This window comes from Lycium ferocissimum, chromosome 9 (assembly GCF_029784015.1).
Source record: "Lycium ferocissimum isolate CSIRO_LF1 chromosome 9, AGI_CSIRO_Lferr_CH_V1, whole genome shotgun sequence".
NCBI lineage: Eukaryota > Viridiplantae > Streptophyta > Magnoliopsida > Solanales > Solanaceae > Lycium > Lycium ferocissimum.
The window spans coordinates 52,301,920-52,417,479 of record NC_081350.1 but is presented as its reverse complement, the minus strand read 5'-3'; the positions used below and the strand labels follow the sequence as shown (position 1 = coordinate 52,417,479).

Sequence of the window (115,560 nt, the reverse complement as noted above, 5' to 3'; positions counted from 1 at the left end):
ACTTCAACTCCAACTTCCCTAGCTTTACAACCTCGATAAACCCTAGAAGTAACCTTCTTCTTCACAAGCACGGGTTCACGGGGGTCCGGGTCATGTCAAATTTTCACTAATATGATGAAAAATATTGGGAGAGAATATATTAGAGTTTTTCTAATTTGGAATGGAGGAAAATATGAAATAGGGTCGTGAACCACCTATTTATACTCGGAATCAAAAAGGCTACAGCAGTCCGGTTCGACGAGCGGGTCGACGGCCAGTCGACGTGTCGAAGGTCCGTCGACTTGCTCCGTCGACCTGCGCTTGCAGATGCAAGGCTGCGGGACCCTGTAGACGTCGTACATCGATGGTCCGTCGACCATGTCGAAGAACCATCGACGATGAGTGGTGTTCTGCAGATTTCTCTGATTCAATTCAGATCGCGTCGGTTCGATTCGTTCAACTTCTAACTTTATAAATTTTCAGGAATATCTGCTGGTACCCTTGTACACGGGGTAAGACACTTTCTACCTCCAAACTCGGGCTCGGGTCCCTATTCCAAAGGCATACCCGGCTAGGAAGCCATAGGTTTTACTACTTCGAAAGCGAGGGGTGTAACACACCAGATACCAGTTCTGGTTTTTCACCAAGTCCTTCCTAAATCCCGAAAACCACTAGAGCCTCCCAGATACAAACCAGACATGAACACACACATAAAACACACTACGAGCTCACTCATGGTCTCGAAATTCCTATCGGAGGTCTATTTGACCGGTCAACTTTCTAACCAATTACTCAAAATGCTCCCAAGTGCCTCGAGAACCGAATTGAACATCCCACCAAGTCATAATCGACCCTCCAAACCTCACGGAATAGACGGATTTCTGAAAAAGATCCGTCTACCCAAAAGTCAACTATCGGCCAAAGGTTTTTCACTTCAAAGTTCTAATTCTCATAAGTCACCATAAAACTCGCCCGATTACCTGGAGAACCATGTCGCCCATCCCCGCGAGTCAAAATTATACTAATAGGACTCGAGGAAGGGTCAATAGGGGCAAATGAGTCAAAATGCAATAACGACCAAGCGGGTCGTTACAATTTCTTGTGCAAAATATATTTACACTAAAAATAGTTAATTCATACATATCCGATAAACATTTGTTTTAATTAGTAATTACCAATTTAAGTATATGAAATAATAGCATTCTCGCTGAACTGTAAGAGGTTTTATGAATAAAGTCAAAAGCATACTCTCCGACTAACTCAATCTTAGCTTTTTGGGCATCACACTGTCAATTAAACTTTGGTATATCTTCTTTTTGATATTTGATTGCTCCAATAGCCGATGTTGAAAGGAACAATCTTTTCAATTTTATCTTTTCTAAATTCTTTAGTCATTATAATATCAATCACGTCTTGACATAGTTATCTTCTCATAGTTTTTATTTTTATTTTTTAATATTCAAGCTTCACCTTTAAATGTTAATAAAAGAAAAGTGAATGTTCAAGCCTCACTTTTTTTTTTTTAAATCTTCGTGTGTTCAGGTTCCTTATTAGTTACTATATAAGTTGCTCTTCACTTTGTAAAATCACTGAGAGGATTATCTTTTTCTTAGCATAAAAAGTTAAAATGGAAAACATAAAAAGTAAGTTAACTCTTATTTGCATTTCCATTTCACATTTTAACTGGACAATTAGTCTAATTTATTTCTCATAATTTATACATAGAAACCAAACAGCGACAATTCGTGGTGATAATAACACTAAAAATAATTTTTCTTTTTCTTTTTAAGTGTTGGTTTCTCCTTGTAGGATTAGGTTTTTAAATTAAATAAAATATTTCTGTTAAAAATAAATTAAAATGGTTTTTAGCATCATTGATATAACTTTTTTGGCAAGGTGAAGAGTTTGATCAGAAGTTATTCATCCATGTCACATTAGTCTTAAGGCAAATGTTTCCCTGTTCTTATTTAAAAGGCAACAACGATTGGACATTAGTAATTAATACTCCCATGAAGGTTAAATCTTTCATATTAATTTGGAATTTTTATTTAACTTTTTATAAATAAAATATTTACAAAGATATTTAGGTAGTTTAACTTTTCACAATTGAAGTATACTGATGTATTCCGTAAGAATTAGTTACTCCATTTCTTTCAATCAATCTAGCAAACTTTCAATGTTAGTCTGTCTAAGAAAAAATATTGCGTTTCTATATCTAGAAATAATTTAACTTCGAAAATTTACATTTTACTCATGGCTAGCTCTTTTTTTTTTTTCCGGAACAGTGATTATACACATGGTATGCATCATTATACCATTCTACAACATTATATTATACACTTACGGTAAACAATGTATCCACCTTGTATAAAAGTGTATAATAGTGTATAAGAGGTGCTTAAGGAAAAACTAGACTAAACCGGGTAATTAAGGAAAAATTGAGTAAAATCGAATAAATATTCTTTTCCAGCAAACATAGAGAGTAATTTCTCCCATTAACAAACCCCAAATAATTATACAAACTTATACACCTGCTCAAAATGCAATTAAGAACCAAAATACACAAAATGAGGGATCTGACTATCATGCATAAACTCTGGATTTGACGACTCCCACATGTCGCTGTTTCTTTTCCAACCAATGTAGCATTCACATTTGCTGGTAGAGAGTATCCACGACCAGGGGCAAGGGTGGCAGAAGGGGATTCATCTGAACCCCTTCGCCAAAAAATTACATTGTAATATAACATCAAATTTAATTTACAAGTATATATGCTGCACAATGAACCCTCTTGACATAATTGTGAAGCTTGGCTAAGTGGTTAAGAGGGTTCAGCTTTCATGCATATGGTATGGCCCACGATTTTTTTTCCCAGCATTGGTGATTTAAGGTCCCCAATTTCCTTCCAAGCCTTGTATCTATTAAGGCCCACAGTTATTTTCCCTTGAGAAAAATCCAACTTAAACGATTTCTAAGATTCTTCTGTCCCAAGTTATGAACATAATGATAGTTCCCAAAATAAGTTGAAGAAGATCGTTATCCTTTTTTAACTAGAAATGGCCAGCCCAAGTATATAGTTTCTTGTTTTTACATTATAGATCTCTTATAAAAAGATATTATTTTATTAACTATTACTAAGTGTGAGTTCATTTGGACGACAAAGGATACACTTGAAAATTCAAATTAATTGTATTCTTACGTGTTACTCTGGTAAGTCCCCACCTATGTTCTCAGTCTTTCATTCCTTTGGTTTCCTTCATTTGGCATTTACCACTGCTCTTTCCTTCGGCTTTTCCATTTTCTACTGCCCCAATTCTCCTATGTTCAACTATTATTTTCCTCAATTTCATTGTGGTTAGACTTGCTTCCCTATGGTTGCTTCGACTATTCTACATTTGTGGTGATTTTCTTTTTGATTTGTTTCCTCTCTTGCTTGATGTATTGATTTACACATGCATTTATCTATAATTAACTGTTGTTGACTAATGTAAGCCTTTGATGTTATTTGATTTTGAAATGTTTCTTCATCTTCTGAAGTTATGAATGATTTGTTCTCTGTTGTTGGTGTCTTGACTTAATGTTAGAGTCTTTGATATTTTATGGCTACACACTTTTTTCCACCTTCTTTTGTTGGAATGTGTAAATGCATGTGATTCAGCTACATGTTTTTGTTTAATCTCTGATTTCTTGTTAGCTTCTTTAATTTTTCTCTTCTAAATCTACATGTATGATTACAGAGTAGGAGTACCCCTGATGTCCATAAAGTGTTTGATAGAATCTTTTGTAGGAAATAAGATTCTCCATGACTTGCTTTTTTATGAATAGCATTATTTAATTTCTATGTTTGAGTTTCATTGATCTTTGCTTTTTGACATTCATTAAACATGTTGCAACATTGAAGCAACTAATTAAATGAACCTGGTCAATTCTTATATTATTTTTTGGATCAATTCTTATTCTTGAGATATAAGACTAATTAATGATATAATAACTTTAGACAATCCAAATCGTAGTTAGTGTCCATTAGCTGATTGAGCACGACGTGAAATATTAAAAGGTTCATGGTTATGACAAAATATTTGACTCGAATTATTGACACTACTTCAGAAACAATTTACAGAGAAGCTAAGCAACAAAAGGAAATAAATTAAAAAGAAAAGTTATTTCTTTTTTGCAGGATAATAAGCAGCAGCTTGCAGGTACATCTTATGGCAACAAGAATAGAATTGATACAAGATATTGGAATAATGGTCTCATATGCCACATGGAAGATCAAATTTACCTCTCCACATTTAATGTATTTTGATTGAAGGTATTTAATAATCTCCTAAGTTTACTCTCCTTCAGACCTTTATTCTCCCTTTCTTCATCAACTTCAGACTTTTGTAGGAAAATGCATTATTGTAGAACTTTAATGGTATGAAAATATTAGATATGATGTTGGAAGTTGCCTTGAGTAGGAGAGAAATAAGTCAAATAAGCATCAACTTTGTATACCAAAAGTTGAAAATGTTTATGTGTAACGACCCATTTGGTCGTTGTAGTGCTTCCAACCCATTTACCTCGTTGACCCTTTTTCGAGCCCTATTAATTCTATTTTGACCCGAGGGGATGGGTGGCACGGTTCCCAAGGTAGTAAGGTGAGTTTTATGATGACTTATGAGAATTAGAACCTTAAAGTGAAAAATATTTGACTAATAGTTGACTTTTGGTAAACGGACCTTTTTCTAGAATCCGTTGATTTTGAGGGGTTCGAACGGTCAATTATGACTTAGTGGGATGTTTAGTTCAGTTCCCGGGGCATTCAAGAGCATTTTAGATTATTGGTTGGAAAGTTGATCTTTGGCCATTGAGTCTTGACCCGGTCAAATAAACCTCTGTTGGAATGAGTGAGTCCGTAGCATGTTTTTATGTGAGAGTGCATGTCTGGTTTGTATGTGGAAGGTCTTGGGTGATTGTCGAATTTTGTGTTTGAGTTAGTGAAAAACCAAAAATTTTCTGGTGTCTGGTGTCCGCTGTAGCGGCACTATATACGCAGTAGCGGTCCCGATGTATCGAGGCCTGGCCGCTATGCGAGTGTGTGATGTTCGTGCTAGTCGCCACAACGGATGGGGATCCACTGTGGCGGATTTATGATAGCGAGAGGAGGGTCGCTGGTGTGGGTCTGCTGTAGCGGACGCTTGATCGCTGCAGCGAACGACGTGGACCAGATTGCTATTTAATGCTAAGTTAAAACCCTTCATTTTCTATCCCTACATTTATTGTTCTTAAGCATCTCTGAGGTGATTTGAGGAGGTTTCAACCAGATTTCTCTTGAGGCTAAGTTCTCTAACCTAGATTTCATTCATTTGCCTTCCTTAAGCATGAATCCATGATAGAAAATCTATAGAACTTAAGAAGGAAGAAGGGTTTTGATGTTTACTTCATTATTTGAGTTTTAGTCTTTCAAAATGCGATTTGTTGGTGGATTTGACTAATCTAAGAATGGAATTTGTTGAATTAGTGACTAATAGGCTTGAATCTTCCATTTATGTTGATGAATTGAAGGATTAGAAGCTAGGGTTTATACCTATCTTGGGGATTTTGACTTAATTGATGAAATTGGCCTATTTTTGAGTCAATTTAGCAATTGAGGAGTAGAAGTGAACTTCTAGAACGTTGGACTTCCCATTCCATCTAGAAGTGAACTTCTAGAACGTTGGACTTCCCATTCCATCTTTGAAATACCCGTTTTACCCTTGTGGGCCTGTTTTCCCTCTTTTACTTAGTTGTTTTTGGTTCGAACGAACGTATAGCGATATGGGTATTGTTGTTTCTCATTTATAACTTAGAATTCGATAATAGATAGACTTTAACTACTTGAAGGCTCTCTAGAAAGGCAAGGCGAAATTTGATTGTTTGTAGCTCCAGTTAGGCAGCCAGGTAGGTTACGGCTTACCTTTTTAGTTAGACTCCAGTTAGCGAAGCATATGTAAAAATTAGTTTTTGGAATGGATTTCTTAGGATTGTTATTATTGACTGATTAGTGGGCTTGTTGCCTCTTTGTGGTTTAGTGGCTTGTTGGTTTAGTTGGTTGTTGTCATGTGTGATATTAAACTTGTACTTAGTTGCCATATTGTGATCATGATATGATTGTCTCTCAATTATCTTGACATTAACATGGATAGAGGAAATGACTTGACTTGATGTTGATATTGTGTTACGTGTCCATGTGTTGCACGATTGAGATTTGATTATGATTTACCCTAGAGATTGATACATGCATATCATTCATACACATTCTACATGATTCCGTGACGCGAGCCGTGATTGATATTAATAATGATAAGAGGGAAAGTGAAACATCCGAGGCTCCTTATTATGGTGTTTGCTATGTGCATATTTCGTAGGGCCTCTCTTGCATATATATATGGTGTTACCTATGTGGTCCGAAGGGAAATTATTCTGGACGTGGCATTGTACAAATTAGGGAATAAGTTCATATTGGAAATTGATTTACGGATGTTGTTATGCTTATTCACCCTCGTGATTATTGTTAAAATTGGCATTTATACATGCATTTCATCCTGCATTTCTCATGACACTTTGATATGAACAGTGATTTAGTTTGATGATGATAAGTAGAGAGTATAGCCTCCGAGGTCTTTTTTCGAGAGCGTAAAAGAGAGAAGAGAGTCCGTGATCTGAGGTCATTTACCGGAGCGGAATGAGTGTATGTTGCCCGAGGTTTCTTACCTGGAATGAATGAGTGCTAGATGCCCGAGGTCTCTTGCTGGGATCAAGAGAGTGCTCGTTGCGGAAGTCGTTACCGGGATAAGTGGTACATGGAATTAGCGGGTCCCCTATGTATTATGACTATCGAGACGGAAGTATTCCGTCCGTAGCATGTGTGTACGATATGAGAAATTTGGCCAGTGCATTGCATTGCATCGCACAAACATTCATAGTACATCCATTCACATCTCTGATTCTGGTTGTTGTATCTGTTGTATTGCATGGTGCGTTTTAGCATTGATTCCTTGGTTGTTAATTTATTGAAGATGTTGTGTGCTTGTTAATCACTTACCTAGACACTTGATGGATTCGTGTCATGCCCCAAAGCCCACCCTGGACGTAATAGGCATCCGATGCTATGAACAACACCGGAAGCACCTTATAAATAATTAAACAATAAGTCCTTTTTAATAATATTTCATTATTTAATTAAACAAGTTATAAATAACTAAATAAAATCGTGCTCACAATTATAGAGTAAAACCAGCAGAATTCTTATATAAATAAATAGTCGTAAATGTGGCAAATGCCTCCATAAGTCATATGAGACTTTCAACATCTACCCGCAATTTGACAACTATCTATGGAGCTTCTAAGAAAATAAACTAACTCAGGACACAGCCTAAAACTGCTAAAAAGCAATAATTGACTCAATGAAAACCCACAAACAAATGTGTGGGCTCACCAACAATCTAGAAAGCAGCAAGTACTCCTAATCCGCGAGATCTGTCTGTACCTGCTCTTCTTCGTTACCTAACACACCATAAAAAACAACAATGGTATGCCTGAGTACTGGGTACTCAATGAGTTTCTACGGGACAATAGATAATATAACAAAATAATATAATAAGGATCAGTAAAGCGATGTCAATAAAAGTAGTTTAAATTAAGAGATAGAATAAATCTCCAAACTTAGTAACACCATTAATGAAAACCGTTAAAGAAGAAATAAATCAATTTCAACTCGTTATGTCGTTTATCACATTTAAGTCTTTCAATCATGAATTCAAGATCATCAACAAGCCACTCACAGGCAACCAAAGTATCACACATGCCAATACAGGCCCAAATCAACATAATGAAGGGATGACCATTTAAGGTTCCCTAAACCGCATAGAAGCACCACATCGGGGTTTGTCACCCTCGACAGCTATCCTTCCTCCCAAATAGCTAGGCAAAACCACATCAGGGTTCTGAACCGTTGATGACCACTCTTCCGCCCGAGTGGCTAGGCATGAACCATACCGGGGCTATCGACCCTCGATGACCACTCTTCCTCCCGAATGGCTGGGCAAACCGTACTAGGATCCATAGGGACTACCCTTCCTCCCAAGTAGCTAGGCGAAACACAAACAATATAAATCATGACAAAAGAGCCGAATCACCATCCTATCATAGAAGCCGAATCACTCAAATCATGGCATAGAAGCCGAATCACGAGTCATACCATGATAGTCACATTATTCATAAAGGATTATGTTCATCATCCCATTATAGCGGTGCATCAAGCCATTTCAGTTTTAGAAACCGGGTTCACTTCTTTAAAATAGTTTCAAGTTTAACACAAACCATCATATAGCATTCACATAAGATAGTCAAGCTTTTCAATTATCAAGTTTAAACATCCCTTATGGGGTAATTCAAGTTCGAATACCAAAGCTTTATATCTCAATTTTTCAATCATCCTTTAGAGAGGAAAACAATCATGAATACGTATATATAATATAGTACAAACAAGGTTTAATATGGGCTTGTCCCTCACGCACACAAACCCCAACCAAATAGTTCATAAAAACCGATCAAAAGAGTATGTTCAAAAGAGACATACAAATTACCTTCATAGTCAACAAGGAATTTTAAAAGAGACATACCTCAAATCCCGCTCAAACATACTTCCTAAGGTTCAATAATCACATTACAATGGTTTTTAGATGAGTAAGATTAGAACTTGAAAAGTTTCTTGAAGTTTTCTTGAAATTTCGAAAACTAGGGTTTTTTAAGCCTTCATCTTGTTCTTGAATCCTTATGGGAATCATTAGTGAATTATAATCTTGTAGAATACTCTACACCAATATAAACCTTATTAATAAAATCAGAAAATTAGAAGTCCTACCTCTTAGACGAACTCCACACGCCCCTTTCCGATTCTTCTTGAGTTTTCAAGAACCTAGGGTTTGGAGAGATGAACTAGTGTCAAGAAGAGGTGAATTTGGTGTATAATACTCTACACCAATATAAACCTTATTAATAAAATTAGAAAATTAGAAGTCCTACTTCTTAGATGAACTCCACACGCCCCTTTCCGATTCTTCTTGAGTTTTTAAGAACCTAGGGTTTGGAGAGACGAACCAGTGTCAAGAAGAGGTGAATTTGGTGTAGAATTAATGTAGATGGAGTAGGAACTCACCTTAGAGGTTTGGGGAGGCCTTAGGGTTTATTTTTCATGATTAGGGACATTTAGGAACTAACACCAAACTTAAATACAAGAAAGAAACGCGAAAACCAAACTTTTGGCCGAAAACTCGACATTTTTTCGATGGGCCCGCGACGCATGGCCATCGCAAGACCCCCTACGGACCTGAGATTCAGAAAGGGTGTTTTTGTGCATTCGGTTTGCGATGCGAAGCCATCACACGCGCCCTCAAATGATTTTTTAACGTACTTAACTTTTTCCACAAAGCTCGATTTGGGCTCCATAATATATCGTTGGAAATGTTATTCAAAGGCTTACAACTTTTATGTTTTGAGTTTTCTCAAATTCCCAACGCAAATACCCTAAAACTGGCCATAAGTGCAGACTGTCTAAGATTTAGATGAATTTAGAAGCCCTTAAGAACTCCACTTTTTTATTTGACTTCAAAATGATAGTTTATCACCCGAATTCATCCCGAATGGATTCATATAGCTAAAATATCATCTCAATACTAGTTTTTACATATTCACACCTAACTCAGATTTACGGGGTGTTACAATTCGAGGGCTAGAGGTTCCGCCTAGGCTATGATTGCAGACTACTGAGATCTAGTGCGGTTCACATTATTGCAAGACTTACGTGGATGTGCTTAGTGACTTACGTGGATGTACTTAGTGACTACATTTGGACTGCTTATCTGCCTATCTTTCAGTATCTTTCTTTTATATATGTTAACTAATTGTTGTCAGCCTATGATGCCTACCAGTACGTGTTATTTGTACTAATACTACTCTTGCTACTCCCTTTTTTGGGGTGTAGAGTTGTTCCAGGTATTTGAGCGAGATTCAGTTAGCCTTCAAGGATCTCACGAAGTTCATCTAGACTTTTCTGTTAAATTCTTATTCTAATTAGAAGTTGTATTCAGGTTGTGCTTGTAACTTTTATTCAAGTTGTTTACTTAGAAGCTCTTGTACTATTCAGACCAGATTCCTTGGGTAGTTTATGTATTTCCGCAATTATTACTTTTATATGATATTTGAGGGTCCGCTCGACCCTTATTTTGGGTCGTGAAATTATGATAGGAAAAGCAATCTTTGGGGTTGGAAGAAAGGGGAATTCAAATTTTGAAGGGCTTTTTTCTTTTCTTTCTATTCTCTAAGTTCATTGTACATAAACATATTATACTTCTTTCATTTTCTTCACAATAGCAAAATTTGTAACATTAAAAAATGTAAAAACCCAATGCTACATTCAGTAAAGATTTATGATATGTGTATAAGATATACTCAATGTATCCAAGCCTACCCCACCTATCACACCCCGAACCTGAGCCTGGACGTAACACGACACCTGGTGCCTGACTATATGTGACCGAGTGAACCAACTGGCTGGCTGAATCAACATGTGATATCATAACATACTAAATGGGGAAGATAAACTAGCACATGCTGATATACTGAAAGTCTAAATGATATAAATTAAAGTGAGAAAACACTAATATAAGTCAAACATATTTGTAGCCAACATTGCCTAACATGAAAAGCCTATGACTCTGTCTAGCTGTTATTCTAGTCTATGAAGCCTCTAATGAAGTATTGAAAACACTGACTGTCCGTAAATACCGAAAGATCGTAAGTAATGATAATGCCCCGAAAGAACTGGAGCTCACCAAATAGCTGGTACGAGAATTCTAGCGCTCTGAATCGTCAATCTGTAAATCGTTACCTGCTTCATGAGATGTAGGCCCCTGGCGAAAGAGACGTCAGTACATTTAAATTGCACTGATATGTAAAGCAACTGAAAGAAAGAACTGTAAATACTGAAACTGAAACTGAAACTGAACTGATAACTGAACTGAACAAAGGAGTAAAGATATGAATACTCCCTATTCTGAATGAGAAACCACCGGTTTATCTGAGTAAATAAATTGCGGCTTTAGGCCCAATATATATGTAAACAAGCTTCTCGGGCCTAAGTATACGTATATATAACTGTGGCCTCAAGCCTAAATACAGGTTTTCAACATTCAGGGATTTAAAATCAGGAACTGAGAATCATACTGCAAAGAATACATGATGCTGAAATACTGAATCATACTGAGTGACATGATACTGGAATGCTGAATAGAACTAGATTGAGAGATGTATTCATAATAAATTGATTTGTCATAACAGGGGCTTCAACGGCTTATAACATGTTGATTAATATAGACTGAGACTCATGGGCATCCAACACAAGTCTATATTGATTACGCACTGAGCTCACAGCGTTCGGAATGAAAGTCATAAACGAATTATGAAACTAGAGAATAGAAGCTCTGCAACTATTCAGGGAATTAAGCTTAACTATATTTCTGAGGCAATTCGTAGTGATGTAAAAGAAACGTAGCGTAGGGAGAATCATTAACATTCCCAACATAGAAAGTTAGCTTCACATACCTTAACTTCATGCTTTTGAGTGTAGTACACGTTTGTCAACCCTTTCAACTTTAATCTATAGCAAAGGGATTCCATATTAGCAATAATATCCGTGCTTTGGTTATCTAAGCATTTTATCAAACACTTGGTGGGCATAAAGCTTCATAGCCATTACATTGCTGTTTTATTCACCCAATTCTCATTTTCTTACTTCTAGGTGATTCAACAATCCCAAAGAGATATAACTAACACCAATTTTCATCACCCATATGGTTACAACAATCCTAAGTCAACAATCTAAACCCCTAGCATAATTCATATAATTCTCTTTATCAAACCCATTTACTATTCTCCCAAGAACTCATCAGTTCACAATTATAAATGATTAGAGAGTAGAAGCATTACCTTTTTGAAGTTCAATACTCTTGAATTCGAGTTCTAGGGTCGTCACGTCCAACAATAATGTTTCAATCACAACTCTATCGATTAGAAGAGTTTACTCAAGTTCGAAAGGGATTAGAGACTTGAAATCAACCTAGAATTATCATAGAACTTATCCTTGGAGGATTTTTTAGGCTTGGGACTTTCTCTCTCTTGCCTTAGGATGATTTTTCATGGTTACGGGTGTTGGGAAAATAAACCCCAAGCTTAAAATATAAGAAAAATGAGAAAATATGAGGTTTTGAATCGAAAACCCGACGCATCCTCGTTGGGCCCGTGTCGCACATCCAACACGGGAACCTCCGTAGAATTTTGGTCAAAGATCATGATTTCCCACATTGGGCCCACGATACGGGGCCAACGTACGCACCCCATGCGCTACGCGTCTCCAACGCGAGTGGCCCAGGTCGGCTTTTGTGCGGTGTTCAGTAAAATGGGAATAACTTCTTGTATAAAGCATCGTTCTGGCTCCAAAATATACCTTTGAAAAGGTATTTCAAAAGGCGACAACTTTTGTGTTTTAAATTTTCTCAAATTGTTAACGGATTTTCACGAAATTAGGCTGGAAGGAAGATCTACCGTAAACTTAGCCGATTTTATCGAATCTTAAGCACCTCACTATTCATCTTGATTTCAAAACAACTATTTCCACCAAAACTCATCCCAATAGCACTTCACATATCTAAAATGCCACATTAATACTCATTTAACACATCCACACCTATTCTGAATTTACGGAGTGTTACATTGACGCATGGCCAACGTGCATGGCCTGCTGCTCTAAGCGTTTTTTTGATGCTCCTAACTTCTTCTTCCAATCACTGTTTGGCCAGATATTTATATGGATAGAAAGGTATTTCCACGTACTACAACTTTCATTAAGGGAACTTTTCCAAATTCCCAACTTATGAAAAGGTTATGGTTGCCCAAAGTAGGTCCTTTGCAACTTTCGCAAAATCAGGAAACCCTCTAAATTTCGTTTTAATCTCTTAGTACGAGTCGTACCTTAGTTTGAGGACCCGATGTGCTACATCACCGATGTATTAGAAATGATACCTTGGATGGCATAATTCATAACAAGTTCCAAATATGATTAAGTTTGTTGTTGCATGAGTTGATACTATAACAGTTGGATTCTAAATAAAATCAAGAAATACATATATTCAATATGTAAATAAACATTCATGAGTGTGAATTCAGTTGTTGTAAAAGGGAGATACGACTAGAATAAGTGAGTTATCTAGTTTTCACCAATTAGAAAATTCGTCTTTTTTTTTCTTTTTATTTTCACCAGTTTCTCAGTTGTCAATATTATGATATGCCATTTCTATTAGCTAGATAACATTTGCACTTAATGCAATGTTCGAGAACATTGACAAGAAACTATACTTTTTTGGCAGCCGGATACGCCATCACTTGTAATTTTGCATTAATGGTTATGGCTACATTTCTATAAGCAATGAAAATCTCTCTTACAATATAATAGTTCTTCGCTTTTGCAGCTTGAAGATGTGAGATTATCTTTATTAGCAATCCTATTGACATCACAATAGTGAGCAATATTTCTTTACTAAGGTCCTTTCAGTGTGGAGTTTGTACAACTTGTGCTTCACAATTTTAGTATGAGAAATTTCAAAACCGTCCATCTTCATAAGTTATATCTAACAGTTTTCTGGTCGCCCGCTTCCAGTCATTGTATAAATCTACCGAGGGTGAGTCCATCCCGGAATTATATGCATTTAGTTTATATTACATCATATCTGAATATCTATTACTATATTGGATGTGATGATCTAATGGACAGGAAACTTTTAGAGTTGCAACAAGCAACTTTGCTTGATGATCTCATTCTAAGAGATTTGACTTGCTGATAGAATGACAATATAATGTTTGCAGCAACTCTGGTATACCAAACATAACTCAAATCCTTTGCTTTTAATCATCTAATTTTGTTGAGTGATTAGTTGAAGTTTCATTGGTGAATATGAGGCTCATTAGCTGAAGAATAACGTTGAAACTAAAAATTGAAGTTAATAAAAAAAAAAATTAACAATTGTAAAAGCCAAGATAGACCTTTAGAAAAAGGTCAAGGGAAGCTATGAAATGGGAATTCTTCAGATAAAGATCTGATGCAGGAGGTAGAAAAAACTAAGAAAAAGATGGACAATGTTCTCGAGTAGGAGCAGAGCTTGCAGTATTCTTCTGCTCTTATTTACATGTAGTACTGAAAAATTGAAGCCTTGATGCAATAACTTTTAGTTATGATTTCATGTTTCAATTGGGAGGGGTGTTTCAATGTGCTTCCATTTATGTCCTCAAGGAATGATATTCTTTAGTACAAGTCTTCTTGTTGGTTTATATGTGCCTTTAATAAGCTTTCTAGAAGAATCAACCTTGACACTGATTAGGAAAAATCCTGATATAACTGTTTTTGCGACATGAAATTGATAAGTTTCTCAGCAGAAGCAAACATTAGTTGAATGCAATTAGAGTAGAAGTGAAGAAATATGGCAGGTTTTACTTTGACGTAGCGCTTTTTGCTTTGATGTTTGAGCTCTGAATTGGTGAACAAAGGAATATTACTTTTACAGAATGCCTTTGCTATGTGATAAATTAGTTTATCTGTATGAAGATAAATGAAGGTTACTTTAAGTTACTCTTTAATTCTATTTTTACTTTCTCGGGGGAGTCTAGGCAATACTTTTGAAGCCTGAAAATTCCTGTGATTAGCCTTTAATAGTTTGTGGCTACTAAATAGAAAGGGTAATAATTTGATTTCATTCCCTCTCTTAATTTTTTAATGATTTATTGGTTCAGTCAGGATTCCTATCATTTTTTTTAGTTTGGATTGGGGAAAAGAAGATGCTAACTACTTTTGCTGCTTTACATTACCTTTATTAGTTGTTTTGTTTTTGGCTGCTTGATCAAGAGTTATGTACGAGTGTCTGCCTGTTAGAATCTAGAAAATATTGCATCTTACAAACTGTAAATCTGGAAAGGCAAATTAAGGCTTTTATATTAGGGTCACAAGGCAAGGATTAAAGGTAAAGAAAGTATGGGATGAGTTTTGAAAACTTAGCTCTGAGGGAAAGAGTCATTGGCCTTGGACCTTATTTGAGTGTCTAAGGCTCCTTAAAGAGGATATAGACAAAAGAAACTTCTGGTGGCCAAGAATTTCTTAACTGTTAGAGTTCATAAGACTTAGTGGCCACTGATTCTTCTTTTGAGCTTTAACTTTGGTGTTTATCGGTTTGGTTGAAAGGTACTAGATTTCATCAATATTTGCTAAATTAATTTTTTTAAGTGGCATAGTATTTTGTAATTGGGTAACACCAGAGCACATAGTCTTTAATGATTCTTTGAAGCATGGCTTCTCTATTAGTAATCATATTGAATTAATTTTAAAGAAAATATCTTAATTGCAAACTATTAATCACTTGACCAACTTTGTTAAATGTAAGTCCAGAAATAAAAAAAAAATGAGAATCAGAGAAAGAATGTAACTTCATGAGGATGATACTGCATTGAACCAGCGTAGATGTAGTGTACTATCATCATAGACAAGAAAGGTTCACATTTCATACATAAATTTACACATCTTTTGCACCATTTCTTAGTTTCATGGTATGAAGGGTCCTGCTTGAGCTAATATGTTCAGCTTGATGCTTATATTAATGATTGGGGAGTGCAATTTTTGTTTCAGGTTCATTATACGTGTACTACAGTTGACACTCTTTAAGGAAGAATGCAGGGAAATAGACAAAAACATTCTACAAGGTAATAAACTAGCACAAATAGTCTTAATTTCATTTGCTTCTCTTCAAAGGAAGTTTGATTTTCCCAGAATATATCTTAATTTTTTGTTTGACTCTTTGGATGAAGATCAAATCGATTCAACCTCTTATCAAAAAGATAAACCTTGATTATATTTTGACTAGCAACTCCCACAATTTCTGCTAAGCTCTGTCCATAAAAAAAAATTCAAAATCATTGCACATCTCCTTGGATTTCTATGTTTAAAACTTCCTAAAGACATGTGCATCATCTCTTTATAAAGGGAATGTATTGGGTGTTGTGTAACTTCTTATGTTTGGTCTTCTTTTTTCCATGTATCCTTTTTCCAGGCAATACCTAGATGAAACATGTGTTGCCAACTATAGCTGCTGCAATCTATTCTACATTTTTTTCACTTGAACAATCTGACAGTTTTTGTCTTTCTAGGCTACTAAACAATGTAGTACTATAACTTTGTTACACAGATGAATGTACATATTATGTTAATATTAGTTGATGGTATTGCTTCCATTTTCCCCCTACTAAACAATTAAAACCAATAGGATATTATCTATTTACCTTCCCCCGGATCTTTTTTGCACAACAATATTGCAAAAATGTTCGTGCCTTGCACGAGCACGGGCCATCTAGTAATACCATAATTTTGGAGTAGTTCCATAGTAGCAGATATTACAATTAATGTACCATATGTAAACAAAATAGGGATAAGACACAAATGGCCATCCCGGTGAAATAACTGACACCTGGTAGTCCAAGAATCTTAAAGGTCATTTTATAGTCTTTTCAAAATAATTCCATTTTCTAGCCATTTTTGAACCAATTTCAGCATATGTATATAAACTGTATCATTATTGTATAGAATATGTATCATACATATAGAAACTGTATCATTGTTGTATAGGATATATATCACTACTGTATATGTATAGAAAAAACATATCACACATATAAAAATTGTATCATTATCATATAGAATATGTATCCCTAAAGTAGAAAATATTTCATTGTTGTATAATTTGTGTATAATAAATGTATAATCAATATATAATTTCTATTTAATAAATATATACTTACTAATTATACACATATTATACATTTTTTGTACACATATACAGTAGTGATACACATTCTATACAACAATGATATAGTTATTGAAGGCTCAATGTGAATTTTTTTCATTGATCTTCAGTGGCGACTTTAGTCCTCTTTTTTTTTTTTTTTTTTTTTTTTTTTTTTTTTTTTTAACGAACCTTTTAGTGACGACTTTTCGATCTTTTTTGTCCACTAAAGCCGCCCAGTCACAAGAAGTTTTTTTTTTTTTTTTGTAGTGAATGGGTTGGGCGACTAGTGCCTGGGATTAGTGTGGGCCGAAGGGCCAACTCGCGGTATTAAGCCCAAAATGGGGCCTTTTTAAGCCGTTTTTTTGCTGGTGGCCTCTTAATGTCCTTTTCCTAACAAAATACTATCACTTTTGTTCTAGATTCTTTACTTTTTCCTAAAATTAGATATCACGGTTAGATTCTTATTATTTTGTTCCTCTTTTTCTCTCATTCATAAATTTTATCAATCTCTTTCCTGTTCAAAAACTTTGACGATTTTCAAAGATAATATATGACTAAACGGGCACTAATTCCAAAATAAAAAGATTAAAATAAAGTAAAACATTGCAAAGTGAAAGAAATTAAAAAGAAACGCAAGAAATTTAAGAAGAGCTCGATGGAGCAGGGCAAAAATAGAAAGATATGTTAAATGATGCCATGACAAGGCAAGTCAGAATTTAGTAGGTTAAGCTTAGTCTTAACACGCCCCGCCCCGAACCACACTGTGGTGGCACTCTGACCGAGGATTGCTGATGTGATAAGAGTTAGTGAGAGTGGAAGACAGCTAGACAACTCCTCCAGGTTTCCCACGCTACCAGCCACAAGTCTCAACCCCACATCCAATTTTTAACCAATACAGATAGTCTTCCATTTACCGAGGTCTCCCACGGGCAGGCCCTGGGAAGTGGAAGAGTTTCAAGGGTTTGATCTTATCTCTTATCCGAACCAAGTCACTCCTTAATCCTCGTGAATGTGGTCAGAAGCTTTACTCCCATCGGACACCTTCTCTCTGTCTTAATGCTCCGTCCTCTTACGTCAAGAGCAGCGATCCACATGTCTCGTCTACAGCCAAGATATCTTCTAGGGCATCAGGTGCCGTAATGATGATAATCGTTTCTGATTTCGAGGTGTGATTGGCATATACAAAGGGTTTTTCCCTCTTTTTGCTCCTCTTATCTATCTTTTCCACCTTTATTAGTTCTCATCCCTTCTACTCTTGTCTAAAAATCGTTGTGTGTTCTTTTGTCCTTCTAGTGCCCAAAAAAAAAATCTTTTGTTTGCTTCTTCCTCCCCTAGCTCTCTCCAATTGACATTCCTTCTATTTTACTATCAACCTCAGATATGTCTTCTGACTAGTCTATCGGCGGAGGCATAGCTACGAGGGAACAAACTACCGGTCACAGCAATTCTTATGTATCCTTTCATATAGTCTCGATCGGGGTTTGTCGGCCACCGCTGTGTAGGTCATATAAAAATAAAGCCCCATCCTCAAGTGCTACCGATCAACAAGCAAAGTCTTTCATACCTAAGGAATGGAAGATTAAGAAAGATCTTGCAAAAAGTGCTATTTCCACTACTTCTGATAACGACAGGGATTGGCCGACAAGCATGTTCCGTTCCTCCATCCACAATGGCAGTCTTAGCTAGGTTAAAGAAGACTGCGGGTAGAAGGGCATCAAAGTAATTATCCCTGGGGAGAGGATTGACCCGGTCATTCTGGAATTTTGCTGGCTGTATGAAATATGTTTGGCCTAAGTCGGCCTAGCTGTGTGGAGGACTATTTTGTGCCTCCGATACCTTTCCTCTTGAGCATGAGAAGTTTTCACTCTCGCCCATCTTATCCACCTCTACTCCCCGAAGATTTTTCGCGATTAATTTTCCAACTGTACCGCCGTAGCTAGAATTCTTTGGTTACGAGCATTGATGATGACTCCAATAATCGGGGATAGATGAAAAAATACGTCATCTTCTCGACTGCAGATTTAGTCAAACCACTAGAGGCTCCTACTACCGAACGGTGGAACTCTGAACATGAGCCTTAACTTCCCGGTTGCTCCCTTGCGATTATCCTATTTTTGAGTTTGCCTGTTGATTTTCTTCTCTTTTATTTTTGTTTTGCCATGTTTCTCCTGCCAGGACATGGAAATCGGAATCGTTAGAGGGCCTGGATATATGGGTCCAGAAAATATTAGATTCCTCCTCCCCTGCTCTTCGAGCGTGGAAAAAGATTTCTGGAAGAATAACTGGAAGGGAAAGAATCATGAACTGCGTAAAGGGTCCGCGGTGCGCCCCAAGGTGGACACGTCTGATGATCCTGTCGTGGCCCTTCAACAAATTAACCAAGCTACGTATGAGCTTGGCCGGGGTTAATAAAAGGTATCCCCAACCTGATCTAAGAGAGCGTCCGCCGGCTCCACCCCTCCTGCTAAAAGGATTAGGCAAAGCACATCGGGTCGGATCAGTCGGAGTTTGGACAGAAAAATGTATGGCACCAGTCCGAGGATCGAGACACGAATCTTCCCAAAGCCGTGACTTTTCCTATTAGCCTTTGTACCATTTTAGAATTACCCAAGTCATCGGGCATTTCTTGGATAGCCTTGACCTTATCCGGGCTCATTTTCATTCCTCGGCTGGAAACCAGGAAACCCAAAAACTTCCCCGACCAGACCCAGGCACATTTCTCTGGATTCAACTTCATGTCGTGCTGTCGGAGAATATCGAAGGTCATTTGCAAGGAAGATAGATGGTCTCCGCTTTCCAAGATTTGACCAGGATGTCATCTATGTAAACCTCCATGGCTTTGCCAATCTGTCCTTTGAACATTTTTTTCACCAACCTTTGGTGTGTTGCTCTTGCATATTTAAGACCAAAAAACATTACACTATAATAGAAATTACCATGATTAGTCATGAATGACGTCTTCCCTTGGTCCTCTGGGTGCAAGCTGATTTGATTGTAGCCAGTTATCTGAGGCCGCTGGCCACAGAGAAGGACCGAAAGAAGATGCGTTGTCTCCGCTGATTGTCTCCTTAACGCTGCTTCTCATGGTACCGCTTAGGTACGCATTTCGTCTCTTTACATCTTCTCCTTTTATGAATCCCCAGGCGCCTGCTGGTTCATAAAGTTTTATTATTTCTTATACACTAGGCCCACCTTTTGACGGCGAAGGGTCTTCAGTGCAAACTTGCCAAGGAGAAGAAAAATTGGAGGAATATCACAAAATTGCGCTACAGCCGCCTTCACCAGCAACGCTGAGGTGAAAAGTGGTATCCTTGGAAGAGCTGAAGGATAAATGGACCCAGATGGAGCAAGAAAGGAAAATTTATAGCGAGGAAGCGGACAAGTTCCACTCCGGCCTTGCTGATCTTAAGAAGAAATGGGAGGCCCATTATGAGCATTATACTGACATCGTGAAAAGAGAGTCTAGGTTAACCGAGAGGGTCTGAGTCCTCAAAGCGAATTTTTTGATTTGTCAGAAATAAAAAGCTGCTGCCGAGAAGGCTCGAGCTGCCCTTGAGGTAAAGGTCCAGGCCTAGAAGGCTAAGGTCAAAGAGCAGCTAGAGGCCAATCAGCGCCTTTTCGAAATCATTACTACCCTCCGGAGCATTGTCGATAGGAACTGGCTAGGCTGTAATGACGTGAATGATCGCCTATAAAGACAACATAAGAAGTTTGTCGTAAAGAAGGCCTATGCCATATATCACACCCGTAGGGTGGCCCTTGAGGAGGTTCGTAATGGGGCAACTGACATTTATGCGCAGATTGCTACGGCGTGGGAACTAGAGGAAGCCGCTGGTCAAGCTTTGTCAGTTCAGCCCTCGGAGGAGGATCTAACCCTATCATCCAACAGAGATGGATGGTCCTCGGGCTCAGGGGAAGAAGAAAAGGTCTCGGGGGAAGACGAGATCCTGGCCCGTCAAGTTTTTCCTAGTGATGACGCACTTGAGCCCAAGAAAGCTCTTGTCGGGGCCGATCCCTCAAAAACCAGGTTCGCCCTTTCAGAATCAGAAGACATTGTTCCCCCTCTGACCGGAGATACCAGCCTCCCTACTGAACTCGCCAATCCTTGATTTTGTTTATTTTATGTTCAGAACTTATTTTGGGGATTTCGTTAATGTGACTCTTTTGGACGAATTTGATTTGGATTGTAATAATTTTATTCTCTATTTGATTGTGTCACACCCTTAATCCGATAGGGTGTGATGGGCACCCGACCCTTATTTAGGTAGAGCGAACCCGGCCGACTCTCGTAATACTCATAACCATCTTTGCCTCGAGTCATGACACAAATACATAATGAAAGTTTTTCGAAAAACAATATGCTTTTTACCTTTCTCGAATCAAGTAAAATCTGTAACATATAAAACTTATAATACAATGCATAATAATATATCGGCTTACATAGCCGACTTACATAACTCGACATCTTATACCCGACTACCATGCCAAAGTCTCTAACACGGAACATGAAACCCTAATAATACTCGACTCGGCGGCCTCACCGGAGAAAGTGGAGCTCGCCAATCCCGTTGAACATCTTACGCTAATATCTTTAGCTCACAGGGTGTACTCGCGCGGCATGAAACGCGGCCCCAAAGAAAGGGGTCGGTACGGAATATGTCACGAGTATGTAAAGCATGAAATACGGTAAGCGGGATTATCTTGAAGTAAAGAGTAGAAAAATCATAAGACTTGCCTTTAAAACATATATCATGCATGTCAATATCATAAAACTATCCTGTATGCATATAACGTGTCCCGGCCCTCTCGCGAGGGACTCGGTAAATAAAATCATCATATAACATATAGCATGTCCCGGCCCTCTTGTGAGGGACTCGGTAAGTAAAATCATCATATACATGTACATATAGCGTGTCCCGGCCCTCTAGTGAGGGACTCGGTAAATGCAGATGCATGACGTGTCCCGGCCCTCTAGTTAGGGACTCGGTAAAAAGGAATCATCATATGCCATCCTGGACGCCTCCCCCATATCATCATATCATATAGCGTGTCCCGGCCCCGGCCCAGCAAGGGACTCGGTAAATGGCGTGCCCGGCCCCACATTGAGGGACGCGGTGAACAATGCGAGGAATGTGCACGAATACGTGTCTGGCCGGTCTCGGTGAAAGATACCTTGAGCTTGGCACGAGCGAGCAGTAGTGAGAAACCATATGCACATAAAACATTTTCGGGAGACTCAATGAAGTAATCGAACGAATCGTCATTTGAAAAGTCGGACAATAGTTATATCAAATAGCTTTCGGACGTTACTCGGAAACATATCGTATACCATAAGCATATCAAAGTATCGTAGAGATCATAATCATATATCAAATCAATCCGAGCCCGCCTCGGAAAGTTACGGACAATTATTCACCTTAGGACTTTCTACGGACATATCGAAGCAATCCGAGCCCTTCTGTGAAAGTTACGTTCGTTCGTAGTTACGGAATCATTTAAAAACAAAACTCTTTTGAAAACAGAACTTTTATGCAACTTTTGAAATCCAAATCATACCAATAACATAAAGACCATAGCTTGACCACATTAAGAATACGGATATCAAGGAACAAATAAGAATCATAGACATGCTCGGATTGCAAGAATAGAGTTACCTCGGGATTCGTGTCATACTTACTTGCACTAAGACATGCCAAAGAAAGAAAGGTTGAGCTTTACATACCCTAACCGCTTCCTAAGCTAATCCGAACTTGCGTCTCGACTTCTCACGATCTACAATAATGTCATTAGGTATCAACCATTAGCCATAACACTTAAGAATCCAATTCCGAATTAACACTTTGTCTACAAAAATTTCGGCGGATTTCCCTATAACTTCAACATCCCCGAGAATTCAACTCGGCCAAATCAACAACAACCAAACCAACAACCATACTAACAATATCCATAAGTGATCCAAAACGCATTCTAACATTAATAATTCCTTTCTACACAATTCGGCAACATTTCATTTATATTCAAATAAACTACATACGATCAATTCAATACCAATGCTCATGTATTCGATTACTAATCATAACCATTCACGCATGATTTAAGAACATTCCAAGCAATCCATACAATGTTCAAAACAATCCGGCCAACATGTAATGCCACAGAAACTTACCATATTCCATAAGAGCAATGGCAACGCATTTCATTCTCCCTAATTCATAAACTACACCAACAATCCGCATCTAACGATCATCATTCTCATGAACACAAGAATCTATATTAAAATCATATTAATCTCCAAAAAAGCCCACAACAATTTCACCTTGAACATGAGCCATTAAACTCTGTCACCGTATCATAAAGTCCACAACAACAATAACCCAAAATACTAAATAAAATTGATTCATCCCTTGCTATACCAAACAGCCCATATTCACGATCACCACATCAACATCATTATTTCATGAATTTTATTCATTCCAACACATTACAACATGCTCAAACATCCATAACACATGCAAGAAAGAATTGAACCTTACCTTAGCACTAGTTTTCCTCTCGGCTAGGACAACACTTTTACAAGAACGGATGGTTTTCTTGTTCCAACAACTACTCCACGTTGTAGAGGACCTTCCAATTAGATGAAAAGCTTGAAGAAATTATTTTTTTTCCTCTCACTTTTCCATAGGCTGAGTTCGGCCCGGCCCTCGCTTCTCTCTCTCCCTTTCTTTCTCTTGAATTTTCTAGAGCTATGGATGATGAATTGTCTTGTTTGGTCATGGCTCATATATATATATATATGGGCACATGACCGGCCATGCCTCTCTTTTTCTTTTTTTTTTGTTTTTTGTTTTCTTTTTCTCCAATTTTCTAGAAATTTCTCAAGTCACAAAAGATGAATTACTTGTCTTGCCTTGTCATCTTTGTCCATGTGCATACTTATTACTTAGCCATTACAAAATATAAGATGAACACATACGTACATCTTCATGGCTTAAAATAATTGGCCAACCATGGGTGGGACCACGGCCACTTGGCTTCTCCAAGAAGTCGCGAACTAATAACGATTTCCAAATTCCACGTTCGCCCTTAACATTCCATGCCAATAATAATATTCACAAGCGACTTATACCTTAAAACCGAATCGGAGGTCACAAGTCTCTACCGCGTATTCCAACATAGTCTTGTCCTTAACTTATTACGATTATGGAATGTCCCAACGTGCAAAATGCGGATATAACATCTACCCCTGTTTTCGAGTTATAATTACGCCCTTTTTCCTACAGTCGTGCCTTCGAATTTTAAAAGATAGAACATCTTTTCATGATGAGATATGCTTATATCCCAATACCATAACTCTATTGATATTTGTTGTGGGATGGATGCAAGGGCCATCTGGCCTTTTGAAGGGGAGCTTTTTTACCTTGGGGATTCATTCGTCCTAAGATCCCTTTGTCAAAAAAAAAAAAAATCGCTCCATTTTTGTTTTGGACTCATGTGTTTAAGAATCGCGATTGCTTCATTTCTTTATATTCTTGTTTTGATATTTTATACAATCGATTTTCCCAATTCGGGAATATTTATTCCAACCACGTATTTTTATGACAAGGAAATTATCTATTTGGTTCATAATAAAGGAGGGGCTTCCTTTGTTTGATACTGATAAGGAGGACGTCTCCACCTCATCTTATTTGCCATAAGGTTTATGGTTCCTTCACGTTCTGAGGCCCGTAGGCCGTGTCGTGTGTTTAAGGTGAATGTTTGCAGGTCCGGGAGGGCACGTTCGTATTAATAGATTTTTTAGAACATTTAGCCGTGATTTGACCTTTTTTTTTAATTCACAAAAGGTGGGGCTTGGAGCCTGAGTTTATTTACATAATGATCAAAAGGTAAACCAATAGATTCTGGGTGCTTATGAAAAGAATTTTCGGTTGCTGACGCGGGATCTTTGCCGGATTGACAGAGCTTCACAAAATGTAATACGCTTTACAGTCGTTGCCTCTTTAAAAACCTTGTCGGTAAAAACCCTTCTTTTGGGGGAAAAAACTTGGCCAGGGAAAAGAGTGCAACATGTATTTTTCGATCTTCATCCAGCTCCATCCCTCAAGCTAGTCCCAGTCCCAGTCTTGCAACCCAAAGAACCCCGGAAGCCCTTTCACCTGTGCTGAAGGACGATGGAGATATACCAAATTATACTCACTTATCTTGACGACCTATTTAGACAGCCGACTCGTCAGGTTCTCGCTTTGTAACGCTGCTTGCAGTGGCATCGTCGTAACCACTGTTACTGGATGTCATTGAAAATATGGGTGAAGCTTCCTGGCGGCCATGATCAAGTCCAGGGCTAATTTTTATATAGCCAGATATTTGGATTCTCCCCCCGTCATTGTTTTGATGGCGTAGTAGATAGGGAGCACATCTCCACTATCTTCCCATACCAGCGCGACACTAACTGAAATTGCTGACACGGTCAGGTATATGAACAAACGCTTTCCTCCATTGGTTTTTCCCATTACGTGGGGTTCAGATAGATAGGTTTTGAGATCTCTTAGGACTTGGTGGCACTCCTGCATCCACCTGAACCCTTTATCTTTTTTCATCAGACAGAAAAATGTATGGCACCAGTCCAAGGATCGGGACACGAATCTTCCCAAGGCCGTGACTTTTCCTATTAGCCTTTGTACCATTTTATAATTACCCAAGTCATCGGGCATTTCTTGGATAGCCTTGACCTTATCCGGGCTTATTTTCATTCCTCGGGAAACCGAAACCCAAAAAACTTCCCGACTGACCTGGGCACATTTCTCTGGATTCAACTTCATGTCGTGCTATCGGAGAATATCGAAGGTCATTTGCAAAGAAGATAGATGGTCTCCGCTTTCCAAGATTTGACCAGGATGTCATCTATGTAAACCTCCATGGCTTTGCCAATCTGTCCTTTGAACATTTTGTTCACCAACCTTTGGTATGTTGCTCTTGCATTTTTAAGACCAAAAAACATTACACTATAATAGAAATTACCATGATTGGTCATGAATGACGTCTTCCCTTGGTCCTCTGGGTGCAAGCTGATTTGATTGTAGCCAGACTATGCATCCAGGAAGATGAGAAATACGTGCCTTGCTGTAGTATCGATCGTCTGATCGATGTGCGGCAATGGGACGGAATCCTTTGGGCAAGCCTCATTTAAGTCCTTGAAGTCCATGCACATTCTTAATTTGTTGAGCTTCTTGGGCACCACTACCACCTGACCAGCCAATTCGGGTTTTTCATTCTTCGAACCAATCCTATGTTAAGCAATGGCGTTACTTCTTACTTCATGAGCTAGTCCCTAACGGCTGAGATCGGCCTTCTCCTCTGTTTTACAGGGGCATGATCAGGATCAGAGCTTAGCCGGTGCATGGCTATTTCTGGGGGAATTCCTATTATGTCAAGGTGAGACCAAGCAAAGCAATTTGAGTAAGCTTTTAAAGAATTTAAAAAACCATCCCTGAGCTCAGATAAGAGTTCCGAGCCCAGGTGTACCTTCTTTTTGAGAAGTACTTCGAAAAGCTCCACACGCTCCAGCTCTTCCACCATTGAATCAGCGGGATTTTTTTCTTTCGGGGCTACGAACCCTTCTGGATGGCTTGATCTGGGACCCCCTTCCCCATTATCCTTCCGGGCTTAACACCTGACCTCGGTTGTTGTGATTGTTATTTGTCGAATTTTCCTTCTTGGGCCGTCATCACTGTTGTAGCTTCTATCTCCCGGGTCGTCTGGTCTCCTTTGATATCCCAATCCCCCAAGGAGTAGGGAACTTGACTTTTTGATGAAAAGTGGATGGAACCGCCCGCATAGAATGTATCCATGGCCTTCCCAATATCGCATTGTAGGATATGTCTCTGAACACTACGTCGAAGGTTGTATTCTGCTCCATACTATCCGCATGCATCGGTAGTCCAATTTCTCCTCGGGTCAGTTCACTTGACATGGTAAACCTGTCAACACATTTGCCGCTGAGATGATTAATCCTTCTGTTCCCATTTCTTTCAGGACCCTTAGTTGGATTATGTTTGTCGAGCTCCCTAGATCAATGAGCACACGTTTAATTAAAGAGTTAGCAATATAAATAGACATATTACCAGGGTGTCATTATAGGAAGGAGTTAGTCCAGAGCAAATGCTGTCGGAAAAGGAAATTTTTTAGCTTTTGGAGGGTTCCCATGCATGACTTGTCATTGTGATGGAGACTTTGGATTTTCTGAGCGATGTATATGCTATCTTATTTATCATCTCACCCCCAAAAATCATGTTGATAGTGTGAGTTGGTTGGGGCACGTTATTCGATTTCTATCCCGAGATTCTATTCAGGGTAAGCTTCGCTCTGTCACTGATGTCCTCCCCTTCAATTGCCCGGCCCGTAGCAGCTGGGCTACCTCAATTATTAGATTCGTACAATCCTTTGTGGCGTGCTGTGAAAATAACACTAGAGTCCCATGTTTCTTTTGTCCGGATTGGTCCGAATCTCATCAGGAAACCTTGCTTCTTTCATAGTTTTCATTACCGCTACAAGCTCCACCGCGTCGATTTTGAAATTATGATCTGACAACTTAGGGGGTCCAGTTCCTTTTGATGTCGTTTATTCAGAGCTTGGGGGACCCCTCCTAATGAGGCCCTGATTGTTTTTATCAACCCCCTAGTTTAAGCTTTGGCTGGGGAATCCACGAGCTCTGTATGGTTCGAACCGTCCTTTCTGGTTTGCAGCGTTCATGCCGAACCCCAGATCTGGTCTCTTAGCTGGGCGACTACCCCCTTTTGTTGGCTCGGCTTCTTGCTGATCTTCCTCAATGCGCATTTTGGCCTTGTACCAAAGGCTTATTTCACTCCATGTCTTTGCAGGGAATTCCATTAAGCTTTCCTTCAATTTTTTGGATGTGTCCGAACTATTTAGGTTTAGCCCATCATCGAAGGCGGCCACGGCCCAATCCTCTGGGATCGCAGGCAACAACATCCTCGCCCTTTGGAATCTATCTACAAATCCCTTCAGCAGCTCATCTCTCCTTTGCTTTATGGAAAATACATCTTGCTTATGCGTCTCAACCCTACGGGCCCCTACGTGAGCTTTTACGAAAGAGTCTGCCATCGAAGAGAAAGAGCAATAGAATTTTTGGGTGAATGAGTTTACCAGGAAAGTGCTCCCTTGACGAGCATTTATTGGAATATTTTCAGCATGACCGATTCAACTTCGTGTTGTTTAAGGTCACGTCAGCCAATGGCCACTTCAAAGGTCGTTATGTTCTCCTCTAGGTTTGTGGTTTCGTCGTATTTAGGCATGTCAGGCATTTTGAACCTCCTTGGAATAGGAGTTGGTGCCGCACTCTCCGGGCACGGTGGTATCCCGTATTTCCAAGCTCCTACGCCCTTTACGACAAATGGCACCCCGGTATATGGTTTCATCCTTTCATGTACCTCCTTTTCGACCCTGATGAGAGCTTCGTTAAACGCGTCCAGATATTTTTTCGCACCTTTAGTTTCCCCTTTTTTGACTTGCGGTGTCGTGGAGGATTTTTCAATGTTACGTTGGACACCGAAGTCCCAGCCCTAGAGTGGTTGATCATAGCGGTCATGGCCTTCTTCATTCGTTGCATCATCTCATTATGCGACTTGAGCGTGGCTATGACCTCATCGCTAGTCAGAGAGCTCCTTTCTGAGGACCTCCCTTTGGCATTGGTTTCTGCTTTCTCGCTTGGAACCTGGGCCGAGCCTTTTCAGCGAATGCACTTCTCCGAAGCCCCTCTGATTCCTCCGCCCTCGAAATGCCTCCGCTCCGCTATTCACTGAGTTGTGTTCGTGGAATCCTACCTATGCTATTACTTCCACCATGATTGCCACAGCTCACATGTCCTCAGGTTCACGACCCAACCAGAGGGCCATGACGGGCACTCAGAGCTAACCTACCAAGCACCACAAAACATATATGCATCTCATAACCATACCTGAGTGGGCCATAATGCTAGCTCATAAATACCATAATCTGTATGGAACACAAGTCCAAAAGATAATTTACATACGTCATCAAGCTAATCCCAAGTACATATATCGGCAAGGCTATCCATAGTAATGATACAACACAATATAGACCGAGATGGCCATAGGACATCTAACTATGCATATCTGTCTACGAGCCTCTACTGGAGTGCTTAACATAATAAGGACAGGACAAGACCCCGCCATACCCATCTATACACAAAAGGATCATACCAATTGAACAACAACTTCGGAACAAGTGGAATGCTCCTGTACAACCGCTGAGAAGTCAGCCTATGAGTCTGAATCTTTCTCCTATCTACCTGCGGGCATGAACGCAGCGTCTACGAATAAAAGGATGTCAGTACGAATAATGTACTGAGTATGTAAGGCATGAATAATAACATAATAAAAATATGGAGATAAGATAAGAGAAATCAACATGTACTCTGAATGCCCCTTAAGGCGAATGTTATGCATGCTTGCCTTTAAAAAAACATTTTTTTCATGCATATATATATAATACCATACCCGACCATAAAGGCTCGGTGTTATCCGTACCCGGTCATATAGGCTAGGTTTGAAACGTACCCAGCCATAATGGGACTCGGTGTGAAACGTACCCGGCCACAATAGGACTCGATGTGAATACCCAACTGATCAGTGGTTGCATAATAGGTGTCGTACCCGGCAGACTATAGCGCGGCTCGGTGTGACAAAATACATACATATATATAAAGCATGCATGAGAGCCCAAAGAAAAGCTACGACTCTATCGGAGTGACATAACGTCGGTAAACCTCCGATTATCATTATAGAACTATTATCATGGACATATCTCACCTTGAAAGAACAATAATCATAAGATGAGATCGATATCAATAATAAGATCAATAACCATAAAATGAGATCAATAACCAATAATCATGAGATAAGGATCAACAACATCATAAGAACATCAAGAACATATGCTTCTAATATTCTAATAGAGGAATCATTATGGACATGCTTTGTGTAAGCTCGATGCAATGGAATCATGTCTTAAGAAAGAAAAGGACAGCCTTAACATACCTCAAGTCGTCCAAGAAATCCAACAATCAGGCTACTTACAACTAGCACGCCAATCCTATAACAAGGAATACATATATAAACTTAGATGGCGCTAATATATCACGTATATCAACCATAACTTGATTCTAAAGTAAAACGGGCAGCATTTCCCCTTATTCTCCAATCGCCTCAACATATACAACAAGCGACAATAACAACAACAAACTTACAAAATTCCTTAAATACTCCTTTCATTCCTCATACAAAGAATATACACCAAAACCCAAAGTATACCAATATACAATAACAATATACACTTCCTTTCTTCCCAATCAAGGAGCATAATCTCATCAACACACCAACAACATTAGATACCATCCATATACATGGAAATTAACTCAACAACACAGCCACAACATGCTCAAAACAGTTCATGAACTCAACAATTACAACACAATACTTTATGACCTTTCCTCCATAACTATTTCATTTTTAAGACTTGCTAAACCTTCAAATCAACTCAACATAAGAGATAAGATGAAGAACATACCTTATACTTGAAGAACTTTAGCCACACCAACTTACTCCAAAGCTTATTCACCACAATTTCATCTAGAAGCAAGAACCAACACTTTCTATGAACTAGTTTAGTGTAAATCTTGTTGAATTCTTGATCTAAGAGACTATAAGTGTTTAGGAGATGTATATGGAGGTTTCTGGAGCTCAAGAGAAGTTTAAATGAAGATAAAACAGAGATAATGGGGTATTTATACCCTAGAAAGTCGGTGGAACCGCCTCACTAATTGGCTTTCGCGATCGCGAAGGTTTGCAAACCTCTGGAAGTCTTTCTTGAAACGTCCATAACTTCCTACTCCGATGTCGTATCAACGGACGGTTTGTTGCGTTAGAAACTAGACTCAATGAACTTCAATTTACACTAGTTATGCATTCCATAACTCTACATATTCTAGGAGATACACCTCCCTCAAGTTGGACCAAAAATTCTATTCGGAATTCTGCCAAGTTTTCCCAAAATTTTGACAAACTTAATTTCTTCATTTTGCTTGATCCCGGAACCCTTAGATACTCTCTTAATACTTGTTAAAGATCTTTCTTATCCTTATAAGAGTTCCATGACCTCTCCGGCTTACGTTACTTTACTTACGACGCAAAAGACGCAAAAAATTTTGAGGTGTAACATATTGCTTATCCTCGACATGCTTGGTTATGTATCACGATCGCACCTGCTTTCCTATGGGTGAGCTCTTGCTGCAGATCAGGATGACACCACAACTATCTATCCCCATAGACGGCGCCAAACTGTTTTTCAGTGAAATCGGGTTTAACTAAAAAATCAGTTAGAGATTTATTTTCATAAGAGTTTGAAGACAAGTGGGACGTATCTAATCCCAATAACTCCTTTTACGAGCCCGGTCTGGAGAAGTTTAGATCGCAATATATTTTATTGAACAACAGAAATAATATAATAAGATCAAGACAGATAAAAATGATCTGAAAGTAATGATTTTGTATATATGCCCCGTTCTCTTAAGAATAGTTTGATGTTTACAAAAGTATATGTTTACAAGAATGTGTGTGAGAAAGAAGATGATGCTTCTCTTTTCTCCTAAGTCTCCTTATATAAGCCAAAACAAGACTTTTCTAACCCTAACGTTCGGGTGATGTGACGGGATTGTGACTCAACACGTGCCTCTGCTACGACACACTAATCGAGGCCTGCAGACATGACCCGAGTCAATGGGGGTGGAGGACAGCTGTGTAGATACCCCGAACTCTCTGAGCTGGACATGCTTTTGCCCATTGCACCTTCCTTCTTCCCTAAGTTAAGTCTATCCAAGACACTCCCCCACTTTTCATAATTCCCAAGGTACAGCTGACGTGACCTTTCTACCAACCTATTGTACATACCTGTGGTGGCACTCTGACAAGATTGCTGACGTGACAGGAGTTGGTGAGAGTGGAAGACAGTTGAACAACTCCTCCAGGTTTCCCACGCAACCGGCCACAAGTCTCAAAACCGAATACAATTTTTAACCAATACAATACTGGGAGTAGTCATTACTGTTATCTTAGCAACCTGATAATCAATATTCACTCAGTTTTAAGTGCTATATACAGTGCCTACACCAAGAATTCAAAAAGCTAAGATGCATCTTTTTCTTTTTTTGGCTTAGAGTAAGATGCAACTTACTACAGCGTAGGTGGATTACGCAGTCTAGAAAACACACGTTATATACATACACCCTAGACTATTTGGACCAAAAATAAAAGGCACAACGCAAGTAAAACAACAGGATGCATCTAGGGACTTCTTTTGGAATATGTTGAAATGCCGATATAGACTTTGATAACTAGCATCAATATTCATTTAGCTTTAAGTACTATATACAGTGCCATACATCAAAAAGTCAAAAAGCTAAGATGCACCTTACTACAGCATAGGTGGATTACTCAAATGTAGAAAACACACGTTATGTACATAAACCTAGACGATTTGGACCTAAAATAGAAGGCAAAACGCAAGCAAAGGGGCCTTCTTTTGGGATGTGTTGAAATGACGATTTAGTCTTTGTTCATATTGGCAGCTGTTGCCATGGATGCTGCGACGCCTCCAGGATGTGTAGCCGGTTCAGCCTTATTTCTTATTTCCGCACCCACCACGCCTTCAGCATCTTCCTTCGTAACTGGCTTGTCCTCTTTAAGTTTGCTCGTTGCATCCTAAAGATAAAAACAACGAAATAGGGAAACTTAGAAACGAACTACAGTAATTTTTTTATAGTAATACTGGTAGGTTATAATGAAGTTAATAATACAACGTACTTATATATAGTGCTGAAGAAACCTAGTACAATTTTTATATCATCTTGGACTGAAATGAGCATAATTAAGTAAAGGGATACTGATAAATGGAGATTTATATAGCCGACTTCAACTCAAAAATTTACTGTGTCAAGTCACTCCAAAATATGTATAGCTACTCTTCATAAAAAGGTGAAACTCATAATCTTGAAAATAAGACATATTAGCGGTTGCAATCACATATAATGACTTGATAATGTGAATCACCGGTCCAATATACAAGTTAAACTATATAAGTCAAACTCTTCACGGATGACAAAGAGTTATAATATATTGACAACTTAAATATTTTCACATTATCACATGATTGACAATCATTTACTTAACGTGGAACTCATAACACGCTAGAGTATACGACTTTAGTCCATTAATCACGAATCCGCGACTTAAGTAATACAAAAAAAGAAAAGTTGAACCAAAGTAGTGAAAAAAAAAAAAAAAAGCACATAAATAGGATACTTTAGTGCGTGAAAGGACCAAAAAGCGCAAAAAATAACAATTTGGCCTTTCACGCACTAAATTAGTGTGAATGAACATTTTCACATTTGTTGTCATTAAATTGCCCACTTGTCTTCTCCTCTTCTTCTTAAGTTCTCATTGCTCGCATGAAGTCCGAATCAAAATACCCCTAAAAAAATCACTTTGAACTAAAATATCCCAATAAAAAAAAAGTTACAAAATTACCTTTAGCGCAGTAAAATATTGCGTTGTAGAAACAATACCAAAAAGCAAAAAAAATTGGCCAAACTTTATTTTTTACAACACTTAGTGTTTTTTTCCATACTTTGACCAACGATTAGTCGTGTGTCAAGACTCCGAAACGTCAATATTTTATATAGAACCTGATATTTTTTTCTGCGAACAATAATGTAGGCCCAATACATCAAGGATACGTAGACGTTTGGATAGTCATTTTAGGGGTTGAAACAGTACCAAAAAGCAAAAAACAATTGGAGCCATTAACTGCTTTAGTGCCCGTTATAGAAGCAAAAAAAAATTCTCATGACCATCTAAAGTTTGACTTTACAACTAGTTTTTCTCCCTATATTTTTTAGAATTATATTTATATTCAAAATAAAGTTATGTCTTGATTAAAAAATAACAGCTTAAATCAAAATCTTAAAAAATAATACACCCTAAAGTTTTCAAATAAAACTTACTTTCCGTACCTTTTCAACTCTCGTCCTTGATGTACTGGTTTATATAAAATATTGTCACTTGACACACGACTAATCGCAGAAAAAAACACTAAGTGTTGTAAAAAATAAAGCAGCTAAAACGCAATATTTTCCAAAGGTAGTTTTGTAACTTTTTTTTTATTGGGATATTTTGGTTCGCCTATGGTCACAACAAATGTCATGAAAAGGGGTGACTTTTGGTTTGCTCATTCACGCACTAATTTAGTGCGTGAAATGCCAAGCTTATTTTTTGCACGAAATTGGGTCTAAATTCGTGCGTGCGTGCTTTTTTTTTTCTGTACTACTTTGTCAACGTCAACGTTTTTGTAAGAGATTTTCGCTTCCATTAATCAACTTACTGTGAGAACATCACTGAGCTTGGTCTTCTGCTCGTCTCGCGTGGTTCGGGTGTTGATGGCGGCTGCATGTTGAGCTTCCGCTCCTACACCTCCTGGCACTACATGTCCTAGTCCCGTGGCTCTCACCTCTGCTGCCTGTATCGCTGCAGCGTCGCTCTCGTCCACTGGTTTGTCACCTGCAGAAAGAGCAGCTAACTCCAGTGCTTCGCCTATGGTCACAACATCCGCGTCAACGTCAACGTTGGGAGTAGGAGATTGTTCAGCTCCCACTTCTTTACCACCAGCACCACTTCCTCTGGTTGATGGATGAGTATATTGTGCAATAACCTAATAGTCCAATGTGAGTAATCGAAATACGTGACAACTACATAAAAGGTGGAAGATTATATACACCTTCCGTCCCAAAGTGTTACTCCCTATGTTTCAATTTATGTTGAACGTTGCTTTTATATCATTTGCAATTAATAGTTTAAGCAACCTTCTTTTGTAATTACTTAAAATTCGAGCAGTCCTACTATCTTAATGACATTTGTTTAAAATAGGAGTATATTTTTTAAAATTGTCCGAATTGAGACAAAAAAATTGCTATGATTTGATCCTTTTACAAATTCTTCTGAAATGAAAGGAGTATGAAACCTTTACTTTTCATGATTTAAACTACCTTAAACCACACATTCTATAATGAATTAGCTTTTGAAAAAGTAGAAATTAAATTAATACAGTACTCTTGATTTAGTTTATGAATAATTAGATTCAAAAAAAAAAAAAAGATTGAACTAATATCAGGTTAAATATCACCTATTGAATCGGACCATAAGCAAACGTGTCAACAGAAATTATTCCTTCGATTTTATATGACCTCACTTGTCCTTAGTTCCAAAAAGAATGATATCCTCATTAATTTGAAAATATGCTACCTTATACTTTTGATTTTACACTTGATGAGAAGCTTTTGTTTTGATAAATTTAAGGCCACAAATTTATAATCATGATTAAAATCATAGGTTTTGACAAATTTATTCCTTTTTAAGATTATGTAGTGATTCAAATTGTGTCACATAAATTATAACAATGAAACGAACAGAATATATATACCAAGAGTCCAAAATAATATTACTTATTTACCTCTCCACCAACAGATTCAGTAACTATACGAGTACCCTCAACCAAATCTTCTTGAGATACATCTACACCCTCATTTCTAGCAACATCAGTCATATCATCTCGTCCAACACCTCCGAACCGCCGGTTCAATGCAGCAGCTGACTGCATAATTGACGCCGGACCGCCTTTCGGAATATGACCGAGCTCTTTGTTCTCAGCTGATTGCATAGTAGCTGCATCTTTAGGCAACATGGGCTTTGAAGCAAGTTTCTCTGAGACTTCAAATACGTCCCCATATTTAATAGGTTGTTGTTCTTGGCTCATACTTTAATTTTGTTTTCCAACAAAGGGAACCGTAACTAGCTAGAGGGAATTATAAGATTAGAACTTATTTGAGAGGAACGCAGCAATATATTATTTGTATTCCCTCCATCTCAAATTATTTCCCTCCATCTCAAATTATTTGTCATTTTTTTGGCTCACACGCTTTTTAAGAAATATTAATTAGAAATATTTGATTTACTTTACTTTACTTTTATTTATGGCTAAATTATAATCTATCCCATTAAATATTTACTTTATTTATATGTCATATCCACTAATGACAAAATTCTATTAAAAATATGATGGGAAAAAAATAATTAATTGTGCCTTAAACTTCAATAATAATAATAATTTGAGAAATTTTTAATAAACACGATAAATAATTGAAGACCGAAGGAGTAACACTTTTAATTAATTAAATGGTGATGAACCGGTGCTATAAGATGCGACTGAGGTTGTAAATACACGTGTTGATGGGTTTGGATAAACACTTCAATCTTTTGCGTTACAGGTGCTGGTTTGTAGATTACAGCCAGCCATTGTTCTCATCTTGAATAAATCATCCCGATTTAATTTAGGGAATTATTTTAAAATATACCGTCCAACGTAATAAATTATGGGAAACTTACATACGTTTTTTATAAGCTCCTAATAATATATAACTACAAGTTTGTATAATTATAAATCGTAGCTATCTTTTATGTGGTTTTCGGCTGTATTTTCGTATTTTTAAATATAGCGAAATATATGTATCATAAAAATAGAGTGGAGTAAATCTTTTAAATACACGAAAGAGTTTCGGCTGTATTTTCGTGTTTTTAAATACAGCAAAATACATTTATCATAAAATAGAATGGAGTAAATTTTTAAATACACGAAGGAGTTTCGGCTGTATTTCCGTGTTTTTAAATAAAGCGAAATACATGTATCATAAAAACAGAGTGAGTAAATCCTTTAAATACATGAAGGAGTTATGTATTTCTTGTATTTATATACTGATAATCCTTTTGTTTTGGCTGCATTTAAATGTATTCGAGTTCAGATCGATATAAAGTCGATGCCTGACGTCACATCAGTTGAATGTATTCGACTGTATTTGAATGCATTTACACTCAAAAAATGGTGAACATGGGTCGCATGTATTAAAATACACTCAATACTGAATACAAGAAATAAAATACACGCCCAAACACTGAATACAAAAAAAAATTAACGAATACACTCAAATGTTGAATACAAAAAATAAAATACACCTCCATCTCAGATACAAAAAAATAAAATACACTTTGATTTGAAATACAGAAAAATAATTAGCTCAGATCTGAGCTGGCACTAGGGCTGTTCAAAATCGAACCGCAACCGATAACCCATCCGGAAAATAGGTTTATTGGTTTATTGGTATCGGGTAATTGGATTAACGGATGGGGATTGGTTTGGTATTTTATAGTTAACGGCTTAACGGTGCGGGGGAAGGTTTCCTCATTTTCCCTATCGATTTAGCCGTTAACCCATTAAGAATAATTAAATTATTAATATATCCCTATGTATATAAAGTACTAAAGATTAGAAATACTAATCTTTGAGCCTAAAACTCATTTTTCTTCCCGCAACATAGTAGCAGTTTTTCATTTTCCTTATTGTTTCTGCATGGTGTTTGTTTCTTATTATCTCATGTTACCAACTAGAATCATTCAAAATATTTTTACTTTCCTTGGATGTTTCTTCCCTTTTCTATGGTGAAGATGAAAACAAGATAAAATTACTAGTGATCGTTTGAGAGAAATAAGTTTTCTCATGGACATTGACACACTTTAGTATGAAAATCTCATACTTAATCTACGCAGTTTATTTAATAACGATACTTTAGTGAAAATTTAATTCGTATTTCCAATAATTTAAAATCACGTGTCTCAAGAATACCCACCATGAGTAATACATCCATTTAAATCATGCGATGTGAAGCAAATAGGGTCAAATGTGAGTTTGCAACCTATACACTATGAATATTGAGCCTTTTGTGTTTTGATAATTTTGTATTGATGCAATAGTCCGAGCAATAGAAGGAAAAAAAATCTCATATACTTTATTGATTAACCGATAAACCGACCGCTAACTGACCGTTAACCGCTAAATCCACACCGAACCAACCGATATCTTATTGGTTGGTTAGCGGATTGAGATATTTAAAAATCGATATCCGATAAGCCGAACCGTTAAGCACAATCATCCAACCGAACCGCCTGATAAGCACCCCTAGCTGGCACGTCGAAAAATGACCAGATCTGAGCCGACACGCTGGAGGGACGACGGAAAATGCCGGCACGCCAGAAAACGCCGAAATATAATAAGCTCAGATTTGAGCCGTGCTGGAGGGACCAGATCTGCAAAATAAGCTAGAAAATATACTGTTACTACATTAAAGTAACAGTATAATACAATGAGATCATTAGGTTGCTATATATAGCATTATTGGTACGAATACCACATAAGCTTTAGGAGTTGTTTTTATGGACAGGTTTTATGTTTAAAACCGTTCATAAGGTTTGTACCCTTTTACTGCTTCACCCACTGTTTTTGGTGCTGACGACGACTTTGGTGGTGGAGATGGAGGAGGGAGGGAGGAGTAAGGGGAAACGAGATTTGGGGTAGGAGAGGGAACGGAGAGAGAGAAAGAGAGGGGTTGAGGGAGAAGATAGATTTGGTAGGTTAGAGAAAATCAATTTAAAAGAGGAACTTGTGAAATACAGGAAACTAGTTACGATGTGTAATTTAAGAAAATAATTTAGCTACGAAAAATGAATAAAATGTAGTTATTATTCATAAATAGGTCGTAGAGATAGCTATGACAAGTAAATTTTCCATATATTATACTACCTTCGTCCCAAAAATTGTCTTAGTTTGACTTGGCACAGAGTTTCATTTTTTGTGCGGATTACCCTTCCTTTGGGGTGGTCTTTCATTTTTTCCCTTCACTTAATACCCCGAGGTTCTGGGTTTGAACCCCAGCTCAGTAACAAAAAGAAGGAATTTCGCAAGGCAGAGGTTTAAATTCGCAAGGCAGAATTTTGCCTTCAAACTCTACCTTAAGGCAGAATTTTGAAGGCATAATTAAGGCATAAGTATATAACTATCTTGTACCCATGTTGGTTTGTATAACTATCTAATTGACGGCTTTGTTAAGCTGTTGTTTAAGTATAGTGTAAAGATCCCAAAATTAAATGCACCCATGTTGGTTCATATGCGCATTAGTACAATATAGCCTAAATACCTTGCAGAGGACTATTATGAGATTATGGCAGATGATTGCAAACTAACACTTATACCAAATGGGCAGAGTTTGTAAGCCTGATGGGGCAAAGTTTGCTGCAAACTATAGCAAACTATGCCTTATCAGGTAGAGTTTGCTAAGGTATAGTTTGCCTGCAAAATTCTACCTTAAGGCAGAGTTTGACAAGCATAATTTTCCTACAAACTCTGCCTTTTGCAAGCAAACTATGCCCGGTGGAGCAGAGTTTGTAGGCAACATCTGCCTAGCGAATTTTTTTTTAATTTTCACCTGAGTAGGATTTCGAACCTGAAACCCTGAAGTTTTAGGAGAAGGGAAAAAGTTAAATACTTTCATTTTGATGGGCAAAAATTAAAGACCACGCCAAAATAAGGGCTTCACTGCGCCCCAGAGTTAGCATAAATGAAGACTTTTGAAATATGTAGTCCAAAACAAGCCTTAGATATTTATATGATTGTAAATCATCTCATCAAGTTAAATTGTTTCTAAATATAGAAATGTGTCAATCTTTTTTAAACAAACTAATAAGAAAAGCAAGACAATCTTTTTGGGACGGAGGGAGTAGCTGATAATTCCTGAATTGCAATAAACAAGCAAAGAGGGAGTTTGAAATTTTTTGTGTAAATTTTTGTGTAAACAATGATAACATAATTTCAAACAATTAGATTTGATCTGAGTTCTCACACTAATTAAGGGGAAAAAGACAGTTTAAAATCTTTGAGATACACGGGGAAGAAACGGTGGGGAGTTTTGTGGGCCGATTACCCTTCATATGGACTGGTCTTTAATTTTGTGAAAATTACAGTCCAATGTTGTTCGGGCATTTAGTTAATCATTTTTGACTCAACTGTTATTTCATTACCTGGTTTAGCTTCGTACATAACATCAACCCTAATATTTCTTTAGTCACTTTCTTTCCTTCGTCTCTTTCTTCTCTCTCACCACAAGACAAAGTCTCTTTAAGTTTTTTACTATTGACCGGAAGCATTTAAATCTTATATCTACTTGGGGGTTTTTTCTTTAATATTGGAAGTCATCTTAGATATTGGGGTCTTCATCTCTGTTTCTTTTCGTATGATTGTTAATTCATATTTGTAGTTATTAACTTCTTCTGCTTCTTTATCTTTTTAAATTCAGCGAATGATGATAAAAGAGCGCCAATGAATTGAATATTTTTTGTAGAACGGGAAACATTAATTGCATATTTTTTGTAGAACAGGAAACACTATCAATTTCACTCGGAAATAGATTGGTGACGACTGAAATTGGTTCCAACTGAGAAATTGATGAAGATAACTTGATTCACCTGTAATTTTATGTATGCCAGCGTGATACATTATATATACATAGTTATACACTGTTATTTATATAATTATACGAAACAATTACATAAGGGTGTATATGAAATGTATATAGGTGTATATACACCATTTACATCATATTATAGATAGTTATAAATTGTTATTCGTGATTATACAAAATACGTACATAATTCATAAACTGCATATATAATGTATATATAATATAAATGGGTGTATATAAACTGTATAATAATGTATAAAAGTGTATATACCCTATTATATATATCATATTATACATATTCTAAAAATGAAAAGTATAAAAATGAAGAGGGTTTCATGGTAGCTAGGGGAAGAAGTTAAAAAAATAACATTAAAATAGATTTGGCTTCATTAAACTCAATATCAACATATTGGCTATTCTAGATGAAAATTTTTATTGGGCTACGGGCATTGCAAACTGTTTGCTTGGAATGTACATATGTGTAACTATCCCTAATATTTGCCCATCACATCGCTGGTCTTTAATTTTTTGCCCTACTTCTCATTTAATAAAAATTTGTGGGCCACTTATTCGTTGGTCTACGAAATCAAAGATTATGAGTTCGAACATCAGCGGAGTTAAAAAAAAAATCGCAAGGCAAGGTTTCAAAGAAACTATGCCTGTTCGGGCAAAGTTAAATATATAGAACTAAGCCTTGTTCGGCATAATTGTATAGAAATTAAGTTATCCTAAGATAAGTTTATATAAACTATGCCTATTAGGGTAAAGTTACATAGAAACTATGCCTTGTCCAGCATAGTTCTGTAGAAATTAAATCATCCTACAGAACTATACCGGAAAAAGGCATAGTGTCTATGTAATTTTACCCGAATAGATATAGTTTCTATAAAATATTGCCTTACGATTTTTTTTAATTTTTTTTTTACTCTGCTGAGATTCGAACTCAGAATATCAGGGGTATTTTTGAACACTTTTTTATTACTTTAAGTGTCGAAGGACAAAAATTAAAAATCATCCGAAGACAGGGTAATCGTGCGAATTGACCCATTGTGGGTGCTGGGATGTGAGTGTTTAAGTTGGGCTGGGCTATTAGCCTATTATGTGGGGATGCGTGTGGTGGAGGATGACATAAACAGAGGGTACTTTAGTCTACGCAGTAAATAATATAAATAGCAGCTACAGTAAGATTCTCTTAGGCCCAATCATATTACTCGATTTCTACTGAAATGATCGAAATGGCCCCCAAAAGCCAAGCTGGCATGTTGACCCTTATTCCTTTTTATTACGTCATTCGTCTCAATTTATATAGCATTCTTTCTTTTTTAGTCAATCTTAAAAAACATGACACTTTTCTATATTTAAATAATAATTCAACTTTAAATATATCTTTTTTATTTTTAATGAAATGATTTCCAGCCATACATATTTCTATGATTTGTTTAGATCACAAATTTAAAAAAAAAAATATTTTTTAAATTTTGGGCGCAATCAAACACCTTTATATAAAATGGTACAGACAGTAATAGAATATGAGTTCCATATTTGCTTTAGATGTTCAGATGGAATAGCATGTGTTAGACTTGTATTCACATTACTCACAATAATATTCCCGTCTTACTAAGTGATCAAGATCAATTTTAAAGTTTCATTCAATTAGTAATTTTAAGCGATCAAAAATCAATTTAAATTATTGAGGTAAATCAAACCTCGTCGATAAAAGAAAAGGAAAATGATAAGAATATGAAGAAAGAGACAATGAAGAATACTTTTTATAGTAAAATAATACTCCTTCCGTCCCATAATAAGTGTCATCTTAGCCAAATTTTTTGTCTCATAATAAGTGTCACCTTAGGAAACCAAGACATAAATTGACTAGTTTTTTCCAATTCTACCATTAAACAATAAAGTAACATTTAAATGATGATTGGAAAAGCCACATAGTAACTTGGTATTATTGGATTCCTAATGTCAAAAGGTTTACTTCTTATGCATGCTCTAATCAAAAGAAAAAAAAAAAAATTTATTAGATAGGGGTAATTTGGCAAACTTCACATTGCATTATTAATTTCTTAATATGCATGTTTTTGGTTAAGTTGACACTTATTATGGGTCGGATGGAGTAATAGTTAAGCTAGGAAGATGACATTTGGCACGATCAATTTGTCTTACAGGTTTTAATTGTCTTATACACTATCCTGCCAACTACGATGCAGATACTCTTCGAGATAACATTTAGATTCTGAACTCAGGTACTTAAATCGTTCGTAAAGTATATTTAACTAAAGAAATAATTTATTCTTATTTTTAAAATATATTCCATGTGTTTTTAAATTCTTCTTCAAAAATCAAAAGTCATTAATATTTTGACTAGACAATGGCTAGTAAACGAATAAATAAAGTGCAAACCTGTAAAATCTAGACAAAAAATGTTACTCCTTGAACCATATCAGGGAATAAAATTCTTTTGCCTAGATTTTAAAAACGTACCATTTCACCTTGAAGTTACATTCAAGTAATTTTCCTTGATTAGAAATACATTTGGAAAGGGAATAGAGAGTAATGTTATTAATTCCTTTTACTCTCATTTTAGAATATGTGATAAAAGGTTAACGTGCCACATAGCAACTTCTATAGAAGAAAAATCTTTTTTTTTTTTTTTTTTTTTTGTGTGTGGATTGCCCTTCATTTGGGGTGGTCTTTAATTTTTTACCTTCAAATTGGTGGTCTTTAAGTATTGCCCTTCGCCTAACACTCTGAGGTTGTGATCTCGAACCCCAACTCAGTTTAAAAAAAAAAATTCGCAAGCCAAAATTTCGTTTAGGCAAATTTGCATAGGCGGCAAATTTCACCGCACCCATGCAAATTCTGCCTGAAGGATAAATTTTAAAGACCACCATTTTGAGGGGTAAAAATTAAAGACCATTTCCAGCGAAGGGCAATCCTGCAAATTGCCCAAGAAAAATTATAATCTTCTGGATCCCAAAAGCTAATGTCAGCATGTGCACACTTAGCTGTTTCGACGATTAAATTTTACATCAGATCGGGAATCTTTGGATTTTTAACATGGATTATGTTGTTATGGATATATATATATAACACAAAATTACAAATAGTATAAGATTCTTTAAATTCTCTGTATAACATTAACTATCATAATATTGTTAATTACTTCTTCTATTTTAATTTATGTGACATAGTTTGAATTGACATGAAGTTCTAAAAAGAAACACACCATAATATTTGTATGGTTCTAAATTTTTTGGAACTTGTGGTTTTAATTTAAACATGCCATAACATTTATGTAATTGTAAAAACTTCTCGTTAAGGGTAAACTGAAAAGTATAAAGTTAATTATTTTTAAATTTAGAGTGCCATTCTTTTGGAAAGGATTAAAAATAAAAATGTATCACATAAACTAGAATGGAGGGGTATCTTTTACTCTCTCCCTCCGCTTTTACTTATCTATTATACTAAAAATAGATATTCATTTATTCTTGTTTAGCTTTAAAAATCAAGAGATAATTTACGTTTTACCATAAGATGTTGAATCATGAGTAAAATATAGTTCAAAGTATTAATAATTTTGTTCCAATTTATGTGGCACTTTTTGTTTCACAAGAGTCAATTTGACTAATCTTTGATGCTAAAGATTAACTTAACATTTTAAAATTAAAATTTAGATATCATAAACTATACTAAAAGTACTATAATTGTAATTATTCTCATAAAGAATACGCAAAAATATATTTTAAAAATGTAGTGATCAAAGCCCGACATAATTTGAAACCTCAAGGTAAATTTTGAAAAAATAAAAAGTATCACATAAATTTGTGTTCAAAGTGTTCAAAATTTATATATAATTATATAGAATCTTCTATATACACTTGTCGCTCTTCCAACATAAGAAGTTGGAGTTTTTTTTTTTTTTTTTTTTTTTTTTCTCAGCGGAAGTTGGAGAAAAATTAAAAAGGAAAAAAAAGGGGGGGGAGATGTAAAGAGAAAAAGAAGAAAAAAAACAGAAAAAAGAAATAGGGAGTAATGTAAGGAACAAGTCAGATTGCCGTCTTGGGGTCAAACTAGAGAAAAAAAAATTAGTCTTTGTTCTGACCGAATGCATCGAAGAGTAGACAGATGTCAACTGATACTAGGGCAATTACCTCTTGCTAATTATTTATTCTCCTTGATCTAAAATTTCTCTCTATTTTCGATAATCCTAAAGTAATGTTCTGACTTTTCTGCAAAAAGAATCGATACTTGTCTTTCAGTCCGACCTCCCTTAACGGACTAACAAAAAAATAATATTATTTTTAAACAGATAACTACACCTTTGGACCTCTCAAAAACATAATAATAAGCAGGTGTATAAGTTTTGTATATTAAGTATAAATATATATATAATATATATATATTGTATACACAAAATATACACACTATATAGATTATATATACACAAACCATCTCATTAAGGATAAAATAGAAAGTTTAAAGTTATATTGTTACATAAAAATATGTCATTCTTTTTTGGTCTGATTAAAAAGAAAAGAGCGTCGCATAAATTGGCACATGTATGAATTGCTAAAAATCATTTAAAAAGGATCGGACGGAACAGCAGTTTTTTGAGAAATTTTCTTCATTGTATCAATTTAAAAAAATTACTGAGACTGAACTTTTGTGCTATGGCTTTTTTGATTCAACAACTTTATAGAAGTCAGTGAATTCTTGGTGATTATAAAGAACTCAATGATAAGGTTCATCAATGAGATCTTTCAACATGGAGAAAACATGTCCAAATCCTCTAGCTATAAGCTTACTTGTTTGTCTTTTCCTTCTTGGTACCTCCTTCAACATGAGTCTTATTTCCCCATTTCACACAATCAGTTCAATGATCTTCTCAATATTCCCATCTTATGTTACTATGACAAATAATCAAGCTAGCTCATACTTTGTTGAATCAAAAATCAAGCAATTAGCTCCATCTCCTCCTGTTAATAATCCTTCAATCCCGCGATTCGCTTACTTGATATCAGGATCAAAAGGTGATCTTGAAAAGCTATGGAGAAGTTTGAGATCAATGTATCATCCATGGAATTACTATGTTGTTCATTTGGACTTGGAATCAAATGTACAAGAAAGACTGGAACTTGCTTCAAGACTGGAAAAAGATGCAATTTTTTCACAAGTTGGGAATGTGTATATGATTAGTAAAGCAAATATGGTGACATATAGGGGACCAACTATGGTTGCTAATACTCTTCATGCTTGTGCTATTCTCCTTGAGGAGCACAAAGATTGGGATTGGTTTATTAATCTCAGTGCGTCTGATTATCCTCTGGTTACTCAAGATGGTTAGTTCTCTGATCCTTTAGCACTCTTTTTATTTTGTTTAATTCTACCCTAGTGTGGACAGAGCTATATCTCACGAAGGGGGTTCAACTGAATCTCTTAGTCGAAAAATAATACTATGTAAATAAAGTACAAAGAAATTTTTGTTCAGTTCATCGGGGGATTGCCCTCCCAATTTGAAGTTTTTTCCTGAAAGTCAAATTATTTTTCTAAAAGTTTCAACCTCATTGACTATATTTTTTTGTCTATATAAATTGTTGAATTTTGTTGACATAGGGGAATCTTCTAAAACTGTAGAGGTAGTTCAAAAATTGCTATAGGTTGTAGGTTCAAATTCTGGCATTTCATTTTTTTTTTTTTTTAAATCCCATGTAGTTTTCTGGCTCCATCACTAACGTCCTCAACCCTGTGGGATCGACGGGGTTTTCACTTACCTTTGTGTGACTTAGCTCACGACATATCATTGAAAGTGAGGGTTGTTGAAGATATAATTAAGTATACAAAAGTGTGTTTCCAAATAATATAAGATTTTAGATGAGATATGTTTTGTTTTCCTTCTTTTCATGCAGATCTACTCTACACATTTTCCGATTTGAAACGAGACTTGAATTTCATTGAACACACAAGTGAGCTAGGTTGGAAAGAGTATGTCCTTCACTCTCTCTCTCTAATTCTCACTTTATCCTCTTGTGACTATGAATTCACCATTTGAGTCTTAATTTTGATGTCACTATATATATACTTGATGATTAATTGCAGGGCTAAAAGGGCAATGCCACTAATAATAGACCCTGGGCTGTATAAAACCACAAAGTCTGATATATTTTGGGTCACACCAAAGAGAGCTGTTCCCACAGCCTTTAAACTCTTTACTGGTAAGTTTGGACAATGGAATATGCATTTTAGCAATGGAGATGTTACTTTTGGACCATATGAATATCATAGGCTAATTCAGGATATAGAGTCTGTGAATCCAGAATTCTTGTTATATCTGTAAATTTAAATTCTTTTTGCATATGCCATAAATCTGCCTCTAATGATCATGGACTTGGGAAGCAAATAAACTGCATCTGCAAAATCTGCATAGACCACCAGATGGCATTACCATTTCTTTTTCTTTTATTCGTTATGAATCTATTTACATTACTAGTGTAATTTAACATGTGATAGCGCATTATACATCACTTTTATTAGGTTACCAAATCATGCTAATCATAGAAATTTAACTGAAGTTACCTTACAAGCAATCTAATTATAGACGATGCAATGTAGAAAGCCTATTTGGTTCTAGTAGTTACTTTGCTAGATTTTTCTCTCACTTTCTACAGTGGAGATAGTGGCACGTAACAATAGAGCATGGCAGTATTTGATGCATCATCACATGGCCATCATATAACTCCTCGAGAATCATGTCATTCGCCCGTTAAAACCTTTTACATCATCGGTGCATAAAACTTAAACTCTAAAGCATGTTACACACTTGATTACAGGTTCAGCTTGGATGATTCTTTCACGAGCATTTGTGGAATATTTCATATGGGGATGGGATAATCTTCCCAGGAACCTACTTCTATACTACTCAAATTTTGTGTCCTCTCCAGAAGGCTACTTTCAGACAGTTGTATGCAATGCACCAGATTTCACTTCAACTGTTATTAACCATGACATGCACTATATCTCCTGGGATGTTCCTCCAAAACAGCATCCACACACTCTATCCCTTAATGACACTGCAAATATGGTTGCAAGTGGCACGGCGTTTGCGCGGAAGTTCAAGCAAGATGATCCTGTTTTAGACAAGATTGATATGAAACTTCTTCAGAGAAGTAATGGTAGCTTCACACCTGGTGGTTGGTGTGCTGGAAATCCTCCTTGTTCTAAAGTTGGAAATCCAACAAAACTTAGACCTGGTCCGGGGGCTCAAAGGCTTCGACGACTTATTGGTAGACTAGTGTTGTCAGCTAAATTTAGTCAGAACCAGTGTAATTAGATTTATGTTGTATTTGTGTCCCAGCTTGCTGATCCACAAATGCAGGAAGGGACAAGAATGTAACATTAAAGAGCCAGACAAAATACCAGGCATTGAAATTGACCATTTGCCGAATGAACAGGCCAGCAGATAAGAATATAACACTATAAGATCACCATCAGTACACTGCCAATGTACAAGTTTTTCATACAATCAGGTAAAATATAACATGCAATGATAGGCCTCTCCATGGTAAACATAGTTTGGTAACATAATAATTATAGCAAATAACGTGTTATAACCAGTTAATCGGGGTATATAAGTTAAATCCGTAAAATATCAAGCAAATAAACAATCAAAACAGCCTGAGACTTAAACAGAAAATAATCCAAACAAGCCAATATCTCCCAAGGAAAAGTTGGAAACTTGCTATTCATAATTTTGCATGTTTTTTGTCAAACGAGTTGGCTGGTCATGACCAGCATACATATCATACACAGAACGTAGTGAAAAATGAATAATCTCAAATGTTACCTCTGCCTCCTTGCACTCGCATGTTTAGCAGCTGATGAGATCAATGTGAACTAAATGAGATACAGAATGGATTCTAAGACGCTGCTTGCATTCTTCTACTTAATGTCATCAGGCCAAGATATTACATTCCTGAAATTATCATTAGAACTCAAAATTACAGAATATACAAAGAGAATAACACTTGAATCTCTTCTTCCCACACCCCCTAACCAATATTTATTTACAGCACATTCCACCATGAGAAATATCTCATACTTCATTGAGTTGCTTCCACTATGAACTAACTACAAAAATATTTGTTTCTTGATGGCAACTTCCTTGTTACCATGCTATCATATCGAGTTTATCTCAGCTACGACAATATCTTGGTGTAACCCCCTCATTTACCTTTGCTGAACTCCTGTCCTTCACACCTTTCTTCATCTTGAAGTAACTAGTCAATCCTTTAGGGGTTTCAACCACATTATACCATCTCCAAGAGCTTGATATTTCCCATGGAATTTGCAGCAACTAAGGTAGGGGACTGACCACGCCAACACACAGATGAGATGAACTGTGCACTGTCGTCCACTTCATCACCAGAAAGAGGATCTGTGCAGTTAAATTTAAATGATAATGCTGGCATTGGAAAAGCTTTGTGGTAGATGACAACCTGCAGCATGACACAAAGCACCAATTCCACATTAATAATGGAAAAAAATGAACAGCGATCAGCAATAATAATCAAGTGGCAATTAGCACATGGTGGAACATACACAAGCCCCAATGTGTTGTCTAGAAACTATACCCAGTGCTGAGGTGCCAAATTTCATTTCATAGCAAGCATAAGTGAAAGTGTTGACCAGTTTGTGCCTTTTTCCCCATTGGCAGTCATATTGTATTTCAGCGTGACTGGTCATATTGTATGCCTTCTGGTTAAAAAATTCATTTCATGGTAGTCATAACGTATTTCAGCATAAAATACTTGCTTTATTTTCTGTACAGTTATTATAAACAGCTATCCCTGCTAACGCGGGATGCTTTGTGCACCGGGCTGCCCTTTTTGCAGGTGCATGTGTCTGATATGATACTCAAGGAACCAGATTTGTCGAGCTATTTTTTCCTTTAATATAGATGCGAACAAACATTTTCTATGTAACCATTGCTCAAAACTCATTTAAAATGCACTCAGGTATGCAAGTTCAGATTCAACTTTGTGGTAATAAAGGATACCTCATTTGTCTCTGAGCCAGTTGCTATATAACCATCAGATACAGATAGGCCGACAAAGTTCTGAAACAAAGAAATACTTTTATCAGTAACAAAGCACATTCAAGCACAATTAAATTATCATGGGAAAGGGAAGACACAAAGTATAAGTGAGGAGTAAGTTGTACAAAGAAACTAGAGACATGATTTGGTTACTTTCAGTTATTTCTTACAAAGAAGAAATGGGTGTAGTGCTGATGATACAAAGCATCTAAACTCTTTTAGGTATGGCTAACAATTACTTTGTAGATGCATAAGCTTCTATGTACTCAATATAAGTTACAAGCCAAAAAGTACAAAAGACCCATGGTATATAAAGAGAGTGCAATATGACATAAGAATGCTTGAAGACGCGCTTTTACAGGCTTGACTTGAAATTAATTGTTTAGCTATTCTATATAAGCTTGAACAAAGAAAATTACTAAATTTAAGCTACGTGTACACATATTTAATCCATATCCATTCCTCTCTTCGTCCACCTCTTCTTCGTCTACTCATTCTGGTTAGCCCTTGTGTAGCTGCTCCCACCCAACTTTCTTGATTCTTAGTATTGGAACTCGTACTATCACAAACGAATGTCCAAACAAGTCCAGGTCGAATGGAAAATATTCCAGATTAGCTACTATACAGACCTAAATTTACCTATTGGTCTTGTACCAGAAAGTTGCAAGATCGTGGTCGGGAAAGTGACATATCATTTGCACTAAGTTTTGATTTCACAAATCTGTTGAGTAGAATTCAAAGTTGTTGGGGAACTTGCAAAGGATATAACTATTTGGATATAGGGTGCCACTCACCTTTCTTTTCCTTTTCCTTTTTTTGTTAGAAGAAGAAGGAAAAACTAAGAGAAAACCAACCTTCCGAAGGACAAAAATCAGATAGGATTTTAGAATACTGGATTCAACTTAACTGTGTGGGCAATTTAGTTCTCTCTAACTTTATCACTAAGAATGTTAAAAGACTAACATACTGTTCAATGAGGTCACAGAAACAAGATCTCTATTCAGGTGAGAGGATCAAAGTACGATACCTTTGCATTCATATGTCCAGTAAATGACTGAAGAGGAGAATTAAGAATACGAGACGTGCACGTTGACAGATCCCACAGCTTTATTGTATTATCCGTAGATGCAGACACAAGAGTTGTTGAATCTATGAACTTGACATAGCTCACTGTTTTGTTGTGTCCAACTAATGTGCATAGAGGCAACTTTGAGTTCCGTAGGTCATAGTAATATATCTTATGATCTGCTGAACCAAAAGCAAGGGCCCGTCCAGAATCAACAGGGAACTGAACACAGCAGACATTGGCTTTTGTTTTTATGGTTCCAACACTTACTCCCTGTGGAAAACCAGGTAAGAAAAACCAACTTATTACACATCCACATTCAATCTACACAGCAATAATAACTAGAAGACAGTAGTACATTTAGTTTTAAAGCTGACATCCACCAAATGCAAAAGTAGAATTGCCTGATTGATATTCCAAAGCTTAACAGAACCATCATCGCTCCCGCTTGCCAACATGGTTGGATCTGCTACTGAAAAGTCAACAGACCAGACGCGTTTCTCATGCTCTCTCATCTCCATAAAAAGCTGACTTCTTGTGACATCCCATACCTGTATTATAGTTCTGAGCAATCTTCTTTCTGATTCTCTTAAATAAACAAGATATAATGATCATGAATTTGACTTACCTGCACCACACCTTCAAAGTTACTTGACGCGAGCTGGCTTTTGATATAGCCATTCCAACATATACTGCTTAACTTTGATCTGTTAGCCATCTCAGCGACTGGATAGTGTATATCACGATCGGCATTTAGAATTGAGTTATATTCAAAAACTTTGATCTTCTTATTTACACCCGCAGTTGCAAAAAATTCACCATCACGATCAAAGCCAAGAGAACATACGAGATTGGAAGAGTTTAGAAGATCCCCTTGCTTCAAATCTGCCTTCACTTCTAACTTGCTATAAGAAAAATACTTGCACAAACCCTCCAAGTACGAATTGATCCATCCACTCTGTCTATCCCCATTGCAACCTCCCTTTGATGACAAATTACTCAGAGAACTTCTTTCAGTACTTCTACATTCGGCACTTGTTTGACAATTTCTGCTCATAGATTTTTCCATTGATTTAATACCCCTGCGTCTTGTCATGAAATATGCTGCCTCCAATTTTCTGAAGTTCTTCATCAACCGGGAACTTTTTGCCGAAATGCTGCCTGTATATTCAATATGCCTTTCAGATTTCTGGCTTTCATCTGGATGGCCATCAGATTCCTCACCTGTGCTGAGCCTAGATCTCTTTCTAGATCCTGAGCTCCCAGAATCATGATCTTCAATAGTATTTGTCCTCCGAGAACTCAAATTCTTAGTGGGTTTTAAGCTTGAGCCTCCTTTTAACTTAAGGGTTGTCTGCATCTTAGTGGCCTCTTCTACTGGTTCTAAGTTTGAGCCTCCTTTTAACTTAAGGGCTGTCTGCATCTTAGTGGCCTCTTCTATATCAGATGATAAAAAAGACACGATTTCGTGCAAATTTTCCATAGCCTCCTGCTTTTTCTGTTGGATTAGCAAAAGGAACTCCAGCAATAATTCCTGCTCATCTATTTTTTCTCTAAGCTCTATTGCTGCTTCACGTTCTTCCAAGTCATGTCTAGGAGATATAAGGAATTCACTTTCTAGCAACTCGCTGTCATCAATTTAAAGGAACGAATGAGGAGAGAGTGGCAAAGAGTCAAGGATATTGATGTTAAAATCACAATGGATTAAGATGATAAACTGCATAATATAAAATTCAGGAGAATGGAGGCATGTCTCAAATGCATTTCATGATTAGATAGAAGGGACTCATTCAATCAAATAGTACTCATTAGAAGACTTTATGTCATTATTATCTATTTCATTTTACCACCAATATTAGAATTTGTTTCCCTTACTCTTCTTTCTACTACAGATGAAAGTCATGAAACAAAGGACGTCTTTTCAATAACTATTAAGGTTGAAAGATGGAAATTGTCCAGGATATCGGCAATGATTTTGCAGATCGTAATTAGTTTACTTCTCACAATGTAAATGGTCTTACTCCCAAGACTGAACTAGATCCATTGCAATGATCAATTTTCTTAGAAAAAAGGATACTGCTGTTGCAAGGCATGTAATGTTTTTTCCTAGTTTAATAGCAAAAAAGATAAGTTAAGATTGCTGCATTTTCCTTTATTTCCTGTGGCTAGAATCTTCATTCCTGCAAAAACTAAAAGCCCATGATTCTTCCCTTTGAGTCTGCTACCACAAAGGGAGATAGGTACTATACATAAACCTTAAAACAGTATACATATTGGAACCTTAATGAGTAAACACTTTGGAAATCATGAATTACAGGACCACAATCAAGGCTCTCAAGGATATTGTTATAAGTTATAACTCAGAAGTAAATATTACTCCTAGAAGACTTCAACAACAAACTGATCAGGTTGCAAACAAATAAAAAATAAACCAAGTGGACGTGAAAAAAGAATGCTCACCCCATTTTTGGCCGACTACTTGGTTCCGGGTGTAGTAACCATAAGCAAAATGCAGCTTCTTTAGGCCATTTCAACAACAATTGTGGGGGTAGGACACGATGTCTTAGACATGACATATTTGCAATTTTCTCATCTGATGAGTTGAAGGTACAGAATAGCTGCCACAAATTATAAGCATCATTATGATAAACACTAAAATTTAACTGAGCACACACCTCAATGCCAAACAGATTTGCTAATTGCTACTAACCTCAAAGAGAAGCACTCCGAGTCGATAAATATCTGAAGCACAAGTGCCTGGAGCACCATCAACCTCTTCTGGACTAGTATACCAATTATTTTCCAGGTGCAATATCCTTTTCATTGGAAAAGTATGCTTGTTTTCTTCCACTTGTCTATTCTTATTAGCTTCCAAATTCTGCACCATATTATGACCTGAACTTGACTGCAAGCAACTACTTTCTAAACCTTGCCTTCCCCTTTGGTCAGAGTCATGAGGCAAAGGTGAAGATGAACTATTTAGCCCATCTTCACATGAATCCGACCCCGAATCAGAACACGAAGCAGATTCAATAAACGCAACACGGTTAAAAGAAGACATAACAAAACATGATGGCCTCACATTATGAACAGCTATTCCCTGACTGTGAGCCAATTTTACAATCTCTATAATTTGAGTGAATATATGCAAACATTCAAGAGCATCAACAGTTCTCTCTGAATTATCCAACCACTGTCTCAAACTAACATCTTTACGATCGATTACTCGACCCCCTTGATCTTTAAGACAATTTATATCAGATGACTCAATTCTCTCCCACTCCTTTGAAACAAATCCAGAATCATCATGAGAGGCATCACTTGCACGAAGTCTTGAATTCCAATCCACAACACCCGATGAATTCAAACCTCTAGAACTTTCAGACCTCTCCCTACCAGACTGAGATGAGCCTTCCATTGTTAAAAGGACAGCCTGGTGCACTAAGTTCTCGCTATACGCGGGGTCTGTGTAAAGGTCGGACCACAAGTATAATTGAACGTAACACAATGCACAGAGCCACACAACCAAAGGATTGGGAAATCAAGAACTCATCTTTACTACATCCCTTCACTTCCAACATAGCCATGTTGAATCAAGAACTCATCTTTACTACACAAAAAGGTCAAACCATTACAATTCTGTTGGTATCAGTTAATATGTACTTCAAAAAAACAACCTATTTAACTAAGAAACATAAGATATCTGAGCAAGACTAACCAGCACCTCCCAAAATAATATCAACAGAGAGAAACCAATATGACCCCAAGAGTTAAGCTGAGGTTGTATATCACTAGAGCAAACAAAAAAAAAAAGAACCACACAACAGATACCGAAGCATTATTAAAAAATAGAAAACAATCTATATATTTTATTGTAAACAAGTACAGCCTCTCAAAATTGCTGAAAATCTTTTCCTTTTCTGACAAGATATGTGAACAGAAAACAAGTCTTTTTTTCCATATATGGAAAATGGAAAATGGAAAAAGGAAAAAGAAAATACAAAGGGGTATAATTTATAATTCCTTAGGAAAAGCACTGACGTTAGTGTACTGTACAATAATTTAATGATGTCAATTGATTTTTCTATTGCTTGTAGGGGTCCACCACATTATCTACAACTCACTGATTTTAGGTTCTATTACATCTCATATACGTGGCACATTCATATCCTCAAAGCTCTCTTTCAGTAAGCAGAGATGCCGAATAGTAGTACTCCCTCGGTTTCAATTTAAGTGTATTACTTTTCTTTTTAATCAGTTTTAAAAAGAGTATATTTAGTAAGTTGACAATTTAAATATTCTATTTGACAAGTTTATAATCACAAGATTAAAGGACATTTTAATACATTAAACACATCTTTAATTTAAGATCATAAAATTTAAAAGTTTTTCTTTATTTCTTAAATTTCGTGCCTAAATAAACTAAATACTCTACTGTTTGATTTGTTTGAGCCATTTAACCGTGCAAATGACATTTAAGAAAGAGGGAGAAAACTTTTAAAACATGGTTCAAAATAAGCGCAAAATTTGTAAATTTGAATCATTCATAAAGTGAATTTGTTTTCAAATTAAGAAAAAGATCATTTATTTTAATACGAATTAAAAAAAATAGATTCAAACAAATTGAAACATATGAATATTTAAAATGAGACGGAAGGAGCAGTAACGTAGCTCATCTCCATGTGGACCAAATACGTAGAAAAAATACAAATAAATAAAAAACATCAACAGGTTAGTGCTTTGTTGCTTTGAATAAGGACCATTGATTTCCAAGATGACCAAGTACTCATTTACTACCTTGACTATACTTTCTGGTTTTGTATTATTAAATTAAATTCTGGTAGTCGTAATGCAGCGTACCAAGCAATTTAAAAATAAACGTGCGGGTACCATATAAAATTCTGAGGCGTAGGTCATATAAGAAATTAAAAATTATTCCCTCTTGTCCATTTTACTTGTCGCCTTTACTAAAAATAAATAGGTCAAAATAATTTGTCATTCTAGAAAATCAAAGTATAACTAATTATCAGTTTTCACCTTTATCCTTACTCCATAAATGTGGAGAGAGACTAAAGTAGTGAAAAAAATACTGCTACCTCGGTCCATTTTTTTACTTAAAAGCGTTTCGGTACCGAAATTCGACCGTATAAATTTTGACCAACATTTAATATGTATTATTTAATCATATTAATATGAGAGGAATTGCAACTTATAATATTTTACGTATAGTTTCCGTACATCTAAAATGCAGTTTTAAAATATTGAATTAATTTAATTTAATTTAGCTTTGAAGATTAAACAAACTGACTTTCGAAAAGCAAAACGTGACAAGTAAAAAGTGGATAGAGGGAGTACTATTAAATTGAGATTAAAATATAAATAAGAATAATTTAGTTAAATTCCCTTTTAGTTAGAAATTTTCTTTTTTTTTCTTCCTTTTTTTAACCCCCTATTTTGAAAGATTTATAGTGTTTTCACACTTTCTCTCCAGCGTGACTCGAACCTGGACCTACCGATTGTGGGTAGACGTGCTTCACCAACTGAGCCACTCTCATTTATTTGTTAATATTTTCTTAAGAGACCTGGAAAAAAAAAAATGAACTGTGAGGGTGGTTCGATTAGTTGAAATGGAACTTTCGTAATCGAGTCTCGAAATTTACCTTTTGGGTCGAGCTTGTCGCACAGAGCTTGTCTAGTGCGTGTTATCTCTTCTATGTAATTTGTGAACTATTGCACAGATATTAAATTTACCCTGTACGCACTTAGCTCCTGTGCGCACCCAAAGGGTAACGACTACCGGTTCTCATGTCATTAAAAAATATGGGGGAAGTAAAAATAAAGTACCAACCTTTAGGTCATCCCAAACATAGAAAGTTTTCAGCCACTTGAAAAATCCCTAAAGATAACGCAACTTAAACTGAGAATGGCACTTTTTTCCTTGAACCCTTTGAAACCCTTGTCAGCAAATTCGAGCTTAGGATGTTTACAATTTTAACAAATCGAACCAGTCTCGTTGATAGAATTGGGGCTGACAGTTGATCCACCACCAATCGAGTTTGAAGTTGGGTTTTCAGATTTCAACCTTAGAAAAATTGGCCCAAAATAAATTTCTTTGTTATTAACATATACTACTTGTTGATCATGGAATATGTGTAAGAGGAAAAAGGGAACAGAATTACCTGAGTCTATATATGTAGGAGATCGTTTAGGTTTGGTGAAACAGTCCAGTAGTATATTATAGCAAGAAATACCATGCATTTCGTCGTATATAATCAATTCTGTAGGAGAGGGAATTCTAGTACCGCCATTTCTGTGTATAAATATGAAGCTAAATAATGATTATGTTGAGTTGGAGAAGGAAGATAGAAACTGTAAACTGTGATGACGATAGAAAGTTAAAAAGACAGCATGCATTTTGGAGCCCACTTAATTGCCGGAAACTACATTCAATTGCTCAACTTATGATATTCACTCCCTAGTCTAAGTCCTCCCCCCCCGCCACCCCACCCCCGCCTACAGCCTACCTTTCCCATTTTAAAAGAAAAGAAAAGGGGTTAAAGTAGTCACTTAAATTTGGATTTTGAGTCAAAACATCACTTATTTTTTGAGAAAAGGCCATAAATAGTCCACTAACTATGGGAGTAGATAAAATGGTCATATCTGATACAGTCATTTAACTATTTAAAAACTTATCGAATTTGGTCTCAAAATCTATTTTTTTATATAAACAGTACAAACTCATAAACCTTCATGAGTTTATGAGAGAAATCGGTTTTTTAAAATGACACCATCGGTTTTTAATTTTTTTTTTTTTTTTAACAAAATCGATCTAAGTCGGTTTTCGTCGATTTTAAGCGTCTGGTTACGAAACGAGAGATCTTGAGGAAAAAAGTTGAGGTTAGATAACGAACTTGACAAAGAGAAATATAGGTACGAGAAATGGTTTAACGATTAATCTCATGATGGTTTATGAGTTTGTACGTTGTTTGTATAAAAAAAATAGACGGAGACCAAATTTGATAAGTTTTTGAATAGTTAAAGGACTAATCCAGAGGTAAGTGTATAGTTCGGGGACCATTTTATCGAAATTTATTTATGGCGTTTTCTCCTTATTTTTTTAACATAGAACACTAACGACCTTTTAGTTATACAAAATAGTACAACTTTGGTTCAACTCTAACTGTGGTAATAAAAGTAATGAAACACACAAAAAATTGTGATAGATAACTTTAGAAAAAGAAAAAAAACATTTTCATTTTATCAATGTTAAAAAAAAAAAATGAAATAGCCTATACTCCATTTGCTTGGAAATTTAGGAGTTCAACAATAAAATAATGTGTTCTATTATTCATTTTATGAATGATCTAAAATGGTTTAAATTAGTTGTTACTTTCTTCTACTATAGAAATTATTGCTAGGAAATGCATAATTAATAAGGAAGACAGTGAGTTCCTTCAAACAAACAAAAAAAACAAAAAACCTAGGTCCTAATAGGAAAAAATCACATATAAGGATTAGAAAAGGTTTTCGTAAAGAAAAAAAAAGAATATAGATGCATATTAAAGGACATCATCATAATAATATAAATCATTTGACATCACATAAAATGAGGAGATTATATATCACCATTGCGTACTAAATTTTTTAAAAGTTTTCAAAATTATTTTTGTCAATCTTATAATATTATTTGGGTGAAAATTATTTTCCCCTTCAACTCTGCTAAAAATTAAACATCTACCCCAATTTCAAACAATAGTTGTTCCTCTCCTTTTTCTCATTTAAAATTTTAGTACCTATTTTACCCTCTATGTTAACGCTCCCCAATTCTTTTTTGACTTTAAAACATTATGTTTTTTTTTAATTCTATATTTTGAACTTGCTTATAGGACCAAAACAATCTAATTTACGAAGTAAGAAACTGATAAATAGTTGAATGACTATTATTATTCGGTATTAAAACATAAGGGATGTTTTAACTCAAAGTCCAAACTTAAAGGGACTATTTTGGCCCCTTTTATTTTTGAAGTTACTTTTAGCCGTTGTTACTTTTAAAGACAAATGAATAAATTTGAATGACCATGTGAGGAACGAAAAATAAATAAATGACTTTACTAGGTAATTTGCTTAGTTAAGTGACCATATGAGGAATTGATTCCTCCTACTTGTATCCTTTTATCTTTGAGTTGTTAATAACCAAAGTTCTCTCTAAACTATTCGTAAAGTTTAATATTTAAATTACGAGGTATTGCTGTTATTTTCTTAACTACAATATTTTCTCCGTTCCAATCTATATGACACTTTTGTTTTTTAGTTAGTCTAAAAAAGAATAGCCTTTCTGTATTTAGTAAAAGTTCAACTTTAAAATTACTTTTTTACTTTAATGAAATGATTTAAGTATCATGAATTCTATGGTTTGTTTTAGGCCAATGTTTAAGTCTTTTTCTTTATTTTTTAAACTACGTGGTAATGTGCACTTCATATAAAATGGGACGGAGAGAGTATTTTTTTTGTCCAAAATTTCATGTACAGTGGAACTTTCATTTTCTTTGTAGTGCATAATTAAGAGCTAGAAAGTAAGTCAAAAAAGCATGCATATGACATTTTACATTGCTTTTATAGAGATAATGTATCAAAATCCCTCTAAACTATCACAGTTTTATTAGTTTCATACTTAAATTATGCCTAATTTATGTTATCCCCTGAATTATAACTTTCATGTGCTTAAACCCCTCTGGCTTAACCAATGAAAAAGTGTGTGTAACCACCTCCTTAGAGCAGTAGGAGGCCAACTTGCTCGCTTCGCAAGCCAGGCAAGCCTGCCAGATGTGTCAGAAATTTGGCAATGCAGTGAAGTACTGCGAAGACTACAACCATAGCGTGCAGCTGCTGAACTTTGGCGAGGAGGTGCTCGTAAGCCTCCTAGTGTTATGAGACCACAAGCTTGCAACTTCAGTTTTTTTTTTCCTGTCCAATTTTGGATGGATTTGAACGATTTCCTATACAATCTGGGTCGTATATACAACCAAGAAACGTCTTTTCAAATGATACAAGCATTACTTTGGAGGCAAGAAGACGGAATTCGGCTTAGACTTTCAGTTTCGTCCATTCTTTTACTTATTTATTAAGGAATTCTATGCTATGTCTTAAACAATCTTATTAGTAACTTGATATCTTCTCTAGGACTTTAATTTGATGGACCATATGTTGGATAAATCCGTGATTGTGTTCAAATATAGTAGAGTTGTTGTTTTTCCTCTCTATTTGTTCAACTACGTATTTATTGTTGTTAATTGAAGGGACCTGGATTAACAGAGCCGCTATAGCTTGCATTATTTGAGAAAGATTGTGAGATTGAATAATCTCAATTCTAAGCCATTAAGAGATTAACTACTTGAATTTAAAAGCAGGTTTAGAAATAACGAAGTTTTGATGTGCATCCTCTGAATAGCGTATGTTCAAGAGAATAACTTTAAAAAAATTACTACATACACTTGATCAAAAGATATTTGTGGTGCGGATAGATTCATGATTGACATAGAATAGTTCAGCAAGATTAAAGTTAAAAGGTTAATAACTTACTCTGACGTTTGGAAAAATTATTACCCTAGGTCTCTTAATATCAAAAGAAAGTCATTTCATTTAGTACTTAATAACTTCATTACTCTTGTTATTTAATATTTGTTAGTCTAATAGAAAAATCTAAAGTATTATACCTCGGAAAGTTAATTGATTAAACTAATATTCTTGGTGATACAAAAGTTTAATTGAAATAGTTCTATGCGGGATCGATTCCAGACTTAATAGGATTATATATATTTGCGACGACCGCTTATCAATCCCTTTTACATGAGTTTTGATTTTGAGCGTGATAATCTATGCACAGAAATCTCGTTTATATAAAACATAACAAACAAACAAAATCAAGCGTTCCATTTCCAGTTTAATAGAAACTTTTGGCGCTTGAAAGTGCAAAAGGAAAAAGAAGCAGGTGAGAACATGGTGTGCTATAGTAATAATCTATTTAACAATGAAAGTTGTGCTACAAACTTGACCAAAGAGACAGACAGACGGACTAGCCTGACTCCTTACATTTTCTTTTGACAATTAAGACTTAATTAGCACAAGAAGTTTATTTCACCACAGATAACAAAGTAGTACTGTTATTCATTAAACACTTTATTCATAGTTCTTAAAAGGGCTTAAAGACCACAAGTGCAGTTCACACAGGCGCAGCTGCTGCCGCACTTGCATTTCCCATCATGCTCCACCGCTCCAACGTCCATCACCACGGTCTCGCTGAAGAAAATACCGGCAAAAAAGTCAGTGGCAGAGGCAGAAATTTCATCAGAGGAATTCAAAACATACTAATTAGCACCATGGGCAGACATACTGTCCAAATTATGGTGCACGTGAATTCATGGTTTCTCGGCAAAACTAGGTATCACAGATACATATTTTCCTGAAGTTGATTTAATATTATCTGTTGGTTCCAATGCTCTAAAAATGTTGAATGTTCACTTGATTGAATGTTGAGTCATTTACCCAAAAGAACAGAGTTAGATTCCTGTCTATTACTTTCTTTTTCTCCTTTCTATAGTGGTGCATCCATTTAGAAATCTTAAATCCACGTCGGAGTAGCACATGTGGGAACAAACCCATGACTATATATATAGTATTTTTTTGAACCCCTTTGTCGCTAAATTAGAAGTTTTTTTAAATATAAAGAGATTCAATATTTTATATATGCGCATAAAAATTTGACCTGTATACACAATATAATTTTCTCACATAGAAGGATTCAATTGAACCCCTTCAACAACCTAGCTCCGCTGCTGCCTACAATCACCAAGCATATCACAATTTTTTAATTCTTCCTTTTTCTTAATGAAATAATTAAATTACACCACAATAACACAAGAAAAAATGTGTACATACATAAAATTTGTCTTTTGGTCTAAAAGAAATGAATCAATATATAATCTTATTATTTTGTTATTTCTAGTGATAATCTTGTTTTCGGAGAGTTACCTCTTCTCGACGATGATGAGATCATATTGGCTTTCCTTCCTCCTGCAATATTTACAAACATATTGCTTTGCATCAATATATTTAATAGGCTAATTAGAATTCTTTAAGGCCTTAATATATACTAATAACGTTTAACATTATAAAAAAAAAAAATGAATAACTATCTACTTGATCGATGGAGGACGTAAAGATCGATTTGACATTGAATTGGACTGCATACTCTTGACTTGAACTATATGTAGATAAACATAAAAATTGCCAAACTATATAATTATATAGATTCGCACAAATTGTGACAAAGAATTAGATGTGGTGGTATAGTTCACACCAGTCAAACTTAAAATATTAAATCCACCTATAGCTATTTGGAAAGTAGGAAGGTGTTTGGTTTCCTTAGAAATGATAAACCGTAAATACCAACTAATATTAAAAATTAATCAATTATAATTTTCATCCGCATTTTATGTTACACTATTTCCTTATTAATTCGTTTGAAAAAATTGATATTTTATTATATATCAAAATAATTTAACTTCAATTTTCTTAATCCTACCCTTAATAACATATTCTTATAGTCACAAAATTCCTATTAAATGTTTAAGATCACAGTTTTTTTTTAAAATCTTCATTAAACTTCAACAACGATCAACCAGTTCTTAAATAAAAAGGAGAGAATTACTTACACGCACCGACCGTCGGCCAATGATCCATACACCGCCGCACTTGTCCGACATGTTTAGGAGATATAAAGCTAAGGATGAAAAAGAGTTTTTGGTATGCAGGAGAAAGCGTGTTGTAAATTTGCTATGCCTTGAATTAAAACTATGAGATCGAGCTCCTATTTATAGATGGAAAATGAAGGACAAGTTCTCATAGGGCTAGAAAGGAAGAAAAGTTTGAAAAAAGAATCTTCAAAATGTGAGGGCCTTAGGCCTTGTTTTTTCTTTTTATCATCATCTCATGTCACCTTCATGTTCTCCATTTCCCAATTTCGAGATCAAATTCAATACGCAAAAGAGTAGTGATTCTTTTAGATATGGTTTAAGTTTAGGAATTTTATTATAAGGGCTTTTAACATATTCGGCTGCTCGGCCAAAATAATTATAATCATTAACCAAATATGTAAAAAATATACATTAACTATGTAACAATTATATAATATACAAGAAATATATATTTATTGATTATTATCTTGGTAGGCAATTATATATTGTAAAATTCTCCTTTAGAATACATAGCAGGCTAGCAAACTAATAAGGTTATAACAGAATTTAACCCTAATATACAAATTTTAATCAGTATAATCATTGGTTATACACTTGTTACGCACCGAGTATACACCAACGACGACTGCAAGCTATTATGATTAAATGGGTGAATTCTTTTTTAACCAACTGGTTAAAAGTGTCAATATTAATTAGCTTCTTTAACTCCAGCCTTTTATTTCATTTTTTTATACATATAGGGGGCAGCCATTATACAAGGTTGTAGACGTCAATTCGATAATCAAGAGGTCAATAATTCGACGAGTATTCGTGTACGAGTTCAAATCCCAGCTGACCTAATTACTACTGCTATTTAGTTAAATGTTTATTACAATAAATTAAATTTATATTAGCAACTCATCATTGGCTAAAATATCGTTAAACACAAAATATGGCCATATGGGCTGCCAGATAGTCCTATATGGAGATTTTTCCTTTTCTTTTTTTGGGTGGGTAAACATGGAGATAGTTGCATCAAACCTTGCATAGTTTCTTGCTTAGAAGTTAAAAGCGAGAAGCATATATAAATGTTTATATTCAAGAGAGACTATCGCATTTGTCTCAAAAACATGTTAAATTTTTTTCCAACTAAAAACCATCAGAGAAACAAAAACAAAAAAATAGTACCGAAAATGGTCCTATAGATAATTGTTCTCCTGCTATTATTTTGTCTCTTCTTCCATCCTTTTCCCTTCAACCCTCTTCGGTCATCCAGATTCTTGGAACTCTACGTGAAGAATCAAAACACCATAACAACATGTGGTGGAGGCGTAGAGATCAAGAAAGAATTTTTTTTTAAAATTATATGTGTGATTTAAAATATATTGTAGACATTTGTACGATCATAAATATTATTTTATTAGACATAAAATAAAAAATTTAAAATTAAATTGTTTCTAAATAATAATAAAATAATATCTTTTTTATAAATTTTAAAAAATATGCGACATAAATTGGAGCGAAAGGAATATTTTTTGGTCATGCGAAGGAGAAGTAATAGATTCGACTGTCCGGAACCTAATCAATTCTATCTTCCTTTAGAAACGAAATTAAGCAATTTGTATCCACATTGGACATATGGAAAATTCCAATATTCTATTGTCTATTTATCATTTGGTGATAAAGTTAAAACTTAAGAAAGCTCCTTTTATATCTTGCAAGCAGTGATGGAGTTATAAATTCTAATAAAGATTTTTAAAAAATGAAGGAAATATCATCTTTTAAAGCTTTCTTTAATTAAGGGAAAATTCTGTCATTTTTTTTTTGGTAACTAATCACTTGTATTAATCACCAAGAATGAACATTTTAGCATCACAGCTAAGCCACAACCCATCTTGTTGTTCCTCAGTACACACTCACCTATACTTCTAACCTCTTCAAGCTATCTAAAGTAATAACAGAATCAAAATAACAGCTTTTGAAACACATTTCTATGCTTCTAAGAAGCTCTAACATTGCAAATGCAAGCTATTTCTCTGGCTAAGTTATTTACATCTCGGACATAGTGCTCAAAAACTCTAGTATTTCTTTCAACCCAAATAGTGTATATATACTCTGTATAGACCAAGACCATCTTCAATATCTGAGCTTCTGCAGTTTTCCTTTTAGCTTGTTTCCATTTCTCTTGTTGCATATGTACACAGTTTGCTGGCATTCTTGTTGTTCTGGTTAACCATAGTGGCAATCTTCTCCGCAGGGACCTAGCATAAGCACACTCCATGAACAGATGTTCATTTGTTTCTAATGCATTATTGCACATCAGACACTCAGGGTTTACTTCAATCTTCCAATTCAGTAGCCTATCAGCTGTATTCAAAATGACCATGCAAGTATATCCAAAGGGTGAATTTAGCTTTTGGCCTTGCTTCGTTTGCACACATCAAATGTTTCCTCGGAACTTTAGGGTGAGTGCCTATCAACTGCAAGTACATGTAATTAATTCTACTCCGCTGATGTGAAGGACTGCCCTGGATGTGTTGTAAAGTACTCCTATGTTCAATGATTTTCCTTACCATCCTACTGGCTTGTTGTGGTATAAGAATGTCCTCCAAGTTGTCTTCTTTCACATAATAAGCATGAATCCATCTTATCCATAAACTGTCCCTCTTATGTGCTAGATCCCAGTAGACTTTGGTCACAGCTACCTTGTTCCAAATCTTGAGATCAAATATATGAAGTCCCCCTGCAGCTTTTGGCAAATACATCTTACCCCATGAGACCAGGGCCCTTTTAGTGATTTCATTAGTGCCTGACCAAATGTAACTCTTACAGTAGGCTTCAATGGTCTTGAGTACTTTTGCAGGTAAAATAAAGATTTGTGCCCAACAAGACCGGATCCCAAACACCACAGTTTTCACTAATTGCACCCTACCTATATAGGAGAGCTTTTTGGCAGTCCAAGAAGAAATTCTTGCTACAATCTTTTCTATTAATGGTTGCCATTGCAAAATACTCAGTTTCCTTGTAGCTAGAGGAATACCTAAGTATTTGAAAGGAAATTCCCCATGAGAAATGCCAAGATGTTATATGATGTGCTCTCATTCTTCACTATCCACCCCTCTAAAATAGATGCAGCTTTTGTTGAGATTAGCTTGGAGGCCAGAGGCTTTGGAATACCTCAATTTTTTCACACAGCAATTGTACTGAATTTCTATCACCTCTAGTAAATAATAGTAAATCATCTGCAAAAGAAAGATGGGTTAGATTCATTTTAGCACATTTGGGGTGGAACTTGTACTGTTTGTTGTTGCTTAGTTCATTGAGTAATCTACTCAAGTACTCCATTGCTATTGCAAAGAGATAAGGGGAGATGGGATCCCCTTGCCTCAGTCCTTTAGCTGCAGCAAATGGCCCTGATGGTGATCTATTTATAGTAATGGAATAGCTGACTGTTTTGACACAAGTCATTATCCATCCTATAAATTTTGATGGGAACTTCAATTCTGTCAGCACCTGCTCAATATACACCCATTCCACTGAATCATATGCCTTTTGGAAGTTCACCTTTAACATATATCTGGGTGATATATTCTTTGTTGTATAACTTTTCACCAGTTCATGAACCATGATTACATTATCCACTATTCTTCTCCCTGGTATGAAACCTGCTTGAGTATCATTGATAATGTGTGGCATAATATTCTTCATTCTATCTATTTAAACTTTTGATATGATCTTGTATACCACTGAACAACAAGCAATAAGCCTGTATTCCTTAATTGTCTGAGGGTTGGGAACCTTAGGCAATAAGGTGAGTGTGGTACAGTTCATTACCTTGTAGAGCTTGTTGGTTTCAAAGAATTCATGCACAGCTGCACATATGTCATCTTTGATCACTGGCCAGGACTTTTTGTAAAATACTGCATTATATCCATCTATGCTTGGTGCTTTGTCATCACCAATTGATTACAATCCATCGCAATTTTCCTGGTCAGTAATATCCTTGCACAGATCCAACTGTTGTTGGTGGTTAAGGACGTGTCCCTTACTCATAGTAACTGTATTCACTGCTGGTAGGGAGTGAGCTGTTGTTCCCATGAGAGATTTGTAAATTTGGATTATTTCTTCCTTAATTGCCTCAGCATCTGTCAATTTCTGCCCAGTCTAGGATGTGAGTTCCACTATCTGTTTTTGCTATCTTTTCTCCTTCATCACTGCTGAAAAATACTCAATATTGGCATCACCAAGTTGAATCCAGCTCACTCTAGCTTTTTGCCTCATCATACTTTCTTCAATAAGTGACCATTTTTCTAGCTCTAGATTTTCCTTTTCTTCAATAGCTAAGGGGTCACTATACTTGTGTGTTAGTTGCAGTTGGATGTGCTTTAGCTGTTGCTTGCCCTTGTCTATTCTATCTAAGATCCTTTTGAAATGCCCATTGTTTAATTGTTTCAGGTGAGGCTTGAGTAGTTTCAATTTTTCCCAAACGTTCTTCATTTCCCAGTGAGAGAGCCTTTCCTTCCATCCAGCTTTCAAGATTGGTAAGAACCGAGTGTGCTCAATCCAAGCATTGAAAAATCTGAATGGAGGCTGAATATGTTGGGTGACCTGTCTAAAATCAAACACTATTGGGGAGTGATCTGAAATGAGAGGTTTTCCATAGTTAGTTGTAACATGCCCATAGTGAAGCATCCAGTCTGTATTGCCTAAAGCCTTATCAATTCTGGTGAGCACTCTATCATCTCCCAATGCTTGTTGGACCAGATATAATAATCCCCTTTCCATGGAAGTTCATTCAGTTGCAATGTTTGCACACAATCTGAAAAGTCCCTTATTTCAAAGATAAGTTAATGGGGCACCATACTTCATGTCCTGAGCACACATGATTGTATTGAAATCTCCAGTGATAAGCCATGGTTTTGGGCAGGTTAGAGTATGTAACCTAGCCCATAATTCTCTTCTCTGCTCAATAGTGTTGTAACCATATATGACAGTCATGAAGCAGGCTATTGTAGACATCCTAGCCTTAACTTCACAATGTATGTATTGAGCATGAACTTCCAAAACATTCACTTCATAGTTTCGACTGTCCCATAACACCCAGATTCTACCATTGACTGCTTTGTCATAGTTATACACCATTGACCAAGCTGGAACTATTTTATTGCCTATAGTAATAGCCTTATTATCCGTGACTCTTGTTTCTACTAAAGCAGCTAAAGTAATATGGTTATTCAATAGGTACTTCCTCAATTCTTTCTACTTGTAACTCGTATTTATTCCCCTCATGTTCCATACTACCCAACTCATGATGATTTGGAATTCGTTCGACCTACTTTATCACACAAGATGGGGTTTTGAATCTCCTATTTTCCAGGCTGCAACACAACAATTTCAGTAGTAGTTCCATCACCTGGTGGAGCCTGTTTCTCTGAACTAACTCAGCTGTAGTAGGGATGTTACTCATGGAAGCATTTAGCATTGATTGCCATTCTTGTTGAGAGATAGCATTGGTTTCAGTTGATTGAGATTGCTGCACCACTTGTGAGCTAGTAGCATTCTATTCTCTAGAATTTCCCTGCTTAGTAGCATCACTCTTTGGTCTAGCACTTGAATTTCCAGGCAAAGGAGTAACTGAGACTGTGAAATTTTTGGGCATTTCGACCACCTTATTAGGCAGTTTTGGAAATTATTTGTCCATAACAGCCTGCTAGGTCCAACAATCTCCATATTCAATTTCTTATCCACTTTCTCCTTGCCTTTTTTGTTTTTCCTTATATGATTAACCTGAGTTCCTCCAGGAACAGCTGCAACATGTTGCTTTGATTTCCATTCCTGAACTGGTTTTCTATATCCCCTCCTCCTTTTAGGTTGATCATGCTTCTTCTGCTCAACAATTTCAGGAGGGTCACATTGATGCCTTATCATTAAGCATTGTGAGCAATATTGTGTCCTCCATTCATACTCAACATCTTGCTTAAATTGTCTACCTGCAGGGTCTACGACTATTATATCATCTGGCAACGGACATTGGTTTCTATCATAACTCTAGCATAAGATACTCTGGATTGCTTAGCGGTATAAGCATCTGCAAATAGTGGTTTCCCAATTGCACTTGCCATCCTGCTCAAAGAATTTGTACCCCAACAGTTCATTGGCAACTTAGGGAATTTAACCCATATTGGTATTTAGTGAGAAATTCAGTGCTGATATCAAAGTAAGGTGTCCAGTTTTTCAAAATCATAGGTCTGTTATTTATTGAGTACGGGGCAAACATAAAATTTCTTGCAAATCATCCATATCTTGAAACTTCACTATGTAATAACCATCATCGTGTAAGAACACCTCAGGATCAGCTACTTGAGATCAGTTTTGAGCAAATCTGCTCATATAATTGTAGCCTGGCAATTCCCCAATAACATAGGCTATTAATACACATTTCCACTTGTTGGTTTCTACATCTACCTCTTCTTTCTCAAGTTGAACAACAACTTGGCCCTTAGTCACTTCAGGGGTAATATAAGATAGCAGTAAACCATTTTCAGCAGATCTGTTACCTTTAAAAAGTCCAGCCCAGTTTTGTGGTGGGATTTCGTCCTGTTGCTTGTCCGGAATCATCGTCTCATGTGACACTGGGATTGCCCCATTAGCTCCGGAGGTTTGCACGGTTGGAGTTTTTGCTTTGTCAACCACAGATTGCAACTGAGATCCTAAGATTGAGAGCTTTTGCAGCTTTGGTCGAAACTCCAGAAGCACCACTGAGATTTAGATTCAATGGTTGAATCGGTGTTGCTTTCGGTGTGATAATCCTCTGGGTGGTTCCTTGTTGCAGTGTCTCAGCAAGTATTGTCGCACTTATTGAGCTTCCCACCGTCACGATGGGAGATTTTTGTCTGTCTTTGTGTGGTCTTACTCGTTTAACCATGGCCGTCATGGCCGACGTAGGTTATCGTAACCTGCGCCTCAGAGCTTAGAGAGAGATTGTATGATTGACTTTCCCAAGGGCAAGCAGTAACACTCACAAATCTATCATTTTATATATATATATATATATATATATATATATATATATATATATATATATATATATATATTTTTATACCCTACTCGCATAATATAATTTTTTGTATGAAAGAAATTCAATTAAAACCCTTCTTCATCTTTAGATTTTCCACAACTTACAAGGCATTTTAATCACTTTAGGAAATTGTCCAAAATCGACTCGCCAACTAATTAATCTCAATATGTGCCAGATAAGTCTATTAAAGGGGTTAAAGTGTTCTCTATTAAAAACCTTTTCATTTATTCGAATTTGAAGTCGCTAATTAAAATAGATAAATTCTAACCATTTCACCTCTCCAAAGAGAGGTGGAGTCAAGCAACTTATGAGTTCTGAATTTTAGAATGACAATTTCATACACTAACAATTGGGTTCTAATATTTAATATTTGTTTATATATATATATTTAATAAACACAAGTACACTGGTCGAGCAAAACTTGCTGAGTCGTCTATATGTTCAATAAAGAATAGCGTTACATTTAAGCTTCCTAACTTTTTATCTGCTTAGAGGAACACTAGTCATTGCTGCCATCTTCATTTTTTTTTTCCAATTACCTCTCTGGTTTTTTTTCTCTTCATGAACGTGAATATTAGGGGTTTGTTTGACTGCACGAAAATCTGAAGTAAAGTTGATGATCTAGTGGTCTCTTTATTCTCATTTGTGATAATTCCAACAAGAATTTGGCCATGAGTAATTTGGGATAAGAAAAAAAAAATCAATAATACGTATTAGTTTTACAATTTAATCATTATATTAATTTTAAATTAAAAATGAAATTGTTAAGTTTGAAAAACTGATTTTGAGGTATATTTTAAGTTAAATACTGATTTCCACTCTACTTCAATATTTTTTAAGTGAAAATGAAATCTATATTCAAACATAACGGACCAAACAAATTACCTAGTAAAGTTTTTTTTTTTTTTTGTCCCTCATATGGTCATTAAAGTTTATACATTTATCTTACAAAGTAACAAGAGCTAAAAAACACTTAAAAATAATAGAAAAAGGGCCAAAGTAATCCATTAAGTTTGAACTTTGAGTCAAAACATTCCTTATTTTCTTAACATAGAACACTAACAACCTTTTAATTATACAAAATAGTAAAACTTTAGTTCAACTCTAACTGTGGTACGAAAAGTAACAAAACACACAAAAAATTGTGATAAGTAGCTTTAGAAATTAAAAAAAAACACTTCATTTTATCAATGTTAAAAAAAAAAATGAAATAGCCTATATATACTCCATTTGCTTGGAAACTTAGGAGTTCAACAATAAAATAATGTGCTCTATTTATTCATTTTATGAGTGATCTTTATTTTGATAAAATAGTTTAAATTAGTTGTTACATTCTTCTACGCAAGAAATTATTACTAGTAAATTCATAATTAATAAGGAAGACGATGAATTCCTCAAACAAAAAAAATATATTAGGTCCTAATAGGAAAAAAAATCACATGTAAAGATTATAAAGGGATTTGGTAAAGAAAAAAAAGATATAGATGCATATTGAAGGACATCGTCATAATAATATAAATCGTTCGACATCACATAAAATGAGGAGATTATCTATCATCATTGTGTACTAAATTCTTGAAAAGTTTTCAAATATTATTTTTGTCAATCTTGCAATATTATTTTGGGTGGAAATTATTTCCCCCCTCCAACTCTACTAAAAAAAATTAAATATATATCCCAATTTTGAACAATAGTTGTTCCTCTCCTTTTTCTCATTTAAAATTTTTAGTACCAATTTTAACCTCTATGTTAACGCTCTTTTTTATTTTTTTTACGTTTAAACATTTTTTTTTTAATTCTACACTATGAACAAGCAATATAATTTACGAAGTAAGAAATTGATAAATAGTTGGATGACTATTATTATTCGGTGTTAAAAAATAAGGAATGTTTGAACTCAAAGTCCAAACTTAAGGGATTATTTTGGCCCCTTTTTCTTTATTTTTAAAGTGGCTTTCAGCCCTTGTTACTTTGTAAGACAAATGAATAAACTTGGATGACCATATGAGGAACAAAAAATAGATAAATGACTCTACTAGGTAATTTGCTTTATGATGTGCTGTGAAATTGTGGCACATTTGATGCTTATTCCTTAGACGTTTGTGACTCTTCAAGTACTTTTGGTGTTATATTTCTTGTGTTTGTGTCGTTTTGTAGGATAAGATGTTCGGAGAGTATAACGAAGCAAAATGGAGCAAAACAGGCCAAGGATGTTGGGAAGCATGACCTACGATACGCAGATGAAACGCAGAAGGTGACAGCTATTTTGGAAAATTTGGGAAATTAGAAGCGACTGTGAGACACAGGTTCAAACTGCTAGCCACATTTGATGCTGCAAATGTTGCCACCCACACAGTGAAGTTGCACGACCTACAGAAGTTTGGCGCATCTTGCGGTTCGTAAGTTGCACCTGCGACACCACCTGCGGCTCGCATGTCATGCACGTAGGGGTATTTTTGTCCAAAGCTGGTGCACATTTTTGGGATGTTATAAATACTCTCCTAAGGTTTTGTAAAATATATTCTTTGTTTAATTTTTGTTGTCTCTTAGTATTAAAAGCATTTAGTGTTAGTTGTTGAAGACTTTTAGAAGAATTTTGTACTTTTGTCATCATCTTCCATTATCTTTGTAAGCATTATGAATATTTAGTTTACTCTTGTCTTTTATTTAACGAAAATGAGTAGCTAATCCCACTAGCGAATGTTGTGGGACTAAATGTGTTAGTTATGTGATTGAGTTTTTATATTCCAACGATATTTGTATGTTAAAAGATGTTTTCTATTAACTCTTCAAGCTTGAACTACTTTTAATGGTGACCAACATTATTTGTGCCTAAATACTTTTACTTTGTTTGGAAAAGAAAGTAGAAGATAGGAAAATAGTTAAATAACAAGAATTTGGGGCTTTAAACCTCATCTAATAGCTTGAGCTAGGAATTGGAAAGCTACTTAAAACTAAAATGGGTGTTCACATGTGTAACATTCTAAAGCTTGGAATGAGATTTACCAATTTGGTTGAAATACTTTTGGTAAAGTTAAGTAACCCATTGTTTACCACATCTAAGCATATAGATAAGTTGAATTGATACTTAGTTGCATTACTTTCCTTTGGAACCACAACCTTAGTCCTTTTGCCGATAGATTAAATTTCACAACAAGATTTCTCTAGCAATTAGTGTGACAAACTTAACATCAAATATTATTTATACCCCCTTCCCTAGAAATATAGACTATTAGTTGAGCATTACACTTGCTAAGTACATTTCTTCGTCGTATTCCCTGTGGGATTCGACTCCAACCTCGTTGGGTTCTATATATGACCAACGACCGCTTTACTCCTATTTTAAGGGTGTAATTTGGGCGTACACTTTAGTTGAGTGACCATATCAGGAATTGACTCCTCCTACTTGTATGGGTTCTATCCATTTATCTTTGAGTTATTAATACCCAAAATTCTCTCTAAACTATTTGTAAGTTTAATATTAAAATTACAAGGTATTGTTGCTATTTTCTGAACTATAATATTCCCTCCGTCCCAATTTATATGACATTATTTCCTTTTTAGTCAGTCATAAAAAGAATGACACCTTTCTATATTGACACCTTTCTGTATTTAGTAAAACTTTAGTTTTAATTTACTTTTGTCATGCCCCGAACCATAGCCTGGGCGTAAGACGGCACTTGGTGCCTGTCTGCATATGACCGAGCGAACCAACTGGCTGACTGAATTAACATGTGATATTAAACATACTAAATGCGGAAATAACACCGACATATACTGATCTACTAAAAGTCTGACTGAAATATCATAAATGCGGAAATACTGAATAAGTCTGAAAGTCTGAATAAGTAGCCGACAAGGCTAACACAAAAGCTGCTAAACATCTGACTGACTGGACTATAGTCTACGAAGCCTCTAAAAAGTACTGAACTACTAACTGTTTATCGGGACAAGGCCCCCGGCATACCTCACTGACAAAACTACTATAAAGACTGAAAAGTATGATAACGCCCCGAGGGAACTGGGGCTCACCAAGCAGCTAATACGAGAAGGTCCTAGCAAGAAGAATCGTCAACCTGTAAATCATTAACTGCATCGCAAGATGCAGGCTCTGGGCAAAAGAGACGTCAGCACATTTGAATGGCACTGGTATGTAAAGCAACTGAAAGAAAGAATCGTAAATACCAGAACTAAAACTGAACTGATAACTGAAATAAGGAAGTAAAGATATGAATACTCCCTGTTCTAAATGAGGAACCACCTGTTGATCTGAATAAATAATCTGTAGCCTCAGGCCCAATATATATGTGCACAAACTGCAGCCTCAGGCCCAAGTATACGTATATATAACTGCGGCCTTAGGCCCAATAACACAGGTGTTCATCATTAAACAATTTACATAAAAGAACTGAGAATCATGCTGAAAGATACAACACTGACATACTGGGCAATGATTCACTCAGACATGTATTCATGAACTGATTATGAGAACTGAAGCTTTAACTATTTATAAACATGCTGAGTATTCTAGACTAAGACTCATGGGTATCAAACACGAGTCTATATCGATTACGTACTGAGCTCACAACGTTCGAAATGAAAGTCATGAACGAATTACGAAACTAGAGAATAGAAGTTCTGCAACTATTCAAGGAACTAAGCTTAACTATATTTTTGAGGCAATTAGTAACATTGTAAAATAACGTGGCATAGGGAGAATCATTAATATTCCCAAACGTATAGAGTTAGCCTCACATACCTTAATTCTAGCCTTTGAGTGTAATACAACGTTCGTCAATCCTTCCAACTTTAATCTATAACAACACAAGTCAAAGGGATTCCATATTAGCAATAATATCCATGCTTTGGTCACGTAAGCATTTTATCAAACACTTAGTGGGCATAAAGCTCCACAACCTTCATTAATGGTGTTTTCTTCACCCAATTCCCATTCTATTACTTCTAGGTGATTCTACAATCTTAATTTGATGAAAGTAACATCATTCTTCATCACCCATATGACTACAACAATTTTAAGTTAATAATCCAAAACCTAGCATAGATCATATGATACTCCCTATCAAACCCATTTATGATTCTCCCAAGAACTCATCAATTCACAATTATAAGGGATTAGAAAGTAGAAGTATTACCTTTTTGAAGTTCAATCCTCTTGAATTCGGATTCCAGGGTTCTTTTGTCCAAGACGATGATTCAATCGATAATCTATGGAATAGATGGGGATTTGTTATATCCCGTATTTTGTGCATTGGGAACTTTTAAGCTTATTGCGAGAAGTTAAGGACAAGGCTATTTTCCGATTTTGTTTAATGCACAAGTTGCTTATGAATTTTGTTGGATGGAAATATTAAGGAAAATTAGGGGCGAGAAGTTGAAAAATATATTTCATGAAAAGGCACAAGTGGCCATGTGGCCGTGTGGGTGTGTGGGCTCCCACACATGGCTTGGCCAATTGTCTTGAGCCATAAGGGGGGGCATGTGTCCACCTTGTATTTGTAGAGGCTATATATATATATATATAGATGGGTCATGACAAGCAAGACATCATATTCATCATTTTCAACTTAGAAACTTGGAGAAGTTTGGAGAAAAAAAAGGGGGAACCATTCGGCCATGCTTTAGCTAATTTGGTGCCAAGGAAATTGATCAAAACAAATAATTTTCTTCTAGCATTTCAACCAATTAGAAGGTCCTTATTAACGTGGAGTAGTTGTTGGAGCAAGCAAAGCATTCGTTCTTGCAATTCTCAAACCCTAGCCAAGTTGAGGAACTAAGTGGTAAAGGTAAGGTTTAATCTCCTTTTACATGTGTTATGGATGGTTTGTACATATTGTAGTGTGTAGAAATGGATGAAATTCATGAAACCATGCATGGTGGTGTTGAGCCGTGTGTGGACGGTTTTTGTAGAATATGGTGAACTAAATTTACTTAGTGTTTTGGTTGTTGTTGTTATGGATTCTATGTTATAAAATGAAGATTTAATAACTCAAGTTGAGGTTGTAATCGTTGTGGGTTGTTGTGGAAGCTAATGTGATTTTAATGTAGTTTCTTGTATTTATGAGAATGATGTTGTTAACGTGTGGATTGTTGGTGTAGTTCATGAATTTGGAAGGTTTCGGGTGGTGTTGCATATTGGTTGGGCCGTTTTGAATATTGTGCGGATTGTTTGAAGTGTTCTTGAGTCTTGTTTGAATGATCTCGGGTTAGTACATTGGTGTTGGCTTGATTGTATGAGGTTGAATTGAATGTAAAGGAAATGCCGTCGAATTATGTAGAAAAAAGTTACTAACGTTAGAATATGTTTTGAACTACTTGTTGATGTTGTTAGTATGATTTTTGGTATTGTTGTTGATGATTTGGCCGAGTTGAATTCTCGGGATTTGTTGAATTTATAGGGGAAATGCGCCAATTTCTGTAAATGAAGTGCTAGCTTAGAATTGGATTCCTAAGTGCCTATGGCTAATGTTTGGTATCTAATGACGTTGTTGTAGATCTTGGGAAGCCCGAGACTTAAATTCGGATTAGCTTAGGAAGCGGACGAGGTATGTAAAGCTTATTCTTTCTTTCTTTTGGCATGTCTTAGATGTAAGTAAGATATGATACGAGCTTCGGGGTAACTCTATTCGTAAGTTCCGATCATGTCTACGATTCTTATTCACTTCTTGCATTCTTAATATAGTCGGGCTATTGCCCTCGAGTCTTTGTATGATCGGATAGTACATGGTGCATAAAGAGATCCTGTTCCTAAAGAGTCTATAATGAATAATGTCCCTAACTTTCATAAATGGGCTCGGATTGCTTTGATACGTTCGTAAAAGATTCCATAGCGAACAATGCCCGTAACTTTCATGGGCGGTCTCGGATTGGTTTGATACATGTCTACGATCCCTAAGATTCTCTTTAACGTAGTCCTAATGGCAATTAGAACGGATATAATATGACTATCGTTTTAATGCTCGAGCGTGATTACTTACTTATCTATCGAGTCTGAAATGATGATTTATATGCATATGGTTTCTCACTACTCTGCTCGTGCTAGCTGTAATTATATCTTTCACCGAGTCCCGGGCGGTATGTATTCGTGCACGGTTTATTGCATTATTCACCGAGTCCCTCACTAGGGCCGGGTACGTATATATGTATGATGATATGATGACATGATAATATGATGATATGGGGATGGCGGCCAGATGGCATATGATGATTCTATTCACCGAGTCCCTCACTAGAGATGATATGATGACATGGTATATGTACACGTTATATATGCATATGTACAAGATGACTATTCACTTATGTTTCTAAGTCCCATAATGAATTGGATATGATATTGACATGCATGATTTATGTTTCAAAGACAAGCCTTGTGGCTTTCTCGTTCTGTTCTATTTTTCTATACTCCTTACTTCAGCACGATTCTGTTTACTGTATTCCATGCTTTACATACTCAGTACATATTCCGTACTGACCCCCTTTCTTCGGGGGCGCGTTTCATGCCACGCAGTGTATACGGATGAGTAGAGACTACTAGCGAGAAGATGTTCCATTTGGATTGGCGAGCTCCATTTCTTCCTGAGTGCCGCCGAGTCGAGTATCTAGGTTATGGTATCATGACTTATGTTAGAGACTTTGCAGACAGAGTCACGTGTATAACATGTCAGTCTTGTAAGCGGCTCTGTAAGCCGATGTATCATTATGCATTATGTTACAGATTTCATATGATTACAGATTTTACTTGATTTGAGAAGGACGAAAAGCATGTTTTTTTTAAAAGCTTACATTATGCATTCATTTCCTGATTTAGGAGTCCAGTAAGATTATGAGTATCACTAGGATCAGCGGGTTCGCTCGGCCCTAAGTAAGGGCGGGTGCCCGCTCATGCTCAAAATTGGGGTGTGACAAATTGGTATCGAGCGGTTCGTCCTAGGGGTTGTCTCAAAGTCGTGTCCGAGTAGGTCCGTTTATGGTGTGAAGCGCGCCACATTTATAAACAAGAGGCTACGGGGCATCTAGGGTGGTTACTCTTCTTTCACATCTGAGATCGTTCCATAGAGCCAAGTCATAGGGAATGAAATTCCTTATACTAACTTTTGATTTCAGTAGAAGTACGGCATCGACAGAAAAAAGTGACTAGCGATATTGGAAGTTACAAAGCACGCAGGTAGGCAAAGGTATGAAAGATATATGTCGGGTAAGATATTGAAGTACGATTGAAATACAAGTTGAAGATTAAAAGGGAAAGTAAACAAGAAAGTGTAACAGGTGCAGTTTGAGTTAGGCATACGAGGTATGTTCATTATTTCCGTACTGTTGTTGATATCGGGAGCCCTGTGTGGCCGTGATATGATATGATAGATATATATATATATATGTTGGCCCTGTGAGGCATTGTTGGTATTCCCTGCGTGCAGGTCTTGAGAAAGTAATAAATACAGAGGAAACTCTGCCAAAATTTTCCTGGAAATAAAAAGAGAATGAGATATAGGTTTGTGATATGACTTGAAAGGTCGTACTAACACTACTAAAAAATCAGCGTTTAGTGACGGAATATTAGCGACAGACCATATTCTGTCGCTAATTAACGACGGATTAGCTACGGATTGCTCATTTCGTCGCGAGAAAAGCAACTAAAATTTTATCTCATTACATAGCGACGATTAGCAATGAAAACTCGAGTTTCGTTACTAATTTAATAATTAGAATTTTTGGCGCATTAAATTTCACTACAGTTTAGCAACGTAAGAGGCGCGACAAATTTTATTTTTAATTAGCGACGGATTCGACGAAATATCCGTCGCTAGGCCTTTAATTTTTCTAGAAAAAAATATATATTTGCGAAAAACGAATATTTTTGTCGCAATATTAATTATTAAAAGAAATGAATGTATTATTTAGCGACGGAATATAAAATCCGTCGCTATTCCGTCGTTAAATGTAAAAAAAAAAAAGGATATCTCCCAGCTAGGGTACACATTATTTCATTTCCAAACAAAGCAGCCAACACGGATAGAGAGATAGACTGTGCGAAATTGCTAACATAGAGAGAGAGAGCACAATATAGATCAAAATAATGTGAATCTAGGGTTTCTATTGCGTTTCTCTTCTTCTACCGCAACTTTTTTCTAAAGGAAAGGTATGTTTTGATTTTTCTATGTTTTATGGGCGCTTTCTTCTTTATCTCCTTCTTTGTGTTTTCTGACATTAAATCTAAAACGAAATTAAGATATCTGTGTTTTCTTGCTTATTATCTAAAGGACAGAGTATCTTTAAGTGTTTTTTGGGCAAAATCGAAGTTGGGTGTGTTGAAAAGCTCGTTGGGTTTATAATTTATTTGAAGGTTAAGTGTTGGGAATCTCTATTTCGCCAAAATACATGAAAATGGAAATTCGACCTTTGTTTGTGCTAAATCTTGTAGGATAATATTATTTGGTGGTTAAAGTTTGTTTTAATTCGTTGCATGTCGAAAAAGCAAGAACTCAACATATATTCTCGTTTGAAATGATGATACTCATTTTTTTTTGTTTCGGCTTTTTGTCATTTTTTTTTAAACTAAAAGGTGAATGATATTTTTACTGCTTCAATAAGTTATTTCAGCTTGTTCGTCTCTCTTAGCAAAAGATTTCTCATTAGCAAAATGTATCGCTTTTGTAGCAAATCTTGCTTCCAAAGCCAGTAATATTCACATTTTATAACTTGGATTTTTCTTAGAAAAATGTATTCTTTATTACTTTTAAGAAATACCCATTTTCTTGTTTTTCTTTTTTGTGTTAGAAAAATGTAATCTTTATTACTTTTTTAACAAATACCCATTTTCTTGTTTTGTACGAGTGGCAAGAACCAACACCCAACAAGTGAGTACTATTTTGCAAGATACTTTTTTTTTTTTATATATATTGATTGCATAAATTGGAGTAGAAGTTACAAAGGATATTAGATTTGGTGTTGAAGCTATGCTTCAAGGTATTGTAGAACTGATTTTATGGGTCCAAAGGTGAATTTTTTATCAACCCCATTAGTGAATACACTCCGTTTGTTACATAGATTGTTCATATATTTATATGTAAACAATTCAACCCCATTAGTGAATACACGTTATATATGCAGCAACAAATAGCCAAAACACGAGTGTAAAAATGGCAAGTATGACTATTCACTGGCTCAAATGTTTCTAAGTCCCTTAATGACATTGGATATGATATTAAATATGCAATGAATGTTGACATGCTATGGATTTATGTTTTTATTCACTATTAAGAAGCCATTTTTGACTATTGTTGTGATTGGTTGATCTGTTTTGAGGATGTTAACGCTTTTCATGAAACCATATTTTCTTTTTGTTGAAGTTCTCAAGTGTTGCGAATAGTCTACCTTGTTGTTATATTTGTTATCATAAAGGCTACCATTTGCACCTCGTTTTGGGAGTGGATACTGTTGCTGAATTTTTGGCTTTGTCCTCGCATTTTCGTATTCCATTTTTTTACAGCTTTATTTACTGTCGGGCAAATTTGAGCCATATTCCGTAGTTGTTGCCATTTTAAGACGCCACGCAGCGTCATCACGGTAGTAGCTCTCCCGCGTAGATTACGTCAAACCATAGCCACGCGGAAGAGTTATTGTTACTCTTACTCTGGAGTCCATGCTTATATTTTTTATATGTAGGTAGAATAATATTTTCAAATTTATGCGAGTTGGGCATCTAGATGTTTCTAAACCGCTTCTTTCAAAAATCAGCAGTCCGATGGAATCAATTGGAAAGGTGTCTCGAAAGATACTAGAAATTTTATTTTGGGGAATTCAAAAAAAGAATTCTTTCATCATAATTCGTTTTACAAGTGTATTATTTTTATAGTTAGGATACTAATAATATTAGTTTAAACTAATGAAAAAGCCACTTATATGATGACTTTAATAAATAGCAGAGTATCTAGGTTATCCCTTTTGGTATCATGACTTATCAAAGGACTTAGAAAGGCAAATGACATTTGTTTCCAAACATAGGGGAGCATTTCATCACACTTTATTTGACACGGTGTATAACGTAAAGTTATCGTCCATTTTTTTGAACTTAAAACAAACTTTTGATTAAGATCTAGACTTCAACTTGAACATTCGAATAATAGGTCCGTACGATAAGTATCATTATGCATTTTTCTAACATAATTGTTTCCTATCATCATCTTTTAAGGTCTATTTCAACAATTATTATATGTACACATTTTGTCGACTACACTGAACCAAATCGAACAGCGATGACACGAAGCATGTCGACCAACCCTTGAACTTCGTGAACCTAAACTAAAGTGAGATGTACGTCTTAGATCCATCTTTAACATGATTGGCTTGTAATGACATAGCAATAGCGAGTCTTTTGCTTCTTCTGGAAACATGAGGCATTATGTGGTTGTGGAATCATTTTTCTATTTGATATAGAGAAAACATATACTATCGGAAAAAGAAGATATAGGCATCGCGTATAGGACTAGGTGTAAGCTTTTTGTAATAATAATTCTTGTATGTGTCATTTTTGTCTAATTAAGAGTCCGAAAGATTATGTTTGTAATAAGAGTTTGTGGGTTCGCTCGGCTCTTAGAATATGGGGTCGGGTGCCCATCACACCACTAGTAAGATGAGGGTGTGACACATTCTTCACCCTTTATTTGTTTTGCATAACTTGGCTATCAAATCCCTAATTTCTTTGCTAAACTTGAAATGGAGTGTGAGCCACATTTGGAGTTGGGTTTGTTGGTAAGAAACTCGGATTTTGGATCACAGCGAACTTAATTAAGCTATTACGTATTTTCGCTTAATCGTTACGCAATTGGAGCCTTATCGGTGTTAAATGGGCGGTGATGGTGCCACGTTACACATTGTATAAAGCTCTTGTTAGGATCAAGGATGCTATCTTTGTTACATTTCCTTGTCAAGGTGTCTGTTTTAAAGGCTTTTGTGTACTTTTAAATTCATTGTTGGGACAACGAGATAATTTTGAGTGTTGAGAACATAGTCTTTGCACTTGGTTTCTATTTTGAGAACTAAGTGTAATGGGCATTAGAATTTTAATGACTCCTGCCTTTACATTTTGTTGTTCATTACCTACGGGGCTTCTATGATCGGTAATGAATTGAGATTAAATGGTTGCTTGGTTTTTTACCAATTCAACTCGGTTGGATCAAATGCATTGGGGACAAATTCATGCAACATGCACTTGGACTAATATGTATAAAGCTGTGTCTAATTTATGTATACCAATTAAGAAAAATAAACGATAAATTTGACATTATTTATATTAATATCTGAAAATAAATAAAATTGCGTGATCGGGTTGTAGGGTTTTTTTTTCCTTAAATTTGTTGGAGTTTAATTTCTATTTGATGCTAAAAGAAGCTTTACGGGATAAGTAAAAGTGAAGATGAAACATATAGCCTGTTATAAGTTATAACAAATTAAAATAGATTCATTGCATAATTTTCTTTACCATCATTTGTGTAAATTAAATAATTTTGGTGTATTACAAGTAGCTTGCACTCTAGTACTTATTTTGCTGCTTCTTAATCTCTAGAGGTGCTCAATAACAAGTTCCCTTTAACTATTTGCTTTTGCTAAAAGAGCAAATTGAGGTGATATATTGTCAAAAAGTTTGTGGCTAGGGGATGTCCTTTTCGTTTTGGTAGATATCATTTGTGTCTTATGGGTAAGTAAAATTATTCTGAAGTAAACGCGATTGTGTTTTATGTATAAACTCGTACGAGGATGTTTAGAGACGATGTATATGATCATTTATATCAAGTTGTATGACTCTTTTTTGTTGGTCATCATGAGACTTCAAAACGAAAAATGAATAAATATCTGTCCTTATCTTTGGAATTCATTTCTCTTTTTATTTGGTAAAATTGAATGGTTAGTATTCTTGATGTTTAATTTCACTACTTATTACGGGAAAGATATCAAGAAATATTACGGGAAAAATCACGAGGTCGATAGTGATCAATGTGAAGCATATTATGAAGGTGAAACAAGGAAGAGAAGAATATATAGTCTTGGATCTCAAGCACAAAGTTATACGCTTTTGTTGGAAGAACAAAATTATGCACTAACAATACTTGATGGATGTGTGGGTTCTTTTGGTAGTTGATAGCTTGGTGTTGTCGGTGTTTTGGACTTAACGATTAAGATTTCGCTATCTATTTTGAATCTTTTTTATATATATTTTATGTGAATGTCGGTTATTTTTAAGAGTATTTATTACTTTGTATTTAGTATGTTTCAACGGTATTTAAAATAAAAAAAAATCGGACGAAAAATATTTGTGACAGTTTGTGACGGATTTTGAGTCGTTGCTAGAGGGAAAACGTAATAACAAACATTGTATTGTCGCTAAATGCGAGCACAAATAATTCAAATATTTTGCGACGGATTAGCGACAATGGTTTTCCTGGCTAATTTACTAAAACGACGAAATGAAATATGAAATTAGTCACGGAATTCATAAAAATAGCAACAAAATGATCCGTTGCTATAATGTGGACGGATTTCATACGACTACGCTTCGCTAAGTTTGCTACGGATTTCATTTTTTCGTCGCTAATAGGTTAGCAACGCGCAAAATCGCAACGAGACGACATTCCGTCGCTAATCCGTCGCAACACGTTTTAGACTATATATTTGATTAGTGACGGAATACGTCCGTCACTAAATCTGTTTTTTTAGTAGTGTAATAGTAATGATAGGATTTGACTAAGTTGCGAGTCGAGAAAAAGTTAATTGCGGAATTGGAAGTAATAGTATGATTAAGACAAGAGTACGGAGAGGAAAGAATTGTGACGGATATGAATGTATTGATAAGACAGCTTGTGAGATATTAAGGATAAAGTGGACCAAAAAGGGTAAAGGGTTAAGAAGTGTTACATTATAGGATTGATTGCGAATAAGATATAATGTGAACATAATGGGAATTGTTATGAAAATAAGTAAAGCCGAGTGAGAAGGTTGCCAAAGCTATGGTGTGATCTATGTAGCTAGAATATAAAGGCAAGTGGAAAACGAAAAAGCGAGCTATAGAATGAATAAGGGAGGCTTATCAAGTTCTGTAGGGGAAGTTTGGAATAAGGGTTATATAATAACGGAAATGATAGCAAGTGTAAGAAAAGAAAGGGTAATTGGAAGAAGGCAATAAGAAGAAAGCGAGATAACGAGATGTAGTAATAGATCATGACATGTGTAGCCAAGGATACGAGTACTATAAGTGACGGAATGTGAAAGACCCGGTTATAGAAAGGGTGAGGAACGAGGTAAGATGAGAAAAGCGAAAATCCAAAGGCCGATAACCAAGTATTTATAAGTAACGGCGATCAAGGTGTGTTCACCACCATTGGGAATCTGGAAGTCTAGGACGGAAAGTGGTCATATCCATAGATGAAAAGTGAATATTGAGGATTGAAAAAGGACTAAAATAGTAATTGTGGAGTCAGAAGAGTAAGAGACCTTTTCTAATTCGGAGGGAGATGTGTTATGAGAATGTTTCGAAATCTGTTAAGACTTCAACTTACTCCAGATCATGCGATGAAGGTCATGCGGTGAGGTGGACGCTATCATACTAGTATTAAAGCATCGTATTTTATCGAGTTCCCGAGGTTAAGCGTCTTTGGAGTGAGAGAAATTTTAAGATGGGTGACCCCAGGAGTGTACTAAAAGTCCTATAAAGTCGGACACGGGAGAACCAAATGGGAAGCTAGCATGCCTAAGGGAAACTAGAGTATACGAGTGGGCGGAAACCTTAAGAGGTCACATAGGACGGCGGACGAACCGGTGAAGAGAAAGAAGGTGCGTCACGGCTACGAAGCGGGGTAAGTTGAATAGCGTTTGGAAATATTTTGTAAGCAAGATAGTAGAGATTATATATGTATATAGGTATGCACACGATATCCCGTACATGGCTATATCGGTGGATATGTGTATTCGAAGCAACCAACGCTGGCGGTATATGGAAGACATTAATCGGACGGGGTAACGAAGTTCAAGGAAAAGGAAGAATAAATGGCACAAATGTTACGAAGGCAAAGGGCGATCTTTGTTTCCACTACATGTTAAGCTTGGAAAGTTTTAATACAATGATATTTGAAAAAGAAAGAAAGTGAGTAGATGGAAGGCAAGGGGATAAAAATGTCGGAATAAAAGTGCCGCCTAATTGAGATTGGAAACAGGGACATAGGGCAAAGTATAATCGAGTAATAGTATAAGCACACCCTTAAGGGGGGAAGCGCGTACGAGAAATGCAAGTATAAGATGGAGACGATTCACACTGCAACACGTTTGAGGTGAAAACTTAAACTTCAAGTGAGATCTCCTGCTGAAACAAGTTAGTAGGATCTGAAAGCCAGCGATAAATGGGTAGAAGCCAGAATGGTATTTGAGAGAGTGTTGAAATCATTTGTAAAGGCCTTGAATGATATGGCGTTGGGAAGTGGGTACTTATAAAAAGGAGAGAATACGACAAGAGAATGGTAACGAGTAACTTAAAGAGACATTGTGAAAGATAATACTGCTATGCTGGATTAGAGGCTAAGATGTGGGCAATAGAGTTGTTCGCTAATGATACTGCGACCTATAAGTAGCAAGGGAGAAAGATAGAAAACCTCCTATAGTAGGAAGTGAGAAGGTCAAAGGGTGAATAAAGGAAGGGAAAGGAGTATGACAAGATAGGCTACAAGCGAATGTTAGTACGGAGGGGACATGTGAAGTAGAATGAACCAGGAGAAGGAAAGACCGTGACTCAGATTGAATATACTTTATACAAGTCGTACAAGGGTAGTTATGTTACCTATGAATATTTATATGCTAGGGATGAGACCAAGCAAATACTCAATGAGAAAAGTTTGGATTCAGTAATAACAATAGGGTTACGAGATTCTGGGTGCATTAAGGAAAGATGTAAAGATGGTTTAAGCTAAATTACCGAGACAGAATTAGTATTGAGGGCAAATAGGACATGGCTATGGTTGAACCACAGATCTATCCCGATACCGGGTGTAAGATAAGAGAGGCGAAGACAAAGTAAAACATAAGAATTAGTGAATCCACGCTAAGGTATTTCTTGGGATAATTTGAGCACCTTCGTATATTCGTGTAAAGATTGCAACATAATGTGTGACCGGAAAGTTAAGAGCAAGATCTGAGCAAAGGGGCATTAGAAGAGTTTGAATTAAAGATAAAGAGATGACACGAGATAATGTGCCTAGAATGTTACAAGTTGAGTAAAAGGGGATTATAAGATGATTTAGGTAAGATGATCAGAACTAGCTGGTTACTAAGAGAGGGTGAATTTATATGTCAAACTCTTTCAGAATTATACTAGCTGATGATAGTTAAAGCAAGGAGCGGCTATGTAAAGTTATTATATGAGGGGACTTCATCGCCACTTGATAACTAACTCCAAAGATAGAGACTAAGAGCAAAAGGTAGAGTGACAGTTAAAGTCCTTTAAAGGAGTCGAGGAGAAATACATGAGGCTGAAGATTCCAGAATATGGACTTCATGACAAACTTACCTCGCATTCCACGGAAGTATAATTCCATATGGGTTATTGTGGATAGGCTGATGACATCAGCCCACCTTCTTCCAGTCAGGACCATTTATCCAGTTAAAGGCTATGCGAAAGTGTATAGAGAGACTTCATGAAGTTCTCACATCTATGGTCGCAGACAGAGGGGCTCAGTTTACAGCTAACTTCTAGAGATCACTCCAGAAAGGGAGGCCACAAGTGAATCTCCATATAGTATGTCACCGTCGGACGTTACGGACCGGCGTACTTTCGGATGCTAGGAGAGATGTTGCGGGCACCGTTTATTGATTTCGGGTTGGGATGATCGTCAATTTACATGGAGTTTGCCTATAATAATAGCTACCATTCTACAGCATCCGGATGGCTCCAATGAGGCGGTATGGCGATAAGTAAGATCGCTTTTATTGGCTGGTTTGATGTTGGAAAACTAAGTTAATCGGCCCAGATATGATTCAGCAAGTCATTGGTAAGGTAGAACTTGTTCGGAAAAGGTTATTAGCAGCTCAGAGTCGACAGAAGTCGTATGCAAATAATCGACGTCGACGCTTAGGGTTCCAGATTGATAAGTGGGTATTCTTAAAGATATCATCCATGAAAGGTGTAATGAGATTCGACAAGAAGGAGAAGCTTAACCCGAGGTATATTGGACCTTATTACATTGTTCGTAAGGTAAGCAAGGTTGCCAATGAATCGGACCTACCCTTTGATCTGGAAGCAGTACACCCAATGTTTCATGTGTCTATGCTTCGTAAATGCATTGGTGACTCTTCTAGGGTATTCTCTGTGGATGATGTCCAGGTAGCGGAAGAGCTATCCTATGAGGAGAACCCTGTAACTATATTGGATCGTCAGGTAAGAAGGTTGCGTACTAAAGACGTGGCTTCTGTTAAGGTATTGTGGCGGAACAATAACACGGAAGAGATGACTTGAGAAGCTGAAGACGAGATGAAGAAGAAATATAATTGGTAGATGAGACTACATGTTATAGTAATAAAGGAAACCCCCCTGAGATCCTTATAAGACCTTATGAGACTAGCTTAACATTCGAGGACGAATGTTCTAAAGGGGGGAAGGATGTTATATCCCGTATTTTGTGCATTGGGAACTTTTAAGCTTATTGCGAGAAGTTAAGGACAAGGCTATTTTTCGATTTTGTTTAATGCACAAGTTGCTTATGAATTTTGTTGGATGGAAATATTAAGGAAAATTAGGGGCTAGAAGTTGAAAAATATATTTCATGAAAAGGCCACAAGTGGCCATGTGGCCGTGTGGGTGTGTGGGCTCCCACACATGGCTTGGCCAATTGTCTTAAGCCATAAGGGGGGGCATGTGTCCACCTTGTATTTGTAGGGAGTTTATATATATATATATATAGATGGGTCATGACAAGACATCATATTCATCATTTTCAACTTAGAAACTTGGAGAAGTTTGGAGAAAAAAAGGGGGAACCATTCGGCCCATTTAGCAATTTGGTGCCAAGGGGAAATTGATCAAAACAAATAATTTTCTTCTAGCATTTCAACCAATTAGAAGGTCCTTATTAACGTGGAGTAGTTGTTGGAGCAAGCAAAGCATTCGTTCTTGCAATTCTCAAACCCTAGCCAAGTTGAGGAACTAAGTGGTAAAGGTAAGGTTTAATCTCCTTTTACATGTGTTATGGATGGTTTGTACATGTTGTAGTGTGTACAAATGGATGAAATTCATGAAACCATGCATGGTGGTATTGAGCCGTGTGTGGACGGTTTTTGTAGAATATGGTGAACTAAATTTACTTAGTGTTTTGGTTGTTGTTGTTATGGATTCTATGTTATAAAATGAAGATTTAATAACTCGAAGTTGAGGTTGTAATCGTTGTGGGTTGTTGTGGAAGCTAATGTGATTTTAATGTAGTTTCTTGTATTTATGAGAATGATGTTGTTAACGTGTGGATTGTTGGTGTAGTTCATGAATTTGGAAGGTTTCGGGTGGTGTTGCATATTGGTTGGGCCGTTTTGAATATTGTGCGGATTGTTTGAAGTGTTCTTGAGTCTTGTTTGAATGATCTCGGGTTAGTACATTGGTGTTGGCTTGATTGTATGAGGTTGAATTAAATGTAAAGGAAATGCCGTCGAATTATGTAGAAAAAAGTTACTAACGTTAGAATACGTTTTGAACTACTTGTTGATGTTGTTAGTATGGTTTTTGGTATTGTTGTTGATGATTTGGCCGAGTTGAATTCTCGGGGTTTGTTGAATTTATAGGGGAAATCTTTTCCGAATTTACGTAAATGAAGTGCTAGCTTAGAATTGGATTCCTAAGTGCCTATGACTAATGTTTGGTATCTAATGACGTTGTTGTAGATCTTGGGAAGCCCGAGACTTAAATTCGGATTAGCTTAGGAAGCGGACGAGGTATGTAAAGCTTATTCTTTCTTTCTTTTGGCATGTCTTAGATGTAAGTAAGATATGATACGAGCTTCGGGGTAACTCTATTCGTATGTTCCGAGCATGTCTACGATTCTTATTCACTTCTTGACATTCGCATTCTTAATATAGTCGGGCTATTGCCCTCGAGTCTTTGTATGATCGGATAGTACATGGTGCATAAAGAGATCCTGTTCCTAAAGAGTCTATAATGAATAATGTCCCTAACTTTCATAAATGGGCTCGGATTGCTTTGATACGTTCGTAAAAGATTCCATAGCGAACAATGCCCGTAACTTTTCATGGGCGGGCTCGGATTGGTTTGATACATATCTACGATCTCTAAGATTCTCTTTAACGTAGTCCTAATGGCAATTAGAACGGATATAATATGACTATCGTTTTAATGCTCGAGCGTGATTACTTACTTATCTATCGAGTCTGAAATGATGATTTATATGCATATGGTTTCTCACTACTCTGCTCGTGCTAGCTGTAATTATATCTTTCACCGAGTCCCGGGCCGGGTATGTATTCGTGCACAGTTTCACTGCATTATTCACCGAGTCCCTCACTAGAGGGCCGGGTACGGTATATATGTATGATGATATAATGACATGATGATATGATGATATGGGGATGGCGGCCAGGATGGCATATGATGATTCTATTCACCGAGTCCCTCACTAGAGGGCCGGGTACGGTATATATATATATGATGATATGATGACATGATGTATATGTATATGATGATTTTATTTACCGAGTCCCTCACTAGAGGGCCGGGACACGTTATATATGTATATGTACAAGATGACTATTCACTTATGTTTCTAAGTCCCATAATGAATTGGATATGATATTGACATGCATGATTTATGTTTCAAAGGCAAGCCTTGTGGCTTTCTCGTTCTGTACTATTTTTCTATACTCCTTACTTCAGCACGATTCTGTTTACTGTATTCCATGCTTTACATACTCAGTACATATTCCGTACTGACCCCCTTTCTTCGGGGGGCTGCGTTTCATGCCACGCAGGTGTATACAGATGAGTAGAGGATACTAGCAGAAGATGTTCCAGCTGGATTGGCGAGCTCCATTTCCTTCCGGAGTGCTGCCGAGTCAGAGTATCTAGGTTATGGTATCATGACTTATGTTAGAGACTTTGCAGACAGAGTCACGTGTATAACATGCCAGTCTTGTAAGCGGCTCTGTAAGCCGATGTATCATTATGCATTATATTACAGATTTCATATGATTACAGATTTTACTTGATTTGAGAAGGACGAAAAGCATGTTTTTTTTTTAAAAGCTTACATTATGCATTCATTTCCTGATTTAGGAGTCCAGTAAGATTATGAGTATCACGAGGATCAGCGGGTTCGCTCGGCCCTAAGTAAGGGCCGGGTGCCCATCATGCCCTATCAAAAGTTGGGGTGTGACAAGATTCTAGCGTTAATCTTTGTTAGATTGATATAATAATCAATGGGGTTTGAGTAGGAACTCACCTTGGATGCTTTGTGGAAGCCCTAGGGTGTTTTCTCTCCAAACAGATGGTTTAGAATGAAGTGGGAAAGTTTTTTCGGAGTTGGGTACATATAAAGTTCAAAAAAAAAAAAACATTTCAGGCATAATTTGGCCTAGTGCGTCGCCCAGGGTGGCGCACTAGGCCTATATTATAGGGCTTGATGAATTTTACATTTTTCTATCATTTTGGCTTGGGGCGGAGCCCTAGGCCATTTCTGACACCTTGCGGTAAAATGGGTATAACTCCTAGCACAAAGCTCCATTTGGGCTTCACAACATACCGTTGGAAAGATATTTCAAAGGGATACAACTTTGGTGTTTTAAGTTTTCTCAAATTCTCAATGGATTTTCACGAAATTGGGATGGAAGGAAGACGTATCGAAGACTAAGCCGATTCTATCGAATCATAAGCGCCTTACTATTAGCCATCTTGAGACGATCATATCTCCTTGTTCTGATATATGATAGGCCTGTTCCTTATATGGTTGGAAAGGTATTTCTACGTCCTACAACTTTCATTAAGGGTACTTTTCCAAATTCTCAACTAATAAAGGGGTTATGGTTTCCCGAAGTAGGCCTGCCAACCATTTTCGGAAAACGTTCAAACCTTCAGTTTTTTCACTAAAACTCTAACGATATGAGTCTAACCTTAGTTCTAAGATACAGGATGTAACAAATTTTTTACTTTAATGAAATGATTTCTACTCACACAAATTTCTATGATTTGTTTTAGACCATAAGTTTCAGTCTTCCTTTATTTCTTAAGCTCTGTATCGAGTCAAATACCTTCATATAAAATGGGAAGGAAAGAGTATTTTTTGTCTAAAATTTCATGTACTGTGGTTTTCGTTTTCTTTGTAGTGCATAAGAGCTAGAAAGTAAGCCAAAAAAACATCAATATTGTAACGGTTCGCTTTTTATGCGGGGTTAGGGCATAAAAGGCTAGTACAAACTCATTGGTGCTCTTTTAGACTTTGTTTTAAAAGAGTAGTCACCTAATTTTTAGGAAATTAGGAAAACTGATTTTGAAGGGTTTAGTCAAATACAGTGAACATACCTTCGTAATCCAGAGTTCTAGGTAAGGGCTCTGATGATCCCCTGGGAAGGTATTAGGCACCCCATTATTAAGGGTCTGTATTATACGGTTGACCTTCGAATTCCAAAGTATGAGTATTTGCCTAAACTGTCTAATTTGTGTTTACCTTCCGCAAAAGAACTGTAAATTTTTGTAAAATTTGCATATCATTTTTGAAAAGAAATTTGAACATATCTCCTTTATATACAGGGTATCGTAGTTTTGGATTTATAATATACGAATATAGATAACCTTCCTTTATATAAGGAATATATATTTTTAGGGGTTTTATAAAGAAAGTGGTTATGACTTATGCTTATACTCATACTCCGTCTCGGGTTGATCCGTCTTAATACGTTCAGTCTTATCCTAAATTCCTTATATTACAACGGTTTATATCAAAAGGAGTTTTTCCATTTTTAGGGCTTGTATATAGTGGCTATATAGACTCACCTTTTGGCATTTTATTTAGCCTAAATTTATAATAAAATAAAGGACCGAGTCTTACTTTAGTCTTTTTTTTTTCAAGAAAATGCAAGTCCAGTTTTATCAAAAATCCGATTTGCTGTCATTTGAAAATCACGTGCAGAGTTGCCTAAATTTTTTAGCATTCTGGAGTTTTATACGAGTGACATAAAAACCAAACTGTTTGGGTCAAAATCATCTATGGGCATTGGGCCCAAAATTCTGTTTCTTGAGGCCTTCATATAAGGTTCTCCTTTTAAAACAAACTTAAATGAAGCGGGTTTGCATTTTTTCAGAAAAAATAAAGGAAAAGAGTTGTCAAATTTCTTTTGAATAACCAATTTGAATTTTGTTAACACTAAATCATATTTGCCATTTTTAGTTTTGAAAGAGACGGATTAGTACTTATTTATGTGAAAACAGTCTTGGAAATCCAGTTTTATACTTTATTTAAAACGTCGGAGTTGATCGTGGTTTTGAAAATTCGCTTAGGGGACTAAAGTCATCTAAACGGCATAAGAACCATTATCCTAAGATGGCTACTTCAAACCATAAGGTTCCACTATAATATGAGTTTAATACAACTTTTACAAATACATTGAATTGAACATATATAAAAAAAAAATGACGAGGAGAGATAGATTAGGGGCGTACCAAGCCCCTAGTTGGCCATTTTCACCCATGACTGGGCCTTCTGCTCGGCTCGCTATTATTTCCTTCACGGACTCGATCCTAATTTGAATAGAAGTCCTATTGGGCCTTTGAGGCTGGTGTTGACCCGAATGGTCATGCAAGTGGAGGAGGAAAAGAAAAAAGGAACTCGGTTAGTTTATATTTAACCGTTCTTATCACTAAAATAACTAAGACACACACATACACATGTGTATATATATATATATATATATATATATATATATATATAGGTCATGCAAAAATCCTATACTTGTCCCTCCATATCTCAAACTGTGTCAATGGTTCATTTTAAGACTTAGTATGGCATGGGACTGGGTCCTAGCCCCGTATTCCCGATGTCGCACAAGTTTCAAGGGGTTTCTGAGAACCCCAGGCATGGCTAACACCGGCGAGACTTAGACAACCCCGAATTACCATAACCCATCTAAAAAATAACCAACCCAGTATAGGACAAAAGGGGAGCATAGAAAGTTAAAGTCATGATATAGACCAAAATGCTACAAAGAAACACTGATCATTTAAAGAATACTAGTCAACCAAGATTAAGAGTCACAAGATAAGTCAAGTGTCACAGCAACAGGGTGTCCCTCAAATATATACTAAGCTTTCAACTTAAACATGCCTAATTAAAAACACTGATTAAAGCAAAGTGTGCTCAAAACAAATTCAAATGATAGTACACTGGCACCTCTTCAAATAGGCAGTCTGAGTTAGTATTTTAATACAAAACAACACTAAAGCTGTAAGTGATGGGAATTAGAATCTAAGCAACTGAAGGACCAAAAGAGTGGGACAATAGACAGTGTACATCAAATGGCACAAACTATTCAAAAAAAAAACAGTTAATTTGGCAACAGGTGGTCACTCATACTGCCCAAGAGGTGTTCAAAGCAGGCCATGTATGCCAAAAGATGGAGTCCAACACATAGGTCACTAATGACAGCTAACTGGAGATTTACATAGAGTCACACAGGGTATAGAAAAGCAATAAATTAGTCATAGAGATGCAACTCATGGCCATAGGGGTAAAAGAAGACAAGTGCAAGCACACAAGTGAAGTTAGCAAACAGAAAACAGATGCAGGGCCAGGAGGGAGGGTCTAAAGGTCATGAATTGCACACAGACACAACAACTAGGACAAGATCACAGCATGATCATAGGAACAGGTTTCACTCCACAGGTGCAAATAAAGAGAGGATCAGTGGCAATGTCACATAGGTGTAGGATAGGTAAAAAAAACACAAGGCTAGGAATTACAAGTGAATCACAACAGTTTGGCCCTAGTTCTATGTCATGGGAGGTAAACAAGGCAAAGTATAAGAAAAGAAACAACACACACAATGTTACACCCCGTAGTTTCGTACGTTGAAATTTATCAGCATTGATGGTTGTTTTAAGTACGGTTACTGGAGTTACCTTCAAGGATATATGAGATTATATGTGCCAACCTTATGGTTACGGGGGTTTAAGTTCATATAATAAGCTATGGCAGACTCTAGGATCAAGCAAATCAAAGAAAATAAATTTGTCGAAAATTTGAAAAAAAGTTGGCAGAATTTTGGGCAGATTTTTAGTCAACTTTGGAAGGGTGTATCTCCTAGTATATTAGGAGTTTTAAGGTGTTTCAAAAGCCTAAAATGAATTTCGTCAAGTATAGTTTCCAACGCAACAAACCGCTCGTTGATATGACATCGGAGTAGAGAATTATGGACGTTACAAGTTAGGCGGACGGAGCAGAAAAACGCTGCTTCAGTAACCGGGTGCTACAGTAACCCGACCCAACACACACCTATAAATACCCCTCTAACCCATTAACTTTCATCATTTTTCACCATTTTCTCATCCTTCACTCTTCTAGAGAGTTCTATAATTTTTCATAACTCTCCATAACTTTCTATAATTTTCCCTAATCTTCCATAATACTCCATAATCTTCCATAACCTTTCCAAATCATCAAGAGAGAGTATTAACATCAAAAAACTCAAAGAAAATCCATGGAAGGTAATTGTTCTTGTTTCTCGTCAAGGTGGCAATGAACTTGATCTTGGAAAGGGGTGAATAAAGTGAAGTTCTTCTACTATAAGGTATGCTTTTCCTATTATTATTTACGTGATTGAGATGATATAAAAGTTTAGAAATTCTTAGAGAGGAAAGAATCATAGGATAAAAATCATAAAGAGTTGAATTGAAGTTGATGGCCATGAGGTGAGTTTGAAAGAGAATTTTGGATTAATTTGAGATTAAATTGAATATAATTCTTTGATTATGGTATTATGGATGTTGTTATGGTTGGTTGAAAAATTGGACAAATGTCGTGTGGGACATTTTATGGAATATATTGGTGTTGATAGTATTGTGGTTGATGTTGGTATTGTTGTTGTCATTGGTTGGTTGCTGGATTGTGATTTCGGACTAGGCATATAAATAAGGGAGATGCTGCCCGAATTTCGGTAGATTCTAAAAAGATTTCATTTGAATGCTTGAGACAAGTGTATGATATTGAGCCTAATGATAATATGGATGGTTTATGTGTAGAGTTGTGAGCTTGGAAGAATAAACGTTGAACGACTAAGGCGACCGAAAGTATGTTAAGGCTAGTCGCTTTCTTTCAAAGGCATGATTCTTAGGCTAGGATTCCGTCTATATTTCTATGTCGTTCTTATTCCCAAAAGTAAGAATTCAAGATTTCCAAAGCTCTTATGATGTTAAATGAAAAATGTTCTATAATGATTGTGACGATGATGATGATTCTATTCTAGAAATTCCGAAGCTATGATTTGAGAGCATTATGAAATTATTGAGCCATTCCATGAATCCCTTGATCTTACTTATTGTTGGTGGTCTCACCTCATGTTACTCGTCCCTTCGAGGTGAGATATAGCGAAGATAATGATTCTATTTTCAATGCTATCTAAGCTCATGATTCTCGAGACTCCCATGACATCGTCGACTTCGCCTTAAGATAGTTGATCTTCTAAGGAATGATATAGTGATAATGATAATGCTGATGATGATGTTGATTTCATTTATGTATTCTTATGTATATGTATGTATGTATGTATGTATACACTTCATCCCACTGATCAGTTGGGGATGACACCGAGTCCCTAAAGGGCCGGATACGGATGACACCGAGTCTCAAAAGGGCTGGGTACGGATGACATCGAGTCCCGAAAGGGCCGAGTACAGATGACACCGAGCCCCGAAAGGGCCTAGTACGGATATGACAGATGTATGTATAGTAAGTGTATGTGAATGCATATGTATGTATGTTGTGTATGGATGTGTATGAAATGTTTTTTCCTGTAGACGAGTAGTTTACATGACAGAGATCTTAAGAAGAGTACGAGGTATAACTACTTACTTTATCTTATGTTATCTTCATTCTGATATCATACTACTATTCATGCCTTACATACTCAGTACATTGTTCGTACTAACGTCCCTTCTTGTGGACGCTGCGTTCATGGCCGCGAGTGCGAAGTAGACGAGACGAGGATCTTCCGCAAAGAGGGCTGCTTTGAGGTACCAGTTTTGATTGGTGGGCTCCATCTCTTCCGGGAGCATTGTCGAGTCTGAGTTGTATATGTTTTTTTTTTCTGACAAGAGGGTATATCGGGGGCCCTGTCCCAACTTGTGTACTTCAGTCATGTTCATAGAGGCTTTGCAGACTGATTCCTGTGTACAGCTCAGTTATGTCTTATTAGTGGATATGTGGACATCGCAGGCCCATTACATAAATACGTATGCATGATTTTATATTCATAGTTGGCCTTTTTGGCCTTGTTTTGCCGTTTGAGACATAGAGGATGAGAGTTATCAGTTGGTTCGCTCGGTTTCCGTAAGGTGCCGGGTGTCAATCATGCCTCACCAAGGTTGGGGTGTGACACACAGTCATGGACAAATGGGGTTCAGACAATATTTCAGACAACAAAAATAAAATAAAAACAAGTGTGTGCTATCTAGCCCTAATGTGATCCAGAGGAATGCAGGAGTAATACTAAGTCAAGGTCCCAAGAATGATCAAAGATGAAAACTACATTAGGTCACAGAACTGGGCTAGCCACTTCATCATTATACTCTAACTGGAATTTACAACTTAGGAAGCAATTTATAGTTTTAAAAAAATGAGTTCAATAAAACTTATCACCTAGTTAAAAATAAGTAAGCAAGAGTCCATAGAATGCCAGGGATGGATTTAGGACAGACAAGAAAGATCACATGAAGAAAGGCATTGACACAAGAAGAAAAGAATAGACAGCATCCCAAAGTTAAGCGGTCTAAGCCCCCACTTGATGCCCCTCCCATAAAATGAGTGACTCTAGGTACACAACTTGTGGAAATTCAGACAGTACTGCCAAGAACAGACATAACAGGAAAAAAAAATAGAACCAACAGGGGAAACAAAAAAGACCATAACATCACCTAGACATGAAGAAGATCCACTAAAACTATAGGACACTCACCAAGGCATCTCCATATTGGTTAAACACATAGGTATAAGGTAGAAGAGAAAACAGGTTCCACTCAGACCTAGGCAGAGAAATAATTGAACATATTTGGTATTTTGAGTAAAAATAAATGTCAGGCTTTAAAGTTTAAAACATCATTTTTTGCAATCACGATACCAGGGCAGTCAAAGCACAGTGTTAGTGTTATAAAAATTACAAGCCATAGTCTAATGTTTTTAAAAAGAAGTACAAAGAACCTAGTTATATAAAGATCATCATATAGACCGACCCTTTTCCACTTTTTAATTAGTCAATATCAACCCAAAATAACTTTTACAATAAACAATTTTTGGAGAAAAGAAGAAATGACATAGAACTCACATTTTATTACTTAGCTCTTGATCAACCAAGCAAATCACTCAAAACACATTAGTAGAAGGCAGTAAAATGACACACACTTATGTTAACATTAAATAGACTCCATTAAACCGCTTATAATAACAATGTGAACAAGCTAGGCTAGTAGACTAGACACATGACAGGTCCATTTAGTTAGGCAACTATGGTGAGTGAACCAACAACAAGCCAATCTAGACTTAAACCTTCCCACAATCACTCTTTCACCCAAAATTTTCATACCTATGTGATCAGTGAACCAACATCAAACACACTCATCATCTTTTTGACTAAACAACTAACTCTACTTGTTTTAATAAGCAGTAAATTGACAGCTTAATATTTATCATGTTTTGACTAAACACTCTTATGACAATCATTCAAATCAGTAAGTAACTAGCAAACTTAAACTCTATGTGATATCTAGACTAAGTAATTCACAACTACTAGTTTGAATCAGTAGAGACCAGTGAGATTAACCTGCATCACTTTTTATTTTAAATTTATACTTCATCATCTAAGTAAGCAATAAAATCACAGTTGACACTTATCACAAAAAAAAAAAAAACACCTCACCAGAACCATTTAAAAGACCAACAAGTCAAAAATGAGACTAAGAGGTTCACTAATAACTTGCTATAATTATTAGGACAAAACAACAAAACACATGGACAAAGATCAATACACAAGACAACATTCAATTAAGCCACTCACCAAAACTAGAAAAAAAAAATAAACAGTAGGCTTTAACAAGATTTAACAAGGTAATTTTAACTAAACAACTACCAAAGAAAGCAAGAAATTTACAGACATTAACAAATTGATATTTCACTAAACAACCACCCCAAAGTAAGCAATAAATTAACAGGAATCCCTAAGTTAATTAAATAACTACCATAACAATAATCAAGAAACTAACAAATTTATCAAATTAATATTTGACTAAATAACCACTATAAAAATAAGCAAGAAATTAACAAAATTGCCAATAAGATAGAGAGTTAGCTTTTTTGGACGCAGCCGAAACCAAGAACGGATTTGAAGACAAACCCTCCTCAAACTCGAACCACAATACCAGAAAACAAAGCAAGAAAATAAATTTTAGCAACTGAAGGGTTTCAAATCTAAGTTTAAAACCTCCTAAAAATTATACTAGGCAGTTTAAGGTTTCGAAATTAGATCTTAATTTCAAAACTCAATTTTTCCTCTTTTTTTCGACTCTTTACTCGTGAATAGGGGTTTCTATTTATAGAAACCCCAGAACAAAAACAACCAACACAAACGTCGATGTGGGACAAATGAACGACGGTCAAGATCGTCCCAAACAATAGAAGATCGACGGTGGAGTATATATTACAAATTTACAGAGCAACAACTTACATAAGGGCTTGTTTGGACGTTTTCTGGTGAGAGAAGGACGAAGCTTTTAATGCTTCGTCCCCTCCTCCACATATTACGCCTCCAACCGATGGGACATAACCAAGAACAGAGGCGGGTAGGTGGTGGAACAGGAGTGGCGCTAGGGTTAAAACTAGCCCCTAAATGTTTTTGTTGCATAATGACCCTGAAAGGGGCGGGTGAACTGAGGGGCGTATATACATACGTGTGGACTGGGTCGAGTCTGATTGGACTGGGCTCGGCCCAATTTTTTTTTTAAAACATGTCCCTCCATTTTAAATATGTACATATGATTTTAAAAAAAATTGTCAACCCCTTTAATAAATTACATGTATATGGGTGTATATCACACGTATACACTCACATAGGGGTAATGCGGGTATTTGGTAAAATGGGCAAATGTTTGAGATAAGTAATTATAAATTAATTAATTAAAAGAAAACCGAATAAAAAATGTGAATAATTTTAAAAAGGTGCTAATAGATTTATTTTTCACGAACATGGTCTAAATTGACCCAAAATAAAATGAATGCTGCAATTATAGCCTTTGTGTGACAAGAAAAAATGCAAAAATACCCTTAACGATATATCTAATTATTGCAAATGTAGCCTTATTTTGGTACTAATTCCACCAATTAAAACTAATTTGCGCTAATGTCCTTAATTGATTTGCCAATGGATTAGGCATCTCAATTAAAGCTATTTAGGGGCTAAAATTGCAAAATGACCCCAGCTATCTTAAACCATGACTTGGTCAATTACGACGAGGTCATTTATGCAAAAATACAGCAGTTAAAACCAAATTACAATTTTGTCAAAGGCATTTCGTCAAATTAAAATAAATACATAAACAAGCAAAATTCAAAGCTCGAGGAGTAAAATAGTAAATTCTCTTAATCACTTGAATTCCTTGGATAAATAAGATTAATTGCTTTCTTATCTAATTTCTTGATTTTGATTAATTATAATAAACAATTGTTTAAAATTGTTCTGCAACTGATAAATTTAAAAAGTATTTCATAAAATGTTGTAAAAATGCTAGTAAATTTTTGGATATTAATATAGCCTTGAGGGTTCCCTTATTAATTTATAGAAGTAAAATATTGACCTGAATAATTATGCAAAAATATTTCAGGTCCTCTGTGAGTGTGCAAATTATTTTATTTATTATCCAAGGATTCCGAGCTATCAAAATAAATTACGGGAGGTGAAAAATCAGGTGTCAACAAATATGACATTTTACGTTCCTTTTATAAACATATAATGTATCAAAATACCTCTAGACTATCACATTTTTATTAGTTTCATACTTAAACTATGCCTAATTTATGTTATCCCCCTAAGCTGTAACTTACAGGTGCTTAAACCCCTCTGACTTAACAAATGGAAAAGCACGTGTAACCACCTCCTTAGAGCAGTAGGAGGCCAATTTGCTTGCTCCGCTAGCCAGGAAAGCCTGCTAGGGGTGTCAGAAATTTGGCAAAGTAGTGAAGTCTTGCGAAGAAATTTTAACGGTTATAGCGTGCAGCTGCTGAACTTTGGCGAGGAGGTGCTCGTCAACCTCCTAGCTGTATGAGCCCACAAGCGTGCAACTTCAGTTTTTTCTGTCCAATTTTGGATGGGTTGGAACGATTTCCTATACAACCTGGGTCGTATATACAACCCAAGAAACGTCTTGTGAAATGATACACACATTACTTTGGAGGCAAGAACACGCAAGGAGAAAGCGACGGGGATTCGGCTTAGACTTTCAATTTTTTTCATTCTTTTACTTATTTATTATGGAATTCTATGCTATGTCTTAAACAATATTATGAGTAACCTGATATATTCTCTAGGACTTTAATTTAATGCACCATTTGTTGGATAAATTCGTGATTGTGTTCAGATATAGTAGAGTTGTTGTTTTCCTTCTCTATTTGTTCAAGTACGTATTTATTGTTGTTAATTGAAGGGACCGTGATTAACGGAGCCGCTATAGCTTGCATTATTTGAGAAAGATTGTGAGATTGAACAATGTCAATTCTAAGCCGTTAAGAGATTAACTACTTGAATGTAAAAGCAGGTTTAGAAATAACGAAGTTTTGATGTGCATCCTCTGAATAGCGTATGTTCGAGAGAATAACTTTAGAAAATTACTACACTTGATCGAAAGATATTTGTGGTGCGGATAGATTCATGATTGACATAGAATAGTTCGGCGAGATTATAGTTAACACGTTAATAATTTACTCTTATATTGGGCTAAATTCGTATAAGCACAGCTGGACGAATATTATGATGACACGTGTCAGTAATAGTGAGTCAGTTCCAGGTCAGCATTTTGTGATTCCGATGGTAGTTTAATTGCACCGGGGCCGCGATATAGTTCATGTCCTCAGTTATCCATAGGAACGACGTGGTACCGGTTGAATGGCAATGGTCAGCCGATATTAATGGGAATTATTGCTCTCTTTACTGGTCATTATTGAATGGCATTTGTAACGTTTTGCATTTCGCAGGCGGGGTTAGCCCTCGGAAAAGCTACTTCGAACTCGTTAGTGCTCTTTCAGACTTTGTTTTAAAAGAGTCGCCACCTAATTTATAGGAAATTAGGAAACCAGTTTTGAAGGGTTTTTCATACACCGTGAAAAATCCTTCTTAATCCAAAGTTTTAGGTAAGGGTTCTGGTGATCCCCTAGGGAAAGTGTTAGGTACCCTAGTATTAAGGATCCATACTATACGGTTGACCTTCGAATTTCAATGTATGTGTATTCGCATGAACTGTTTATTTAGTGTTTTATTCCCGCATTATAAATTCTGTCATTTTGCATATCATTTTTTGAAATAAATTGAGCATATCCCCTTTACATATAGGGTATTTAGGTTCGGATTTATAATATCCGGATACAACTAGTTCCTTTTATAAGGAAAGTACTGGTTTTGCAAAGATAAAGAGTTTATTTATTAAAGTGTGGAATGAATGGATTTTGTTCATGCTTGACTCATACATGGTTCAGGTTAATCCGTTTACTACATTTTCAGAATGTCCTTATCTAAAACTTAAATGATTTATATGGATTTCAATTTGTATATATATATATATATACACACACGAGAGATCCGGCCTTATATAAAAACTAACCTCTTTCTTTTTCTTTGAAGTTAAACTTTAAGGCCCAGTATTTGTAATCAAGAGGTTGTATTTTTTACGTGGGCTTGGCCCAAACTTTATTTATTTCTGAAAATTATTAAGTGCAGGAAGATGTATTGATTTTTCCGTTGGGCCTTAGCCCAAAATTTTCATTTTTTCGGCTACTAGGCTCAGTCCAAAATTTCCCCTTTTTTCTGAAAATTTGTTAAGTGGGGTTTAAAAATGTGGTTTTTGTTGGGCCTTAGCCCCCAAAATTCTCATTTTTTGACTGGGCTTGATCCAGAAAATTTCTATTTGTTTTAGAAAACTGAATTCTAAAGAAACATTATTTTGGTTTTAAAAACGTCAATTTGGTTTTCCTTCAAGAAGGTGGTGACAATATTCTGTAATGACGCAACCCCCCATTTTATCCTCTTTATTGATTTATTTACTTAGCCACTTTTACTTTCAAAAAACCGTTTATACTAAGCTCGGGTTTGAAAATCGTGTGGGGACCTAAAGTTGAACTAAACGGCGTAAGCACCGTTGTCTTAAGAAGACTAATTCATAATCATAATGATTCCAATAATTTACATGAGTTTTACAACTTTACAAATATAAGCCACAATCAGTTACATATAACAGAAAATGCATAAGTAAAGAGAAAGGGAAGACTAGGGGCGTACCAAGCCCCTAGTTGGCCATTTTCACCCATGGCCTTCTTTGCGTCTTTAGCAATGTTAGCTTCCATTTCTTTTCTTGAACTCAATAATCTTTGAAAGAAAACAGGACCCGGTTAGTTTATATTTACTGAACTTATCACATATATAATTATACAAGCGTGCATATATACATATGATTCATTTACAAGACCTGCATTTATTACATTCATATCTCGCTACTAGGCTTTCCCCGGTTACGGCGCCAAAATTGATAACGTCCAAATCCACTCTATTAATTAGAATGTACTCGGTCGTATGAAATATAATTTACCCAAGTATGAGTCGGGGTCGATCCCACATAGAACAATATATAGGCGGTTAAACAAAGTAGGAATTATCACCAACAACAGCTAAGCCAAACACTTTAAGGGTGGTTTAGAGAGATAATTATAACTAATTACGAAAATGTAAACTAACCTAGAAAGCAAGTAAAACGATCAATGGACACAAGAATGGATACAAAGGAAACTACACTCAAGTAACGATCCAATGTATTTCACGATTTACAAATAATGGCGAGTTTATGTTACTTAGCCTCGGATAATGACTCTAAATTATCTTCTTCCGAAGACTAACTAGACTACTTAATTGAATATCCCTAAAGCAATTAGGAGAATTAAGAACACCCGAATATGGTTACAAGTGGTGTCGCCTATACCTAGGTCGTTTTCCATTAGATGAGGGTTAATGCCCCAAATTCTTGTTAATTAATCTTTCCCAACCCCGAGTTTGCCTCTTCCGAGTTTAAACCGAAGTAAATGGGCGAATCCTAGGGTTAGTTATTCCCTTAAAAAACACTAAAGAACAAGAATAATTAAAACAACATTAACTCACTTTATTAAGAATAAAATCGTTCAATACATAAGCAAAACAAGAGTTTTAATCTAAACTTTAATCATGAATATTCCCATAAACAAGGTTCAAGTGAAGATAATAAATGCTACACACTTATATGTTCATTACAAAGCAAGAAACTAAAGAAGTGAAGTAAAGGTTCAAGAAAGTGTTCAACCAAATCTTCAACCCCAAAGTGTGGTGTAGGAATCCTAGCCTTCAAGACTTGTGTTTTCTACCAAAGATGAGAATGATTTCTCCCAAGTCATGCTCTTATAGCTCCCCAATTTTCCCACATCAAAATATGACCAAAACAACCCCAAATATTTAGTTTTGTTTGCACTTTTAGCCACTTTTTGTTTTTTTCCTCAATTTGGTCTCTTTTGACTTTTTTTTCACTGGTTTCTTTCCGATCACATCTAAATCACATAAAACTTGTAAATAGAAGTAAACGACATTAAATGCTCTATTTTCTCAATCAAACAAAGCAAAAATCTAAGATTAAAGAATAGATAAGTTGGTAAAATGCCAACTTATTAGCTATGCACACCTTATAGCGCCGGCACATCTCAAGGATTATTTCGTCAACACCACTTCCAATTTTCATCGAGAACGGGAACGTATCGAGTACCCTAGCCGGTGAAATGTCACCCTTTATTCTGGGTCAGGGAGGAGGATTTCAGCATCTCTCCATCGGCAGTCGACCTTTATGTAAGGAAGGACTCTAGCAGTGATTCGAATTTGGTAATCGCCAGCGTGGGAGTCACGAACTCCGGGCTGACCCGATATGACAGTTTTGGCAGTGAAATCATTTTTCCAATGCCAACTTTTTCGCACGATGGTCTTAGTAAGAGGGTTCCCCCTTTCGCCATCGCGTGGATGCTCGGCCACGGCAATCAGAGGCGGCATAGTCATGGCAGTGGAACAAGTGGAGGCGGCAGGAACAGTGGTGTTCGTAGAAGTGTCTGGTGTGTCCATTTTCTCTTTAGGAATAGGGGATTGAAAATATGGGTTTTTTTTTTTTGGTGACCGGAGTCGGTGCTTGATTAAATACCTTTTTGGCAAAGAAAAGAACTTCGATCGAAAGAGAGAAAGAGTGGAGAGAATTGGGATTTCTGTTGCGTGTACTTATAGGAAAAGATGTTGCCAAAAGTTATCTTGAGCCATTAAAGGTCATCATGAGCCTCGGGACTCCGCAAAGAAGAATACGGATCGTTACCCATTCAGTAAGGGGCACGTGTTCTGGGGGTGTCAGGTCACTGTGGGATATGTCTCGTCAATCGTCAGAAAAGTTTCAGTCACGCATTCTCGAGCCTCTTCCACTTCCCGGTCACAACTGTTCAAGTTACCAAAAAGTGGGGGGACTATCTGTATTGGGCTGAATTCATATAAGCAAAGCTGGACGAATATTATAATGACACATGTCAGTAACAGTGAGTCAGTTCCAGGTCAGCATTTTGTGGCTCCGAAGGTAGTTCAATTGCAACGGGGGCGCGATATAGTTCATGTCCTTGGTGATCCGTAGGAACGACGTGGTGCCGGTTGAATGGCAACGGTCAGCCGTTACAGAAAGGCTTTGCACCTTCCACGAGATATTAGTAGGCATAATTTCTCTCTAAATTGCTCATTAATGTGCATTATTTATAGGGCACAATTCATGGAATGTGTACCCCTAGTTCCTAGTATAAATAGTACTTCTCATTCCATTATAAAGGACACGAAATCCAAAAGAGAAATATACAATAGTATTCCACACTTGTCTTGTTTTAAGTTCTTGTTACTTTAATTTGGAGTCATCAAGGGTCTGATTGGTAGCTTAGCCGGAGTCACCAACTCAAAGCTTCACCGACGCTCAGGCAATCTTTAAGTTTTGCTTTATTTACATTTCGTTTATATCTACTTTACTGCATATTTTATTGTTTTACTGGTCACTCTGATTCACGTCTCCTTGACCACGAACACAAATTCAATTGAACCGTTTTCTGGGTAAACAACTCCGACGTTTGGGAAATCATTATCCTAGGTCTCTTACTATCGAAAGAAAGTCATTTTATTTACTTAGTAACTTTATTACTCTTGTTATTTAATCTTTGTTAGTCTAATATAAAAATCTAAAATATTATACCTCGGAAAGTTAATTGATTAAATTGATACTTTTGGTGATACGAAAGTTTAATTGAGATAGTTCTCCGTGGGATCGATTCCAGACCTTAAATCTATATACAATATAAAGTTAGGCATAGACAAGGTGATGTGACACCTCTCTATGACCACCATTTCTATTTATATTTTTTCTCCTTTTTTTGGCCTTTTCTCTAATTATAAAATGAAAAAAATCTAATTATCTCCTAATTATTGTGCTCAATAATGGACAACTTATGGCTACTCATTGATTAACATGGAATAAAAACGGTGGTTCATTAGAATGAAAGGAATGTGCACGATTCCCCTTTATAATAAAGCCCAATTTACCGTTTAGCTTGAATCCACCCAGGTAATGTTAATTACCTTAATGCTAATTAAATTCCTATTCTGCATTATGTTGTTGTATTGATGCATTACTTAAATTTTACATTTTTGCAAGTGCTATATGCACACGCACTCTCAATAACCACACTACTTTTTTAAGAACAAAATGCAATTTATACTGTGATTACCTATCGGTGCAATGGAAGAAAACACCAAAACGAAGAGTCTTTCATCATTAAATTGTGAACACAACCATATATACACATACTCAACATATGAATATCAAATATTGACCTTCTATTGCGCACACAATCATTTGATCTCTTGAGTTAGATTAGTGTTTGGTTTCATATATCTTTGTAATAAAAAAATAAAAAAAAATAAAAAAGATCATTTTCTTTTTTGTCGTGGAGCTTATATTGGTTTACATCAATTTTCTCACATTCATCTGAGCTACCAATAGGAAGCAGGCTTTGGTACAGCATGGGGATTTATTTGAAGCTTCTACATAAGGCGAGACCTCATTTCATCTTACCAATATTTTTATACATGCGCTTTTAAAACTAAGCGTCTTTTTCCATTGTTGCTATATTGGTTAAGATATGTGGATGTTTAACTTACTTTTACCATAGTATATATGACAATCTCTTTGTCAAAGAATTCTCCTTTTGAATGTGATGATGATGGAGGATTAATTCTTTGCGTCACGCTCTTATTTTTCCTCTCCATAAATAAGCTTAATGTCCTCTATTGGATAGCATATATATGCATTTTGAGTTTCTTTTATATATTTTTTTTTATCAAGTTGAAGTTATTTTTCAACAATACAAAAGTAAGATAAATCGACGTTAAATCTATGGCAAACTTCTCGCTGGACACCAAAGAAAGGAAAGTAAGGAGTGGTTAGTTTGAATGGATATGAATTGCTTCTTCCTATTTCACTTTCATTTCAAAAGTGATTAACTAATATATAAGTTATGACTCAAAGTAACTTTTGCAAGCTTATAGTCTCAATGCTATGAAAATTATAATTATCAGGCTTTGCACTTTGTTGTGTGGATATATATAAATAGTATTTGCAATTTGGTTAGATTTGTTGGTTATATATTTAAACTCTTTATTTGTAAATTATTAGCTTCATCAAATATTTTAGCTAGATTGCCATGAAACTTTTTTCTTTATTTAACATTTTTGGGATCTTTGTTAAATTTCTCATCATATATATATATATTGAAGTAAAAAATTTAATACTTTTAGATGCGAATTTTTTATATATCACATTAGTTTTTTTTTCATTTTCTGTGAATTTTTCCTCTTATTATGAAGTATTCTTCTCCACTAAAATAATGCTTGGTTTTTAAATATGGTTCTCTTATTCAAATTTTCATATACCAATTTAGATTGGTATTTTCATATTTAACATACGGTGTTTTGTCCCAAATTATTTCCTTTAAATATTTTAAACATAAATTTATGATTTCCATGATTTTTAAATTTCTTTTACGACCGCACGAAGTGCGGGCAAGTACACTAGTTTCAAATTATAATTGCCATGGCTGCTTATCCCTTTTAGGACGAATTTTGAGCGTAACAATCCATGCACAGAAGTCTCGTTTATATAAAACTCAACAAGCAAACAAAATCAAGCGTCCCATTTCCAGTTTAATAGAAACTTTTGGCGCTTGAAAGTGCAAAAAGAACAAGAAGCAGGAGAGAATATGGTGTACTATAATAAGTAATAGTCTATTTAACAATGAAAAGTTGTGCTACAAACTTGACGAAAGAGACAGATATACTGACTCCTTAATTTTTTTTTGGCAACAATTACGACTTTAGCACAAGAAGTTTATTTCAACACCCGATAACAAAGTACTGTTATTCATTTAACACTTCATAATTTATTGTTGTGCAATTTGTAGGGCTTAATGACCACAAGTGCAGTTCACACAGGCGCAGCTGCTGCCGCACTTGCATTTCCCATCATGCTCCGCCGCTCCAACGTCCATTACCACGGTCTCGCTGAAGAAAATACCCATAAAAGTTAAATTATAATCTTTTTCAGAAGCAGTATATAATTTCATCTTAAAATTCAAAACATACTAATTACCACCAAGGGCGGATTTACTATCCAAATTAGGGTGCCCGTGAATTAATGGTCTCTCTGCAAAATTAGGTATTTCAGGTACTCCCTCTTTTCCAATTTATGTGGCACTTTTCATTTTTCGAGAATCAAACTACATGAACTTTGATCAACATTTTAAGATGTATCTTTTCACCAAATTGATATGAGAAAAGTTGCAAATTATAGTACTTTTCATGTAGTTTTCAAATATATAATTTTTAATCTTAAAATATTAAGTTAATTTAATCCAATTTAGCTTCAAAGTTTAGTCAAATTGACTCTCGAAAAATGAAAAGTGTCACATAAATTGGGACGGAGGGAGTACATATTTTTTTGAAGTTGATTTAATATATCTGTTGGTCCCTGTGCTCTAAAAATGTTGAATTTTTACTTGATTGATTGTTGAGTCATTTACCCAGAAGAACAAGGTCAGATTCCCGTTTATTACTTTCTTTTATCTCATTTCTAAAGTGGTGCGCCCATATTTTAGAAATACTAGATCCGTCTCCAAGTAGCACATATGAGAATCAAACCTATGTATACTATTTTTGAACCCTTTGTCACTAAAGTAGGAGTTCTTTTAACATCAAAGGAATTCAACAGCTTATATATGTGCATAAAACTTTGACATGTCCACACATTATAATTTTCTAGTGAAGAAGGATCCGATTTGAACCTCTTCTGTCAACCTAGCTCCGCTACTTGATAACTTTTCTTCTTCTTTTTTCATGAAATAAATTACACCACCAATTTCATAACACAAGCAAAAATGCGTACGTACATAAATTTTGTCTTTTGGTCTAAAAGAAACTAGTGTTACTTGGCCCGTGTTAAGTCCGGGCCCAAATCGACATTAAAAATTTAATTTGTAGAAGATTAAATTTCTCTATAACAAAGATCGTTGGGCGTAAATTTTTCAAATATAGAGAATGGCGGTTCTACACCTATAACAACATTGACATTTAAATAATATTTCGCTGTTATAGGCAAAAAAAATGCATAAAATCTAATTTTATTTTTAATTGCCAAATCCTAAGCTTAATCACACTTTGTATAACGAAAGAAAATCATTTAATGATGACAATATATATATTAATATAATATTTTTGTTGTTGTAATAGTGTATTAAATGATCAAATATTTGGTCAAAATCTCTACATTTATTATTAGTAATCATAGATATTCTATTTTTGTAAAGATGGTTAATTATTATATTATCAAAAAAAGAAGATAGTTGTTATATGCGGGGCAATTTTACAAAGAGCATATTGTTATAAAGTTGGCTATTGTTATTATAGGTGAAATGCTGTTATAGAGAAGTAAAATATATAAAAAGTCAGTTCCGAAAAAAGTTGGTTGTTATAAAGAGATGTTGTTATATGCGGGTGTCGTTATAGAGAGGTCTGACTGTATTTTCTAAAAACATTCTGCTCTTGGTTCTTTATTCTTGTAACATTAGTTTGACATTTTCGAAAGACTTCTAAAATATTAAAGTCTAAAAACGTATGTTAAAGGAAAATATTTTTCTTAGTTTATATATTAGATTTTTTTTGGAAAAATCGATAATTAAAAGCTCTTCTAATTTAATTTTTTGAGATTAAGTCCCAAATGATCCAATTTGAGTTTTTCATATGTTAAATTTAATTTCATTTGAGTTCTTTGAATTGAACTCATATTGGCTAACTCATTTTTTACCAAACATATTTTGCAAAATAACGGATAATTAATATGTTATATAATTTAAGACAATAGTTAAGTTCAATATGAAAAAAATTATTACTCCTAAATTATATAAAATATATTGTCCAGTTTTTTACAAAATACTTTAATAGTAAAATAAGTAAAAAATATACTTTTGCAATTGTCTAGTATTATTATTGTATCGAGATCAAATTATATTTCTTTAAGTACAATGTTTTTCAATCATTTTTAGATATCTTATAGTTCCTCTTTTAATATAGTAATTTATTAGCTAATTCTATGTTAAAAGTTCGCTCACGTAAAATTTGATTAATTAATTACCATACTTGGGAATTCATTTTTCGATTGAGGTGGAAGGGCTATTATTTACATTAATGATTAATTTTAAAAGTATTTAACAATGATATTTTGAAACAAGTTTAATAATATTTTCACATAAAAGACTCAAATATGTTTGAGTATGCTTTGTGGGGGCCACTATAACATTTTTCATGGCATCTTCTTTTTTAGTGGCATAAAAAAAGCCCTAAAAGTTTTTAAAATTTACCAAAATGTGTGCAAAATTTATAAAGTCATAAAAATTCAAGTAGGGGTAAAAAATAATAAAAAATTCATGTGAGGACTATAAAAAATGGAGATTCTCCCTATATATATATAATGAATCAATATATAGGGGTAATTTTGTTATTTCAAGTGATAATCTTGTTTTCGGAGAGGTACCTCTTCTCGACGATGACGAGATCATATTGGCTTTCCTTCCTCCTGCAATATTTACAAACATATTGCTTTGCATCAATATATTTAAAAGGCTATTTATATATATATATTTTTTTGGCTCTAATATATACTAGTATCGTTTAACATTATTAAAAAAATGAATAACTATCTACTTGGTCGATGGAGGACGTAAAGATCGATTTGACATTGAATTGGACTGCACTATTCTTGACTTGAACTATATGTGGATAAAAATAAAAGTTACCAACTATATAATTATTTAGATTCGCACAAATTGTGACAAAGAATTAGATGTGGCGGTATAGTTCACACCAATCAAACTTAAAATATTAAATCACCCTCTAGCTATTTGGAAAGTAGAAAGGTTTTTGGTTTCCTTAAGAAACGATAAACCGTAAATATCAACTAATATTAGAAGTTAATCAATTACACTATTTCCTTATTAATTCGTTTGACAAATAGATATTTTGTTATATATCAAAATAATTTAACTTCAAATTTCTCAACCCTTAATAACATATTCTTATAGTCGCAAAATTCTTATTATATGTTTAAGATCACAATTTTTTTTTTTTTTTTAAAAAAAATTCTTCATTAATCTTCGTATTCAGTCAAATTAGGTTAGTTAATAAAAAGCGGAGTAATTAATTACACGCACTGGCTAACGTCAGCACAGTCGCAGTTGCCGCACTTGTCAGACATGTTTAGGAGATATAAAGCTAAGGATGAAATAGAGTTTTTGGTATGCAGGAGAAAGTGTGTTGTAAATTTGCTATGCCTTGAATTAAAACTATGAGATCGAGCTCCTATTTATAGATGTAAAATGAAGGACAAGTTGTCATAGGGCTAGAAAGGAAGAAAAGTTTCATGTTCTCCATTTTCATATTTCGAGATCAAATTCAATACGCAAAAGAGTAGTGATTCTTTTAGATATGATTTAAGTTTAAGGATTTTTACTAGAAGGGCGTTAAACATATACGGCCGCTCGACTAAAATAATTGCAATTATTAGCTAATATACAAAAAAATTATACGTTAATTATGTAACAATTATATAATATGCAAGAAATATATATTAATTGATTATTATTTTGATAGGCAATTATACATTGTAAAATTCCCTTTTACAATACATAGCAGCCTAATAAGGTTATAAAAAAATTTAACCCTAATGTACAAATTTGAATCAGTGTAATCATTGGTTATACACTTCTTACGCACTGAGTATACACCAACGACGACTACAAGCTATTATGATTAGACGGGTGAATTCTTTTTTAACCAACTGGTTAAAAATGTTAATATTAATTAGCTTCTTTAACTCCAACCTTTTATACATGGACGGGGTAGTCAATATACACTGGGACTGAGACACGGCCCAAACTCCTACAGGAGGCAGCAGTGGGGAATTTTTCGCAATGGGCGAAAGCCCGACGAGCAATGCCACGTGAGGTAGAAGGCCCACGGTCGTGAACTTCTTTTCCCGAGAAGAAGCAATGACGGTATCTGGGGAATAAGCATCGGCTAACTCTGCGCCAGCAGCCGCGGTAATACAGAGGATGCAAGTGTTATTCGGAATGATTGGGCGTAAAGCGTTCTTCTTTGGGTAAACATGGGGATTAGTTGCATCAAAACTTGCTTAGTTTCTTGCTTAGAAGTTAAAAGCGACAAGCATATATAAATGTTTATGTTCAAGAGAGACTATGGCATTTGTCTCAGAAGCATTTTAATTTTTCTTCCAACTAAAAACCATTAGAAAAACAAAAACAAAAACAAAAACAAAAAAATCAGTACCAAAAATAGTTGTCCTATAGATAATTGTTCTCCTATTATTATTGTATTTCTTCCTTCCCCCTTTGCCCATCAACCTTTAGTCATCCAGATTCTTGGAACTCTACGTGAAGAATCAAAACATCATAATAGAATGTGGTGGTGACATAGAGTTTTAAGAAAGAAATTAATAAAAAATTAAATATGTGATCTAAAATAAATTATAGACATTTGTATAATCATAAATATCATTTTATTAGGCGTAAAATAAAAAGTTTAAAGTTAAATTATTTTTAAATAATAAAAAAATATTTTTAATAAATTAAAAAATATGCCACATAAATTGAGACGAAAGGAATAATGTTTGGTCGTTCTAAGGAAAAGTAATTGATTCGATGGTCCTGAACCATAGCAATTTCATCTTCCTTTGGAGACGAAATTAAGCAATTTGTATCTACATTGGACATATGGAAAATTCCAATATTCTATTTTCTATTTGTCATTTGGTGATAAAGTCAAAACTTAAGAAAGCTTCTTTCATATCTTGCAAGCAGTGATGGAGACATAAATTGTAATAAAGAATTTTAAAAATGCAAGAAATATTATCTCTTGAAGCTTTCTTTAATTAAGGAAATTCGACAATTTATAAATATACAAAACTTTATTTCTACACTACTCACATAATATAATTTTTTAGTACGAAAGAGATTCAACTAAATCCCTTCTTTATCTTTAGGTTTGTTATTACTTACAAGGATTTTTTTGCTTTTGGAAATTATCCAAAATCGATTGGCCAACTAATTAATCTGAACATGTGCCCGATAAGTCTATCAAAGGGGTTAAAGTGTTCTCTATTAAAAAGTTTTTTATTTTCATGTTCGAATTCAAAATCATTAATTAAGAATAGATAAATTCTAACCATTTCACCTCTTTTGGCAGAGGTAGAGTCAGAATTTCAATTTTATAGATTATGAATTCCAAAATGACAATTTCAAATGCTAATAATTTAGGTTCTAAATTTAATATTTATATATATTTAATGAACTTTTAAATACAAATACACTGATCTAGCAAAAGTTACTGAGCTGTCAACAGTCCAATAAAGAATAGCGTTACATTTAAGCTTCCTAACTTTTTATCTGCTTAGATAGATGAACTGGCTGTCATCTTCATATCTTTTTCCAATTATCTCTCCATTTTTTTCTCTTCATGTACGTCAATACTGAGGATTTGTTTGATTGCACGAGACTCTGAAGTAAAGTTGATCTATTTGTCTCTTTATTCTCATTTGGTCATGAGTAATATTTGGGATATTTGAAGAAAAGAAATTAAATACGTGTTTGTTTTACAGTTTTGGTCATGATTTTAATTTCAATTTAAATAGAGAGAATTTCAAGTTTGAAAACTAATTTGAGTTATATTTTAAGTTAGGTATTGATTTCCACTCTACTTCAATATTTTTTAAGTGAAATTTACATTCAAACATAATGGACCAATTTAAATACTTTTATAAAAAAAATTCAACTTAGTCAGGGTGTTGAGCTAAAGAGTGAGACCTTGGGCAGAAATTTCCAGATAAAAAACAAAAACCAAAAAAAAAAAACTACCCATCACATCACTAGGTCTAAATTATTGTAACATCACTAGGTCTAAATTATTGTACTTGAAATTATAAATCAAGTATGGATTAGGATTGTCAAATGGGATTTAAATTGAATCTGGGGGTTCAAATGGATTGAGTTAATAATGTGCGAGTCATTAATTGGTCTAAAGGTTATTTGATTGAGATGGTTGGATCAAAATAAGCTAAACAATGAGTCATATTCCTATCCGTCCAATTCTTACCAAGTTCTAATTATTTAAGAGAAAACTACCATATTTGGCAAAAAAAAAAAAAAATATATTCGCCCGACTAATAAAATGAGACCGATATTACCCCTAATATTTTTTTTTTTTTTTTTTTTTTTTGTATATATAACTATGTGGCTAAGACCTCATTTGTTTGCACTTAATGAAGGTCTTAATCTTAATCATTTAGATTTGAGTCATTAATAGGTCTAAATAGATCTCAATGACTAAGATTTGTAACACAGTCTTAATCATTAAGAGTCTATTCAAAGATTTTTACAAAGATGAAAGTTTACAAATTTCATCCATTCACCGCTATTGCCATCGCCCACTATTATCAACTACCGCTGACGGCGCCTGTATTATCAACTATCACCATTCACCACCCACGACCACCCTCAATCATAACCACCATTAATATCAAGGGAAAAGGGTCAAAAATACCCCTCTACTTTGGAAAAAGGGCTAAAAATATCCTCCGAACTTATTTTGGGTCAAAAATACCCCTCCCATCCTAAAAGTTTTCAAATATACGCACATCTTGTGAAATTATCCCCCAAAATAACTTAGAAATCTTTTTTTAAACCCGCTTCATCATTTAAATCCGACCCAACTAAATAATAACCCATAAGATCCCCTTATTCTCCCAATACGTAGGTTTGAAGTTTGAGGGAATTGATGGAATAACGAGATCTTATGGGTTATTATTTAGGTTGGGGTCGGGTTCAAATGATGGAGCGCGGGTTTAAAAAATGATTTCGGTTATTTTGAGGATAATTTCCGTCAAGACAGTGGGTATATTTGAAAACTTTAAGGACGGAGGGGTATTTTTGACCCAAAATAAGTTCGATGATATTTTTTAAATTTTTTTTCCAAAGTAGAGGGGTATTTTTGACTCTTTTCCCTAATATCAATCGCTAAATCAGCCATCACCTCCACTAGCCACTATTTACAATCATCAGCACCAACACTGTTATCACAACAATCACCAATCACTACTGACAATCATCACCGCTAGTCACCACTATATAAAGTCAACTGCCGTCATCATTCATCACCAACATTAGTCACTCTCAGCTACCACAACTATCAGTCGCTACCACCAACCACTATTGCCAGTCATCCTCACCACTTAGTATTATCCACAACACCACCATTAACCAACACTATCACCAATCGGCACGCACAAGCACCACTGCTAGCCATCATCACAACTAACCGCCATAATTTTTTTTTGAAAATTTTGTAGATATTATTAGATTAATTTAGCTTTATTGAATTTTATATTTATTAATTTTTAAATAAAGACAAATTTATACATTTAGTTGTTGACAAACAAACAATTATAATTATTTAATATTCAGATCTTAATTCAAAATCTTATATTTAGATGTGTATTCAAGTTTAAACATCTAAATCTTAATACTCAGATTCAGACGTGTTAATTTTAAGAAAATAAATGAAGCCTAAAGCTTCCTTCTCTCTCCTTCGTGCGTCTCCATGCTTGCTTCTCCAGCCAAATTCTCACGTTTATAGCCTTTGTTGGAGCACTTATTTCTCTCATTGGTTCTTGTATTTAATTCACAGGTACGATCCACTGAAATGCCTTTGAATATTACTAACAAGTTGTCTTCTTTACATGCATTGTTGATTCTCAATTGGTTGTGCACTCGAGCATCTATAGTGGCATCAGTCTTCGATATTTGATGTGGTCAACTGAAATTTGAGTCAAATTCGAAGTAGACGATGAACACGGAAGAAGATGAGATGCGTATCCCTGTGTATTCCTCATGTATCTCAAAGGTATTCCTAATATATGACATGTGTATCCCGGTATATTTGTGTATATTCATGTATAAATGTAGATACAGGTGTCACGGAGAAAAATTTCAACTCTATTTCAACTACGAATTTTGAT

At 35.6% G+C, this 115,560-nt stretch overlaps 4 protein-coding genes and 1 long non-coding RNA gene across 9 annotated transcripts; 2 read left to right on the top strand and 3 right to left on the bottom strand.

The window, feature by feature from the left end:
• The first annotated feature begins 3,222 nt into the window (after positions 1-3,222).
• Positions 3,223-15,913, top strand: LOC132031252 (uncharacterized). The gene is made up of 3 exons (XR_009408213.1): positions 3,223-3,379; positions 4,157-4,291; positions 15,728-15,913. It is a non-coding gene; the product is annotated as an uncharacterized LOC132031252 (long non-coding RNA).
• Positions 15,914-32,291: 16,378 nt separating this feature from the next.
• On the bottom strand, positions 32,292-35,841 carry LOC132031251 (late embryogenesis abundant protein D-34-like). Its single transcript, XM_059421139.1, has 3 exons — positions 35,475-35,841; positions 34,350-34,676; positions 32,292-32,671 (listed from the first exon to the last, which is right to left on the bottom strand). The coding sequence occupies exons 1-3, from the start codon at positions 35,775-35,777 to the stop codon at positions 32,516-32,518; spliced, it is 786 nt and encodes a 261-aa protein (XP_059277122.1). The 5' UTR covers positions 35,778-35,841; the 3' UTR covers positions 32,292-32,515.
• A 9,142-nt stretch (positions 35,842-44,983) lies between these two features.
• On the top strand, positions 44,984-48,060 carry LOC132031250 (beta-glucuronosyltransferase GlcAT14A-like). The gene is made up of 4 exons (XM_059421138.1): positions 44,984-45,710; positions 46,278-46,353; positions 46,468-46,583; positions 47,199-48,060. The coding sequence occupies exons 1-4, from the start codon at positions 45,122-45,124 to the stop codon at positions 47,696-47,698; spliced, it is 1,281 nt and encodes a 426-aa protein (XP_059277121.1). The 5' UTR covers positions 44,984-45,121; the 3' UTR covers positions 47,699-48,060.
• Positions 48,061-48,082: 22 nt separating this feature from the next.
• LOC132031249 (protein SPA1-RELATED 4-like) lies at positions 48,083-56,966 on the bottom strand. Of its 4 annotated transcripts, none has more exons than XM_059421134.1 (9): positions 56,708-56,966; positions 56,377-56,610; positions 53,239-54,138; positions 52,989-53,146; positions 51,157-52,156; positions 50,933-51,079; positions 50,490-50,801; positions 49,424-49,483; positions 48,083-48,863 (listed from the first exon to the last, which is right to left on the bottom strand). In XM_059421134.1, the coding sequence occupies exons 3-9, from the start codon at positions 53,944-53,946 to the stop codon at positions 48,675-48,677; spliced, it is 2,574 nt and encodes an 857-aa protein (XP_059277117.1). In that variant the 5' UTR covers positions 53,947-54,138; positions 56,377-56,610; positions 56,708-56,966; the 3' UTR covers positions 48,083-48,674. The 4 variants fall into 4 exon arrangements, with proteins under 4 accessions (XP_059277117.1, XP_059277118.1, XP_059277116.1 ...); XM_059421135.1 differs by having other exon boundaries at positions 53,239-54,133; XM_059421133.1 differs by lacking the exons at positions 56,377-56,610; positions 56,708-56,966 and having other exon boundaries at positions 53,239-54,239.
• Positions 56,967-60,530: 3,564 nt separating this feature from the next.
• Positions 60,531-110,829, bottom strand: LOC132031247 (metallothionein-like protein type 3). Of its 2 annotated transcripts, none has more exons than XR_009408212.1 (3): positions 110,678-110,827; positions 61,557-61,598; positions 60,531-60,824 (listed from the first exon to the last, which is right to left on the bottom strand). XR_009408212.1 is itself a non-coding variant. In XM_059421132.1 (3 exons), exons 1-3 carry the CDS (start codon positions 110,725-110,727, stop codon positions 107,387-107,389), a joined length of 189 nt encoding a protein of 62 aa, XP_059277115.1. In that variant the 5' UTR covers positions 110,728-110,829; the 3' UTR covers positions 107,377-107,386. The 2 variants fall into 2 exon arrangements, 1 of the variants encoding a protein (XP_059277115.1); XM_059421132.1 differs by lacking the exons at positions 60,531-60,824; positions 61,557-61,598 and adding exons at positions 107,377-107,483; positions 110,008-110,049 and having other exon boundaries at positions 110,678-110,829.
• Between the last annotated feature and the right edge of the window lie 4,731 nt (positions 110,830-115,560).

Bases quoted from the DNA above. Each gene is read 5' to 3' on its own strand.
- LOC132031251 (XM_059421139.1), bottom strand. From the start codon at position 35,777: ATGAGCCAAGAACAACAACCTATTAAATATGGGGACGTATTTGAAGTC. The intron at 34,677-35,474 runs GTAAATAAGTAA...TTGGACTATTAG, and splicing joins CTGAATCTGTTGGTGGAGAG to GTTATTGCACAATATACTCA. The intron at 32,672-34,349 runs GTAAGTTGATTA...TTTTATCTTTAG, and splicing joins AGCTCAGTGATGTTCTCACA to GATGCAACGAGCAAACTTAA.
- LOC132031250 (XM_059421138.1), top strand. From the start codon at position 45,122: ATGAGATCTTTCAACATGGAGAAAACATGTCCAAATCCTCTAGCTATA. The intron at 45,711-46,277 runs GTTAGTTCTCTG...CTTTTCATGCAG, and splicing joins TCCTCTGGTTACTCAAGATG to ATCTACTCTACACATTTTCC. The intron at 46,354-46,467 runs GTATGTCCTTCA...GATTAATTGCAG, and splicing joins AGTGAGCTAGGTTGGAAAGA to GGCTAAAAGGGCAATGCCAC.
- LOC132031249 (XM_059421134.1), bottom strand. From the start codon at position 53,946: ATGGAAGGCTCATCTCAGTCTGGTAGGGAGAGGTCTGAAAGTTCTAGA. The intron at 49,484-50,489 runs GTATCGTACTTT...TCTTTGTTTCAG, and splicing joins CTGGACATATGAATGCAAAG to AACTTTGTCGGCCTATCTGT. The intron at 48,864-49,423 runs GTATCCTTTATT...GTCATGCTGCAG, and splicing joins CTGGCTCAGAGACAAATGAG to GTTGTCATCTACCACAAAGC.
- LOC132031247 (XM_059421132.1), bottom strand. From the start codon at position 110,727: ATGTCTGACAAGTGCGGCAACTGCGACTGTGCTGACGTTAGCCAGTGC. The intron at 110,050-110,677 runs GTAATTAATTAC...TAAATATTGCAG, and splicing joins GCTGACGTTAGCCAGTGCGT to GAGGAAGGAAAGCCAATATG. The intron at 107,484-110,007 runs GTACCTCTCCGA...TATTTTCTTCAG, and splicing joins CTCGTCATCGTCGAGAAGAG to CGAGACCGTGGTAATGGACG.